General features: G+C 41.8%; 4 protein-coding genes across 28 annotated transcripts; 1 reads left to right on the top strand and 3 right to left on the bottom strand.

The window, feature by feature from the left end:
* Positions 1 to 45,999: 45,999 nt before the first annotated feature.
* On the bottom strand, positions 46,000 to 62,286 carry ZNF239 (zinc finger protein 239). Of its 17 annotated transcripts, none has more exons than XM_042907665.1 (4): positions 62,128 to 62,286; positions 61,098 to 61,138; positions 52,473 to 52,585; positions 46,000 to 48,516 (listed from the first exon to the last, which is right to left on the bottom strand). In XM_042907665.1, the coding sequence occupies exon 4, from the start codon at positions 48,285 to 48,287 to the stop codon at positions 47,031 to 47,033; it is 1,257 nt and encodes a 418-aa protein (XP_042763599.1). In that variant the 5' UTR covers positions 48,288 to 48,516; positions 52,473 to 52,585; positions 61,098 to 61,138; positions 62,128 to 62,286; the 3' UTR covers positions 46,000 to 47,030. The 17 variants fall into 17 exon arrangements, with proteins under 17 accessions (XP_042763599.1, XP_042763593.1, XP_042763592.1 ...); XM_042907659.1 differs by lacking the exon at positions 62,128 to 62,286 and adding an exon at positions 62,019 to 62,115 and having other exon boundaries at positions 61,094 to 61,222; XM_042907658.1 differs by lacking the exon at positions 62,128 to 62,286 and adding an exon at positions 62,019 to 62,115 and having other exon boundaries at positions 61,098 to 61,222.
* Positions 62,121 to 84,548, top strand: ZNF485 (zinc finger protein 485). Of its 3 annotated transcripts, none has more exons than XM_042907652.1 (5): positions 62,121 to 62,205; positions 74,306 to 74,392; positions 76,143 to 76,269; positions 76,994 to 77,089; positions 83,064 to 84,548. In XM_042907652.1, the coding sequence occupies exons 2-5, from the start codon at positions 74,360 to 74,362 to the stop codon at positions 84,143 to 84,145; spliced, it is 1,338 nt and encodes a 445-aa protein (XP_042763586.1). In that variant the 5' UTR covers positions 62,121 to 62,205; positions 74,306 to 74,359; the 3' UTR covers positions 84,146 to 84,548. The 3 variants fall into 3 exon arrangements, with proteins under 3 accessions (XP_042763586.1, XP_042763585.1, XP_042763584.1); XM_042907651.1 differs by lacking the exon at positions 62,121 to 62,205 and adding an exon at positions 62,548 to 62,699; XM_042907650.1 differs by lacking the exon at positions 62,121 to 62,205 and adding an exon at positions 73,799 to 74,094.
* LOC122201734 lies at positions 65,186 to 68,091 on the bottom strand. 3 transcript variants are annotated; one of them, XR_006194318.1, is made up of 3 exons: positions 67,349 to 68,091; positions 66,639 to 66,827; positions 65,186 to 65,495 (listed from the first exon to the last, which is right to left on the bottom strand). XR_006194318.1 is itself a non-coding variant. In XM_042907679.1 (2 exons), the coding sequence occupies exons 1-2, from the start codon at positions 67,751 to 67,753 to the stop codon at positions 65,468 to 65,470; spliced, it is 498 nt and encodes a 165-aa protein (XP_042763613.1). In that variant the 5' UTR covers positions 67,754 to 68,091; the 3' UTR covers positions 65,186 to 65,467. The 3 variants fall into 3 exon arrangements, 2 of the variants coding, with proteins under 2 accessions (XP_042763613.1, XP_042763612.1); XM_042907679.1 differs by lacking the exon at positions 66,639 to 66,827 and having other exon boundaries at positions 67,284 to 68,091; XM_042907678.1 differs by lacking the exon at positions 66,639 to 66,827.
* A 7,206-nt stretch (positions 84,549 to 91,754) lies between the features above and the next one.
* On the bottom strand, positions 91,755 to 96,560 carry ZNF32 (zinc finger protein 32). 5 transcript variants are annotated; one of them, XM_042907673.1, is made up of 3 exons: positions 96,494 to 96,560; positions 93,929 to 94,068; positions 91,755 to 92,725 (listed from the first exon to the last, which is right to left on the bottom strand). In XM_042907673.1, exons 2-3 carry the CDS (start codon positions 93,996 to 93,998, stop codon positions 91,932 to 91,934), a joined length of 864 nt encoding a protein of 287 aa, XP_042763607.1. In that variant the 5' UTR covers positions 93,999 to 94,068; positions 96,494 to 96,560; the 3' UTR covers positions 91,755 to 91,931. The 5 variants fall into 5 exon arrangements, with proteins under 5 accessions (XP_042763607.1, XP_042763609.1, XP_042763608.1 ...); XM_042907675.1 differs by having other exon boundaries at positions 91,755 to 92,683; XM_042907674.1 differs by lacking the exon at positions 96,494 to 96,560 and adding an exon at positions 93,613 to 93,719 and having other exon boundaries at positions 93,929 to 94,018.
* Positions 96,561 to 143,754: the final 47,194 nt, after the last annotated feature.

Raw genomic sequence — 143,754 nt, 5'->3', positions numbered from 1 at the left:
GTGAAGGAGACCCCCCAAAGGAACAGACTCTAGATATCCAAGGCCAGAAGCAATTTTTGATCTCCCTGCTCTAAATAAACATAACTTCAGGTGTCACAACTGAAACCATCACAGCTCTGTGATTTCAGAGACCAGGTTTCACTGGAGAGGTGTGCTGTCTTAAGTGATGAGTGGGGCAAGCTGCATGGAAACATCACCTCCTTATGGATGATTAGCATGGGAGAAGGGTCACCAGCAAGGAAGTTTTATTTAACTCCTTACACAGCCCACATTTCTTTTGTTCTCCTTTTCCCAAACCCTAAGCCTGTATATGATGTATATCCATGTATTTTTAGTATGTAGGTATTTTTATTTTTTTATTCTGAACTTAGAATCACGTAATAGTAGTGCAAGAAGGGCATTCGAGATTATCTATTTCTGCCCCATTTGAAAGGAAACATAGAGCCTGAGAAAGTAAATGAATTGTTTCAGATCACTCCTGTGTTACTGATCAAGACATTAGAGTTTCTTGGTTTCTTGATTCCCAAGATGCCTCCTTTGCACAGCTAAAACAAGTTTCTTATCAAAAGGTTATGAAATTGCAACTAATTTGGACAGTTTAAAAAAAAAAAACTTATTAGAATACTGATTCTCTTTTTCAGAGTTTCTGTGAATTGTTCAACAGTACTTCCAGGATCATGTTGGTAGGAAAATAGATAATGCAATCTTAGTATTTCTAACCACATGAGTTTAAAGAACACGCTCCTATATTAGTATTCTGAATGTATGAATTGGTTGTATTTTAAGTTTTTTTGTGTGCTTAAATCATAGGCAAATGATCAATATAATCAATGGGATGTGTATGTTTACTTTCACCTACTCAAAAAATACATGTCAAAGCTGAATATGATCTAGTCACTGATATGTTTCCATGTTGTTTAGATTGCCTCTTTTGTGGTGCATTTTAGAAAGGTGAATCCAGGGCCACCTGGGTGGCTCATTTGGTTAAGCGGCAGACTTAGGCTCAGGTCATGATCTCATGGCTTGTGAGTTCGAGCCCCAAATAGGGTTCTGTGCTAACAGCTCAGAACCTGGAGCCTGCTTCCGATTCTGTGTCTCCCTCTCTCTCTGCCCCTCCCCCACTCATGCTCGCACTCTCTCTCTCTCGCGCTCTCTCTCTCTCCCTCTCTCTCTCTCAAAAATAAGTAAACATTAAAAAGAAATAAATAGAAAGGTGAATCCAGGAACTGCAAGGCAGGCCATATTTTCCTGACTTTATTCTTGCTTCCTTCTTCCCAGCTCTACCTTTACACTTCTCTACACTTTTCCAAACCAGAAAATGAACAGATCCCAGGTGAGTTGTTTATTTGTTATTCCCTTTATTTCTAATGCCTTGTGTGAGACTTTTAAGAGTTAGTAGATTAGAGTGGAAATATAGAAATTATAAATCAACAATAGGGAAAATATACAGTAGCAGATCAAGAACAGAAGGATGTAATATATAGATATGGACAGATCTTATGATCTTACAGAGTTATCAAAGATAAGCTGCAAATTTCCTAATCTTTCTGATAGTCATGCAGTATCTGTTACATGATTTACATTTTCCATAAACAGAAACCATATTGATTATTTATGGGGCATGAAGACTTGCTAGCATTAAAGTCTAAAAGAAGTTCCTTTCTTGCACTCTGTATGGATGATGAAGTGTACAACCTTCTAACAACTTCCCTAGAAGAAATGCAGCCTCTTTCACTGAGCAGTTCTTCAATGGGAACAGAGGACTCTAGAGCTAAGGGAGAACTCAGTGGATATAGATTTTCAGAGAATCAGAATATCGTGTCTGGTACTGGATGCTGTACAGTATAGTAACCACTAGCCCCATGTAGATAGTTCATTTAAAGCAATTAAAATGTGGTTCCTATAACAAATCAACATCTTTTTTGGTCTTTTTTTTTAATATCCCAATGATAACTCTAATTTGGACTTAGCAAAATTACTAATTAGCTAGTTCTTGTTGTTTTCTAATTAGCTTTTTTTTTTTTTTCATTTAAATCCAAGTTAACATATAGTGTAATAATGATTTCAGGAATAGAATTTAGTGATTCATCACTTACATATAACACCCAGTGCTCATCCCAACAAGTGCCCTCCTAATGCCCCTTGCCCATTTAGCCACCCCGCCCCCCCACTCTCCAGCAACCCTCAGTTTGTTCTCTGTATTTAAGAATCTCTTATGGTTTATCTCCCTCTCTGTTTTTATATTATTTTTGCTTCTCTTCCCTTATGTTCATCTGTTTTGAATCTTAAATTCCACATATGAGTGAAGTTATGTGATGTTTGTCTTTCTCTGACTAACTTATTTTGCTTAGTATAATACATTCTAGTTCCATCCACATTGTTGCAAATAGCAAAATTTCATTCTTTTTGACCACCAAGTAATATTCCAGTGTGTGTGTGTGTGTGTGTGTGTGTGTGTGTGTGTGTATGTACCACATCTTTATCCACTCATTGGTTGATAGACATGTGGGCTCTTTCCATACTTCGGCTATTGTTGATAATGCTGCTATAAACATTGGGGTGAATGTGCCCATTCAAAACAGCACTCCTGTATTCTTTGCATAAATACCTAGTAGTGCAATTATTGGGTCATAGGGTAGTTCTATTTTTTAATTTTTTGAGGAACCTCTATACTGTTATCCAGAGTGGCTGCACCAGTTTGCATTCCTACCAGTAGTGCAAAAGAGTTCCTCTTTTTCTGCATCCTTGCCAACATCCATTGTTGCCTGAGTTGTTAATTTTAGCCATTCTGACAGATGTGAGGTCATATCCATTGTGGTTTTGATCTGTATTTCTCTGATGATAGTGATGTTGAGCATCTTTTCATGTGTCTGTCTGTTAGCCATCTGGATGTCTTCTTTGGAAAAGTGTCTATTCATGTCTTTTGCCCATTTCTTCACTGTATTTTGGGGGTGTTGAGTTTGAAAAGTTCTTTATAGATTTTGGATATTAACCTTTTATCTGATATGTCATTTGCAAATATCTTTTCCAATTCCATTGGTTGCCTTTTAGTTTTACTGATTTTTTCCTTCACTGTACAGAAGTTTTGTTTTGTTTTGTTTTTTTTTATCTTGATGAGGTCCCAATAGTTCATTTTTGCTTTTGTTTCCCTTGCCTCCAGAGACATGTCGGGTAAGTTGCTGCAGTTGAGGTCAAAGAGGTTGTTGCCTGTTTTCTCCTCTAGGATTTTGGTTGCTTCCTGTCTTATATTTAGGTCTTTAATATATTTTGAGTTTATTTTTATGTATGGCATAAGAAAGTGGTCCAGGTTCATTCTTCTGCATGTCGCTGTCCAGTTTTCCCAGCACCACTTGCTGAAGAGACTGTCTTTATTCCATTGGATATTCTTTCCTGCTTTGTCAAAGATTAGTTGGCCATATGTTTGTGGGTCCATTTCTGGGTTTTCTATTCTGTTCCATTGATCTATGTGTCTGTTTCTGTGCCAGTACCATACTGTCTTGATGATTACAGCTTTGTAATACAGCTTGAAGTCTGAGATTGTGATACCTCCAGCTTTGGTTTTCTTTTTCAGGCTTGCTTTGGCTATTCAGGGTCTTTTCTGGCTCCATACAAATTTTAGGATTCTTTGGTTTAGCTCTGTGAAGAATGCTGGTGTTATTTTGATAGGGATTGCATTGAATACGTAGATTGCTTTGAGTAGTATCGACTCACATATCAACACTTTTAAGTGCTTAGTTGCCACATGTGGCTTGTGGCTACCAAACTGGACAGCAGTGCTCTAGACCATTTTCTGATGTTCCTGTATGATCCAGGGATAAAATGTAGAGTATTTGGAAGAAGGAATCAAGTGTATGTTCTTTACTGATTATTCCAGTAAATGATTTTTGCCCCCGTTAGGCCGTATTTAGTGGTGGCACAGATAGTTCAGAGTTATACTCTCTGGCTCTTATGTCCATAATTCTATTTTACGTTTCAGACCATTCTTGCTTCTTCCTTTCCAGTTGTCTTAACATCTTTTCGTAAAGGTCACAGTGATCTAATTACAATAAAATGATGGCTATTACCAGTACCTGCTGTCTCATGGACACTGTGGACTGTTCTCTCCTGAGAGTTTCTTGTTGGTTTCTCTGACACCATCCCACTGGATGTGCCTTTGTCTGTATTTTGTATTTTGTGGTGCTTTCTTCCATCCTTTTGCCCTTAAACATTATCATCCTCAGGAGCATGTCCCATCTCTCTGCTTCTTGTTATTCTCATTGCCCTCACAGATTCATCTTCTCTGTGTTCATAGCTGATGGGCACCTGTGGGAGTCTGTCTTTCCAGCGTACCTCTCTGCTAGTCCCCTGTGTGTAACTTGTTCAAGAGCATCCAAAAATAACAGATCCATAATTAAAGTACTCGTGTTTCTTTATTCTCTGCCACATATTAACACTGCTTAGCCAGTCATCCATGTGATAGAAGTCCTAAACCACTTTCTGTCTCAGTTCTCCTGTCATTCTAGTTAGTTATCCCATTCTTGTTTCTTTTAAATTGTTAATATTTCTTAAATTTGTCTTTTCTGTCTTATCCTTGTAGCCTACCACAGTTTCATTTTCTCTTCTTTGTTCCAGCCTTTATGCTTCTTTTCTAGATCTCAAGTTTGTTTTCAGTAATTTGTCTAAAATGTTAATCAGTTAGTGTTTCTTCCACTTTCTTGGCTGCTAGCCATCAATAGGGTAGAGTCCAGGATCCTGTGACACAGGAGGCCCCTGCTGATACAGTGACTTCCTATTTCCTATTATTGAATACCTGCCATGGCTGGTCTACTATTTACCGTGAATTATTGATTAACTGTGATGTTTCATATATGATATGATAATGGATTGCCTTGTTTATGTATTTGCCCATTTTCCTCTATTTTTTATGACCTTGTAAAAATCCTTTATGTAATTTGGACAGTAATCCTTTTTCTCTTATTTATTTCTTAAAAAAATTGTTTTTGAACATTTATTTATTTTTGAGAGAGAGAGAGAGAGAGAGAGAGAGAGAGTGGGGGAGGGGCAGAGAGAGAGGGAGACACAGAATTTGAAGCAGGTTTTTCTCTTATTTATTTCTTGCAAATACTTTTTTTCACTTCTTTCTTCGAAAGAAATTTTTAATAAAATTTAATAATTTTACTGCTAAAAATTTATTAATAAAATTCTCAATTGTGATGTACTGAGTGGATTTTTTAAAATGTCTTTCAAACCATTTGCTTGGGGGTGCCTAGCTGGCTCAGTCGGAAGAGCATGCTACTCTTGATCTCAGGGCTGTGAGTTCGAGCCCCATGTTGGGTTAGAGATTACTAAAAAAACAAAACAAAATGAAAAACATAAAAAATAAAACCATTTGCCTTTGACAAAACTCTGAAGGGGAGTTCTTACGTATTAATCATAGTTATTTTAAACTATCTGTGTGATAATACCAACATCTGTTTCATAGCTGAGTGTGGTTCTTATTCCTTTTTTCTTTAGGTGTATTTTCTCTTTTATTGGCTTACATCATAGTTTTGTTGTTGTTGTTGTTCAAAGTTGAACAGGTATCTGGTAATAGAAACTGAGGTAAGTAGACCTTTAGTGTGAGGACCTGTGTTATTCTGGCTAGCAGATGAGCTTTGTTTAATGTTTGTTGTAGGTTTCGGGGCTTCACTTCCTCTGGTGTCCTTATTTTTGTCTCCCTTCTTTGAAGACTTTGAGATTCCTTAAGAACTCTGCCTCAGTGGAGATTCTGTGTCTTGTAGCTTTTTTAGCTATAATCTATTGATGTTATGCTGGAATCCTGTTGGTGTGGCGATAAAGTGTGGAGGGAAAGCATTCTAAAATCTCATGATTAAATCTCAGTCTTTTAGTGGGTCTGTGTCCCTGGGCTGCGATTTTCACAAGTGTTTCTTCAGTGGTATAACTACCCCTCCTCCCGCCTTCTATTTCCTTTCTTGGCCGAGTTTCTCCTCAATTCCTTGAAACAATAACTTTTTAAAAATTTGTTTTTATTTATTTATTTTTTGTTTGTTTTTTTTGTTTTGTTTTTTCCATAATCATGTGTTTATTTGGCACATTATAAGCACAGTGTCAAGAACTTTCTGTTTTACATCATTCCTGTTAACCTTGTTCTTACTCCTCGGATCTCCCACCATTCCTCTCCCACTGTGACATGATGCTTTATTTATTTATTTATTTTATTAACTTGTTTTATTTATTTATTTATTTATTTTTTTTTTTTGAAATTTACATCCAAATTAGTTAGCATATAGTGCAACAATGATTTCATGAGTAGATTCCTTAGTGCCCCTTACTCATTTAGCCCGTCCCCCCTCCCACACACCCTCCAGTAACCCTCTGTTTGTTCTCCATATTTATGAGTCTCTTCTGCTTGTCCCCCTCCTTGTTTTTATATATTTTTTTGTTTCCCTTCCCTTATGTTAATCTGTTTTGTGTCTTAAAGTCCTCATATGAGTGAAGTCATATGATTTTTGTCTTTCTCTGACTGACGAATTTCACTTAGCATAATACCCTCCAGTTCCATCCATGTAGTTGCAAATGGCAAGATTTCATTCTTTAAAAAAAATTGTTTTTAAATGTTTATTCATTTATTTTGAGAGAGAGAGATCTCACGGACCTCATGAACCATGAGATCATAACCTGAGCTGGAATCAAGAGTTGGACACTTAACTGACCGAGCCACCCAGGGGCCCCTGAAATAATAACCTTCAAAAACTGTTCCCTGCCCTCCAGCCTTAAATGGGACAGGAAGGCTAGAGATGGATAGTGTGGAGAAGAATTCCCTTCCTTCAGCTGGGATTAGATTTCAGAGAGTAAGCCTTTGTTATGAAGAAGATACTGAACATATTTCCACAATAGTTACTGTTGCCCTACTCTTGCCAGGTCTAAGTGGATCTTTCCTGGATGTTCTTCATGAGAACCTGGTGAAGTTGTGGGACAGAAAGCCCATGAAAGTGTGGCAGCCCCACTGCTGTACCCTCTGGTTTACTCTGATGCTTCTCTAAACATAGCCCCCAGCAGTTAGCAAATTTACCAGCTTATGGCTCTGCCAGCTTCTGCTCACTTGGAGCAGCTGTGAGCAGCTGTGACTCTGCATGTGTCTACCTGTCTAGATTTCAGGGTGACAGTTTGCCTTGTGACTTCAGTTCTCTGATGGTTTCAAGGAAAGTCATTGATTTTTAGGGGATTTTAGGATGGGAGTGACAACCTGCAAGCTCTTTAAATATCAGAGTTGAAACCAAAGGCTTGTGTGTCTTTTTTTATTTCTTAACTCTCTTAGTATATCTCTTTCAATGTGAAAACTCAAAGGCTTTCGACTATGGTAGATAAAAGAAGTAAAAACTAGTCAGGATCAAATAAAAATGCTATAACTCAGCTGCAATCACGGATGGATGCTGCAGCTGCAAGGATGGATGAGGCAGAACAGAGAATCAGCAATAATAGAGGACAAACTTATGGAGAATAATGAAGCAGAAAAAAAGAGGGAGATTAAGGCAAAAGAGTACAATTTAAGAATTAGAGAAATCAGTGACTCATTAAAAAGGAACATCAGAATCATAGGGTTCCCAGAAGAGGAAGAGAGAAATAGGGGTAGAAGGGTTATGTGAGCAAATCATAGCAGAAAACTTTCCTAACCTGGGGAAAGACACAGACATCAAAATCCAGGAAGCACAGAGGACCCCCATTAGATTCAACAAAAAACAACCATCAACAAGGCGTATCATAGTCAAATTCACAAAATACTCAGGCAAGGAGAGAATCATGAAAGCAGCAAGGGAAAAAAAAGTCCTTAACCTACAAGGGAAGACAGATCAGGTTTGCAGCAGACCTATCCACAGAAACTTGGCAGGCCAGAAAGGAGTGGCAGGATATATTCAATGTGCTGAATCAGAAAAATATGCAGCCAAGAATTCTTTATCCAGCAAGGCTGTCATTCAAAATAGAAGGAGAGATAAAAAGTTTCCCAGACAAAAATTAAAGGAGTTTGTGACCACTAAACCAGCCCTGCAAGAAATTTTAAGGGGGACTCTCTGAGGGGAGAAAAGATGAAAATAGAAAGGAAGAAAGAAAGAAAGAAGGAAAGAAAGAAAGAAAGAAAGAGAAATACCAAAAGCAACAAAGATTAGAAAGGACCAGAGGACACCACAAGAAATTCCAACTCTACAAGCATCATAATGGCAATAAATTCGTATCTTTCAGTACTCACTCTAAATGTCAATAGACTCAATGTTCCAATCAAAAGACATAGGGTAACGGAATGGATAAGAAAACAAGATTCATCTATATGCTGTTTACAAGAGACCAACTTTAGACCTAAAGACACCTTCAGATTGAAAGTAAGGCGATAGATGGGATGCCTGGGTACCTCAGTCAGTTAAGTGTCTGATTCGGCTCAGGTGATGATCTCACAGTTTGTGAGTTTGAGCCCTGCATCGGGCTCTGTGCTGACAGCTTAGAGCCCGGAGCCTGCTTCAAATTCTATGTCTCCCTCTCTCTTTGCTCCTCCCCCACTCATGCTCTGTCTCTCTCTCTTCTTCAAAAAAATAAAACATTTTAAAAAATTTAAAAAAGAAAGTAAGGAGAACCATCTGTCATGCTAATGGTCAACAAAAGAAAGCTGGAGTAGCCATACTCCATATATCTAACAATGTAGACTTTAAAATGAAGACTGTATCAAGAGATGAACAAAGGCATTATATCATAGTTAAGGGGTCTATCCACCAAGAAGACCCTACAATTGTAAACATTTATGCTCCAAATGTGAGAGAACCCAAATATAAATCGATTAACCACAAACATAAAGAAACTCATTGATAATAATACCATAATAGTAGGAGACTTCAACATGCCATTCACAGCAATGGACAGATAATCTAATCAAGAAATCAACAAGGAAACAATGGCTTTGAATGACACACTGGACCAGATAGACTTAACAGATATTTTCAGAACATTTCATCCTAAAGCAGCGGAATACACATTCTTCTCCAGTGCACATGGAATGTTCTCCAGAATAGACCACATACTGGGACACAAATCAGCCCTCAGCAAGTGCAAAAAGATTGAAATCATACCGTGCATATTTTCAGACCACAACACGATGAAACTTGAAATCGACCACAAGAAAAAATTTGGAAAGGTAACAAATACTTGGAGACTGAAGAACATCCTACTAAAGAATGAATGGGCTAACCAAGCAGTTAAAGAGGAAGCTAAAAAGTATATGGAAGTCAATGAAAATGATAACACCACAACCCCAAACCTCTGGGACGCAGCAAAGGCAGTCATAAGAGGAAAGTATATAGCAATCCAGGCCTTCCTAAAGAAGGAAGAAAGGTCTCAGATACACACCCTAACCTTACGCCTTGAGGAGCTGGAAAAAGAACAGCAAATAAAACCTGAAACCAGCAGAAGACAGGAAATAATAAAGATTAGAGCAGAAATTAATGCTATCGGAACCAAAAAAACAAAAACAAAAACAAGAACAAAACAAAACCAGTAGAACAGATCAATGAAACCAGAAGCTGGTTCTTTGAAAGAATTAACAAAATTGATAAACCACTAGCCAGTTTGATCAAAAAGAAAAAGGAAAGGACCTAAATAAATAAAATCAAGAATGAAAGAGGAGAGATCACAACCAACACAGCAGAAATAAAAGCAATAATAAGAGAATATTATGAGCAATTATATGCCAACAAAAGGGGCAATCTGGAAGAAATGGACAAATTCCTAGAAACATATACACTACCAAAACTGAAACAGGAAGAAATAGAAAATTTGAACAGACCCATAACCAGTAAGGAAATCGAATTAGTAATCAAAAGTCTCCCAAAAAACGAGGGTCCAGGGACAAAGGCTTTCCAGGGGAATTCTACCAAACATTTAAGGAAGAGTTAACACCTATTCTCTTGAAGCTGTTCCAAAAAATAGAAATGGAAGGAAAACTTCCAAACTCATTCTATGAGGCCAGTATTACCTTGATTCCAAAACCAGACAGGGACCCCATTAAAAAGGAGAACTATAGATCAATTTCCCTGATGAACATGGATGAAAAAACCCTAACAAGATATTAGCCAACCGGATCCAGCAGTACATTACAAAAATTATTCACTACGACCAAGTGGGATTTATACCTCGGATGCAGGGCTGGTTCAATATCTGCAAAACAATTAACGTGATTCATCACATCAATAAAAGAAAGGACAAGAACCATATGATCCTTTCAATAGATGCAGAGAAAGCATTTGACAAAATACAGCATCCTTTCTTGATAAAAAGTCTCAAGAAGGTAGGGATAGAAGGAGCATACCTCGAGATCATAAAAGCCACATATGAATGACCCAACACTAATATCATCCTCAATGGGGAAAAACTGAGAGCTTTCCCCCTAAGGTCAGGAACAAGACAGGGATGTCCATGTTCACCACTGTTGTTCAACATAGTATTGGAAGTCTTAGCCTCTGCAATCAGACAACACAAAGAAATAAAAGGCATCCAAATCAGCCAGCAGGAGGTCAAACTTACACTCTTCGCAGATAACATGGTACTCTATATGGAAAACCCAAAAGATTCCACAAAAAAAACCCTGCTGGAATTGATTCATGAATTCAGCAAAGTTGCAGGATATAAAATCAATGCACAGAAATCGGTTGCATTCCTATACACCAACAATGAAGCGACAGAAAGAGAAATCAAGGAATCGATCCCATTTACAGTTGCACAAAAAACTATAAAATACCTAGGAATAAATCTAACCAAGGAGGTGAAAAATCTATACACTGAAAACTATAGAAAGCTTATGAAATAAATTGAAGAAGACACAAAAAAATGGAAAAAGATTCCATGCTCCTGGATAGGAGGAACAAATATTGTTAAGATGTCGATATTACCCAAAGCAGTCTACATATTCAATGCAATCCCTATCAAAATAACACCAGCATTCTTCACAGAGATAGAAAAAATAATCCTAAAATTTTTATGGAACCAGAAAAGACCCCGAATAGCCAAAGCGATCTTGAAAAAGAAAACCAAAGCAGGAGGCATCACCATCTCAGACTTCAAGCTATACTACAAAGCTGTAATCAAGACAGTATGGTACTGGCACAAGAACAGACACTCAGATCAATGGAACAGAATAGAGAACCAAGAAATGGACCCTCAAATGTATGACCAACTAGTCTTTGACAAAGCAGGAAAGAATATCCAATGGAATAAAGACAGTCTCTTCAGCAAGTGGTGCTGGGAAAACTGGACAGTGACATGCAGAAGACTGAACCTGGGCCACTTTCTTACACCATACACAAAAATAAACTCAAAATGGATGAAAGACCTAAATGTAAACAGGAAGCCATCAAAATCCTTGAGGAGAAAGCAGGCAAAAACCTCTTTGATCTTGGCCACAGCAACTTCTTACTCAACACGTCTTTGGAGGCAAGGGAAACAAAAGCAAAAATGAACTACTGGGACCTCATCAAAATAAAAGCTTTCTGCACAGAGAAGGAAACAATCAGCAAAACTAAAATGCAACCGACAGAATGGGAGAAGATATTTGCAAATGACATATCAGATGAAGGATTAGTATCCAAAATCTATAAAGAACTTATCAAACTAAACACCCCAAAAATAAATAATCTAGTGAAGAAATGGGCAAAAGACATGAATAGACACTTCTCCAAAGAAGACATCCAGATGGCCAACCGACACATGAAAAAATGCTCAACGTCACTCATCATCAGGGAAATACAAATCAAAACCACAATGAGATACCACCTTACACCGTCAGAATGGCTAACATTAACAACTCAGGAAACAATAGATGTTGGTGAGGATGCAGAGAAAGAGGATCTCTTTTGCATTGTTGGTGGGAATGCAAGCTGGTGCAGCCACTCTGGAAAACAGTATGGAGATTCCTCAAAAAACTAAAAATAGAACTACCCTAGGACCCAGCAATTGCTCTACTAGGTATCTATCCAAGGGATACAGGTGTGCTGTTTCAAAGGGACACATGCACCCCAATGTTTATAGCAGCACTATCAGTAATAGCTAAAGTATGGAAAGAGCCCAAATGTCCATTGATGGATGAATGGATAAAGAAGATGTGGTATATATATACAATGGAGTATTACTGGGCAATCAAAACAAATGAATCTTGCCATTTGCAACTACATGGATGGAACTGGAGAGTACTATGCTAAGTGAAATTAGTCCATCAGAGAAAGACAAATATCATATGACTTCACTCATATGAGGACTTTAAGAGATAAAACAGATGAACATAAGGGAAGGGAAACAAAAATCATATAAAAACAGGGAGGAGGACAAAACAGAAGAGACTCTTAAATATGGAGAACAAACAGAGGGCTGCTGGAGGGGTTGTGAGAGGGGGATGGGCTAAATGGGTCAGGGGCACTAAGGAATCTACTCCTGAAATCATTGTTGCACTATATGCTAACTAATTTGGATGTAAATTAAAAAAAAATAAAATTAAAAAAAAGGAAACATAAAAAAAGGCTTTCACTATGAAAGTATCTTATTTATGATTAATTCTCTTCCATCTGTTCCTTTCATTTACTGGAATCCTTATTGTTTACATGTTAGCTTTTCTGGATATGTCAGCCAATATCATTGTCTTTGTCTACAAATTACTTTGCTTAGACTTCTTTCCTCAGGATTCTGGTTCCTCTTATATGGGGTAGTCATTTTCCTTTTCTTGATCTAGGTTGTGTATTTCTTGAGTAATTTGACAGGCTGTTATGTCTCTCTACTCAATAGATAGTAGAGGGCAAGTCAGTTTCTACTTTTGTGATGACTAATAAGCTGGAAAACTTACTTTTTTATATTATCAAGAAGGAACGCTCGACCTCCCTCCCATATGCATTTGGCAGTCTTTTAGTCTACATTCTAGGATATTTGCAGAATTAGTCATTTATGTCTATCCATTCTATTTCAGGCCTCCCGTTAAGAGTTTTGATTTTGTTTTTCACAATTCAGTAGTCAAATTTTTCAATTTTTGAGAATTATTTCTTGAGGTTTGATGGTTCCTTGTTATTGAAGTCAGTTCTTAGGCAGTTTTCTAAAATCTGTAAAAGCACCATTTGGAACTAAAAGCAGATTTTCTTCCATTTTTTGCTGTGATTTTGTTTTATCCATGTTGTGGTTTTGATTATCTTAGTTCTTACCATTATGCCTTTGTTCTTCTTTTTTTTTTTAATGTTTATTTTTCAGAGGGAGAGAGAGAGGGAGAGAGAAAAATCCCAAGCAGGCTCTGCACAGTCACCGCAGAGCCCAATGTGCAGCTCTAACTCACGAACTATGAGATCATGACCTGAGCCTAAATCGAGAGTTGGATGCTTAACTGACTGAGCCACAGGCACCCAAAGATAAAAAGATAAAAACAAGTGAAATTAATTTTCATCTCGGGCTTCCCTCCTGAGTTCAGAACCATACATCCAGCGGCCTCCTGAAGATGTCTGTCTGCTTGTTCCACAGATACTTCAGGCACACACAACATGCCCAAGACCTCTCTAACTCTTACTTCAGCCAACCTTTTTCTGCTTTATATTTTCATTATTATCAGTTGTAACACATGTTAGCAGATTCTACATCAAGTTGTACTGAATTAGTGTTTTCACAAACTATTTGAAAATACTCTCTTCTGTATTTCATAGGAACTAATTCTCCAATGATTTCAAACTTATTAGTTAAAATTTTTTTGAGTATAGGGGCACTTGGGTGGCTCAGTCGGTTAAGCATCTGACTTTGGCTCAGGTCATGATCTCACGGTTCCTGGGTTCAAGCCCCACGTCGGGCTCTGTGCTGATGGCTTGGAGCCTGGAGCCTGCTTCAGATTCTGTGTTTCCCTCTCTCTCTGCCCCTCCCTCGCTCGTGCTCTCTTTCTCTCAAAAATAAATAAACATTAAAAAAAATTAAAAAAAATTTTTTTTTTAGTATAGCCGATATGCAATGTTACTTTAGTTTCAGGTGTACAACACAGTGATTCGACAAGTTTATACATAATGCCTTGCTCACCACAAGTGCAGCTGCCATCTATCTGTCACCATACAGTGCTATCATTGACAGTGTTATTGACTACATTCCTTACGCTGTGCCTTTTATTCTTGTAACTAATTCATTACATAACTGGAAGCCAGTATTTCCCATCCTGCTTCACCTATTTTGTCCATCCCCCTCTGACAGCCATCAGTTCTCTGTATTTATAGGTCTTGTCAAACTTTTTACTGACATTCTGAATAAACAATAATAACTGAGTAGTAACATCTTTTGGCTCATCCAGAGCAAAGAAAACCACTTGATTATATGCCTTGTATTTTAGTTGGCTATTGATGTTGCTTCCAGTATCCTCAACTCTGTGAGCAACTCTTCTCACCAAGAGGCTAATAGTCATACACAAATTTATTTTCTCTGGATATATTTCTTTAGCTATTTTAATAAGGTATTCTTTTTTATTTAAAAAATTTATTATTATTATTTGGTTCTTCCTTTAACTGTTTGACTTCCGGAAAGTCACTTTTCTTCTCTGGGAATCACTTTTTTTTTTAAGTTTATTTGTTTATTTTGAGAGGGAGAGAGAGAGACGGAGAGAGAGAGAGAGTATGAGAATGAGCAAGGGAGGGGCAGAGAGAGAGAGGGAGGAAGAGAATCCCAAGCAGGCTCTGCACTGTCAACACAGAACCCGACATGGGGCTCAAACTCACAAATTGTGACCTGAGCAGAAATCCAGAGGTGGAGGCTGAAACAACTGAGCCACCCAGGCACCCCTGGGCATCACTTTTTAAAAAAAAATCTGTAAAATGGGTGATAAATAAGACTGATAAGCATGTGATTGAGTGAGGTGAGTGAATCTGTGGCTTACTACATTGATGTTTCAAAACAAGAAACCTGAATACAGAACAACTCTAAGCTCCTTATCTTCCCTGGGCCTCAGTTTGCTCATTTATAAAAGGGATATAGTGAAACCTTACTGGATTGTTATGGTGGTTAAGTAATATTAGTCATGTAAAACCCTAGCATAATGCTTTTCACATGCTACATATTACAAGTTAATAGCTATGATTATTACCATGTGCTGGATGTTTATTTAAATGTTTATTTTTATTTTTATTTAATGTTCATTTGTTGTTGAGAGAGAGAGACCAAGCGTGAGTGGAGGATGGCAGAGAGAGAGGGAGACACAGAATCCACAGTAGGCTCCAGGCTCTGAGCTGTCCACATAGAGCCTGACATGGGGCTTGAAGTCATGAACCATGAGATCATGACCTGAGCCAAAGTCAGACACTTAAGTGACTAAGCCACCCAGGAGCCCCAATGTGCTAGATGTTTTAAATACTTTATCCCAGTGGTTCACAAACTTTAGCATGATGCATCAAAGTCATTTGGGGGGGGTGGCTAGATAATTTGCATTTCTGACAAGTTCCAACTGATGCTGATAATGCTGGTCCAGAGACCACACTTTGAGAACTGCTGTATCATTTCATTTACTCTTCACCCAAACCCCCTGTTATAAATAATATTACTTCAACAGAGAGGTTAAGTAACTCATCCCAGGCTCAACAGCTGGTAACTGAGTACTTTCACTTATGATTGAAAATTCTTTAAACATAACTTTGAAAAACAATTTTTTTTAATGTTTAATTTTGAGAGAGAGAGAGAGGGAGACAGATTGTGAGCAGGGGAGAGGCAGAGAGAGAGGGAGACACAGAATCTGAAGCAGGCTCCAGGCTCTGAGTTGTTAGCACAGAGCCTGATGCGGGGCTTAAACTCATGAACTGTGAGATCATGACCAGAGCTGAAGTTGGATGCTTAACTGACTGAGCCACCCAGGCACCCCTTTAAATGTAACTTTTTTTATTTTTTATTTTTTATTTTTTAACGTTTATTTTTGAGACAGAGAGAGACAGAGAGAGACCGAGCATGAACGGGGGAGGGTCACAGAGAGAGGGAGACACAGAATCGGAAGCAGGCTCCAGGCTCTGAGCCATCAGCCCAGAGCCCGACGCGGGGCTCGAACTCACAGACCGCGAGATCGTGACCTGAGCTGAAGTCGGACGCTTAACGGACTGAGCCACCCAGGCGCCCCTAAATGTAACTTTTTTAAATGGCTGAATGAGGGGCACCTGGCTGATTCAGTTGATGGAGCATTTAGCTCTTGATTTTGGGGTTGTGAGTTCGAGCCCCACACTGCGTATAGATTATTTAAAAATAAAATCTTAAAAAAAATGCCTGGGGCACCTGAGTGGCTCAGCTGGTTAAATGTTTGACTCTTGATTTCTGTTCAGGTTATAATCTCACAGCTTGTGAGCTTGAGCCACATACTCCGTGACAGCAGGGAGTCTACTTGGGATTCCCTCTCTCCTTCTCTCTCTGCCCCTCCCCACTCACACAATCTCCTTTTTACTCTCAAAAATAAATAAAACTTAAAAAATTAGGGATCATCAATAAAAAGATAGAAATTATTTAAAAAAGCCAAATGGAAGGTATAGACTTGTAAAGTACAATGAAGTAAAATGAAAAAAAAAATTAGCAGAAGGATTTAAAAACACTTTTTAAATGTTTTATTTATTTTTGACAGAGAGAGTGAGAGCAGGGAAAGGGCAGGGGAAGAGGGGGACAAAGAGGATCCTAAGTGGGCTCTGCCCAGCAGCGAGCCCAATGTGGGGCTCTAACTCATGAACCATGAGATTATGGCCTGAGCTGAAGTTGGATGCTCAACCAACTGGGCCACCCAGGCACCTCAGTAGAAGGATTTTTAAAATCAGATTTGAGCCAGCAATGGAAAGAATCAGTGAATTTGAAGATAAAGCAATAGGGATTTTACAGCCTAGATACCAGAGAACACAAGAGGAATGAGGAAAAGCAAACAGTCTCAGAAACCTGTGGAACACCAGCAGGCATATCAACAAAATAATAATGGAAGTCCCAGGAGGAGAGGAGAGAAAGGCATAGAAAACATAGTAAGTAATGTCCAAAAACTTCCCAAATATGATGAAAATGTTAATTTACACATTCATGAACCCCAATAAATGCCAAGTAGTATAAATACAAACAGACCCATAGCTAGACACATTATAGCCAAGGCAGAAAGAGAACATTTTGAAAGCAGCAATAAAGAAGAATTTACCATATACAATAATATTAACAGCTGATTTCTCACCAGAAACAATGGAGGCCAAAAGCAATAGAATGAAATTACAAGTGCTGAATGGAGAGTTGAATGGAGAGTCGGCATGATGGTGTGACAGACATTCTTCCTTCTTGTTCTCTACTTTTACATTTAATTAGGCATCCATTCATGAACAAAAGTGTAGGATTTGTGGGATTTGGGACCATATGCTAAGGAATGCAAAAGGAGTCTTGCCCACACGTAATTATTCAGTAATAGGCAGACAGACCTTGGTTGGAGCTGCAGAACCAGGAGAGCCAATGAACCTGCCCCAGTCCCTCTTGGCTGTGTTTGGGGAAAATGTGGAGTGCTGACCTGGGCAGATACCCACAGACGAGAGAGACTTTGAAGTCCAGTTTTCCTGAGGGGGAGATTCCAGCATGCCATTGGAGGGGGGAAAAATGAGATTGAATGCAGTGGAGAAGGTAAGAGGAGCTTTGCCAGCACTGCCTATCCTCTAAGGCGAGAGTGAAGCTGAACTGCCTTCCAGCAACCTCTCTTGCAGGGGAAAAGGAAAGCAGTGAGTGAGTGCCTCGTTACCCCAGTTGTGAGACATTGCTAGAGAGTAACCAGTTTCTCTGAGGTGTGAAGGAAAGAGAAGATCAGGAAAGAGGCATTTAAGATGATCAAAGGCATTAAAGGGAAACCGTTTCTGATGACTACCCTCAGGACTTCTGTAGGGAGTCTGCCCATGACCTTGTGTGAGAGCCTCACCCAAGGATCTCTCCCTGGAGACCCTGAACACCTTTATAGCACCCTGAACACCTTTAGCACTAAACCCACATCTCCCACTCTGTGGCTGGCTCCTTGTGCACACTCCTGAGTATGGCCACCAGGTGAGTCTAGTAAACAGTAAATGGAGTGCTATTAGAAAATCAGACCACGTCTGTGGACGTGGGATGATCCTCAGACTTGAACTATAGCACCACCTTCTGGAAATCAAAGGAGAGGTTTGAGCAATCAAGCTTCGTGAATTATAAAAATCAGGGAAGACACAAAAGCTTAAGAATTTTGCCACAAGAGGGAACGAGAAGTGTGTAGCAGGAGTTTCCACACAAAGGTGGAGAAACTCCAGATATAACAGGACCAATGAATAATATACCCCATCTGAAGGCAACTAGTAGTGATTTGAGGTGTCTGCGACTTCAAATATGAAAGCAGCAGTGCAAAACCACAAGGAAGATGAAGAATAAAGAAAGCATGTCATCACCAAAAGAGAACAGTTCTCTAATAACTGAGCTAATAGGCATGGACTTTAGTGATCTAGCTGGCCAAGAATTCAAAATAGCTCTTTTGAAGAAAGGCAATTAGCTACAAGGAAACTCAGTCCAATGAAACGAAGAAAAGCATACATGAACAAAATGAGGTACTTATAAAAGAGATCGAAATCATAAAAAAGAGTCAAACAGAATCTCTAGAACTCAAGAATTCAATGCGTGAAATGAAAAAAAAAAAAAAAAAAAGTAGAGGGCATTTGCAAATGGAAGGCAGAATAGAGGACAGGGATTTTGAAACAACCCAGTCAGAGCAGAACAAACAGAGAAGAATAAAAGAGTCAAGAAAGTCTGCCTTGTGGGAATCATATTGTAATATATAAAAGTGTCATATCAATATGTTGTACACTTTAAACTTATGCAATGTTATGTATCAGTTATATCTCAAGAAGAAAAAGGAAAAATGAAGTGCTGAAAGGAAAGATAAAAACTACCCTGTAGAACCAAGAATTCTATATGTAGCAAAGTTACTATATGAAAAAATGAAGGTTATAAAATAATGGCATTCCCCTGCACACCTATTAGAATGGCACACAGCCAAAACACTGACAACACTAAATGCTGGCGAGAATATGGAGCAACGGGAACTCTCATTCACTGCTGGTGGGACTACAATTCGAACACATTTTGGCAGTTTTTTTAAATAAAACTAAACATACTAATAAACGAAATTCTTCCATTTGAGACAACACAGATGGAAATTGAGGGCATATGCTAAGTGAAATAGGTCAGACAGAGAAAAGACAAATACTGTACATATATGTGAAATCTAAAAACAACAACAACAAACTAAATTCCTAGAAAAAGAGCTCAGATTTGTGGTTACCGGAGGAAGGGGTGGGAGGAAAGGGAATTGGAGGAAGGTGGTCAAAAGGTACAAACTTTGGAGCACCTGGGTGGCTCAGTCAGTTAAGCATCTGACTCTTGATCTCAACTCAGGTCTTGATCTCATGGTTTTAAGTTCAAGCCCTGTGTTGGCCTCCACGCTGGGCATGAAGCTTCCTTTAAAACAAAAAAAAAAATACTGACCTCTCAATGTCAAAAAGCTCGATTTAATACTCCTGCCTAAATCAAAGATGCTGTAAGAAAAAAAGAAATGATTAAATATTCTGATTTATTATAAGAAAATGGATTATGTGATACCTTAAAACAAAAGTTTAAAAAAAAGGTACAAACTTCAAGTTACAAGATAATAGGTATTAGGGATGTAATGTACAACGTAATGAGTATAGTTACCACTAATGTGTGATATATATGAAGAGTGTTATATTATTAAGAGTATAAATCCTAAGAGTTCTTATTACAAAGAGAATTTTTTCAGGGCACCTGGGTGGCTCAGTCAGTTAAGCATCCAACTCTTCATCTCGGCTCACGTCATGATCTTACAGCTCATGAGTTTGAGCCCCACATCAGGCTCTGTGCTGACAGTGCGGAGCCTGCTTGGAATTGTCTCTCCCCCCTCCCTGACTCTAGCCCACTCATGCTCTCTCTCTCAAAATAAATAAATAAACTTAAAAAATAAAAGAAAACAACAAAATCATTCCTTAAAAACAAAGAGAATTTTTTTTCTTTTTACCGCATTCTTTTTATTGTATCTATATTAGATGATACATGTTAACTAAACTTATTGCGGTAATCATTTCACAGTATGTAAGTCAAACCATGATGCTGTACATCTGAAACTCATTTGGTTTGTATGTTCAGTGATGTATGTCAGTGATGTATGTCAATTATATTGCAATAAAACTGGGGGAGTGTGTGTGACGAAATATACTCTTACGATGCAATGTAGCAGTCACATTAGTATTTACACAAAGGGGTTTGAAACTTGGGTCCACAAAAAGGTATGGATGCGCATGGATGTTTATAGCAGGTTTTTCCGTAATTGTGAAAACTTGGAAACAATCACAATGTCTTTTATTAGGATAAATAAACTGTGGTACATCTAGACAATGTAATATTAGTGCTGAAAAGAAATGCTGTGAAAAGACACCCAGGAACCTTAAATGCGTATTATACTAAGTGAAAGAAACTAATCTGATGAGGCCAAACATTATGCTTGTTCCAACTACATGACATTCTAGAAAAGGCAAAACTATGGATATAGTAACAAGATCAGTGGTTGCCAGGGGGTGGGGGAGGGAGGGATAAAAAAAAAGCACAGAGGATTTTTAGAACAGTGAAACTATTCTTATGATACTATAATGGTGGATACATGTCATTATACATTTGTCAAAATCCGTAGAATATAAAACACACAGAATGAACCCTAACAAAAACTATGGGCTTTGGGTGAAATGATGTGTCAATTAGACTCAATTGTAACAAATGCACTATTCTGCTACAGAGTGTTGATAGTGAGGGAGATTGTGCATGGGTTGGGGGGTGGGACGGTGTTTGGGAGCTTTCTTCCTGCTCACTTCTGCTGTGAACCTAAAACTTCTCTAAAAAGTAAAGTCTATTAAAAACAATAAAGGCAAGGTAACATTTCTAGATTAACAAAAACAGAATTTTTGTTGCTAGCAGATTTCCACAAAAAAATACTAAAGAAAGTCCTTAGGATTGAAAGGAAGTGAAACCAGATGATACTTGAATCTACCCCCAAAATTAGGAACAGTGGAAAAAGACATATAAAAGACAGTATAAATGTTTTTTCTATTTTTTTAATGTTTATTTTTGAGAGAGAGAGAGACAGAGCGCGAGTGGGGAAGGGACAGAAAGAGAGTGGTAGACACAGAACCCGAAGCAGGCTGGTCCAGACTCTGAGCATCACCACAGAGCCTGATGCAGGGCTTGAACTCATCAATAGCGAGATCATGACCTGAGCCTAAGTCAGATGCTCAACTGACTGAGCCACCCAGGTGCTCCTATTTTTTCTGTTTTTAACGTTGATTTAAAATATCATTGTTTAACAATAGTTATAGAATTGGATTGTTGGGTTTATCACGTGTAATCTATATGAGTCTATAATGTTTTTCCTTTCCTTTTTTCCCCTTAATTTCTTTAAATTAAAAAAATTTTTAAAAACGTTTATTTATTTTTGAGATAGAGAGAGAGAGAGCATGAGTGGGGGAGGGACAGAGAGAGAGGGAGACACAGAATCCCAAACAGGCTCCAGGCTCTGAGCTGTCAGCACAGAGCCTGACGTGCGGCTTGAACCCACAAACCACGAGATCATGACCTGAGCTGAAGTCGGATGCTTAGTGTACTGAGCCACCCAGGCACCCCTCCCTTAACTTCTTTAAAAGTCCTAAGATGATATCAACCAATAATCTGTATTGGTTAGTTTATTTTTAATTTATTTTTTAAAATGTACACTTGAGTAGTCATTCATCTTTTATTTATTTTGAGAGAGAGAGGGATAGAGAGAATCCCAAGCAGGCTCCAGGCTGTCAGCACAGAGTCGGATGCGGGGCTCGATCTCACAAACTGTGAGATCATGACCTGAGTAGAAATCAAGAGTCGGGCACTCAACTGACTGAGCCACCCAGGTGCTCCTTGATTTTTAAAAGTGTAGTAGAGGAGGAACTTAGGAACCACAACAACAAGACATGAGACATAGAGAAAAGAATGAGCAAAATAGCAGATATAAATTCTCCTATATTAATAATCTGTTTGCATTTAATGTTACTGATAAAAAGCCAGAGATTGTTAGACTGGACTGAAAGGAAACCTCATTAATATCCAACTATAGTTTGTCTGCAAAAAACACACTTTAGATTCAAAGATACAAATAGGTTGGACATAGACAGATGGAAAAGATATACTTTAAAAACAGTAATCATGTAAGAGCGGAGTGGCTACACTATTCTTAGACAAAATAGACTTTAAGACAAAAATGTTACTAGAGACAAAGAGGGACATTTTATAATGGTAAAAAGTTCACTCTAGAAAATGATGTGTGTCAAATAAAGGCATAGGTTTTCTGTTTTAAAAGTTTATATAAATGCTGTCAAACTGTCTATCTTTATGCAGTTTGCTTTTTTTTTTAAGTTATTTTCAGAAAGAGTGTTGGGGGGGAGGGGCAGAGAGAGAGGGAGAGAACCACAAGCAGGCTCCATGCTGGCAGCACGGAGCCTCACTTGGGGACCTCCATCTCTCAAACTGTGAGATCATGACCTGAGCTGAAATCGGGTTGGCTGCTTAGCCGACTGAGCCACCCAGCTGCCCCGCAATTTGCTTTTTAAAACTTAAATTAGTTTTATGTGATTCATTCACATTGCTACATAAAGAAATGATTTATTTGTGATATTTTGGTGTATGCATAAGTCATAATATTTTATCTGCTTCAAAATTGATGAAAATTTTTGTTGTTTCCAATGTCCCTTAATTTCAGAAATGGTTGCAATGAACATTCTTGTACATGTGTCTGTTTGCATATCGTGGATAATTTCTCCAGGGAGCACACTTAGGAGTGGAATCACTAGCTTGCAGGATAATGCCAAAATGCTTTCTAAATGGATTGTACAGATTTTATGTTCTTACCAAGCAGTATATGAGCATTCGTGTTTTCATGCATCATGGCCAAAACTTGAAATTATTGGACTTATGATTTTTTGTTACCTGATGCTCTTGCAAGGCATTTTTGCTGTTTTAATTTGCATTTTTCTGAATAGTATTGATGTTGTGCATCTTTTCCTATGTTAATAGGCCATTCTGTTTTCTCCTTCCATTCATTGCTTTCTCTAAGAATTGTGAGAGGGGTGCCTGGGTGGCTTGGTAGGTTGAGCATCAGACTCTTCAGATTTTGGCTGGGGTAATGGTCCCGGGGCTCATGGGATTGAGCCACATGTAGCGCTCTGCACTGAGTGTGGACCATGCTTGGGATTCTGTGTCTTTCCCTTTGCCCCTCTCCTATGCATGCACGCTCTCTCAAATAAAATTTTTTTAAAAATTGTAAGAATTTAGGCTTTTCTAGGATAGTCACTAGGAAAGAAGTTGTGAGAGTTCTTTACAGATGTTGTGGATAAAAATCTTTGTTTGCTATATGCTTTGCAAATAAGCTTTTCCATTCCCTGCCTAATGCATTTAATTTCATTTACGGGTATTTTGTCATTGAGAAAGTTAAAAAAATTTTTTTAAATGTTTATTTATTTTTGAGAGAGAGAGAGAGACAGAACATGAGCATGGGAGGGTCAGAGAGAGAGGGAGACACAGAGTTTGAAGCAGGCTCCAGGCTCTGGGCTGTCAGCACAGAGCCCAATGCGGGGCTTGAACTCACAGACCGCGAGATCATGACCTGAGTCAAAGTTGGATGCTCAACCGACTGGGCCACCTCTTTGAGAAAATTTTAACTGTAAATTATTAAAATGTATATTTTTTCTTAGAGTTTTTTCCTCTTAACTCTTTTTTAAAAAATAAAATTCTTTCCAACCCTCATTATAAACAAGTATATATTTCCCCCTGAAGGGATATTTTACATTTCATATTTACATCTTAAATTCATGTAAAACTTATTTTTATATTTCAGTTATGTTTCAGTTAGGATGTTAGATTTCTTCCAAATGGAAAGTCAGTTGCCTCAATATCATTTATTAAATACTTATGCTTTCTCTGGTTATTTTATTTTTATTTTATTTATTAATTATTATTATTATTTTTATTATTTTTAACATTTATTTGTTTTTGAGACAGAGAGAGACAGAGCATGAATGGGGGAGGGTCAGAGAGAGAGGGAGACACAGAATCTGAAACAGGCTCCAGGCTTTGCGCTGTCAGCACAGAGCCTGACATGGGGTTCGAACTCACGGACCGCGAGATCAAGACCTGAGCCTAAGTCGGACGCTCAACCGACTGAGCCACCCAGGCGCCCCTCTCTGGTTATTTTAATGCTATCTTTGTTATAGTCCAAATTCCATTTATTTGATGGTCTACTTTCAGGCTCTGTATTTTCTTCTGCTGGTTTGTCTATCTCTATCCCTATCTCTAATACTAGACACTTTTGTAACTATCACTTTTAAATAAATCTCAATATAATGTAGCTATCTTTATTCTTTTTTTCAAATTCAGCTAACTGCTTTTGACCCTTTTCTTTTAAACATGAATTTAAGAATCAGCATGTCAAATTTCATAAAAATCTTCTGCAGACATGGGCCTTGGACAAGGTCTTAGGGATATGCCTGCTCTTGGAAGGTACTGGGAAATTGACCTTCATTTTAATCAATTTTAGAATAAATGTTTAGAAATAAGTCACAGTTACTTTTCACTTGTCATTTGCTTCTGATATGATACATGTAGCCAAATCTACAAAACAGTCAGGAATGGGCCAGAGGACAAGATGGTATAAATATAAAATCCAATGAGAATGTCAAAGGGAGATTCAGCAATGGAAAGGGTCCTTACTTCATATGGGTAGTATAATTCACAGCTTCATACCTGTGGACCTGGAACCTTGGGGTTTTAGGAAATTCTTCTCAAGGAATTCTTTGTTGTTTCCTGATTTGCATAGCAGCCTTTATAAGTTACCATATACATTGCCAATAAAGAATCTTTACATTCTCTGTAACTTGCTGTATTTCTGTAAATCCCGTGACCTTCCTGATAACATCACTGCACTGAGTATGAAATGCAGATTGGAGTCAGAAGTTGTATTGATGCAAAGTCCCCAGATCCTAGTGGCCCTGGAATTTGAGGGAGGGAAAGAAAGTGAAAGCAAAGGAGATTATTCCAGAAATTCCAAGATAGTGGACAGACGATCTCTGACATAGGACCATGAACTTTTGCTATTGGATAATGGGGAAGATTCATTTCAACAGAGGATTTCTACTTTCTGTCTCCTTCCATGTAGTTTGGCTTCACTGAAAAACAGTTTTAGTTCAAAATGGCCAAGTTTTAAAATTTCTTGTTGATTCACTAGGATATACCTGAGAATGGCCTAAGAAGCAAAGTCACCTGAGACTTTGGAAACTGTATTTTGGTCTAAGAGAACACTGTGTTGTGTCCTGCTTTATATAACATATTTGCAAGTTTTCATACCATTTTCCATTTAAGATATTTGGTTTTTAAAAACCTTTGTACAATATTAAGAGATGCATACTTCCTTAACATAAGCCTCAAAGACAGTGTTATGATAAATAGGAAAATACTAGAAATGTTTGTACCAAAGTCAGGAAAGAAAAGGCAAAAATTTTTTTCAAATGTGTTTTCCATGTCTGTGATGAAGGTAATTATATTTTCCTAATGTTGGACCATCTCACTTTCCTTGGGTCAGCTGCAATTGGATATCTTGTGTTTTTTGTTTTTGTTGCTGCTGTTTTAAATAGGCTTCATGCCCAGCATGGAACCCAAGGTGGGGCCCAAATTCACTACCCTGAGATCACAACCCTAAGATCATGACCTCAGCCAAGATCAAGAGTTGGATGCCCAACGGACTGAGCTACCCTGGTGTCCTTCTTTTAATTTGTTCCTGGACTCTGTTGATATATTTTTTAAGACTTATTCTTCATGAATAATTCATTAGAATTATGGAATTGTAATTTTCCTTTGTGATGCAATATTTGTCATTTTTTGTGTAAATAAAATAATTACTTCATTAAAATAATCAGAAAGTATTCCTTTTTCTTTATGCTGTAGAACAGTTTATTTATTTTTTAAATTAAAAAAATTTTGCCTTTGTGTGCAGTCTTTATTCCAATATGTTTTAAATTTTTTTTTGTAATGTTTTTATTTATTTTTGAGAGTCAGAGGCACAGAGTGTGAGCAGGAGAGGGGCAGAGAGAGAGGGAGACGCAGAATCTTAAGCAGGCTCCTGGCTCTGAGCTGTCAGCACAGAGCCTGATGCGGGGCTCGAACCCATCAGATGTGGGATCATGACCTGAGCCGAAGTCAGATGCTTAACTGACTGAGGCACCCAGGCACCCCATGACCTAGTGCTTTTTTTGATGGATTTTTCCAAGTTCCAGCTAGTAAATAAATGGTGGAACCAGGATTTGTATGTAAGAAGTTTGTCTCCATAGTCTATGTATGGTCTTACCCATTATACTACACTGCTATCTATGTTCTGAAAATTAGAACATTATTACTTAAAAAAATGTTTATATATTTATTTTGAGAGAGAAAGAGAAGCAGAGAGAGAGAGACAGACAGACAGACAGAGAATCCCAAGCAGGCTCTGCGCTGACAGCCTGACACAGGGCTCAGTCTCAGAGAATTGTGAGATCGTGACCTGAGCTGATCAAGAATCCGATATTTAACCAACGGAGCCACCCAGGTGTGCCAGAACATCATTATTTTTTAATATCTGATAAAAAGTTTGATTGTATTTGAAAGCCATTTGCATCATGACATGGAATTTTAACATACATGAAAGAAAAATAAAATATACGAGTAATTTATGCAAACTTTAACTGCTGCAAATGTAAGATAGTTGTAAAACGTTTAAAGCTATCTCACTGTGAGGGGCGCCTGGGTGGCTCAGTCAGTTAAGCATCTGATTTGGGCTCAGGTCATGATCTCAGTTTGTGAGTTCGAGCCCCATGTCACGCTCTGTGCTGACAGCATGGAGCCTGGAGCCAGCTTCAAGTTCTGTATCTCCCTCTGTCTCTGCCCCTCTCCTGCTCACACTCTCTCTCTCTCAAAAAATAAATATTAAAAAGATTTTTAATGTTTGTTTACTTTTTGTGGTTTATATACACAATGGAATACTACTTGGCAATGAGAAAGAATGAAATATGGTCTTTTGTAGCAACGTGGATGAAACTGGAGAGTGTTATGCTAAGTGAAATAAGTCATACAGAGAAAGACAGATACCATATGTTTTCACTCTTATGTGGATCCTGAGAAACTTAACAGAAGACCATGAGGGAGGGAATGGGGAAAAAAAAAGTTAGAGAGGGAGGGAGCCAAACCATAAGAGACTCTTAAAAACTGAGAATAGGGGCGCCTGGGTGGCTCAGTCGGTTGAGCGTCCGACTTCAGCTTAGGTCATGATCTCACGGACCGTGAGTTCGAGCCCTGCGTCGGGCTCTGGGATGATGGCTCAGAGCCTGGAGCCTGCTTCCAGTTCTGTGTCTCCCTCTCTCTCTGCCCCTCCCCCGTTCATGCTCTGTCTCTCTCTGTCTCAAAAATAAATAAACGTTAAAAAAAAATTAAAAAAAAAAAGAATAAGGGTTGATGGGGGGGTGGGAGGGAGGGGAGGGTGGGTGATGGGTACTGAGGAGCGCACCTGTTGGGATGAGCACTGGGTGTTGTATGGAAACCAATTTGACAATAAATTTCATATTAAAAAAAATTTTTTTTTAATTAAAAAAAAATTTTTTTTTAACATTTATTTATTTTTGAGACAGAGAGAGACAGAGCATGAATGGGGGAGGGGCAGAGAGAGAGGGAGACACAGAATCCGAAGCAGGCTCCAGGCTCTGAGCCATCAGCCCAGAGCCTGACGCGGGGCTCGAACTCACGGACCGTGAGATCGTGACCTGAGCCGAAGTCGGACGCTCAACCGACTGAGCCACCCAGGCGCCCCCCAAAAATTTTTTTTTAAAAAAAGGGGCGCTGGGTGTCTCAGTTGGTTAAGCGTCTGACTTTGGCTCAGGTCATGATCTCACGGTTCTTGGGTTTGAGCCCTGTGTTGGACTCTGTGTTGACAGCTCAGAGCCTGGAGCCTATTTCAGATTCTGTGTCTCCCTCTCTCTCTGTCCCTCCTTGCTAATGCTCTGTCTCTCTCTATCAAAAATAAAATAAACATTAAAAAAATTTTAAATCTAGCTCACTGTATATGCTACTGGCACAAAAACAGACATATAATTAATTGGAACAGAATAGAAAACCCAGAAATAAAGCCACAATTATATGGTCAATTAATCTTTGACAAGCAGGAAAGAATATGCAATGGGAATAAAGATAATCTCTTCAACAAATGGTGTTCGGAAAACTGGACAGCAACATGCAAAAGAATGAACCTGGGTCACTTTCTTACACTATCTACAAAGATAAATTCAAAATGGATTGAAGACATAAATTTGAGACTTGAAACCATAAAAATTCTAGAAGAGAGCACAGGCAGTACCTTCTCTATCATTGACCATAGCAACTTTTTTCTAGATGTATCTCTTGAGGTAAGGGAAAACAAAAGCAAAAATAACCTATTGGGACTTCATCAAAATAAAATACTTCTGCACAGCGAAGGAAATAACAAAACCAAAAGGCAACCTACGGAAAGGAAGATATTTGCAAATGACATATCTGATAAAGGGTTAGTATATAAAATCTATAAAGAACTTATCAAACTCAACACCCAAAAAACAAATAATCCAATTAAAAAATGAGCAGAAGACATGAACAGACATTTCTCCAAAGAAGAGATACAGATGGCAACAGACACATGCAAAGATGCTCGTCATCACTTATCACCAGGGAAATGCAAATCAAAACTACAATGAGAAAAAAAAAAGGGGGGCACTTGGGTGGCTCAGTTGATTGGGCATCTGCATCTTGATTTGGGCTCAGATCATGATGTCACAGTTGTGAGATTGAGCCCTGTGTTGGGCTCTGCACTGAGCGCTGAGCACGGAGCCTGCTCAAGATACTCTCCTTCTGCCCCTCTTCTCACCTCACGCTCTCTCTCTAAAAAAAACACCCCCCACAAAAAACCTACAATGAGATATCACTTCCCACCTGTCATAATGGCTAAAAGCAACAACACAAGAAACAGTAGATGTTGACAAGAATGTGGAGAAAAAGGAACACTCGTGCACTCTTGGTGGGAATGCAAACTGGTGTAGCCACTGTAAAAAACAGTATGGAGTTCCTCAAAAAACTAAAAATAGAACTACCTTAGGATCCAGTATTTGCACTACTGGGTATTTACCCAAATAATACAAGAACATTGATTCAAAGGGATACATGTACCCCTATGTTTATAACGGGGTTATTTACAATAGCCAAGATATGGAAGCAGTCCAAGTGTCCATTGATAGATGCAAGGTTGTGGGGTGGGGAATAGTGAATGGACAAAGAAGATGTGGTATAAATATATAATGTATATATATACAATGGAATATTATTCAACCATAAAAAAAGAATGAAGTCTGGTCATTAGCAACGATACGGATGGAGCTTGAGAATATAATGCTAAGTGAAATAAGTCAGAGAAAGACAAATATCATATGATCTCATTCACATGTAGAATTTCAGAAACAAGCAAAGGGAAAAAATAAGAGAGTGAGGGAGAAATCAGGAAACAGCCTCTTTATTAATTACGGAGAACAAATTGATGGTTATGCGGGGATGGCTAAAATAGGTGATAGGAATTAAGGAGTGCACTTGTGATGAATACAGGGTGATGTATGGAAGTGTTGAATTACTATATTATACACCGGAAATGAATATAACACTGTATGTTAACTAACTGGAATTAAAATAAAAACTTAAAAAAAAATAAAACTAGCTCACTGTGGTGACCATCTCTAATTTGAAGAGATTATCATTAAACATTATTAAAAATTCTTCATAAAAATTGCATGTGGCTAATTTTAATTATTGAATTAATTATTCAAGTGTGCCCAGCCTTACATCCTCTGAAAGAAAGCTCCTGGGAAAAGTCACCTTAATCAGAAAACATACATGCACATTCATGCACACACAATGCACATATTCACACACCCCTCTCCCCTTTGCTCTGGAACAGACACCTAAGAAGAATCGAGATATTCAGGAAAGGGTCAGTTAATTTTTTCTCTCATGTGACTTTCTGTGTCCATCTTGTTAAATTAGCTATTGGCAGCTTCTCTCCCACTCCCTCTTTTATATCCATGTAAAATAAAAAGTTAAATGACATAATCATTCCACAAAATGTGGGACATTTCTAGTTTCATAACATTGTGGTCAGAAAATGTGCATGGTATGACTTCGATCTTTTTGAATATGTTGAGACTTGTTTTGTGACCTAATATGTAATCTATTTTGGGGAATGTTCCATGTATACTTGAAAAGAATGTGTATTCTACAGTTTTAGGATGGAATGATCTGAATATATCTGTTAAATCCATCTGGTCCAGTGTGTCATTCAAAGCCACCATTTCCTTGTTGATTTTCTGTTTGGATGACCTATCCATTGATGTAAGTGGGATGTTAAAGTCTCCTGCTGTTATTGTACTACTATTGATTAATTCCTTTATGTTTGTTATTAACTTTTATATATTGGGTGCTGTCATGTTGGGCACATAAATATTTACAATCGTTATATCTTCTTGTTCAATTGTCCTCTTTATTCTTATATAGTGTTCTTTGTCTTTTGTTGCAGTCTGTTTTAAAGTCTATTTTGTCAGATATAAGTGTTGCCACCCAGCTTTCTTGGATCTCTATTTGTATGGTAAATGTTTTTCCATCCTTTCCCTTCCAATCTGCATGTGTTTTTAGGTTTGAAGTGAGTCTCTTGTAGGCAGCATATAGATGGGTCTTGTTATTTTATCCATTTCATCACCCTATGTCTTTTGATTAGAGAGTTTAGTCCATCTACATTCAAAGTAATTTTTGGTAAGTATGTTATTTATTGCCATTCTGTTACTAGTTTTATGGTTGTTTTTGTAGTTCTTCTCTGATCATTTCTTCTCTTGCTCTCTTCTATCATAGTTTGCTGGCTTTCTTTAGTGATAGACTTGATTTCCTCTTTGTTTTTTGCATATATATTACTGTTTTTTTAAGTTTATTTATTTATTTTGAGAGAGACAGAGACAGCATGAGTGGGGAGGGGCAGAGAGCGAGGGAAACATCCCAAGCAGGGTCCACACTGTGAGCATGGAGCCCAATGTGGGGCTCGAACTTCTGAAACTATGAGATTATGACCTGAGCCGAAACCAAGGTTTGGATGCTTAATCAACTAAGCCACTCATGCGCCCCTATATTACTGGTTTTTGATTTGTGGTTACCATTAGGTTTGCATAACATCTTCTACATACAGCAGTCTATATTAAGTTGATGGTTGCTTAAGTTTAAGCCCATTCTTTATTCCCCACCTCCCCCGCTCATGTTTGTTTGTTTTTTTTTTAATGTTTATTTATTTTGAGAGAGACAGAGAGTGAGCAGGGTAGGGGCAGAGAGAGAGAGAGAGAGAGAGAGAGAGAGAGGGAGAGAGAGGGAATCTCAAGCAGAGTCCGCACTGTCAGCACACAGCCTGATGCAAGGCTTGAACTCATGAACGATGAGATCATGACCTGAGCTGAAATCAAGAGTTGGACGCTTAAATGACTGAGCTACCCAGGCACCCCTCATGTTTTTGGTATATGGTGTCATACTTTACATCCTGAAGATGTGGTGTGTATACACACAAGGGAATATTATTCAGCCATTAAAAGAGGGAAATCTGGCCATTTACAACAACATGAATGGATCTAGAGTGTATAACGCTAAGTGAAATAAGTCAGATAAAGAAAAATACCATGTAATTTCACTCATATGTGGAATTTAAGAAACAAACAAGCAAAGGAAAAAAAAATAAGAGAGAGTAAAGTGAGAAATCAAGAAACAAACTCTTAATTATAGAGAACAACTGATAGTTACCAGAGGGGAGGTTGGTGGGGGGGATGGGTGAAATAAGTGAAGGGGATTAAGAGTATACTTATTTTGATGAGCACTAAGTAATATATGGAACTCTTGAATTACTATAATGTAGACCTGAAACTAATATAACAGTGTATGTTAACTACATTGGAATTAAGAATTTCTTAAAAAGGGGCACATTCAAAAGAAAAACAAACTTAATAGAGTTTCAGTGTCCCTGAGTCTCTTTTCAAGAGATTTAAATCTCTACCTATTCATCTACTGCTTATATGTTAGGGCATGCTATTTCAACAAAACACTGATATCATCCATCAATTACTTTTTTAAAAAAATACTACTTTCTTTGAAAATTTTTTTATTTTAGAGAGAGAGCAAGTGGGGGAGAGGGGCAAATGGAGAGAGAAAATCTCAAGCAGGCTCCATACTCAGCACAAAGCCTGATGTGGGGCTTGATCCCACAATCATGGGATCATGACCTGAGCCAAAATCAAGAGTCTGATGTTCAACCAACTAAGCCACACAGGTGCCCCTAAAAAAAGTAATAATAAAATAATTTTATATAAAAACCCTTCCACATTTAAATGCATTTGAGAAATACAGATCAATAGAAAAAAATTTGTTTATAAAAAAAAAACATTTAACATTTTCATGTAGTTCCTTTGTTTTTTCTCTTTATAGGTAATACTCAGTTTCTTAAAATGCATGATTAATTGGCTTGTAAATTATATCTTAATAATTTTTCTTTTTAAAATATGTGATATTCATTACTTCCACTTTGAATGAATATACATGAACTTCAAAAATATGAACACTGAGGTCACATCCACTTGACATTTTTCCCACTTGACAAAACAAAACAAAATATAGCACTGAAGGCTGGTGATGGATTTATTGAATTACTTTTTTTTAAGTTTATTTATTTATTTTGAGAGAGAGTGTGTGCGTGGGGGGGGGGGGGGAGGAGGGGCAGACAGAGAGGGAGAGAGAGAGTCCCAATCCCTGCTCTGTCAGCACAGAGGCCGATGTGGGATTTAAATCCACGAACTGTGAGATCACGACCTGAGCCAAAGTCAAGAGCTGGACGCTCAACTGACTGAGCCACCCGGGCACCCCTTTATTGAATTACTTCTTAAACATGACTGAACATTGGAATCACTTGGGGAGCCTTGCCAAGGCCCCGCCCCAGGCCGATTAAAGCAAAAATCTCGCAGGTGGGATTTTCTTAAGCTGTGATGTTAATGTGCTGTCAAATTTGAGAACTGTCGCTTTACAGTAGTGATTCTCAAACTTGAGTGGGTATCAGAGTCACTTGGAGGGCTTATTAAAGCACAGGGTGGCGCCCTGCCCCCAGAGCTTCTGATTCAGGAGGTCTGGAGTAGGCTTGAGGAGGTGATTTCTAACTAGCCCCCAGGTGAGGCTGATGCTGATGCTGCTGGTCCGTGGACCCCATTGATTTGTAGAGAATGACTCCTTTAAGACAGATTACCTACAAGAGTTTACAAGGACAGAGGGTATAGTATCTATTTTTCTGACAAAGGACTTGAATCATTATTTTCTGGATAAGGCACACAAATTTATAACATTGTTAGCAATGTATAACTATACTAGCTTTACTTCACCACTTGTGAAATTACAATATCATAATTTTTATATTTTATAAAATATATTTACATATATTATAATTGTTGTTTTACATTTTTTAGATTTTATAGGCAGGAAGTGTTATTTGTTTTTGTTTTTGTTTTGTTTTTTAACGTTTATTTATTTTTGAGACAGGGAGAGACAGCATGAACGGGGAAGGGTCAGAGAGAGAGGGAGACACAGAATCTGAAACAGGCTCCAGGCTCTGAGCTGTCAGCACGAGCCTGATGCGGGGCTTGAACTCACAGACCGCGAGATCATGACCTGAGCCGACGTCGGATGCTCAACCAACTGAGCCACCCAGGCGCCCCAGGAAGTGTTATTTGGAAAATAGTTCAATTTTGAATATCACTTCATGCACTAGAGGCAATATCAGGTGATGTAAATGGTTTATTGTTAAAACTCAAGGTATAAAAACACTAGGGCTTTGCCATGGAGATAGGAGTTGGTGGTGGTGAGGAAGGAAGACACTCTTTTTGAAGGTCAGTGTTTTTCAGAAAACATTTCTGTCTTGCTCCATTTGGCACCTTCAGGGTGGGTGCAGATAGAATGGGTAATTGCCATCTAGGTAGTGTTCTTAATTTTTATATTATATCAGACTCATCTCTAGAAGTTCAGACTGAATGTTTAAAGAGTTCTCCAGGGAATTCTCATAAGAGCAGGAATGAGGAGCCCTGGCTGGTGAAGAGATAAAGGCCCTATAAGGTGTTGTGCATAGTTGTGGCATCTCTGAGCTAGGCAGATTCCACAGCATGGTGCTGGTCCAGCCCCTGGTGGGTCAGTGGTAGGTGCTGAGAAGTTAGGGCCTCCATCAGATGCAAAGATGATTAGGCATAAGCATGTGTGCTCTGTGAATAAAAGTCATGAAATTTACAGGAAGGAAAGCAGACACAGTGATTCCCAAGTCTTCTAAGAAGGAAGCCATCTGACTCCCTGGTTGATATTAGTAGCTTTGAAAGAGGTGTGAAAACCCCTGGCATCTTGGTTGCCTAGTTACAGATATTTTCTAGGCTTGGATTCCTGGAGGCCAGATTCTCAGAGTGCTGCTTCCTGCATGGGGGATAATGTGTTAGGTTTATATGCTGCCTCGTTCTCTTTGAGAGGCTCATATGCCCTGGGAAGAAGGAATGCATCATGGGAGTACTGTTGCACATATTTATTTAGTGTGTCATGTAGCCTGTTTTGTATCTTCCTTATCCTTCTCTCCTGAAACATTAGATACTCACTCAATTCTCAGATTATGAGAGGCTGTTTTTGCCACTTCTCCACTGTCATGGGACATGTACGCAATGAATTAACCTATCAGATACTTAGCAAGATACATTCCGTGTCAGGATTATTTTAAGAATTTGTTTGAAATTGTCTACCATATTGTACATCTGGCAATTTTAGAAAGCTTTACCAGTGTGTGTGTATCAAATTCTTTCTGGCCCTAGATGCTGTCTTAGCAAAGTCCTTCTGGACATCTCATATTGGAGAGGAAGAGGACAAGAACATGGCTGACTGGGGCAGGAGCAGCGTCATGGGGCTTGACTGTAGCTGTCACACTTGTCAGTTTCTCCCACCTGGATAAGGACATATTTGCATGGTACCATTCAGGCTAAAGCCCTCTTTAGTTTACCTTTGAAAGTCTAAAAGAAATGTAGAATGGTTTTGCTATCCCCACTTTTTCCTACAAGGAAAGTGTGGTTCTGGGAGATTCTAGACCTCTCCAGAGCCACATAGATGACAAATGTTAGAGCAGGACTTTAATCAATGTCTTAAGGTTTTGGGCTGTTCTCAAACGTTGGTTTTCATCAGCATCAACTGGGGAGCTTGTTAAAAATGCTACCCAGTGTCAGTGAGCCTGGGGCTCTGTGGGCTTCAGTAGCTATCTCCCTGCTGACTCTGATAAAAAGCCAAGTTAAAGAAGCACTGCTTTAGACTCTGCTGTCCCACAACCTAATCTGATAATCAGATAAAAGTCTAGATGAAGGCAGTCATATCATCAGAGAAGTCATCATTTCAGCAAACATAAGATTGCCCTTCCCATGCATCCTGGGAGGTAAAAAGGGTTTTCAAGATAGGGAAGATAGTGCAGGAAGGGCTCTCTGGGCTGTGGAAGGGCTTGGTTAAGGCCTGCAGGTATGAGAACATGGTAAACAGAGTAGTATTCTGAGAGAGCCTACAAGGAAGGGAATACCAAGAAAAGATCATAGAAAGCTGGAATGGGGTCGAACCACCAACATCTCTGAATATTGGGCTAATGATCTGAGCTACGTATGTGCTCTTTAGGAGTACAGGTGACTGGCTAGGTGACCAGAATGCTAAGACTGAGTTTAGTAAGAAAATATTGATTTCATGTTAAGGCAGTGATGGCACTGCAATGGATAAATGAATTAACACTATTTTTCTGTTCTCCCACTTGATTTTGGCCTTAAATTGAAGAGCTGGACACCAACAAGGAAAGAAGCAATGGCCTACTGGGGACAGAACCAGGCTCCCAGACAAGATCCTGTTCTCAAGGGTCCTGATGACAAGCTTACTATACCTAGTGATTCTAGGAAGACAGAGCATGTTCCTGGACAAAAGTCTTACTCCGGGAACCGTGGAGGCAGGAGTGTAGGTGTGGCCCCACATTTCCCTGTGATGGTCATGGCAAGCTTAGGACCTTCTGGGGCTTGGCAGAGTTCCCCTTCTTCCACAGGCAGCTCAACAGTCTGGCCTCAAACCACTCTCTCACTTTTGACATATTCTCCGAAGGGAAAGTCTAGAGAATCAGGAAGTCACAGACAAAATCCCATCCCAGGACAGTCCCTTAGGATACTAACTGGCTTCTCTGGGGAAGACCTAGGGCTATCTGGGCAATTTGACCACCACTTCCTGCAGAAATCATTGCAGGAATGTCTAGAAAGGGAAGAACCGTTGAGTCCAATGATCAAGATGCTTCTACAAGCTTTTGTGAAATTCCAACACCCAAAGAGTCCCCAGGAGCTACTTCTTGATATGAAAGATCCACAATCAGACATGAGACAGCTGTTACAGGTTATGCTTCAGGATTTTCCTTCTTGGCATTTGCTCGTAGATGGGAGCCTCAAGAGTATACTTCAGCAATATCTTTCATCCTGGGCCAGCAGCCCAGCTGGGCTGGGGAGAATGGCAGGGGCAGGTGCCGTGGCCCTGTCTGCCCCCATTCTGGTATCAGGAGCAGCCCCACGGCCAGCGCGCTGGCTGGAGAGAACAGCAGGGGCAGATGCCACAGCCCTGTGTGCCCATAGTCCAGTATCAGCAGCAGCCCCAGGGTCAGCAGCCTGGCCAGATGCTTCAGGCCCACCTGCCCCCATTCTGGTATCAGAGGCTGCTGCTCGGCCAGCAGCCTGGCAGGAGAGAACAACAGAGGCAGATGTTGCAGCCCTGTCTGCCCATGGTCCAGTATCAACAGCAGCAGGGGCAGATGCTGTGGTCCGGTCTGCCCTCATTCTGGTATCAGCAGCCGCCCCATGGCCAGTGGGCTGGCTGGAGAGAACAGCAGGGGCAGATGCTGCGGCCCTGTCAGCCCATGGTCCAGAATCAGCAGCAGCTCATCTCAGAAGGCCAGCAGTCTTGGGAGGCTGCAACACCATCACCTCCATCCCAGGGAGAAGCACAAGGGGAGAGGTGACTGCCAATTCTTCAGTAGTCCCTGATCCTGGAGCACGGGACGCAGCTGCCTCAGCAATAGTCCCTAAATTAGTGCTCCTTTTGGAGACTGCTCTCCAGATACATAAACCTCCATGCATGAGCATCTCCACCCACTGCCACAGCTGTGGCTTTGTAGCCGCACTAGCAATCTCTGAAATTGTGAAGGAATTGTGAAGGAAATGCAGTGCTTAAAATTATAGATCAGTTTCTACTTGTGCAAGTCAAGAAGGATATGCACTGGAAACTAACTTGAATTTTTCCAGAAAAATTAAGAACTGTGCCAACAACAGGAATAACTGTTAGCATAGATGGACACACAATGCTAGGTATAAAAAAGTCCAACCATGTGTTTTCAGACAATATAGTCCCAAAAGTCCCAAGAGGGGCGTATACAGCAAAGACTAGACTCTCTAGATCATAGGAAATGAAGCCTTTAGTCACCCTGCTGACTATAATTAGATGAAAAGTAGGTGTAAGGAAGTAAAGGGCAGACTGTGAGTGGACAGCCTATGAACAGACTTGATGGACACAGAAATGGGGAGACTGCTCTTTTAAAAAATAAACTTTTTATTGAAGTATAACATAGAGAAAAGTGCCCAAATTATAAGTATACAGCTCAACTCATCTTCATAAAGTGAACACACTTGCATAACCACCAGTTGGTTCAAGAAATTCAGTATTATCAATACTACAGATGTCACTCTTGTGCCCCCTCGTAGTCCCTACCCCTCCAGTATTAGCTATTATTCTCACTTCTAACCTCATGCATTATTTTTTCCTGCTTTTGATGTATTTTTAATGCCCAACCAGCTAAATACCACCAAGAACAACAACTAAGTTCAGGTGTAGGCTTATAGGCTTGGTACAATAAGAGGGCATCTCAGCAACTTGAGTGCATCTGGTAAGAAGAGGGAGCAGGGAAAGGCTGGGCTTAGGTCGAATAATTCTGAGGAGTTAGGGGAAGTTGGGATCAGCTCTAAATTGGTAGCTGTCATAAGGCAGCTTAGCAATTAGGTATCTCAGTAATGTCTGTTCAGCAGATGGGAACAGCAAGGTAGTTTAGTTCAGGTGTAGGCTTATTGGCTTGCTGCAATAAGAGAGGGCATCTCAGCAACTTGAGTGCGTCTGGTGAGAAGAGGGAGCAGGGAAACACTGGGCTTAGGTCGAATAACTCTGAGGAGTTAGGGGAAGTTGGGATCAGCTCTAAAATGGTAGCTGTCATAAGGCAGCTGAGCAATTAGGTATCTCAGTAATGTTTGCTCAGCAGATGGGAACAGCAAGTTAGGACTGGGGCATCATTAGTAAAAAGGCAGCAGTAACTTGAAGAAGGGGGTCATTAGGACATTTTACATCTGCAGCATGAACTTGGGAGAAATATTTTCTATTAACTTTGCAGCTGGCTTTATGCCTATTAGCAGATAATAGATATTATAAGCAACAGATGATTTTTTACTTTCAATCTTGAACTAATTCTACTCATTTGGTATAAATAAAATCACTCAATATACATCTTTCATGTGACTTCTTCCATTCAACATTTTGTTTGATTCATCCCTATAGTTGCATGTAATTGTGGTGTGCTCATTATTATTGTTTTTAAATCTTTTTTTTTGTTGTTGTTTATTTTTGAGAGAGAGAGAGAGAGACAGAGAGACAGAGAGCGAGAGAGATACAGGGCTCAAACTCATGAATGGTGAGATCATGACCGGAGCCGAAGTTGGACACTCAACCGACTGAGCCACCCAGGTGCCCTGGGTCTGGTGATTAGTAATGTAGTCTAATATTCCCCTGTGTCAGTATACCACACTTTACCTGTTCTGTTACAAGCACTGGAGAATTTTCAGTTCTTGGCTCTGACAAATAGTGCTATTAACATTTCAGTGCGTGACTTTAGATGAATATATGAACGCATTTCTGTTCGACATACACCAAAAGTAAAATTCTAAGTCATTTGATATGCATATAGTCAGCTTTAGTCGATTCTGCCATCACTTTCCAAACTGGTTGCTTCAATTTAGTTTTTCACAGCAGGTGTATGAGAGTTGCAGTTTCTTCACATCCTCACTAATGCAGGTATTGTCTGCCTTTTCATTTTAGCCATTATGGTGGATGTGTAGTTCTGCCTTGTGGGTTTTGTTTTTTTAAAGTAAGCTCTACACCCAACATGGGGCTTGATCTCACGACCCTAATATCAGGAGTCGCATGCTTTACCAACTGAGCCAGCCAGGCAAACCTGCCTTATGGTTTTTATTACATTTCCTTGATGGCTAATAAAGTAGAATATTTTTTCCATGTGTTCACTGGCTATTTGGATAAGCTGTCTTTTTGTGAAGTGCTTAAGTCTTTTGTTCATTTTTCTATTGTGTTGCCAGCTTTTGTCTTATTAATTTGTAGGTTTTATTTATATATTCTTGAATTAAAGTCTTGGTCATGTCCTATGTAAGAATTGCAGTATCTTCATCCGCCATGGCTTGCCTTTTTACTTAGTTAATAGTTTTTTGTTTTTTGTTTTTTTTTGCACAGAAAATCTTAAGTTTAATGTGTTCCAGTTCTCTTCCTTTGTGGTTAGTGCTGTGTCCTATTTTTTTGCCTGTTCCTAGCTCATGAAGTTATTCATCTGTTTTCTACTAAAACCTTAAAAAAACTTTCACATCTAGACTTGCAATTCATCAACTCAATAGTGTGATTCTTTTTTTTAACCATATGGTTATCACAGTGACATGGTTTTATTTGTTTGAAAAGACATTGCACTGCTGTGTCACCATCATAATAGATGTAACTCTATATAGTCTGATGTACTAAGGACTGCAATCCTTTCTAGAGACTTGGGATGTCAGTGGGCACCATCTTTATGCAATCTCTTTGCCCTGCCCCAGGTCATCAGTGTCTCTGAGGAGTCTGTGTGCAAGTCTGGTGCCTGCAATTTTGTGTTAGCTGCCCAGGGGACACATCCTTCATAGCCTGGCTGTGGTGGCCAGTGGGGCTGGTGTTCATGGGTTCTATGGGATGATAGCAAAGAAAGAAACAGTTCTTAACTGGCTATCACCCCAGTGCCCAGTGCAAAGTGAGCAGACAGAAACAGTGATTTCCCAGTCTTTCTCTGGAAGAGATATATTTGCATACTTTAAAAGCTGCTGCCTGAGGGTCTGGGTTTCAATCAGTCTGAATTTAGATGCTGACTGGGATTCTCCTCTTTGGGACACTGACAGATCTTGTCACATCCTGAACTACTGGGAGCCACTAAAAATAAGGTAGATGCTTAGACAATCACAAAGGTTTGGGTTGAACAATAAGGTATATCTCCTATATAAGGACACTCCTTTAAGACTGGGAGAGGTGGTTGTTTTATACAATGCATTAAACCATTACAAAGTGAAGGAAAATGGAAAAACAGAGGAATACGTTCCAAATGAAAGCACAAAATAAAACCTCAGAAAAACACCTTAACAAAATAAAGTGATTTACCTGTTTGGTGTTTTTCAGAGGAAATTGTTCTGTATGTAGCTATAGATTTGGTATGTCCATGAAAAGAGGTGAGTTCAGGATCCCTCTTTGTTGCCATCTTGAACTTGAACCCTGATAGTGATATCTATATAACGCATAGGGAATAGAAAAAAGGAACACTAACAACGGGTTTTGCTTAGGATTTGCCTAGATTAACGTTGGAGGGGTGGGGAGAAGAAGGGAAAGGACTATCAGAGGCATCTGTATGGCTTTTTCACACATTGCATGACCATGCTTCCTCCTCCCAATCAATACCCCTTACTCTGTAATCTAATATATTCTCTTGCCCCTCAGTTTTGGGCAAGATTCAATACTATTGACTATTCTTTTGTTACTATCTCATCTCATGGCTTCCTTGAAACCATATCTAATTTTTTTCTTTCTCTCTTTATAGCACTTTATGGGTTTTGTGTTTATGTTTACAGTGTTTATGTTTACATTGCTCATTTCTCTTAGCTTCTGGTAATGGCTCTCTGTCCTCGGTGTTTTTTAGCTTGCAACTGTACACCAATGTCTCTGCTGTCATATGGTATTCTCCCTTCATGTGCCTGGGTCTTTGTGACTCTTTTTTTTTTTTAATGTTTATTTTTGAGAGACACAGAGCATGAGTGGGGGATGGGTAGAGAGAGAGGGAGACACAGAATCCGAAGCAGGCTCCAGGCTCTGAGCTGTCAGCACAGAGCCTGACGTGGGCTCGAACTTACGAACCGTGAGATCGTGACCTGAGCCGCAGTCAGACGTTTAACTGAGCCACCCAGCTGCCCCCCCATCTGTGTCTTTTCTATCTGCCCTTAATGGTGTGCTCTGTCCCAATACTTAGGCCCAGCTCAATTGTCCCCAAACCAATGCAGCCTGGCATACGGTGCATGCTCAGACTTATGGTGGGCCCCCCTCCTTTTTCTCTTTACTGCCTTGTTGCACCAGCTACATCTGGGACAATGTTGACTAGAAGAGGGGAGTAGATATCTTTGCCTTCTTCCTAGTTTTAGAAGGAAACTGCGTTTTATTTCACCATTAAATATGTCAGGTGCTGGTTCTTCCATAGACACTCTTTGTTAGATTGGGGATGATCCCTTTAATTCCTTACCAATTGAGAGTTTTTAATCATGAATGTTGATGTTTTTCAAATACTTTTTCTGCATTTAAATAAGAGAGGGTTTTTCTTTTTTAGTATGTCAGTATGATGAAATACATCGATTCTGAATGATACAGCAAACTTGCATTCCTAGGATAAACTCCATGAGGTATTACCATCTTTTATAGATAGTAGTTTCAATTTGCTATTTTTTAAAAGAATTTTTGCATCTGTATTCATGAGAGATGTTGATGTATGATTTTCTTTTCTTGTGAGGTCTTTTCCTGGCTTTGGTACGTGGGTAATGTTGGCTCACAAATGGGATGTTAAGTGTTTCTTCCTAGAAGAGAATTTGTATAGAATTGTTGCTCTGTCTCCCTTAAATATTTTTAGAATTCATTTGTGCCATCTGGGTCTGCACTTTTTTTGTGGGGGAAGGTTGTCAGCTACAAATTCAACTTTTAGGGCTACTCACATTTCTTTTCTTCTTGAGTGGGTTTTGGTAGTTTTTGCTTGTCAAGGAGTTTTTACATTTCACCTAAGTTGTTGAATTTATTGGCATAAAGTTTAAAATTCCACACTGCTTTAGTAGATCCAAATATTTCGGTATATACTTTCAGTTCAAAATATTTTCAAATTTTCCTTTTTACCTCCTCTTCATGGCTCATTTAGGAGGGTGATTTAATTTCCAAATATCTGGGGTTCTTCAGATATCTGTTAGTGATTTTTAATTTAATTATTTTCTGGTTATACGTACCTTGTATAGTTTCCATTCTTTTAAATCATTTGAAACTCGTTTTATAGCTCACAATATTTGCACCTGAAAAGAATGTACATTATGCTGTTGTTGGGTGGTGTTCTATGTATGTCATTTAATCAAATTAGTTGATGGTCTTTTTTACCCTTAACTGATTTTTTTTTTTGACAGTTTAAAACTTTAAGGGCATCTTAATAGTCAAGTAGCTAACATAAGAACATTTTGCAGAGTTTCAGCGTGTCTTTGTTTAAAACTGGATTGCCCTTCACCTGGGTAACTCGGTTAAGCACCCTTAACTGATTTTCTATTTGTGGTATCACTTAAGTGTTGAAATACTTGAAATAACCATACTTGTCTACATTTATTTCAATTTTATCAGATTTTTTTTTTTTTTTAAGTAGGTTCTGAGCTCAACACAGGGCTCAAACTCACAACTCTGAGATCAAGTGTCGCATGCTCCACTGGCTGAGTCAGCCACGCACCCTTCAATTTTATCATTCAAAAAATTTTTTTCAATGTTTTTATTTTATTTTTGAGAGACAGAGACAGAGCATGAGTGTGTGTGTGTGGGGGGGGGGGCGGGCGGCAGAGAGAGAGGGAGTTACAGAATCCAAAACAGGCTCCAAGCTCTGAGCTGTCAGCATAGAGCCCAATGCGGGGCTTGAACTCATGAGTCGTGAGATCATGACCTGAGCCAAAGTCAGACACTTAACCGACTGAGCCACCCACGTGCCCCAATTTTATCAGTTTTTATTTCATGCATTTTGAAGCTATAAGTATTGGAGAGAGAAGATAACTGTTTTACTGTTGGATTCTCAAATGCCAGAATACAGGTCTCTCTCCCTCCAGGCCAATTTCTGCAAAGAACTCCCCACCTCTTGCTGGAGGGTAAATCTCTGGTTGGCAAGGGCACAGGGGTTGGAGAGGAGGGCATGGGTGTATGGGGTTAAGTGAATGTTCCATATACACCTGGACATTAATTTCACTGCTTTCCCTTCATGTCTCACTCCTGTCTTCCACAGTATTAAGCATTTCTGAGACTGGAGCCAAACTGGTTACTTTTTGTCCTTATCTTCATATGCAAGCAGTTTAAATGGTGCCTGTTTCTGCTCTGATACAATAGCCACCCCCCTTCCATCTTTCAAATTTTTGTTGAGATTTGTTTGTTATGGTCTTCCTCCTGTTCTCTTTATTGCTGTGGTTTTATAAATGTAAAAAATTTCTTTTTAGCATTTTAATGCTGTCCAGAGAGATGTTTAACAAAAAGTGCACTTTCTAGCCTTTTCTCTGCTAGTCATTTTGCTTGGGTTGACCATACACTGACATTTCTGTGGCCCTTGCCACATGTTCCTATTAGCTTTTCCCAGATCTAACTCTTGAACCTACTTGTTGTTATTACCTGCCTTCAGGTACCAATCTGGTGTCAGTTTTACTCTTGCAACTTCTTTGGGCATGTTGCTTTGAGCTTTTGTTTGCTTTCATTACCTAGGGTATAGTCTTGTACTCCATGACCAGTCATGATGCTTTCTCATCAATGAAAGTACAATGGGAAAGCCATGGGAATTTCCATATTTCGTTCTATCCCCTAACTCTGGCTGTCAGGGTGGGGGGTGGGAAGGAAAAATTAAAATATCAGGGGTGCCCGGCTGGCTCAGTTGGTAGAACATGCAACTCTTGATCTCGGGGTTGGGAATTTGAGCCTCATGTTTGTTGTAGAGATTACTTAAAAATAAAATCTTAAAAAAGTTAAACAGATTATAATTTGGAAATGTGACAAGTAGTGATCACATATTCACTAGTATTTTGACTTTAAGATATTAAACAACCCATACAGAAGGAACAGCACCCAATGAATAGGTAAGAATTTAAAGAATTGTAAAAGTGTTCCAAGTACTCAACAAATAATCTGTAACCTATATAGAGACAGAATTATCAATTGAATATAACTGATGATTACTGAGAATAGCCAAAGGTCTTTGTTCAAATCAAGTATCAAGCCTAGGGCAACCCTTTAACTCTGAAAAAACTCTTCTTCAACAATCCTAAAGCACACATATATTTTTTTCATGAAATTGGGATGTATCTTAGCAAAGTGCTTTTTTCACAATCAATGGTTTCTTAAGATCTGATGAAATGTGACATATCCCCTGTTGTTCCCCCTGTATTTTCATGTGTAAATCCCTCTTTTCTTTCCCATAATCCGTGAAATGCTTCCCAAGGACTCTGATCATATTTCAATTGTATTAAGGAAGATGATGCTTAAAACAGTAAAAGCTAAACATAGTTAAAAACATTGATATCATAAGTTATGTATAAAAGGAAATTTGGAAAAATAAGCTATTTTATAACCATTTGAGATTTGGACTTCCGACCTCCCTCTATCCTCAAAGCACACAGGTTCTTGTGATCATATTTGGCTCCAAACCCCAGTTAGATTCCATATATCAGGGAGTTAGAAGACATATGTGACAAAGAGTGAAATCCTGAATAGATACTCAGGTATGATCTATGAGGGTAGAAGGAATGAGAGGCATTCATTCATTATTCTAGAGATTGGTGAAACAGAATCACATCATTTGTGATGTTGCCTTAGAGTACCCAAAGAAGTGAGACATTATGGAATGGCTAAAGGGCAGATGCTTAATCATCACCCTAATCATTGCATATGGAACGTTTACTCAAGGGTGGAGTCAAATATTCTGGAACTATCTCTTAAAGGCAAATGTCTTAATCTCTCTTCTTTATTCCTTAATAGAGATGAGCTGTTTCCCCAAAATTAATGTATACTTTTCCTGTTATCTATGTCCAGTTAACTACTTCAGCTTACCTTGGTCAGGATATATTAGTTATAACCCCATGTTCTCAAGCTAATAAGTAAGCATCCATATTTTTCATATATGGATACTAGTTATTGGTGAAAAACTGGGATATGAAACACTAGGTAACCACCTGAGAACTGCTTGAGGAATCATTAACCATTAGTGAGAAAATGAGGGCTGCTCATTGTATAGTAAATTTCAATTTAGTTATGTACATAATCACTTTTCTTTCACCTGTTGCTTCCGCTTCTTGTATCAACTTCTAGGGGACAAATGTCTCTTTGAAGTGTCCTAGCTTCACACTGCAAGTGAATTATATGTGATACATTGCATATTTTAAGCCTGGTCATCCCAAACATACTCTCCAAATAGGTTAAATGTTTTTATATAGCTTTTTTTTTTTCACATTTATTTATTTTTGAGAGAGACAGAGTGTGAGCAGGGAGGGGCAGAGAGAGAGGGAGATACAGAATCTGAAAACAGGTTCCAGGCTCTGAGCAGTCAGCACACAGCCTCTCATGGGGTTCAAACTCACAAAATGTGAGATCATGACCTGAGTGGAGTCGGAGGCTTAACCAACTGAGCCACCCAGGTGCCCCATATAGCTATTTTTATGTGAAGTACTTTCAGCCAAATATAAGAATAATTTTATAAATCAGACTTCTAGATCTATAGCGAGACCTAAACAGGCTGGGGATTCTGTGAAAACAAATGGCTTTTGGGGGGTACAGCAAATATTAAAACAAGAGATAAGCCCAAAGAGAAAAATACTAGAAATTTTCTCTCTGGACTCCTTTGTTTTGCTTAGCACAGACATGAGTGCTGAAGAAAATTAAGGAAATGAGGTAGTGAGGAATTAAATACATTTAGATATATTTCATTTCTGCTATGTTTCAACATGGTATATGTACCCTATTTGGCTTTAGTTTGGTGGCGGGGGGTCATCTGAAGTGGTGAGATCTGGGAGAACCCCAATAGACCAGCCGCACCCAGGAAAAAGAACTACTTCTGTTCCTAGGCAGCTGCCTTAGGGGGGGTGGGTTCAATATTCTGTAAAACAGTGTATGGGGTGTACCACACAAGTAGCTCCTCTCTACCACCTGCCACGTGGCCACACCCTGTTGGTATATTTTTTTCATAAACACAAGAGATTTCATGCCCATAGTATCTCCCACCATCCCTTGACCTAAAACTAACACGTGCAATCACAGTTCAGAGACAGCTCATCAAGGCTGGAAGGAAATAGGAAAAACACAAGGCACATGATTTGAAGAGAAACCAGAGTTTCAATTTCTCAGAATGTGAACAAAGGGAAACATGTTCTGCTTGCACAAATATAAAGTTTTTTGCACTTAAAAATGCGGGGTAGGATATACAGTTCTAATAACACCGGCTGAACTGCAAAGTACAGGTATTTCACTCTACCCGTCCGAGGAACCAGAACAATCGGTTCTCTGTATAGCATGACAAAGTGCTTGGTACTTAAATACTTTAAATGAATGAATAAATTTCAGTGAGGGAACATATCTGAATAACCTATGATCTCTCTCCTGAGAATATAAAGGGAAGAGCGATATTAAAAATGTTTAAGTCTTTACTGTAGACCTTATTTAATAGGATCTTTCCTATGAACCCGCTGGTGGATGTGGAGGTTGGAGCTCTGGCTGAAGCCCTTCCCACACTTGCTGCACTCATAGGGCTTCTCTCCAGTATGCACTCTCTGGTGGATGAGGAGTTTTGAGCTCTGGCTAAATCCCTTCCCACACTTGCCACAGTGGTAGGGCTTCTCTCCAGTGTGGACTCTGAGATGGATGCGGAGATCAGAGCTCTGGCTAAAGCCCTTCCCACATTCGTAGCACTGGAAGGGCTTCTCACCTGTGTGTATGCACCGGTGAATGTGAAGGTTCGAACTCTGACTGAAGCCCTTCCCACATTCCCCACATTTGTAGGGCCTCTCCCCAGTGTGGACTCGCTGGTGGATGTGCAGGTTGGAGCGCTGACTGAAGCTCATACCGCACTCCCCACACTCATAGGGCTTCTCGCCAGTGTGCACCCGTTGATGAATGTGCAATTTGGAGCTCTGACTAAAGCCCTTCCCGCACTTGTCACATTTATAAGGCTTCTCGCCTGTATGGACTGCGTGATGAATGAGCAGACTTGAACTCCTTGTGAAGCCTTTTCCGCACTTGTCACACTTATAGGGTTTCTCATCCGTGTGGACTGCTCGATGGATGAGGAGACTGGAGCTCCTCGTGAAGCCCTTCCCACACTGCTCACATTTGTAGGGCTTTTCTTCTGCGTGGCGCCTTTGATGAAGTAGCAGCTCTGAGCGCTCGCTGAAGTCCTTACCACACTGACTACATCTGTGTAGCTTCTCTGCAGTGTGGATTTTCTCACACGGATTACTGCCTGAGCTGTTGTTATGTCTTTTCCTGCAGTTGTAATGGTTACAGGGTTTCTCCCCTGTATGAGCTCTCCGATGACTACGACCGACCACTTGTGATTTCCAACCACAAATGTCTTTGCAGTTACAGTCAAAGTGATCCAAAGATTCTCTCAACTGGCCATTCTGGCAAGTTGCCTCACCACTGACCAATGGCGAGACCAGTTCTGTTACATCAGACAAAAGTTTAATTTGAAGGTTCTCTGAACAATGGTCCATGGGAGGACTTTCTCCTCCCAAGACTTTTCTCTCAGTGCCTTCTTCAGTTATAAACAGACTTTTACTTTTCTGAGGATCCTGGGGCTCATTTTTGCAGAAAGTCACTGAGGAGCCCTTTGTGGCCACTTGGCTTGGGACTTTCAAAGACAAATATTCTTCACTTGCCATGTTTTTATAATCATCACTTTGAAGAGTCACCATACTGCTCTTGTTTCTAGAAATACAGAAGATGCTTTTCCCTACTTCTGACAAAGGGAAAAATCTAGTTCAGGATTCCTGTACCCTTCTCCTGGAAGATTCACAATACAATCCTGACTCTGTAATTGTGCTGGCCATATCTTCTAAAATTAGCCAGCAGAAAAGCCCCTAAGTAATAGATCCCTAAGTCTTTTTTCTTGAAGATTCTCCATAGAATTTTCATTCAAATCTCCTAGGGAACAAAGAGAATTCAGTGATAAGAACATACAAAGAGTAGATTTCAAGATTTTGGAACTAGAATGCCTAATGCTTGAAGATTTAGTAACTAGGAAAAGGTTCAGTCTCGTCCTTATAGTCATGTCCTTTGGGTTAATGTCAGAAGGAGAGAAGGCTTAGCTACACAAGGCAGAAATCTTGTCTCAGCTTTTTTTTTTTTTTTTTTTTTTTAAATTTTTTTTTCAACGTTTTTTATTTATTTTTGGGACAGAGAGAGACAGAGCATGAACGGGGGAGGGGCAGAGAGAGAGGGAGACACAGAATCGGAAACAGGCTCCAGGCTCCGAGCCATCAGCCCAGAGCCTGACGCGGGGCTCGAACTCACGGACCGCGAGATCGTGACCTGGCTGAAGTCGGACGCTTAACCGACTGCGCCACCCAGGCGCCCCTTGTCTCAGCTTTTAAACAAACAAACAAACAAACAAAACTGTTCTTCCCCTAACCTTGCATAGGCAATGAATGTGTCCTTGTCACAAATAACATTTCATTTCACTTTACTTCATTGTACTTTAATTAAATTTGCATTTAAATTGGTAACCCACTTTAAAAGGTGCTGGGGATACAAAGAAGAAAATAGAAATTCTTCTGCTTAACAAGCTAGAGCCTACTAGGAAGAAAGACAGTATCAACAGTGATAACCGTTAAGTATGACAACAGATGCACGCACAACCAGTCATGGGAGCACAGAGTACAGGCATTCAACCCAAACCTTGGGGAAGATTTCTGGGAGCAAATGGAAGGGGGGGAAAAAAAGTGAAAATGCAGAGAAAATATGACATGCTCCAGAAAACTATACACAACTCCTTGTGGAGGATATAAAACAGGTGACAGGGGTAAAAAGTGTGCTCTGAAGAGGAAGGCAGGAGACAGAACAAAGGGCTTGGCGTGTACTATAAGGATTTAGGATTACAACCCTCAGGGATTTAAAGGACTTCAATGGGGAGCAAAATACCTGATTTTGTGATTTTAAACACCATCAGAAATAAGCAAGACTTTAGGTAGAGAAACAATTGCTGCAGCAAATCAGAAGCAAAGTGATAAGGATGGTTATCAAGACAAAGGAAGAAACTCATTGTAAATCACATGATGACCGACTAAACTTAGGAGGGGAAGGAGGCACCCAGCAGGATCCTTAAGTTCCTTACTTGAATTGACCAGGTATGGGGGTGTACTTGGTAAGACAGGCTGGAATGGGAAAGTGGGGACCAATAACAAACACAAACTTTGCCTTGTTTAATTTGTGGTGCTGTTCTTGTACTGTTCAGTAATATGGGCCTGGAACTCCTGAGAGAGAACTGTTCCAGGAATGTAGATTTTAGACTTACTAGTATGTATGTTCATCAAAACAATTAGAGTGAGTATCTTAATATTACACTGAGGTGACAAAAAAGAAGTCCACAATAGTCTTGTAAAAATAGGCCACAATTAGCAGAATAAAAATGTTGAGAAGCTCCTAGATGATAAAGAGCAGATGAATGAGAACTGATGGAGAATCCAAAAAAAAAAAAAACCAAAAAACAAAACAAAGCAAAACAAAACAAAAACCAAAAACAAATAAACAAACAAAAAACCCAAAACCCAAATGCACAGCTCAAATCACATACAGAGAAAAGGGCTTCCAAAAGACTAAGATCTCAACAAATCCTAGAAATTCAAATTCCAAACTCAGAATCAACAGTTGTAAAGAGAGGTTTACCCTGGAAACATGTTTATTAATTCATGTTAGGCATTTCTTTTCTTTTCTTTTTTTTTTTTTAGTTTTGTTTATCTACTTTGGAGAGAGACAGAGAGAGAGAGAGAGACAGAGTTCAAGAGGGGAAGGGCCAGAGAGGGAGACACAGAATCCGAAGCAGGCTCCAGGCTCTGAGATGTCAGAACAGAGCCTGACGCGGGGCTCGAACTCACAGACCGCGAGATCATGACCTGAGCTGAAGTCGGACACTTAACCAACTGAGCCACCGAGGTGCCCCTAATGTTAGGCATTTCTAACGGCTGGACAAGTTGTTGCCATTAGCAGCACCACTCTCCCAAGCACCCTCTTCCCTACAAAAAAATGAAACATTGGGTGGCTAAGGGTAGTGGCCCCACAGAAACCCTCAAGAACAAAATAAATGGTCTGCCAGAGAAAAACTCCTAATAGTATTATTTGGGCTGGAGAGAAAAGCAGAAGTTGAGGTAATACTGAACCTGCACAATGAAAGGGTTGATTAAAGTACAAAAAGAAGCAACTGACTCCACATGTGCCCAGAATAAGGCTCGAGGTAACCCTTGAAGTGGGATTTCTGATAAGAGAGATACCTCAGAGCTAGAGATTGAGAAGCAGGGCACATCCTAGGTAATTTTGCACTGAAAAGGCAACCTTAAAAAAGGGGTTTACAACCACCTACCATCTGGATTCTTATATCTGTCTCAAACCCAATCAGCAGAGGTGTCCTCTATAAGTACAGCATGCATGCACCAAAGAGGGCCAAGCATCAGCTGAGGATACATACTCCAGTGTCATACTGTGAACATAAGCCTTTTGAAAAAAAAAATGAGACAATAAAAACAATATAAGCAGACAAAAAAAAAAAAAAAAAGCAGAAAACTAACATAAATGAAGACCGGCATAAACTCAAGAAATAATGACCAGAGGAAACAGAATTTAAAAGGTACGTAATTAAAATCCTAGAGAAATCTGAGAGGATATCGCATCTAGAAAAACAACATAATCTAATAAAATATAAACACATTGCTATGAAAAATAATCAGAATTCTTTCAAATTAATAAAAGGACTGAAAAGGATTACAACTATCCCTGTCATGCCCATTTGAAATACTCAGGCACTAGCTGCACAATCTTATGTAAGAGGAACTCTTATGACATCCATTCTACACATGAGGAAACCCAAGGTTGAAAAGGTTAAGTAACTTATGTCACAGCTACCGTCAAGCTGTCTGATCCTAAGGTCTACGATCTCAATGGGTCAAGAAGCAAAATGAACACATGGCTAAGACGGAAGATTGAGGGATTCTCCTAGGATGCAGAGTAAAAAAAAGAGACAGATGGAAAGATAAAAGTAAAAGCCCATTTTGTAGTAGTTCCGTGAATATGGTGAAGACTGAAGGGAGGGAGAGAAATGATCAAAGCAGTAACAGATAAAAATATTTCTTAGAATTCACAATTCAGTGCTCACTGAATGCTAAAAATTGTATGTGAAACTTCAGGACTTCAAGGAAAAAAAAAATACCAGAAAACACAAAAGCATCCAGACAGAAATGGCAGGTTGTGTGCAAATAAATGAGAATTAATATATTAACACCGAACTACCAATAAACAATACTGGAAGCCTGAAATAATTGAGCATTATCTTCCATTTGGAGGAAAAGTGATTGTGAAGAAGATGATAACACAATACAAGAAATCGCAGTGAGCAAAGAAGTCAATAAAATAGACAGTTAAGTTGAATCGACTGTTGTTACATAAGAGAAAACTATAATAATTAACCAAACCACTATAAAACAGCATGGAAAATCACCCCAAATAAAATACTTTAAAAAGCAAGCATTAGCTTTAGGAAAGGGAAAAAAAAAAGGAACTGTAATTATAGTACACTACTTTACCCTGCAGGGAACAAGTGTTATGAAGTCAAAGCAATGTAAGCATTAATCGTGGATGAATGTTGGGGAAAATAATGTAAAAGAGCTAAATCCTCATTTATAATTTAAATAAGTCAATATAAAATATAAAATACTGATAAACTGAAAATCAGCAGTATATTATAATCAACATTAAAACTATACTGAGATACCATTTTCCACCTGTTACACTGGCAAAACCCAAAAGCCTGAAAACACACTGCTTGTGAGTGTAAATTTGTAACACCCCAAGAAGGACATTTTGACAATGATCAAAATCACAAATGTATGCACTCCACATTTCGGCTTGGGAGTTTCATTCTTCAGATTTCCAGGTAGACTTGTGAAATGATAACTGCAGGAGATTTAGTCACTGCAGATGGCTTGTGACAGCAAATGACCACAACCTGGGTAGAGGGGAGTTAGGGACATGAAGGAAGGTTTACACTGTGCACCTTTTTATTTTTGTAGTATAGCTTTAATAATTTATTTACTTATTTATTAAAGAAATTTTTTCTTACATTTATTTATTTTTGAGAGACAGAGACAGAGTGTGAGCAAGGGAGGGGCAGAGAGAGAGGGAGACACAGAATCCGAAGCAGACTCCAGGCTCTGAACTGTCAGCACAGAGCCTGACACAGGGCTCGAACCCACGAACCATGAGACCATGACCTGAGCCAAAGTTGGACACTTAACAGACTGAGCCACTCAGGTGCCCCACTTTTTTTTTTTTTTTTTAATGTGTATTTATTTTTGAGAGCAAGAGAAACATCAAGAAGGAAAGGGCAGAGAGAGAGGGAGTTTGAAACTTTTTTTAGGGGGGTTCCATGGAGCCCAATGCGCAGCCTGAATCTGGGCCCTGAGATCAAGACCTGAGCGGAGATCAAGAGTTGGACACTTAACTGAGCCACCCAGGTGCCCCAATTTTTGAGATTTTTATGACTTACTTGCATTAAAAAATGTTGGACATCCACATTCAATGTTTTATCAATGAAAAATGAAAACCTAGCATTGAGACTGAAACTGGAAGCATAGAGCACAGGCATTACGTTTATATAAAGAAAATGAAAGCACAGGCCTCTCACTACTTACAGGGACTTCTTCACTCTGTGGTGCTTGCCTCACCTCCCAGGTTTAGTTGAAAATAATGGTTCAAGAGCCACAGTCACTGAGGGAAGAGAACCATGTGGACAGAGGCAGGAAAAAAACCCTGATAGCCATTATTACAGGCTATTTCTTTTTGGTGGTTTTGTACAATGTTTTTAGTACGGGATGGCAATTTCACATGGTTTAATCTAGTAAGTATATATGTATCTTACGTCTGTGAAAAAGCCTTTTGTGGGGGCGCCTGGTGGTTCAGTCAGTTAAGCATCAACTCTTGATTTTGGCTCAGGTCATGATCTAGCAGTTCAAGAGATCAAACCTTGTGTCAGGCTCCACACCGAGTGCTGAGTGTGGAGGCTGCTTGGGATTCTCTCCCTCTCTCCGCCTCACCATGCTCACTCTCTCTCTCTAAAAATAAATAAACAAACATTTAAAATTATTTAAAACAAAATTTTTTTATTTTAGAGACAGAACACAAGTGGGAGAGAGGGACAGAGGGAGAGAAAAGCCTAAGCAGGCTCCATGGAGCCCCACATGGGACTCAATTCCATGACCCTAGGACCATGACCTGAACCAAAATCAAGAGTCAGATACTCAACTGACTGAGCCACCCAAGCGCCCCTAAAAATTTTTTATCATTGAATTTTTTAATGGGTACACATTTTTCTCTTATATGTTCCACTATAATTTGTATAACCAACACCCTCTGATATGTTTGGTGAGTAATTTTTTCACTATTTCATTTTATCTATCTATCTATCTATCTATCTATCTATCTATCTATTTATTTATTTTGAGAGAGAGAGTGGGGGAGGGTCACAGAAAGAGGGAGAGAGAGAATCCCAAGCAGGTTCTGCACTGCCAGCACAGAGACTGATGCAGGGCTTGAACTCATGAACCGTGACATCATGACCTGAGCCAAAATCAAGAGTTGAATGCTTAACTGACTGAGTCACCCAGGTGCCCCTTCAGTATTTTAAATAATTCTATAATGACTTATCATTCTCCATGATTTTCGGTTGGAGTACTGATTATTTGCTTACAGTAGATACCTAACAATGAATTATTATATCAAAAATGTTTAACTTCTTTGATTTAAGCAGTCAAAATGTTTTTTGAGAAAAACTGTCAGTTATATCCATATTTTTCTTTATGGTATGAAATTTTGTCTCATCAAAAGTATTTTCTTCTATTCAGAAGGGGAGATGGATAAATCCCTGAATGTGTAAGAAAAGAAGAAATGGAAACTAGACATTGTATGTAGGGGATATTTAATGAAAATAAAGTCAAGCAGAGGTAGCACAAGGCCAATGTGGGGAAAACGTGGGAAAAGACAAGAGTTCAGATAAGAAGGTCAGTGTAAATGGGAAAGACCACAAACTTCTGAAAAGGAAGTGGGGGGGGAGTAAGTGACTAGAAAAAGGGAGATCAGTATGTGGAGACTATCCTTTGAGGCCTTAGCTTTCTCCACAGACCAGAGAACTTCAGAGAGAACTCCAGGAATATTAAAAAAGGGACTCCTCTTTCATGAATTAGCCTGGGCTTATAATCTGCCATGATGCCTAACTGATTCCTTTGGAGTTTATTTTCCATTATATAATGATCTTCACCTTGGTCTGAGAGATCACAACTGGGAGACAAGAAGGATCGGGTAACTGTACAGAAAGCAAATTCAGTCCCAAGAGATGATTTTATAAGGGATATGGTTTTTAAGATGACTCAGTAAAGCTACATTCTCCAATTCTTTTTTTTAATTTAAAGTGTATATATTTATTTTGAGAGAGAGAGAACGAGCGAGCACGCATGTCAGCAGAAGAGGGGCAGAGAGGGAGAGAATCCCAAGCAGGCTCCATACTGTCAGACGAGAGCCCAATGTGGACTCGAATTCATGAACTGTGAGATCATGACCTGAGCTGAAGCCAAGATTCAGATGCTTAACCAACTGAAGCACCCAAGCGCCCCTACATTCTCCAATTCTTAACAAGCCAAATTCTTTGGCTGCATAGAATAATCAGAAACATCCTTTGTGCCAAAAAATAAATAAATAAATAAATAAATAAATAAATAAATAAATAAATTAGGAAACATCAATTCCTAAACTACACCCCTGGGGCCCCATCACTATTTAAATTTGAAGAAACAAAGATTCTAATAGGCAGGTGTCCAGGCTCATGTTCTTACCTATGGAGACCAACTGTGGTTCTCCAGCATCACAGCTCAGTGCAGCTTCCTCTGAGCAGAGTTCAGACAGCCTTGCCCTTCCTCAGTGAAGCCCCAAGAAACATCCTTGAATGTTACTAGCTTCTGAAACATTAAGCCCATTTCTCCTCAACTGGCAACCATTTGCACAAATGCCTTGGAAGGAATGAGGGGTTGGTAGCACTGGACAAGGTAAGAAGGGTACAGAAGAGTATAGTTCAGGGATATGAGTCATTTAAGTCAAATTTTGTTGGAACAACTTTCTTTTCTCATCCACTTTGCTATTTTTATCCAAATCCTTCCCTTCCTGTCCACAACTCACCCAAGCTTAAGCTGTCCAGTTACTGAATCTTTCCTTGTCACTGTCATCTCATGACATTGCAGAGTTGTCTTTTCCACCCATTCCTATCATTATCCTGATAATCTCAACACCCAAGAGAACAATTTGCTAAACACTCTAACTTCACGTTTCTTAACTACTTTAGTGCTAATCATCTCTGTCTCATTTCTTCAAACTCAATAACCATAACCAGGGCCATTTTGCTATATGGACCACCCCGCTTTTGAAATATTAATCTCTTACTATCCTACTCTTTAAAAACATCTTCCTGTTCTTTCTGCTCTTTCTCTTCCATCACACCTCTTTTATCAAGAGCACCACCTGCTAACTCCTTTTTTTTCCCTCCCAGCCAAAGTATACTTCTTTTTTTTCCCCCCAAAGTATACTTCTGATTTCAAGTCTTTCCCTAGTCCTATCAATCATGTTCTTTCTACTTCTAAACTAAGTAGTTGAACGTTCCTGGAAAAAAGAAAATAGCACATATACACATACCATAAAATACTATCCTTAGGTATTCCCAAATATTTACCTCCAGCAATGTTTCCCCTTACCTCTACACTCCAAATCCCACTTAACATCTGCACTTGGATGTCTAGAAAGCACTTAAAATTTAATAGGCCCCAGTGGAACTCTTGCTCCTAAAAATCTCCATCAATATCTGCTTTTGCCTAGGGGTCCTCATTTTAGTAAATGGCCACACAACCCACCCAGTTGCTGAAGTCAAAGTCCTAGAAGTCATTTTGATTCTCTCTCTTCCTCACATTTTATCCATACCAAGTCCTATCGATTCTATCTCTAAAACACATCAGAATCTACTCACTTCTCTCCACCTTGGAGATTATGATTATGAGCACAGCCATATTAAGTTTGAATTGTACCAACCTCCCAATTTGTCTCTCTGCTTCCACACTTGCTACCGCACACAATGAATTTTCCACATAGTAGCCAGGGTGATCTTTTAAAACATCACATCAGGCAGGAAACCCTCCAAAGGTTTGCAACGGACATCGAGTAAAATCCAGACCCTTCATCTTAGTCTGCAAAGCTTAACAGACTGGGGTCCTGTCACTTCTCCAACCTCAACTCAAGTCACTCCTCCCTACGTGTCATACTTGGCCGCAGTGACCTTGCAGGTCCTTGACAACATCAAACCTATCCCAACTTAGGGCCTTTAAACTGGCTGTCCCCTCTGCCCAGAACATTCTTTTCCCACATCCACACACACCTGGTTCCTTTTCATTCAGGCCTCAGCTGAACTACCGCTGTCAGGGAAGCATTTCCTGTCTTAATTTCCTGTCTAATCCACAGTAGCATCCAGAAACTATCACTTCTCTTTGTTTTCATTTCTTTGCACTACTTATGCCTTATCTCATTTTCTTATTTATTCATTTGCTTTCTTATTTACCATCTCTCCCCACTAAGATATATGTTACTGAAGAACAGAGAGGTGTCTGATCCTTGCATCCTCAGCAATGCCTGTCACTTAACAGGCGTCCAAACATTTATTTAGTTAACTTCACAGTGACTCTGGTTCCTTCCAGAGTTCTGTGGATGGAGCAACACTTCTCAAATTACCTCTGGCGAAGGAATACTTTCTTTTAAAAAGTTTCCAATATGTCAGACTTGTCACATTTTTGTAAAATACAATAAAAAAGAGTTACTAGAAAATAAAAACCCAGACATAGAAAATGCCGAAGCCATTTTTAAATTATTAAATTATTATTAAAATATTGAATTATTTTAAACACTCTCAGTGTCTCTCCTTGTGTCTTTGCAGACTGGTAACAAGCCGTCTGTGGGCTGCCACCAGCCTACAGGCGACACCTAAAAAGCAGACTGACAGAATATACATAAGATGAGAACGAAGTGAAGCCACAGAAGCAGCTCAACTCTGGGCCAGGGAAGAACCTGCTAACTTTCAGAACTCCAACACCTCAGGCCTGAGGCTGAAGGGGCTCTACCCACTCGCGCCTCAGGAAACTGAAGACAACCAGGCCGCTTGCGGGAATGATAGGACTACCCTACTTGTCACCAGTGGAAGGTAATGATGAGGGAAGGCAGCAGTTTCCTCCCAAGCTCTCAGGTCTCCACTGTATCTGAGGAGAGAGAGATGAGATTGGGCTCAAGAAGCCTGCAAGTTCCTGCGTGAAGGTGGGAAAGAAAAGCGGCAGAAGTGGAGGTTGCTGCCTCAGGGTGCCATACATACACCCGTGAGGACAGGGGCCAGGGGAACGTCAAGCATTAGGATTAGCCACTCCTTTCAACCAGACTTTCTTCTCAACCTCAGAGAACAAGGTTTCTTTATGTATGAGGCTAACCTCTCTCGTTGCATTCTAGATTCAATCTTCTTCCTTTTGAAATTCAAGTCCATCAATTATCTTTTTTCCCCTTTCATTTTTTAACCATCTTCCTTCCACTCAGTCATCTGGATGGTCTAAGACTCCTGCCCTACCTCAGTAATTTCAAACCACTTCAGATCTTGTGAACTCTTCTCTCCTAAATCTCCCTTCAAAGTGTTACCTCTTCTTTATTTCACTGCCACCGTCGTAGGTAAGGTCCCCGTTTCTTATTCTAGACCACAATAAATCCTTACCAAATCTTTAAAATACCAGTTTTGTCATTTTTCAATCCAGAGACTGAAAGACTGAGTTACTAATTTTTTAAGATCCCACAGATAAAGTGGTGGGGAGAATTCCATGCCAAGAATGGAAAGGATATGTTGATGGACTACTAACTCTGCAGCAGACTAAAGATTCCGGGATAAGAAATGGTAGGACAGTGGGCCACATGAAAGGTATCAGTGTGATAAAGGTAAAGAAAATAGTGGTTCTGCCAAAGACAAAGCTGGGGGAAGGAATCTGAATAATGAACAGTCTCCCCTGATATCAGTGGAGCTAATGAATTACACCCAAGGTAGACTCAGTATCCTGAAGGCTAACCAAAGGGAAAGGTCATGGGACTAGCAGTTTCCTGTTCCCACCTGACAAATGTCAAACTCCTTAAAACTATTTATATCATGTAACTTTCCACTTCCTTTCCAGAGCCCATCCTTGCTGGATCCAACAATTTACTCAGAGGCAGGAAAACAGTAATGCAGAAGTCAGGAGGTAGACAAGTGCTGTCGTCAGACTAGATTACCTGCAGTTAACCAAATGTCACGCTGTAATCTAGAATAGCCCTTTACATGCTGCTTCTGTCCTGACTTTTATTTCTTCCATTCATCTTGCAACTCCTTTCAGTTTCAAGACAATCAACAACTGCCTTTCTGAAGCGTGAGGATAAGTTAAATGCCTCTTCCTTCAAGATCTCATAGTATTTTTCACATATCTCTACCATAGCTATAAAGTCTGTCTTCCAAATTGGCTACAAGATTCTAACGGATAGGGGCCATGTTCAACTAATCTTTAAATCCCCAGCAACTAGCACAACTGACTAGGGATCTAAACGATAGTTACAAATTCACATTCAACTTGAATGATGAAAAGATACAAGTATACGTGAACTTTGAGATCATCAAGGTAAACACTCTAATTTTACAGATGAGAAGACCAAGGCTCATGATAGTGAAGTGACTTACTCAAGGTCACAGAGGGAGGGGTTAAATTGGGACTCCTGCCTTTCAGACTCAAGGACAATGTCTGGTACATAAGAGAACACTCAATAAGTATTGGTGGAATAAAGTCTTTCTTTAAATTCAAAAGTTATTAATATATACCAGAATTTCAAAATTCCACTATATTAGCAATCCCCAACTTCATGATAAATAATCTTCATCAGGGCCTAGGTAGAGGAAAAGGAAGGAAAATATATAGAGCACAGGGTTTCATTCACATTAATTTCCCTTGAAGCCCTCAATTCCTTTTCAAGGCACAGAGATGGCATGCTCTTAGGACCTTGGGGCAGCTTACTGTCCTCTAAACAGATCTTTATAAGAGCTCATGGTCTTTTCCTATGTATCTAAGAACTGTATTTGCCAAGCAAAAAGATGGTCTTTCTGGTGGTGGTGCAAAACTTCTTCCTTAAAATCCAGCCTGATATTTTATTCAAGTAACTTCTGGTATAATTCACCTGCTTAGTTATGGAGAGGGAAGAGCATAGAGTTAGAAGACACGGAGTTTCCTTCTGCCTCTGCTGCTTCTGCAACAGGGGACATGGTGCTTTCCTTCAGCTCCCTCAGATTTAGAGCTCTCTGTAAAATGCCAGTCCCAAGGCAGAGAGGGGGCTGGCGGACCCCTTCCATTTCAAACATTCTATGATTCTAAGTGTTAACCTCGAGGTAACTTTCGAGGAATGGTTTTATGGAGACAAATGAGAAATCAGTTTTTACAAAAGTACTACTCAGTAATTTAACAATTTATTGGACCAATTAAACATGTAGGTATGTTGGTGAAGGGAACAAAGCAACCAGAGCATAAAAGATAAATAACCCATCTTACCTACCTTAATGACGCTCGCATTAAGTTTATAGAGATATATCTCACAACAAATCCAACAAATCTTTGGATGTACAGAGGCCAATAAGATTAAAGAAAAAAAAAAGTGAAACTCTCCTTTTAGTAGGTTTGGGGCGAGGGTAGTGTCTATGAATCTGAATTCTTAAAAACCACCACAGTAACTCTGATGAACAGCTTGGTTAAGAAGTATTACTGGGAGTGATTTGGTAATGACTGTGCTGGCATTTAGCAAACTTTTTAATGTTTAATAAATGGTTATTATTAAGATGTGTATTCTTTCACACACAGAAAGTGCTCATGCAGAAAAGCACCACAATTTATAATTCTGTTTGTTCTCCTGACCCCACTTAGCACTGGCTGGAACAGGTGAGAACTCTGAATAACTTTCAATGTGAGTGAAATGCCTTGGCAGGAAAAGGGAGGCTTTGAGAGAGGACCAGGCAAAGACGCTGTGTGGACTCTTTCAATGGCAGAGCACAGCGCAGTGCTCTGGGGAGTGGGCCAAGTTCACGGAGCTAGGGTGGTTCAGTGAAAACTGATGTGGAATTTAAAGTAAGCGGCCACCTGTGCAGACTCTGGCGACATCATTTGGTAGCTATATGCCCTTAGCATATTAATGTTCTTACACCCATATGTATACAATATTTTAGGTCTCACACCGACGTCTGACAATAAAAAGATCGTACAGAACAAAGACAGGAACCTGACACCAGATGAGCACTCAATTCATGCTAATGTTCTTTCTTTGTTCCAAGCTAGAAAGGTTCTGTCCATTCTCAGAGAGATGGCATTTTCACAGAGAAGAAACCCCAACTCACCTACCTGGCACTAGGTCATTTCCTCCTCTCTGGAAGGTCACCGTCCTGGAAAAGTGGCGTCAGGGAAAGAGAAACAGCCATGAAAATCAAGTCCACCTTGCAGGATACAGACCAGCCAGTCCAGCAAGACTGTAGGAAAAAAGTTACTGAGCTCCTGCTACTAACCCCTTTTCAGTAGCCCTTCCCACGCCATCTCCCGAGCTTTCTTTCTAGTCTCTCCGTGCTGCCCCTCCCTCACCTCTCTCCACACGGCTTTGGATTGAACAGGCCAAGCCTCTCCCCCAAACCCACGAAGGTAAGTAAATCCCGCTGCTCCCAGCAACACTAGGATGTGTCCCTTTCCTCAGGGATTCTGATTTCTGTCCTGAAGTTCTAGAAAGAGCAGTAGGAGCTCTCAGCTTGGATGCTTTGCCTCGGAATGGATTTCCACTCCCCGAGGCGCTTTCCCCGACCTGCCTCATTTCTGGGGTGTGAGGACAGTGCTGTGGGGACAGAAACCTAGGTCTCTCTAAGGGGCCCCTCTCGGTCGCCTAACATCCACCGCAAACCCTGGAATAAGGCCAGTCACCGGCACAGAAATGGCCGGTACGGCCAACTTCGAAGCCTCCAGGCCGGCCAATGCCAGAGCTAAGCCGGGCGAGAGAGATGGGCCCCTCGGAGCCGCAGCCGCTTCTGCGCTGGGGGCTGTTTAGTGTCAGGTGATCGCGGTCCGGACAGGCGGACACAGGGGCGGTCGCGGCTCACCCCCCCCCCCCCCCCCCCACGTGCGGTCCCGGGCCGCACCTCCTCTTGGTCGCGAGCCCTCTCACAGCCGCCCCGCCAGGCTTTCGGGTCTCAGCGGTCCTGCACCACCACCGCGTCACTCCCACATCCCAACCACAGAATGCCTCCCTGCCCGCAGCGTCGCCTGTCCTGCGCGTCTCACCTCCCACGTGGAATCCTACACCTGCAAGCGCAGTATTCCCGAGACAGACCCGCGCCCGCGCCTAAGGGCCCCCAACTACAAGTCCCAGAAAGCTGCGGGCCGGTCGTACCCACTTCCGGCGCACACTTCCGGCGAAGGTCGGGGCCAGTTCCCGGCTGCGGGGTTCAGCGGGTAGCTGTCCTTTGAGGTCAGAGACTAGTTTGTTTAAGTTATCTTATTATTATTTAAAAAAAACTTTTTAATTTTTATTTATTTTGAGAGAGAGAGAGAGACAGAGCGTGAGATGGGAAGGGACAGAGAAAGGGAGAGAAGAATCCGAAGTTGGCTCCAAGGTTGGAGCTGCCAGCACAGAGAGCCCTACGTAGGCTCCAGCTCACAAAGGATGAGAGTGTAACCTGAGCTGGAGTTGAGGCCTAACCGACTGAGCCACCCAGGCACCCCTTATTATTATTATTTTTTTATTATAAGTGTGTCAGTTATTTTAGGAATACCCATTGAAGTGTTCTTAGTTTTTGAAGTGTTACTGGTGTGAAAAGAACGTAAAGATATCACCTGTAATTTTGTCTTTACCCTTAAAAATATTCTGAAATGAATATATGCTATTTGGCCTCACCGTCTTGGCTCCAAAGTTCATTCATATGGCAAACATGAGGGCCTACGATGTTCCAGGAACTGTCGAGGGTAGGTGGTGTAGCCCCATTTTGCAGCTTTTACATTTTAAAAGTTTCAAGAAGCATACTCAGTGTCTCATCATAAGGGTAAAGTATGGATTCAAGTCCAGATTTTTTTTCTGAATATTCCAGAGCACGTGTTCTTCACACTTGATTCCCTTTATTATTCCCCTGTGTTTCCACATAATTTTCCCCTTGAAAACTTGGTTTTCTCATTTATGAAAGGGACCCAGTAACCACAGCCCTTTTCGAGGAAACCCCCAGGAAGGCAAAGGGGGTTAAAGTGTTTCAGAAGCTTTCCAGGCTTTTAGATGGTTGAAGATAACTATCACCGAATTATCGTGCATTATACTTAGAAAATGTCAGGAGGTGTTTGTAGGGATGAGTTGAGGGGCCTCAGGTGGTTGTTAGGGGGACAAAGACCTTCACCTTGTGTTCTGTGCAGTTTAGAATCCCTGGAAATGATCCCTGGAGAATTTCCTCCCAGGGTGGTGCTGGGACCTTGGGATGTGTGTTGAACGGCATTCTGCTGACAGTGATCAGCCTGCCTACAAACATATACCCCATACTCATTCACACAAACTATATGCATACACACAATCTGTACCCCTTCACAGCATGTTCCCACACAACCTCATTCATACATAGTATGTGCTCACACTCACCCATTATTGTCTGCAAGAACACATTATTATTCCCCAATTTGTTTCAGTTCGTGTATTTTTAAAATTTTTATTTTGAAATAATTATAGATTCACAGGAAGTTGGAAAAAATGTACAGGGAAGTCCCCGTGTCCTTCGCCTAGTTTCTCCTAATGGCAGCATCTTACGTAAATAAATTTTGTAATTATCAGGATATAGATCCTGTATGTGTTTTGTTAAGTTTATACCTTAATATTTAATTTTCTTGTACTATAAGTGATATTGTGTTTTTAATTTCAGATTTCACATATTTATTGTTTAGTATATAGAAAATTGATTAATTTTTGTGTGCTGATCTTGTGTAAGACTCTGCTGAACTTAGTGGTTATCAGAGGGTTTTCTTTAAAAAAAATTTTTTTTTAAATCATTATTTATTTTTGAGAGAGAGAGACAGAGTGTGAGCAGGGGAGGGGCAGAGAGAGAGGGAGACACAGAATCCCAAGCAGGCCCCAGTCTCTGAGCTGTCAACACAGAGCCCCACAGGGGGCTCAAACTCATGGACCATGAGATCATGACCTGAGCCGAAGTCAGAGGCCCAACCGACTGAGCCACCCAGGCGCCCCCAGAGGGTTTTCTTTTTTAAATGCTTTTTTGACATTTTTCACATAGAGAATTATGCCATCTACAATTAGAGATCGTTTACCTTCTTTATTTCCAACCTATATTCCCTTTATGTTTTTTCTGACCTATTGCATGAACTAGAATTTCCAGCACTATGATGAACAAGCTGATGAGAATAGACATCCTTGTTTGTTACCCCCCCCCCCCACCCCCCCGCCCAGGGAGAAAGCATTTGAACTTTTAACATTAACTTTGGTGTTACTTTAGGTCTTTATCAATTTGAGGAAATTCCTTTCTATTCATAGTTTGCTTAGCATTGTTACCATGAGTAGTTGTTGGATTTTGTGTAATGCTTTTTCTTATATCAATTGATATGATCTTAATATTTTTCTTCTTTAGTATTGATATGGTAGATTATATACTAATGGGTTTTCAAGTATTGAACCAATCTTGCATATGTAGAATAAATTCCACTTGGCTGAGGTGTGTAATCCTCTTTTTATTTTGCTGGATTTGATTTGATAATATTTCGTTGAGTATTTTTACATCTACATTAATGAGATATTGGTTGGTAGTTTTTTTTTTTTTAATGTTTGTTTATTTTTGAGAGAGTGCAAATGGAGGAGGGGCAAAAAGAGGAAGGGACACAGAGGATCCAAAGGAGGCTCTGTGCTGACCATGAGATCATCTCACAAACCATGAGATCATGACCTAGCCGAAGTCGGATGCTTACCTGACTGAGCCTAGGTGCCCTTGTTTTGTTTTGTTTTGATGCTGTCTCGTTTTGGTTATCAGGCTAATAATGGCCTCACAAAGTGAGCTGGGAAATAATAGTTCTTCTTGTTTGATTTTTTGGAAGAGATTGCATAAAATTTATGTTAATTCCTCTTTAAATGTTTGATAGACTTCTCCAGTGAAACAATGTAAGCCTGGAGATTTCCTTTTATTTTAAATTACAAGTTAAGTTTCTTTAATAGTCACATGACTCTTCAGATCATTTTATTTTTTTGTTTTTGTTTTTGTAGTTTGTGGTTTTCAGGGAGCTTGTTCAGTGCTTCCAAGTTGTCACATTTATGAATGCAGACTTGTTAGTAGAAGTCCTTCTTGAGCCCTGTTTAGGGGACTCACAATATAGTAAGGAGTTTTTTTTACCTAAATAGTGTGGCTGAGGCTCACAGGAATGTTCATATCTGTTTTCCAAGTCAAACTATCTGCTGTGTGGATGTATCTAATGGTACTTGTTTTTTTTTTTTTTTTTTTTTTTTCAATCTTACTTTAGTCTTGCCCCACCCCTATCCAGTACCCTTTTGCCATCTCTTCTTAGTTGATTCCTTCCCTGACCCCAGAGAAGGGCAGTTATGGTATGGCCCCCTGAGGCCATTGAGGCCCAGCTAAGTCCTCCATGTGGCCAGGGCCAGATGCTCTGGGAAGAAACTTGAGAGGTCTTCATTTGGGGTCTGCATCTTCTGCTTATTGTGGTCTTGGGACCTGGAGGAGCACTGGCCAGGGAGCACATTAGTCTGTAGGCCTCAGCTGGAGAGCCCTTGGGAGACACACAGAAAAAAAGGTGGAGGAACTTCCATTTACTGATTTCCTCCTGGATGCCCTGCACTGGGCTCAGGGCCCAAAGTTTATCATTGCCTGTTAACAACCCTGTTTTATTTATTATTTAAGAAAAAAATTTTTAATATTTATTTATTTTTGACAGAGACACAGTGCAAGCAGGGGAGAGGCAGGGAGAGAGGGAGACACAGAATCTGAAGCAGGCTCCAGGCTCTGAGCTGTCAGCACAGAGCCTGATGCAGGGCTCGATTTCATGAGCCGTGAGATCATGACCTGAGCCGAAGTCGGATGCTCAACTGACTGAGCCACTCAGGTGCCCCTGCTCACTTATTTTTAAATTGAAGGCACAGAGGATGAGCGAGAAAGGGACAGTGACTTGCCCAAGATCCTGCTGGTGGTAAATGGCAGAGCCGGGATTGAAACTCAGCACCTTGGATATTGAATTGGGCACACATTCACTATAGCACATTTGTCTGTCACCTCATCTTTTCAGGGGATCACAAATGGAATAGGCCAGAATAGAGATGAGGAAAGGAACTTCTGTTGGACCCCTTGGGCCCTGCCTCCCAGTTCAGCCTGCTGAGGGATCAACCCAACATAGAAATGGTGGTAGATGCAGGTCCAGTCATAGTGGACTCCTAGGAAAGCTGCAGAAATCACTGTAGGAGCTGGAAAAGGGAGGTCAGGGCTCCTGTGTGGATTTGAGCCCAGCCAGGTCGGCTCCTGGCTAGAACAGGGGAACACAGAGCTGCCTCCTTCCAGATTCCTACAAGTTCTAAGAATATGTCCAGTTCTGTTTCCCAGACTGTCCCTGGAATGTGCTCAAATGTGAACCATACAAATGAAGAGGGTGATAAGGAGGGTCTCATCCAGCCTTCTTCACTTTTCAGACTGGGAATTGAGGCCCAGAGAAAAGAAGAGAATTGGTCAAGTGCCCTCAGACAAGCAGGGAGGGGAGAGGAGGGAAGTTAGTCCTGCCCAGTACTGAAGGGCTCTTGGTGCTGCCTTGCTAGGGATCCAGGGGTAGACACTTATCATTATAGTGTTCCTGCTACTAGATGCACCTCAGCATCATTCCTGCGCTTACTCATTCAAAAGCATTCAGTGAGTATATTCTGTGTACCTTGTCACATACAATGCTGTTTCTCCACAGGGCTCCACCAGCACTGGGGGTGAGGGTTTTAGTGGTTTTCAGCATTATGAATCCTCTCTCCTCCCCCATCAGCTTCTTCATCCTGATTGTTGTTGCTGTGCTTTCACCTTTCTTCAGATTCTACCCGTTGACTTTCTCTAAGATGTCGGCCACTGCCAACTAAGGATACTAATGAGTAGATAACATCTTAAGGAGCGTCCCCCCCCAAACTAAGGTTAAATGTATCACAGGGTATCCCTAAAGGTCTAAAAATCTTTAAACCAAAAAATTGTGACTTTTTAGATGTTGTATTAGGATGATAGAAATGTAAAAGAAAAAAATCTGTGTGGGGTGGGCAGAGTTGGGTTGCCAGATTTAGCAAATGAAAATACAGGATGCCCAGCTCAATTTGAATTTCAGATACACAATGAATGGCCTTATTTTTTTGTTTAGATGTGTGTTCTTTGTAATGTTTGTCTGAAATTCAGATGCTGCTGGGCATCCTGAATTTTATCTGGAAACCCTAGAAGAGTGGCATATTTCCAAGAATGCCTTGAAAGACTCTAAGGGGGCAATTGCAATCTAGGAGGCTACCCCCAAAAATGTGCTAGCCTGGCTTTCAGCTTAGTCACCTACCTCAGTGAAAGAGGATATTGAGAATAGCTGCACAGGCTTCTCAATAGCTCAATAACCTGGCTCACCTTCTCCTCTGTCTTCTGTCTTTCCCTCATTTCGGTGAAAACCCGCACCTTCTCCCCTTCAGGCTCCAGAGCAGAGCAGCTAAAGGCAGGGGCTGTGGAGTCAGATAGCCTGGGTGTAAATACAGGCTCTGCCACCAGAAAACTGACATCACGAGCAAGTTTATCAATGTCACCAAGCCCGGATTTCCTCCTCTGTAAAATGAGGCTCAGGAAACCTGTCCCCTTCAGGCTGTTGTGAGAACTACATGGAATAAGGCATGGAAGGTGTGCATCACAATGCAGGCGGTAAAAGTTAATGTAACTGTTATTCTCAGTTTTGACCTTTAGGTGGCCCCAGACACTAGAGACATGCCCTTCAGGTGGAGACGCTGCTCCAGGAATTTCTGCCCTTGTGCTCTGTGGCATCCCTCTCCTTGAATTTCTGACTTTTCACTTCTTTTATATCATTTAATTCTCATAACAGTCCTGGGAGGTAGGCGAGCAGAGATTATTAACGTTTTTGCAGATGAGCACACTGAGGCCACATTATTTAGCTTCTCTAAACATTTCTCATCTGTTAAACGAGGAGCAGGGCAAGATCCTTATTGGCCGCCGTTTTTGAATTCCCCAAATCACTCACAAAAATGGACTGAGTCACTAGGATAGCAGGAGAAACATCCCGTTGGACAGTATCTTCAACAAAACCAAGATCAGGGGATCCCAGCGGATCCTAGAAGAGGGGGGGTCGAATCACCATCAGGCTTCAGCAGCTGTTCCAAGATCGTGAGAGTTCTGGAACCCAGAACACAGAAAATGCCACCAAATAATACAGTCCTCCAAGAGAGAGCTCCACTCTGAGCGGAACCATCAGCAAGAAGCTGAGGATACCAATGAAACTGGCCTGGGGTTCCACAGGCTCTTTCACAAGCTCCAGTTTGTAGGTGACTCCAAAAGACTGCAGGAAACTGAACAAGCCAGGGCTCTTGGGAGTAACAGCTGGTTCATGACAAAGCATAGAGCAAGCCTGGAACAACTTGTCTGCCAGAGAGCAAGAAAGTTCCAAAGACTACTACCATCAAGTTGTAAAGACCCAGGCCTGACTTGAAGGGTGCCCGTTTGAATCAAACAAACTAGACACAAAATAAATCTATGGGACACTTACAGAGATTTGAATTTGGACTGGATATTAGCTATAAAGAATTTGTGGAAAAAGTGAAGACCAACCAAGTGAGAATAAGCATGCTATGGCAAGGTGGTCAGCTACCATCCCTTGCATTTTGGCAGTGATTCAAAGGCAGTGGAGTGATAACGCTTTAGAGTGGAAAAAAGGAAGGCTTTGGGTATGCCCTGATTGCAGGGAAACTGGAGGTGGCTAAGTGGAAGAGGGCATCCTATGTGATTGGTTAGGGGAGCATATTTGGCTTTCTCTGGTCCTAAATTGGAAGTGGGGACAAAATTTAGGGATATTGTCAGTTATTAATCAAGGCCTGACTGTTTGGGGATGATTGATACTTTGGCTGCCAGGCTGATTGCTAGAGATGATATTCTGACTTCTTACAAGTCAGCCTACAAGCAGACTGGCTTCCTGGGCTAGTTATCATAGATTATGGGTTGGTTTCCCGAGCTGGTTGCTGCAGATTGTTTTTATATATGGTCTTTCTATTGTCCATGTGTATATTCAATCTCTCAAATTATTATTTATTTTTTAAGTGTAATAATGATACAATGTAAAAAATAAACTAAAATGCCCTTAGGTAAGATATGTACTTGATTATTTATAGATTAAATAGTTCAGTAAAAGGCGAGGAGAGATTGACAGATAAACTAAAACAGGCATGATCTCAATATTTGTGAATCTGGGTTATGGATACTTGGAGGCTATATTATTCCCATGTTGTGCATATTTTGAAATTTCTAGAACAAAAAGTTTTTTTCTGTTGAGAATACTAATAGCACCTACCTCATAGGGTTGCTTTGAGTATTACATGAAATGATTCAAGTAGAAGGTTTAGCATGGTTCTTGGCATGAGTTGAGTCATACCTTACAGTAGGCCCTTGCTGAGCATGTTTCTGGCATTATGTCATTGTTATGTGATACTCAAATGGGATTATGCTACATAGGCTGTTTTAGAAACTGATTTTTTTTTCCACTCACAATATTTCGCCCATGAATCATGAGGGTAAAAGGTACAGCACAGGAAATATAGTCATTGGTATTATAATAGTTGTATGGTGACAGATGGTAGTTACTTGTGGTGAGCATGGCATAATGTGTAGACTTGTTGAATCACTGTGTTGTACACCTGAAATGAATGTAACATTGTGTGTCAACTTTACTTCAATTAAAACAACCCCAGGCCCCCCCCAATTTTGTCAGCATATTTATGTAACATATGTTTATATCCACATTGAAATTTTTAATGGTTGCCTAGTAATCTTTCATTTGGACTTACTATAACTTATTTAACCGCTTCCTATTAATAGTGAGAGTGTTGAAGTTTATCTGAGCCCTGTGCTTCTGAAAAACAGCACAGATTAAGAAATCCCCCAAACTTTTGTTTGGGAGACACTATAGTGTGGCATAAGATAATGATGACATTTGATTTGCTGAAGGAAAGAGTAGACTTTTCTTTTTTTTTCATGTTTATTTATTTTTGAGACAGAGAGAGACAGAGCATGAATGGGGGAGGGTCACAGAGAGGGAGACACAGAGTCAGAAGCAGGCTCCAGGCTCCAAGCTGTCAGCACAGAGCCCGACGTGGGGCTTGAACTCAAGGACCGTGAGATCATGACCTGAGCCGAAGTCAGATGCTTAACTGACTGAGCCACCCAGGCGCCCCAAGAGTAGACTTTTCAATGAAAGGTGTTGAAAAGATTATGCAATCATTTGAGACGAATTTAGATCCTTTCTCTTATAATATATGAACTTTATTAAAAATAAATTAGAGGTATTAAAGGCAAACCATTAAGGAACAAAGCATAAAACACAAAACTAAGCTTTATGGGTTGAATTGTGTCCTCCCCCACACCCTTCATACTTGAAGTCCTAACGCCCAGTACTCCAGAATGTAACCTTATTTGGAAATAGGGTTCTTGTAGATATAATCAAGTTAAGATGAGGTCATTAGGGTGGGCTCTAATCCCATATAACTAGCTATCTTTATAAGAGGAAATACCATATGAAGACAGAGACACACAGGAGTATTCAAGCCACAAAATGCCAAGGATTGACAGCAACCACAGGAAGGTAGGGAGAGTCAAGGAAGGATTTTACCCAAAGTCTCAGAAGGAACCAGCCTCGCTTGATAATGAACTTCTAGCCTTCAGGCTGAGAAAATGAACTCCTACTGCTTAAGTTTGTGGTACTTTGTTACAATAGTCCTAGGAAACTAATATAATTACTATTTAATTTTAAACATCACCCCCCATCACTTCATACCCATTAACAGTCATTCCCCATACCTCCTTCCCTCCATCCACTGGCAACTATTAATATATTTTCTGTCTCTATGAAGTTGCCTTTTTTTGGACATTTTGTAAAAATGGAATCGCATTGTATTTTGTGACTATCTTTTTTTTTTTTTTTAACTTAGTATTATTTTCAAAGTTCATCAATTATGTAGCATATATCACTACTTCATTCCTTTTTGTTGCCACATATCATTCCATTGTTTGGATATACCACACTTTTTATCCATTTGCCAGTTGATGGACATTTGTGCTGTTTCCACTTTTGGCTCTTATGAATAACACTGCTGTGAACACGTGTGTACAAGTTTTTGTGTGGATGTATATTTTCATTTCTCTTTGGTAGGTGTCTAGGAATGGCATCACTGAATGATATGGTAACTCCATATTTAAGGTTTTGAGGAACTGCCAAACTGTTTTCCAAAGTGGCCACACCATTTTATGATCCTACCAACAATGAGGCTTTCCATTTCCCCACATTCTGATGGCTTATATCATTCAAAATTAGAGCCAATATCCTTGCAGTGGACTAAATGGACCAACATTGTATTAGGGTCTTCCAGAGAAATAGAATGATAGTATGTGTATTTAATTAACTAGTTGGCTTATGTGGTTATAGAGGCTGAGAAGACCCATGATCTGCCACTTGCAAGCTGGAGAACTGGGAAAGCTGGCGTTGTAATTCAGTCTATGTCTGAAGGCCCAAGAACCAGTGGAACCAATGGCTGAAGGCCTGAGAAGGGAGGGGGTGGTGTGCTGGAGGAAGTCCCAGGGTCTGAAGGTCTAAGAACCAGAAGCTCTGACGTCTGAGGACAAGAGAAGATGGATGCCTCCGCTCAAGAAGAAAGAGAGAATTCATCCTTCCCCTTTTTGTTCACCTGGGCTCTCAAAGGATGGGATGATGCCTGCCCATTATTAGTAAAGGTGGATCTTCTTCTTCTTTACTCAGTCTGCTGATTCAAATGCTAATCTTTTCTGGAAACGCTATCACAGACACACCAAGAATTAATGTCTTACTGGCTGTCTGTGTGCCCTTTAGCCCAACCAAGTTGACACATATAATTAATCATCACACCCATGTTCTAGCTTTTACCTATGTTTTTAGTGTTCTAAGCACATTGGCCTTTTGCTGTTCCTCAAATAAATGAAGCATATTCTGTAGGGGTTTTGCATCTGCTGTTTTATCTGACTTCCCACAGGTACACTCCTTCTTGTTACCTCATTTCCTTCAGACTTCTGAACATATGATCTCTTATCAAAGGTGCCAATCCTTACAGCTCTATTTTAAATAAGAATCCTCTTCCTACCTCTTTACCCTGATTTTGTTGAATCTCTCTCTTCCTGATGCCCATCTGAATGTAAGATCTTTGAGGGGAGAGACATTGTTTATTTTGTTTACTGCATCAAAGAGAAATTATACTGACACTTACTGAATTGAAAAGAAGGGTTTATTTAAGATTTCATTGCATCGCAATATGGGAGAGAGCTTGAACTTAACTCCCAACACAACAGGGTCAAATGGGGTTTTGTAGCCAACTGATAGGGTGAGGGAGTAAATGGAAAATTTCTAGGAAGAAGTTAGTTAGGTATCAAGGTGGGGGGAGGGCAGAGCAGAATTGGGTTAGGTATCAAGGATGGGGAAAAAGAAGCTTGATTGGATCCAAGGGTGGGGGAATTCTTGATGAACTGGTTTAGTGGGATCCTTTGCTAAAATTGGGCTCATTAGGCCAAAGACAAGGCCTTATTGAGAAGAGGATTGAGAAGACCCCGACCAAAGTTTGGTTAAGGAGGGAGGCCTTGTCAAGTGCTCTGTCCTTAGCATCTAGACTAGTGAGTGGCACTTAGCAGGGCATTGGTTAATCACTATTAATTCAGTGAATAACTGCCCCATTCGGAGAAATAGTCTTTCAAATAAGAAGTCCTAACTGAACAAAAGAGATACATTTTTCCTTCCTAATCTGTCCAATTCCTGGAGTGTATAAGGAGGATTTTTTTTTCTAGAAAATAACACATTTGTATCCAATTATTTTTTTAGTGTTTTATTTATTTTTGAGAGAAAGCACACAAGCAGGGGAGAGGCAGAGAGAGAGGGGACAGAGGATGGGAAGCAGGCTCTGTGCTGACAGCACCAAATCATTGTGGGGTTTGAACTCATGAACCATGAGATCATGACCTGAGCCAAAGTCACACGCTCAACTAGCTGAGCCACCCAGGTGCCCTGAAAAAAAGTTTTATTTTTTATTTATTATTTTTTAAATTAAAAAAAATTTTTTTAATGTTTATTTATTTTTGAGAGAGACAGAGACAGAATGTGAGTGGGTTAGGGGCAGAGAGAGGGAGACACAGAATCTGAAGCAGGCTCCAGGCTCTAAGCTGTCAGCACAGAGCCTGGCACAGGGCTTGAACTCTCCAGCCGTGAGATCATGACCTGAGCCGAAGTCAGATGCTCAACCGACTGAGCCACCCAGGCACCCCCAAAAAACCACAGTTTTAAAAAACGGATCCAATCTTGTTCCATCTTCTATGCTAGCAAATAGAAAAATCTTAGTGTTTTGGGTGTTCTGCTTTTCTAACATGCTTTTTTTTTTTTTTTAACTTGAAATCAAAACAGCATTACTCTGAAACCAATAGGTGAACAAATCAATCATAAATAGCTGCCCCAAAGTAACATAAAATATGCCTTACAGATTTGCATTAGTTTCTAGCATTGGGTACCAATCTTGGCTGCACATCAGAATCACTTGGGAACTTTAAAAGTCCCAGTGCCAGGACTATACCTAGAGCATAAATCCGGAATCTCTGGAGCTGGGACCAAGGCCCCATTACTTTTCAAAGCTCTCCAAAGATGCCAACATAGGCATACGATGGAGACCCTGAGATCTGACTGCATCCGAGACTACATTTCCCAGGGGCTCCGCGGCCGCTTCCGTTTCCGGCCCTGCGGGCCTCCGTGTGAGTAGAGCGAGGTTCCTGCCCGCTCGCGGGTCTCGGAGACCAGTACCGCTTTGGGTGGTCGCAGTTCTTCGGCGCGCGCAGCCTCGTAGGCCAGCACGCCCAGCGCCGTCCTGGAACGGCGGCCGCCAGGCAGGCACTGAGACCCGGTGCGCCCCTCTTTTCCCCAGGGCGGGCCGAGAAAGGAGCCGGTTTACGAGGGGACAGGCAGATGTGGCCGGGGCCCCACCCAGATGAGCCGTACTGTGTTGAATGGCCGCCCCAATCCGGCGCCTGAGAGTTTAAAGGCTTGGCCTGAGGCCCAGAGATCGAGTCACCGACGAGACTTGCCACCCGTTTTGGCGAAGGTGCCTGACTGACAGCCAGAGCTTGGCTTGGAGCTTGCTGCCCGGCCGGACTCCAGGCAGCCAGTCCTGATCTTAACCACCTTCACCTGTCTACCCACCTTTGTGCGGAGTAGGGAGGGCGGAGGACTGGTCGGTTCAGCTTGCAGAGAGCAAGTTCTAGCTAGTTTAGGACATGGAGGGACTTCCTCATATTTCCTTTCTTCTTTCCCAGATTGGCTTATTCAGGATTCTTTGCCCTTGCCTGGGAGAACAGTTCAGGAGACAGATGGCCCCAAGGCTACCAAGAGCCCAGATCCAGGCAAGTTTGGTTTTAACTTTTCCTGAGGAATTGCCACCCTTTCAAAATGAAGTTGGGTTTATGCTTGTCTGGAAGGTGCTCTGCCCTGTGTATGGACCAAATTAGGTTCCCTGAGCCAATCCTGGATAGGTGCAGCGCTGCGGAGAAAGGACCCCTCTCCCCACCGTTGTCCCTTCATGTCCTCTCTACACATTACAGAGTCATTCACTAAATAGATGATTGCTACCCATGCTTTCTAGAGTGCTAGAAACTGAAGAGTACTTTGTAGGTAAGGAATAGCCATTGTCTCAAAGTGAGTTTGCCACCTCGCAGAAGATGAAGGACAGACACATCATACAAGGACAGAGGCTGATAGATATGACACAATGATGGTAATGCTCTCTTGATGTTCAGGGGTCAGAGGAGTCTTCAGGGTGTGTTTAGTTCTTCCTGAAGATTAAGTTTGCATAATTGCAGAAGGTGGGGTGACTAGGGGAAGGCTATAACATGAGTGAAGCCATTATATCTGAACCATGAACACGGGTTCCAGAGAAATTTGGAAACATTTGGGATCTAGAATGCCAGGCTGGAGTTTGCCTGTATGCTGGAGAAAACTGGGTTTTGAAGAATTTTGAGAAGTTGACAGGAAGTAAATTAGCATTTTGAAAGGAAGTAAGACATACTTGACTATTATACAAATTAAGAGTAAAGGAAAATTTTAAAAATTAAAGATGATCCATATTCCTATTGCACTAACAAATCAAATTATTTCATTTGAAACACTTTTGTATAAGTATTTTTTAGGCTTTTAATATGTTTTAATATGTTATGACATATTAATATGTTATGAAATATCTTCCTATTTGCTCTAGTCTCACTATCACTTTTTAAAGCTCCTTTTTATTCTGTAGTCAACCAGCCCTGTGACTTTGAACAAGTTCTTTCAACTCTCTGAGCCTTAGTATCTTTAGCTATAAAATAGATTTACTTTAGAGACCATCATGGCAGACATGCAGAGAGATGGTGTTTATCTTGGGGCTTAGCACTGTGCGTGGTACATACTAAGTTGCTATTGCTGTGAAAGGCAATTGACAAATATATATTATTTCCTAGTAAATTCTAGGATAAATCCACTATCATTTTGCATGCCTTTTGGAGTTTCTATTTATTTGCTGACTGACAAATCCTTGAACACTTCTATGTTCTAGGCAGTATTTTAGGCGAGGGGGACAACAGTGACCCAAGTGGTCCCTAAGCTCCTGGAGCTCACATTATAGATGATAAATCTAGTCCTGCCAAGTAGTGAGAAATCCTGTGAAGAGAGTGAAGTGGGACATGGGATGGAGAGTGGTAGAGGATGGGAGAAAAGCGAAGACCATTCTGAGGAGGTGACATTTAAGCAAAGACCTATGAAGTGAGGAATGAGCAAATGCCAGGCCCAGAGGAGGGAGCATGATAGGCGTGTTGGAAGAATGTGAGGAGGGCAGTGTGGTTGAAATGAGGGGCCATGACCTCCTCTTATTCCTGGCTGGATTTTCCAGCTTCTTTTGATTTTTTGTTCCTGGGTAGCAAGTCTGCTTCCTGAGCTTGTCATTTACTTTCCCCCTTTGTCCTTTTGTTAACCGTGTTCCACTTCCCTCTGCATAAACAAGCTGAAGTATCAGAAGCTGGCCTTGAAGGTGTTGCTCTCCTTTTCTGATGAGGACTTCCTGGTTCCCTGCTTCAGGGTATAAACATTCCTTGGTGAGAAGAATTGGGTTTGACTTTGCAGGGATCACTGACATTTGGGGATGTGGCTGTGGCCTTTACCCAGATTGAATGGAAACACCTGGATGCTGCTCAGCGGGCCCTGTACAAGGATGTGATGCTGGAAAACTATGGGAATCTGGTGTCAGTGGGTAAGGGTGTCTTTTTAATTCAAAATTGATTTCCTGGGCAACTGTGTGTTTTCACAGGGTAAATGATTTGGGGTATTTATTATTTATTTAATATAATTAATTTATTTAAAAAAATTTTTTAAATGTTTTTATTTATTTTTGAGACAGAGAGAGACAGAGCATGAGCAGGGGAGGGGCAGAGAGAGAGGGAGACACAGAATCTGAAGCAGGCTCCAGGCTCCAAGCTGTCAGCACAGAGGCTGATGCGGGGCTCGAACTCACACACCGCGGGATCATGACCTGAGCCGAAGTCGGATGCTCAACCGACTAAGCCACCCAGGCGCCCCTGATTTGGGGTATTTAAATCGTAAATAGGAAGTTTTGTTTGTTTTTAGCATGGACTTAGAGGCTGGAGTTTATGCACAGTCCCATCTCTCAGAAAGTCAGAGCCATACAGAGTTTAAGATGGCAGCTATGTGTGTTGTCTAGCCCAGTTTTCTAAATTTTCCATCTCAGGATTTGTCTGCCACCAACAATAGGAGTTCTCATCCTCAAGGAGGCCTGGTTTTCTAACTGACCTTCCCTCCTACCTTTCTATAACTAGCATGATTTGGACATGATTTGGACATCCTCAAAACACCCTCTAGGCCTGTCTGATGTGGAAACCTTCCTGAGACTGAGGTCTGGGATGACTGCTTGTGCTCATGACCATAGTCACATTCCTTTTGTGTTTTTCTATGAACAGGGCTTCTCTCTTCCAAACCCAAACTAATCACCCAGTTGGAGCAACGGTCCAAGCCATGGATGGAAGTACAGCAAGTTCCATCAGGCACTTGTTCAGGTGAGTGAGGCGGGGCCATTTCAAGCAGCAGCTCAGCACACAGAGTGGTGAGGAGGACTTGTTGGTCACAAGGCTCACCTCAGAGGGCGCGTGTCTGTGCAGCCGCGTGGGGGAACTTGACACCGCTTTCCTCCTCTTAATGTCATCGCTGCATCAGGTGACTTGCCCTTTTTCTCCTCATTCTATCCGTGCCTGTGGAGAGCTGCTCCCTTCTCGAGGGCCTCAGGCCCATGACTTCTCGCGGGCCTCAGGCCCATGACTTCTCGCCTGAAATCCTCAGTCTCTTCATGTGTTTTTTTTCTCCCTCCCTGTTTTCAGGCACTTGTCGGGCTGTACTTTGTTTCTATCTTCTGTCCATTTTCAATTCCTTTCAAATTCTCTCATGGTTAGCTTAATAAATGACTGTATATCCTTTTCTGGTTTTAATATCCATTATCTTTAATCATATAGTGGCAGTGGCAGATTCCAATGTAAGCATAGTTTCCTCACTATCAGATAATTACTATTTTTAGCAAACAAGTTGATGGGCAAGCATTTTCTCCCCTTTTAAAATTTCTCTGTTATGCTTTGCTCTTGGCTCTCATCTTTTTTCTATGTATACTTTGCATAAATTTCTGTAAGTCGCTTTCTTTGCATCATAATTCATTTCAAAGTCTTTAAACATGATGTTTCTCTCGCCTACAACATTTATCTTGCTAGTATTCCTTTTTAAAAAACTCTAATTGTCGGGTCGCCTGGGTGGCTCAGTCGGTTAAGCGTCCGACTTCGGCTCAGGTCATGATCTCGTGGTCCGTGAGTTCAAGCCCCGCGTCGGGCTCTGTGCTGACAGCTCAGAGCCTGGAGCCTGTTTCAGATTCTGTGTCTCCCTCTCTCTCTGACCCTCCCCTGTTCATGCTCTGTCTCAAAAATAAATAAACGTTAAAAAAACAAAACAAAACTCTAATTGTCATTTTGCCTATATCATCTTCAGAGAAACTTTTATAATTATATTTCATGGAAAATACCAGTGATATATATAATTTGTTTAACCTGGGTTTTTTTTTAATGTTTTTTTACTTATTTTGAGAGAGAGAGAGAGGAAGAGGGAACATGTGTGTGTGAGCAGGAGAAGGGCAGAGAGAGAAGGAGAGAGAGAATTCCAAGCAGGCTCCATGCTGCCAGAGCAGAGCCCAACTCAGGGCTTGATCTCATGAACTGTGAAATTATGACCTGAGCCGAAATCAAGAGTTGAGTGCTTAGCTGACTGAGCTACCCAGGTGCCCCTGTTTTGTTTTGTTTTGTTTTGTTTTGTTTTGTTTTTTAATGCTTTTCAGTAATTCTTTTGTTCTTACTATGTTTAACTTTTTTTCTCCTAAAATTTGAAAAGTTTTATTTATTTATTTTGAAAGAGAGAGAAAGCACAAATGGGGGAAAGGCAGAGAGAGAGGGAGAGAGAGAGAATCCCAAGCAGGCTCTGCACCATCATTGAGGAGCCTGATGTGGGGCTCAAATTCACAAACCAGGAGATCATGACCTGAGCTGAAGTTAGTTGCTTAACCGACTGAGCCACCCAGGCACCCCCTTTCCCTCTAAATTTTTGTGTAGATTCCTTATTGAGTAATTCAGTAGTAGTAGTAACTCAGTCTTCCTTATTCTTTGTTCTTTCTGTTTTAATTTTGGTATTTTTTGAAATAAGATGTTTAGAATTTAGATGTAGTAAAAACTAGCAATGTTTCCTTTGATATTTCTTCCATCCATTTAGAAGACTAATAAATCTTTAGACAAAGATTTCACAACCATTCCATGTTTCACAGTTCATCCTCCTTTTCTGCATATTCTACTCTTTTAGTTTTTAGAAATACATATGGTACAAAATTCAGATGGTTCAAATTGTATGCAGTCTTCTTCACATACCTTTGTTTATTTATTTTTTTAAGTTTATTTATTTTTGAGAGAGAGAGAGAGAGAGAGAGAAAGAGAGAGAGAATCCCAAGCAGGCTCCACACTGTCAGCACAGAGCCTAATGTGAGGCTCGATCCTATGATCCTGGGATCATGACCTGAGCCGAAATCAAGAGTCAGATGCTTAACCGACTGAGCCACCCAGGCACTCCCTTCACATACCTTTCTTAATCATCCAGTTCCTCTCCCTGGAGGCATTCTTATATAAATTTCTTGTGGAAATTTCTACATATAATGTGTGCTTTGCAAGAATATACATGTATTCCTTTTTTTTAAAAGCACATGGTAGTACAGTATTGTGTATCTTGCTTTTGTAATATCTTGGAAATCATTTCACATAACTACATCATTTAGAGTGCTGTTTTATTCTTAATGGGTGTACAGTGTTTCATTTTATGGATGTACTGTAACTTATGTTATCAGTTCCCTGTTGATGGACATAATAACTATGAATGATGCAGTGATTATCTTTATACACATCAGTTCTCTCAAGTACAAGTAAATCTATAGGATAAATTCTAGAAGAATTTGTAGGTGAAAGGGTAAGTGTATTTTTAAATTCAGTGAATATTACCAGTATCCATAGAGATTATATACATTTATACTCCTAATGACAATGTATGGATGCCAATCTGATCATACCTTGACAACAGTGTCCTATACTTTTTGATCATTGCCAAACTGATAGTTAAAAACTTTAATTTTATTGTAATTTTAGTTTGCATTTCTCTTATCAGGAGTGTAGTCGAGCATGTGTTTTTTTTTTTTTTTTTTTTTTTTTTTAAATTTTTTTTTTCCAACGTTTTTTATTTATTTTTGGGACAGAGAGAGACAGAGCATGAACGGGGGAGGGGCAGAGAGAGAGAGGGAGACACAGAATCGGAAACAGGCTCCAGGCTCCGAGCCATCAGCCCAGCGCCTGACGCGGGGCTCAGAGCCTGACGCGGGGCTCGAACTCACGGACCGTGAGATCGTGACCTGGCTGAAGTCGGACGCTTAACCGACTGCGCCACCCAGGTGCCCCAAGCATGTGTTTTTTTAAAGTTTGTTTTATATCGACTTGTTTTTGTATTGTCAACAATAATGGTAATGATGGATATGATAGTCTTTTTGTGTCTCTAACAGGATTGTGTCTAGGATTCTCCCATTTAGCTGGTTATTGGGTTGGGAAACCTGAATGTTATTATGTAGTAAGTATTTAATTCACCTCTTTCGGGGCACCTGGGTGGCTCAGTCAGTTAAGCGTGCGACTTCAGCTCAGGTCACGATCTCACAGTTCGTGGGTTCGAGCCCCTTGTGCTGACAGCTCAGAACCTGGATCTCACTTCAGATTCTGTGTCTCCCTCTCTCTCCGCCCCTTGTGCTCTGTCTCTGTCTCTCTTTCTCTCAAAAAATAAAAAATAAACATTAAAAAAATTTAATTCACCTCTTTCATTAAGAAATTATTTATTTTAAAATAAGTACGATGTTGAATTTTATCAAATGCCTCTTGGTTATGATGCAGAGCTCGACCTCATGACCATGAGATCATGACCTGAGCCGAAATCTAGAGTTGGACGCTTAACTGACTGAGCCACCCAAGCACCCCTAAATTAGTATAGTATTTTTAAATTTTTTTTTTTAACGTTTTATTTTATTTTTGAGACAGAGAGAGACAGAGCATGAACGGGGGAGGGTCAGAGAGAGAGGGAGACACAGAATCTGAAACAGGCTCCAGGCTCTGAGCGATCAGCACAGAGCCTGACGCGGGGCTTGAACCCACGGACCGCGAGATCATGACCTGAGCCGAAGTCGGACACTTAACCGACTGAGCCACCCAGGCGCCCCTAGTATAGTATTTTTAAATCGAATACTATGTAACCAACACTCAGGTCAAGGAAAAGAACCTTGGGAATACTACTAAATAACATGCTGATCCCTCCCAATCATTAGCCATGTTCCCCTGCCCTAACCCCTCCCCACCCAGACTAACACTGAAGTTTATTTGGCCATTTTCATTCATTGTCCTTTGTGTAGACCAAGGATTCTTAAAAATTTAGCATTCATCAGAATGCATGCTTAAGTACAATTACTAGGCCCAGCCCTCAGAGTTTTTTATTTACTTGGTTTAGAGTGAACTGAAAATTTTTACCAAGTTCCCAGGTGATGCTGATGCTAATGCTACTGGACTGGGGACCATGCTTTGAAAACATGAAATGAAATGGAGTATTTCATTCATTGTATTGCTATACCATAGCTTATTGCATATATTTGGATGGATATTTGGGATATTTCCAGGTTTTGACTAATATTAGAGATGCTGTGAACAATTTTATGGGTTATCTTTTGGTTCACATGTAGATGCATTTCTTCTGGGCACATACTTAGGAGTGGATTTTCTATTTTATAGGATGTGCATATATTCAACTTTACTACATAATGCCAAATAGTTTTTTAAAGGTTTGTACCATTTATATTTCTACCATCAGTGTGTGAGAGTACTCATTTTTCCATATCCTTACCAGTGCTTGATATTGTCAGTCTTTTGAAGTTAGGCATTCTTTGGGTGTGTTGTGTATCTCATGTGGTTTTAATATCCTTATCCCTGATATCTAATGAGGTTGAGGGCATTTGCAAATGTTTATTGGCCATTATATATCATCTTTCATGAAATATCTATTCAGAGAGCCCTTTGTTGATTACATATGCAGTATCACCCTTCTCTCTGCTTTTCATTATTAATGGGCTTTTGATGAATAGAAGTTTTAATTTTAATGATCTCTAGTTTATCAATCTTGCCCTTTCTTGACAGTGCTTTTTGTGTCCTTTTTAATAAATCTTTCCCCAAGTTCATGAAAACATTCTTCTATGTTAACTTCTAGGAGCTTTATTGTTTGCCTTTTAGATTTATCGTACTTTTGAAACTGATTTTTTGTGCATGGTAAGAGGTAGCATTCATATTTAACTCTCCCAAAAAAGTACCCGTGTTCCTCACTGCTCTGCAAGCTACCTTTGTCATAAAACAGATGTCCATATACTTGCATTTCTCTTCATGTGACTAATTTGCCTCTACCTACCTTTACAATCAGTATCTTGAAATTTTCTCTAGTTTAACCATTATACATTAAATGTATATCCCTTTAAAGGCCATTTGAAGGATCTGGGCTGTTACTCACCAGGCTTCATTTCTTGCATTTTCCTAAAAAAATAAATCTTAGCTCTAGTATCTGATGTATGGAATCATAATAAATATAAATACAAATAATAAAAATATAAATATATATGTATGTGTGTATATATCTATATCTGTATATAAGAAAAATTCATTCAGTAAAAGAATTGATCATTGATTGTTGATTTATCACAAATATGGCTTCATTAGTTTTCTGGCATCTACTTGTCAGCATCATCTTGCATATTTTCTCTTGGGTCTTGTGTGTGTACTTTGTAACAACAACAACAACAAAAAAGTCACAATTTGGTATGTTCTTTTTTAGGTATGTTAAAAACTTAGATTAAAGTCTAGAATCTTTTAGGCCTGAGAACTGTTTTGGTTCCTTAAATGTTTTGTCTGGTTTTTCTCTGAGACATTAAATATTGGTTCTCTGTTAAATTCTCACAATGAAATGTTATCCTTAAGTTCTTGGAGACATTAAAATGTTCTCAGATGTACTACCCTACAGGATTCTGTGCTAGCAATCATGGTTTGCTTTGTGATACTTGGTTTTCTCTCCAAATTTGTGTGTATTCTCACATTCTCATCTATTTTTGGAGGGGCGGGTTCTGTGTTACCTTCCTAACTTGCCAACTTCTTAGATGCTCTTTGCGTTCTTTAAATACAAAGTTTATAATATAACTTCCTGCCATTTCTTTAGACGCCTACTTAACTTTTATCTTTAGTCTTGCCATCTTTTCTTAGCAAGAGTCACAAGTGGGTTGCATTAATTTTACATAACCCTTACTTGTGTAGAAGAGAACATTATTCTTATCCTGTGCAGCTCACACTTTCAGTATTTCAACATAGAGAGTGTTTGAATTAAAAAAATTTTTTTCAGTCCAGGAGTACTGGTTTGAAACAAAGGTGTCCACCCTAAAGCAAAATACCTCTGAAGGATCTGATCTGGGAGAACAAACAAAAATTGACATGATGGAGAGAGGCCTGGACTGGGAGGGCAGAAGTTCCACAGAGAAGACACATTATAAATGTGAGGAATGTGGGAAAGTCTTCAAATACAATTCCTCCTTTATTAGCCACCAGAGAAATCATACTGGTGAGAAACCCCATAAATGTAATGAATGTGGGATAGCCTTTATGAGCAGCTCATCCCTTTTAAATCATCGTAAAATCCACACAGGCAAGCAACCCTATAGATGTATTGAATGTGGGAAATTCCTTAAGAAGCACTCAACATTTGTTAATCATCAGAAAATTCATTCTAGAGAGAAACCTCATAAATGTAATGAATGTGGAAAAGCTTTTGGAAAGAACTCTATCCTTTTACGTCATCAGAGAATTCATACCGGTCAGAAGCCCTACAAATGTAATGACTGTGGGAAAGCCTTTGCTCAGAATGTAGCCCTTACTCGTCATGAGAGAATACATAGTGGAGAGAAGCCTTTTACATGTAAGGAATGTGGGAAAGCTTTTAGGGATAACTCAACTGTGTTGGAACATCTGAAAATCCATACTGGGGAGAAACCATATCAATGTAATGAATGTGGAAAAACCTTTAGGAAGAGCTCAACACTTGTTAGCCATCAAAGAATGCATACCGGAGAGAAACCCTATCACTGTAGTAAGTGTGGAAAATCTTTCAGGTATAGTTCATCCTTTGCTGGACATCAGAAAACTCATAGTGGAAATAAACCCTATCAGTGTAATGACTGTGGGAAAGTCTTTATGAAGAGCTCAACCCTTATTGGACATCAGAGAATTCATACTGGAGAAAAGCCCTATCACTGTAAGAAATGTGGGAAATCCTTCAGACATAGCTCTGGCCTTGTGGAACATCAGAGAATCCATACCGGAGAAAAACCTTATGAATGTAATGCATGTGGGAAGGCTTTTCCTCAGAGTTCAGCCCTTAAACAACATAAGAAAATGCATAACAAAGAAAGAGCCGTCAAATGTAATTAGTGTGGTAAATCAGGCAAAAGTAATTATTCTTTTTGACCGTCAAAGGGGAGACATTCCACAAATCACACACTTAACAAAAATAGTCTGCGTACCTCTATCCTGGAGAACTTCTCACTTGTGAGGATGTTCACTGTAGTATGGTTTGTATTAGTGAAATATTTGAAGAACCTAAATGTTTATCAATATGGAAATAGTTACTATAGAACACTATGTAGCAAGTAAAAAGAATGAAGTAGAGCTCTATAGAGAGCCATAGAAATATCCCCATGATACCTTGTTCCAGTTAAAAAAAAGTAAGTTGCAGAAAATCTACATATTGTGGTCCAATTTACATTTTAAGAAATGAAGCTATTTTGTTTATATGTGTATATCCTATGTATTCAAAAAGATCTAGTAAAATAAAGTCCAGAAGTTTTTTATCTTTGAGAAGAATGTTTTTATTGGTATGATGAAATGAAATTTTTACTTTGACTTTTCTTTTGAAATATTTAATCGCATATACATTAATGTATAATTTAACATAGTTAAACCTAGTTGTCTTTCTAAATAGAAAATTCAGAAGCCATAAAAATAAAATAAATAACCACATAAAAAGTAAAAGCTTTTGTATGACCATAGGCTTCATGGTGTTAAAATACAAAGAGCCAGACTTGGAGAGAATATTATCACCATCATAAATAACAAACAATACTTAGAATATCTAAAGAGTTCATAAAGGTACATAAGAATAATATAAAAATCCCAGTGGAGAAATGGCTTGGAATATGAATGTACAGTTGTCAGAAAAAGGAAATATAAATAGTCCAAAAGAATTAACCAGCTTTAGAGAAATGTGAATTAAAATGATCAGATTTTTTTTTGTCATTCTTGGCAAAAATTAATAAGATAGAAAATATTTTGTACTTTTGAGGGTGCAAGAAAATAGGCACACTTACGTATTGTTGAAGGAATTGTGAATTAATGAAGTGTTTGGTGATGAGAAGCATAATTTGATTGTGTATCTGCCAACTTTTAGAAAGCTTGTACTCTTTGACTTAACATTTCTACTTCTTAAAATCCAATAAAGAGTAAAGGCAGTCTTTAGAGCACTATAGTAATGCACAATTTGAGTCACCATAATATCTATCACTAGGGCAATGGTTAAATTAAGATACATGCATTCTTTGGACTACCATGCAGTAATTTAATACATAGCAATTATAAGGCAATCATTCAATCAATAAACACTTAATGGGTTAGTTTTTTAACTGACACGGAAAGATAACCAAGACTTTAAGTGGGAAAAAAGCCAAATTATATAATGGTGTAGGGCCCCTTTTATATAGTTTGTGCATTACTTCAATCTTTTATAATACAAATATATCAGTGGTAGTTTAAAACATAAGCTAAAGCCAGATTATTTATGAATTTTATAGAACAGAAGGGAAAGGAACTAAACATTCAACTCAAGAAACTAAAAATGGTTAGTATTAATTAGTAGCACCGTTGGGCATATGTGTGTTATTAGTGAAAACTGGTTAAGCTTTGGATAGCAGTTTGACAACACGAATGTCAATCTAAATGTACGCTCCCATTGACCCAGAAAATCCACTCTCAAGGAAATAATTTGATTAGCTTACAAAGCTTATATTACTCATCATAGCATTGTTTATAATAAAATCCTGAAGAGAAGTGGGAAAAACACCTAAATTAGGAAAACGTTTAAATAAATTATAGACTTTCAGACTGGCATCCCAGTTACTGCTGGCACACAACAAGCCACCCAAACGTAGTTATCATTTTGTTATACTCACAGACTTTGTGAGTATCAAGAATTCAGAAAGAGCATGGCAGGGACGACTTTCTAACAGTGTGAAGTGTCGGTCTCAGCTGGGAAAACTCAAGACTGGCATTGACTTAACAGTTGCCTGGTTGAATCATTTAAGGGTGACACAGTAGAGTAGCCACAAGTGGCTATTGAGCAGTTAAAAAGAGGTTAGTCTGAGTTGAGATGTGTTATAAGTGTAACACATACATTGGGTTTTGAAGATGTAGCATGACAAACAGAAACTAAAGTCTCTCGGTCATTTTTATGTTATATATCAAAATGATATTTTGGATATATAGGTTAAATTAAATATTAAATTTATTTAAAATGATTTTAATGTGTCTGCTAGAAAATTTAGTTATATATGCAACCCATATTTGGGGTTCGCATCATTTCCATTGGTCAATACTGATCTGAATGCCTTCTCACAAATTTGGTGGTAGACGCTATAGGCTAGAACCTCAGGTAGGGCTTTCTGTACAGAGGGCACCCTGGCAGGACAGCTGAAGCTGAAGAAGGTGCAGCCCGGGGCAGTCCTGGGGCTCTCCATGCAGAGGGTGCCCTGGCAGGATAGCTGAAGCTGAAGTGAGTACAAGCCAGGGTGTCCTGGGGTGCTCAGCACAGGAGGCACCCTGGGGAGGGGGGTGGCTGGAGCAGAGGCAGGGCGTGGGTCTAGGGTTCCGGGGGTGCTGCTTGCAGGGGGTGCCCTGGCAGGGTGGCTGAAGCTGAGGTGGGTCATCGGTTGGGGGTTCCCAGGGTACTCCATGAAGGGAGTGCCTTGGCAGGGTGACTTATTTATAAATGGAAGTTTGTACCTTTTGACTCCCTTCACCCATCTAACCCCCCTCATCATCATAGATTAATTTGCCATGTGCTTATTTATTTCTGGGCTCTCTTCTCTATTCCGTTGATCTGTGTGTCTGTTTAATGCCAGTACCATACTGTTTTGATTGCTATAGCTTTATAATATGGTTTAAAATCAGGGAGCATGTTGCCTCCAGCTTTGTTCTTATCAAGATTGCCTTGGCTGTTCCAGGTCTTTTATGGTTCTATACAAATTTTGGGATTGTTCTATTTCTGTGAAAAATGCCATTGGAATTTTGGCAGGGATTTCACTGAATCTGTAGATTGCTTTGAGTAGTGTGGACATTTTAACAATAATAACTTTTCCATCCATGAGCATGGACTATCTTTCCATTTATTTGTCTTATTTGATTTCTTTCATCAATGTCTTAGAGTTTTCAGTGTATGGATCTTCCACATCCTTTGTTAAATTTATTTCTAGATATTTAATTCTTTTTGATGCAATTGCGAATGGGATTGTTTTCTTAATTTCTCTTTCTGATATTTTGTTATTAGTGTACAGAAAAGCAACAGATTTTGTATATTTCATTTCTTTTTTAAAGTTTATTTTTATTTATTTTGAGAGAGAAATAGAGGGGAAGTGGGGGAGGGGCAGAGAGAGAGGCAGAGAGAGAATTCCAAGCAGGCTCCACACTGTCAGCACAGAGACCGATGCAGGGCTTGAACCCACAAACCGTGAGATCATGACCTGAGCTGAAATCAAGAGTCAGATGCTCAACCAACTAAGCCACCCAGGCGCCCCTGTGTATTTATTTATACAACTTTATTGAATTCATTTATTAGTCTTAACGTTTTTGTGTGTGTGTGCGATGTCTTTAGGGTTTTCTATGTATAAGATCATGTTATCTGCAAATAGTGACAGTTTTGCTTCTTTCTAATTTGAAATAAAATGCCTTTTATTTCTTTGTCTTGCCTAACTGCTCTGGCTAGGGTTTTAATTACTATGTTGAATAAAAGTGAGGAGACTGGGTATCCTTGTCTTGTTTCTGATCTTAGAGGAAAAGCTTTTAGCTTTTTACTCTGCGTATGATGTTAGCTGTCCTATATGGTCTTTATTTTGCTGAGCGGTGTTTCCTCTTACCAACTTTACTGAGAGTTTTTATTGTCAGGAACAGATGTTGAATTTGGTCATATGCTTTTACTGTATGGGGATGATCACAGGATTTTTACCCTTCATTTGGTTAATGTGTGTCACCTTGATAGATTTGTGGATGTTGAGCCATAAAAATCAACATGAGCATGAGACAACATGAGACACACGCATGAGCACCTTTCTGGGAAATACTGGTGCTGTGGAGCACGGCAGAGGGAGAATGTGAAGATGACGTCCTCTGAGGTCTCTGGAGAGAATTACCGTGTGCCCTTACCTGTGTGTTCAATTACAATCCTGCCCTTCGCGCTGCGGCTATGAAGATAAGCTAATAGGCTTCTTTCACAGAAACACTGAGTGCCTTGGTCTGTTGTCTCTTGTAGTGCCCTGAGGGTGGTAGCCAGTCAAGAGCTTATTTCTACCTTGGTTACAGTCCTGTGGACCCATGGGCATAAGCCCCACTGGGCACCAGGTTCAGGTGACCTAGAGTTGTCCCCCTAGGCCAGAGCTGCAAGAAGTGGTGTGCCAGAGGAGGGCATAAGCTCCCTCCTGGGAGATAACGGGTGAGCTGAGTAGTGAGGCAGAGGGACAGTGCAAAGATGGTGCCAGCCATCTTCCACCTCTGGAGATGCAAGGCCCCTAGGGTGTGCGTTCAATTAGAGGCTTGTGCCTCAGGCCATCACTTTAAGATAAGAAAATACTCCTTTTTAATTTTTTTTGAGAGAGAGAGAGAGGGAGAGAGAGTGCAAGTGAGCATGAGCAGGGGAGAGGGGCAGGGGGAGAGAGAGAAAGAATCCTAAGAAGTCTCCAAGCTCAGCACAGAGCCTGATGTGGGGCTTGATCCCCACAACGTTGGGGCCAAAATCAAGAGTTGGACGCTCAATGAACTGAGCCACCCAGGTGCCCTGAAAGTACGCCTCTTTCACATGAAGTCTGGGCACCTCTCAACTGGCTGCCTCTTGTGCTTTTCCCTGGGGTGAGTCCAAGTGTGAGTGTCCCCCTGCCTTCCCCCCCTTAAAAGTTTATTTATTTATTTTGAGAGAGAGAGCACAATGGGGAGGGAAGAGAGAGAAGAGGAGAGGGAGAGAATCCCGAGCAGGCTCTGTATTGTCAGTGTGGAGCCTGACGTGGGGCTCAGTCTCAGGAACCGTGAGATCATGACCCCAGCTGAGAGCTTAACTGACTGAGCCCCCCGGGCGCCCCAAGTGTGAGAGCCCTTTAAGAGCTGTTTTTCAGTTCACTCTAGTCTTGTGGGTCTCATGAATGTGAGTCCTACTGGTTTTCAAAACTACATGTTTTGGGGACTCCTGTCTTCAGTCTTAAAAGTTGGAATAACCAACGTGGGGCTAAGCTCTTTGCTCCTCAGGTTGTGTATTCCCTCCTGATTGTGGTTTGCTGTACTAGGGGTAGGATTTATGGCAAAAGGGTCTCAGCCTCTTCTACCTGCTTCATTATGAGGTTTTTAAATTTGTGTTATAGGGGCGCCTGGGTGGCTCAGTCGGTTGAGCATCCGACTTCGGCTCAGGTCACGATCTCGCGGTTCGTGAGTTCGAGCCCCGCGTCAGGCTCTGGGCTGATGGCTCAGAGCCTGGAGCCTGCTTCCCATTCTGTGTCTCCCTCTCTCTCTGCCCCTCCCCCATTCATGCTCTGTCTCTCTCTGTCTCAAAAATAAATAAACATTAAAAAAAAAAATTTAAATTTGTGTTATATATAGGAGCCACTCAGCTAGTTTTTAGTTTTGTAAAGAGGACATGGTTCCATATGTGGCTGTAGATTAAATGTATCTGTGGGAAGAGGGGAGTCCAGGATCTTCTTACAGTGTCCTCTTAAACTGGAACTCTCTTTTGTTATTACTGTAATATAAGCAGCCAATAATCTTTGAAGAAATCTAATAATACATGTATCAAGAATAGAAAGAATATTTTTAAAGGCCCTTTATATTTTCTGACCTATTTACTCCTTATTTACTAGTTCTGCAGAACTAGCATTCTATCTATATATAGCTGTGTCTGTATGTATTTATCTCTACCTATCATGCAGAAACTTTCCACACCTTTAAAGAGCTCTTCAGACTTATTCTTGGAAGTCATGTAGCATCAGTTCTGCTATTTTTTTGTGTTTGAAGCAGTCACAAGCCGATCCAGATTCAAGTGGAGGTGAAATAGACTTCCATCCCTTCGTGAGATCAGAGAATTTGTGGGCAGTGTTTTTAAACTGCCTCGTTACTGAAGTATCTATCTAATAAATTTCTTACAGTGCAGGACTGCTAGAGACTAGCATTTACTTCTTCATATTAACTTGTATCTGGGTTAACTAATCTATGTCTTGCCTTCTATGTTGTCAAAATAAATGTTTATTTTTAAATCTTAAGCTCTCCGGTGAATCTTAAATCATGATTTCCTGTTTTGGTTTAATCAGTAAGTAAATCTCAAGTTGTTCTCCCAGACTTTTCCTTTTCTTTTCATAGTATCTTATCCTTTTAGAAAATATGTTCTATTATTGCTGTATAATAATCTAAATATTTAGTGGTTATACCATCACTTTTGATTTCTCTCACGATTCTGTGTTAGGAATTTGGGAAGGCTGTTCTTACTGGGGTCTCTCATACAGTTTTGGTCAGATGTCACTTGGGGCTCCAGTCATCTGTAGGTTACACTTGGCTGGACATCTACAATAACTCACTCACGTGGCTGGTAGTTGATGCTGGCTATCTGTTGGGACCTCAGCTGAAGCTGTCCACTGGAGCACTTATGAGCAGCTTTGTCCATCATAGTGGTCTTAAGTTAGGCTTTTCACACAGCAGCTAGTTTTCTCCAGAGTAAGTGTCTCAAGAGAATTATGTAGAAATTTTTCACACCTTTAAAGAGCTCTTCAGACCTATTCTTCGCTATCATGTAGCATCAGTTTTGTTTTTTTGTTTGAAGCAGTCATAAGCCTACCCAGACTCCAGTGGAAGGGACAGACCCCCATCTCTTCATGAGATTAGTGTTAAGGGACTTGTGTGCAGTGTTTTTAAAATATCTCATTGTTACTGAAGTATACTTTACACGTGAGAAAACGCATAGACTCTAATGTTGAGTTCAGTACACTTTGACAATTCTATAGACCCAGGCATCCACCATATGAAACCTGAAATAACCTATGGCGCTTGTTTTCACTCTATAAGGTTTCCTTGTGCCCTTTTCAAGTCAGTCCTTACCCAGTCCCCTCCCCCTATAGTTAGCCACTATCTGACTTCTATTACCATAGAGTAGTTTTTCTTGGTGTGTGTGTATTTGTGTTCTTTCACTCAATATAAAGCTTTGAGATTCTTCCATATTATTGTATCAGCTGTGTTATTTTTTTATTGCTGAGTTATATTTCATTATATGAACATACCCCAATATATTATAACTTTACCTATCGTTGGGTTTTATCCAGTTTATGACTATTATGAATTGGGATGATATGAACATTCTTCTATACTTTTTCAACTGGTATCAGGGTATCTTTGGGAGCAATACTGCATCACTGATCAAACCCATAGTATTTCTAAAACATTTCTGTGTCCAGAGACCTTTGATATAATTTACCTCTTTAGATCATAAGGATTTGCTATCAAGCTTTTTGGGATGAATTCTTACCAGTGGTTTTGAATCCAATACAAGATTGATTTGAACATGTAAAGAAAAGATCTTGGCATTCATAAGGGGCTGATTTTTTAAAAAAGACTGATGTCAACTACAGATTTAAAATCTCTATCTGTACACAGAACAATCTCCCAGTATGCGTGAGATTAATGGAGTTACTTTGGGAAATCAGGTCCAAATAAACTGACAGAAATTATGAAACATATGTGATAATGATAATAAACAAGACATTTATTTTTCATATTCATTTGGGGGAAAGGAAAAAAGTCAGTATGCCCTACCCAATGATGGTCTTTCTGAAAGAGTCTGCATTCATTCCATAGAATTGGATAGGTCGCTCGATCTGAGGATTTTGTACTTTTAATTCATAAAGAGAACTTCATTTGAAGAGAGTGGTCAAAGGGTGAGTCTTTGTGAGCAGCTTCGCTGGTGCACGGCCAGACTCCCCCTCTGAGTAAAGCTTTTCCCACACTGGCCACACAGATAGGGTGTCTCTCCTGTGTGGATTTTGCCATGCAGGATACAATTCCCCCTGGTGTGGAAACTCTTCCTGCACTGTGTGCAGGCATAGGGTTTCAGGCCTGTGTGGACTCTGATGTGAACAATTAAGCTTCCTTTCTGACTGAAGGCTTTTCCACACTGATCACATCTATAGGGCTTTTCACCACTGTGAACTCTTCTATGAACAGCAAGGTTACTTTGATTCCTGAAGCTTCTCTGACAAATAGCACACTCATACGGTTTCTGTCCAGTGTGGAGTCTTTCGTGAACGGCCAGACTACCTCGTTGACTAAAGCTTTTCCCACACTCCTTGCACTGATAGGGCTTCTCTCCTGTGTGTATTCGCTGATGTGTAACAAGATTGCCTTTGGCCCTGAAGCTTTTTCCACAATGGGTACACTCAAAGGGCTTTTGACCGGTGTGGATTCTCTCATGCAAGGTTAGACTACCTTTTTGCCTGAAGGATTTTCCACATTCCTGACACTCATAGACCCTCTGTCTCACTCCAGGTGAATCTTCCTGTAGTGTCTTAGAATCTGGGGATTTTTGTTCCAGCTTCTCCCTTCTGAAAGAATTCTGGAAATCCCAGCTTGAGGATCCTGTGGCCTCAGAGTGGTCATATTTGTGGTGGGCTTCTGTCATCACATCTGGTAAAATGAGAGGGAAGTCATGTAAGATGCACCAATATGCTGAGTGGGAAGAACAGGGAAAAAAGAAACAATGCTTTGAGTGCTTAGGTGCCAGCCATTATACTATGAACTTTGCATAGATAATTTAATCCTGAGAACAATACTATGAGATTGCTACAGATAAGGAAATGAGAGCATAGGGAGGTTGTCAAAGACCTTGCAGCTAAGTGTAAGGTTGGGATTCAAACACAGGCATGCTCCACAGTAGTATATTGCCTCTAAATTTAGTTTAATTTAGCCTTAGGCTTAGAAAAATTATGAAAACTACATAGGACCAAATAGAGCCCCATACCCAAGTTTTATCGGACTCCAAAAAAGTTTATGGATCCAGGTTGCGTAGGGCCTAAAGCTCTAAAATTTTGGAGGCACTCCAGTAAGAAAAAATATAAAAGTTGGTACAGGCCCTGAAGAAATCAATAAATGAGAAATCCATCTGTATACCAATCTGTTTTCCTGACAGTAGAGTAAGCTCCGTGACAACAGAAAAAATATATATCAGATCGTTTTGTACATTACATCTATTATCTAATCCATGCAACCCTGCAAGGTAGAGTTTATTGTCCCATTTTACAGATGAAGAGCCTGGAGCTCAAGGAAATTAAATAATTTATCTGATACCATAGATCACGTTAGGACAATTATAGAATCTGATCCAAGAAACTTTCCCCTTTAAAATCCATGCTATTTCAGTCTATTAAGCCACGGTGGAACTGAGACCAATTTTGGTTTGGAAGTTATTCTCAAACACTTCCTATGCAGATGCTGACTGACAGCGTTTTCTGTATTGCCCTGCCTCTGAGCCTCCTACTGCACTGGGCCCTTCATCACTATTAACAGTTTTCTTGGAGTCATCCTAGGAAGATTTTCTCCTCGTTCTTCTGCCTTACCCTTGTTCAGTGACTGTGCTGAGATGTAAAGCTGCTCATTCATTTTCTCAGAGACTACCTCAAAACTGCGTCCATATCAAGACCATTCTCTTCCTTGATTTCTACCGCTGAGTGGGAAGAACAGGGAAAAAAGAAACAATGCTTTTCTAATTATTTCTAATTTTAGCTTGCAAGCTTTCCTTGTAACCCCCAGGAACAGTGAACTCCTCCAAAGAAATGTCTCCTCTGCTTCCTCAGTCTGCTGACCAGTGCTTGAGGACAGGGACACTGAATGTTGTGAGCTGAGGGCATCTCAGCGATCAACCGACTCACTCACTGAAAAATGCTACATTCTGAGCATATCTTCCGTGACAGTCCAGCAGGGTAGCTGTTGGAAATCCAAACATGTCCACGCCTGCCGTATGACCTTAATCACCACCTCTTCATATGATTCTTCCATGGGCTGTTCTTGAACACCTGAGGAGGAAAAAGCAAACAAACAAAAAACAACAACAAAAACAAACAGGAAAGGGCAGGAGAATTGATAAGTGAGAAGGATAAAGTCAACATGAGCTCCAGTTTGGGGTGAGTAAATGGAGGAAATCTGGACTGATATAATTTAAGTCACCTATAATGTGACTGCAAAGTTGGCCAAAAGGTGCCATGACCACACATAAATGAGTCAAACTGGAAACACGAGGTGGGAAAGCAGAGAACACATAAACATAAATCTCTTCCTGCCAATCCCAAGATAATGGTCACTCCTGTTTGTACTTTAGCCTTGGCATGTGATTGGGATCTCCCACTTCCTTTCCCCATCTAACCACCTTCTCTTTTATCCTTCAAGCCTCCAAAGGAATTCAGAATCTAAAAAAACCCAACATTTCAGCCGTCATGATTGGTTTTAGGATGCAAATGGCTCTAGCTCTCCCCTACAGATCCCCCTGGGTTATAAGGACAGAACAAGAGATCTCGTATGTTTACCTTTTAGCAATATTTAGGAGGTTTCGGATCCAGACTGCCCTCTCCTATTCTTCAAGGTATGAGAATACCAATTCTATGTGTAAATACTTGTCAATTCCTGGAAAAGGAAGACCTACTCCAGACTCCCAAAACCAAGCCAAGGTACTCCAACTAGGATAAGTAACCTGCTCCAATTCTCAGAGCCAATGAGGAGTCAACGATAGGCAAAGGATCAAATTAAAGACTTTTGAGGTCCAAAGTCTATGCCCTTACAGTAGACAGTTCTCTAATCACTAAAGAGCTGGTGAGAATTTTTATAAAATGGAATCGAATGTAACAGTGCTTGACCAGATTTTACTAACCTTCAAGATCCTAGGAATCCTCTTGCTCCATATTATCTATCCCCCCCCCCTTTTTTTTTTGAGTATTTCCTTCTTACTTTAGGATCCTCATTACCGAATTCTTACACTTTATGCAGTGGTTCAATGTATAATCCTTATTTCCATCAACTATATTTCATCAAAATGCTCGCCTCCTGATTTAATGCAATCGCAGTGTGATGCTACAGTGCTTCGTTTTGTTAAAGTAAACAAATGCTACACTTGACAGCTGTACACTTGGCTACGTGTTGTTTTGACTGGAGAGGCATTTAAAACTTGTATTTGGAAAAAACCAAAAAAACCAAAAAAACTTGGTATTTGGAGGCCTCGCTTCCAATTTGGAGTAGAAGCTACAAAGGAATCCTCTGTGAGAGTGCCAGGATGCTACAGGGTGTTCATTTGTTAGTTCAAGGCGTTACTGCTCAACTACTGCACATCCATCAAGAGTCAGTGGAAAAGGCATGAAAACTGCTACCCAGGGTTGGACTCTGTCCCTGGGGCATCCAGCAAATAGTCTGGTCCGAACAAGAGGGTAGAATTTATAGCTCTACCTCTGCGCATGCTGAGATCTTCCAACAAGTAACAACTCAGCTGTGTCTCTTGATTAAAAAGAAGGACATTGTCTTATTTTTCTCCCTAGGTCACAAATCTGAGAAAATGGTTTCCAGAAGATTTTAAAGAAGTAGCTTTATTAGTAGAAAATTGCTTTTCCTATCAGAAAGGCTATTTATCCTTTTGAAAAACTCAGAATTAGGCCATGAGAAACTTAGATTCTTGCCTTGTCTTCTCCATTACCCCCACACAACCTTAGGCAAGTAACCAAACAGCCCCGGCTCTATTTTCTCACTGACTAAATGGGTTAATGACACTGTCATATCACGTCGATCTTGGGAGAACGAAAGAACCAAATGTGCAAAATCTCTGCTACAACCTACAGACTGAAGGCCTGATGCTGAGAGTCCTCAGGAGAGGCCCAGCAGAAGGGGTAAACTTTGCTGTCTTGGTAACCTCTTGGGTGATAGTTTTAGGGTTAGAAGATGAGAGGAGGGTGATTCTTTTTCTCCACACATCTGAGTCCATTTTGTCCTTTCTCCCATTCTCCACCCTGACAAGTCTGATCTCTCTCCCATTCCCCCTCCCTGGAGATTGCGTTTTCCCTCCCGGACCGTGTCGTGAAACCCTCGCTGCAGGCCCCTGGGCACACCTGCCTGTGGCCTCCCCCTCCCGCGTCTCCAGGGTGCGGGGCCTTCACCCATGCTCTGCCCTGCGGAGCGGCCGTCGGAGGGGACCCTGCTCCCCCGGGCACACTCTCCCCTCCCGCCTCAGCACCCCACCCCGGGCCCGCCCTGCGTGCTGGACCTCAGCACCCCGCTCTCCGGTCCAGCTGGACCCTTCTCTGCGGGCCGCACGCCTCTCCCCTCGCGGGCGGCCCCCCTCGGGGCTCAGGCCGGCCGGGCCTGCTCAAGGCCACTGGGGCCTCGGAGGGCCAGGGGGCGGCGGCCCGCCCACGCGGCTCCGCCTTGCCTGGGCTCACCGACCCGGCCGGCGGCCTCACTCACCGCAGCGGCGCGCGCCCGCAGACAGACAAAGGCCGGCGCGGAGCCCACAGCAGCGCCGGCGCGAGCAGACCGAACTACAACTCCCAGGAGGCTCCGCGCGAGCCTGCCCGCCGGGTCCCGGGCCTTGGTCGTCCCGGTTTCTCGGAGCACTGTGGGAAACGTAGTTCGGCGGCGCGCCCTGCCGCTCGGGCTCTGGAGGGTCTCCACCCGCGCGGGGTCCTCAGGCGGATCCCCTTTGGCCTCAAGGAGGAGGCCCCCTGTCCACTGACCCAGACGCAGCGGCTCAGATTAGCGAGGCCTGGAATAGCAGCCTCGGGAAGCCGTCTGCTGGGCCAGGAAATCGGGAATCCGGGGTTCTTGCAGGGCTTCGTGGAAGGAAACAAAGTCTTGGCGGGGGTAGGGGAGCGGGGGGCGGGGGAGAAGAGTCTTGGGTGCTTAGGGGTTATGCTTTGAGCCTCTGCATGAGCGAAGACTAAGTTTCTGTAGTTACAGCTCTGAAGCTAGGAGCAGATCTTTCAAGCAGAGACTACGGGGAAGAATTTGTCACAACTGAAGAATTTCGAGGGGCTGGAAGGTCGATACTGCTGTCAGGTGTAGAGCTATTCCCTTCAGATCTCTTTGGTAAGAATCTTGTCTTGAGTTTGCATATCGGCTCCACCACTGATTAGCTACCGGACTCTGGATAGGCTTCCTACCCTGGTGGGGAGCCCGGGGTATGGTTAGGTGACCGGACAGGTGCCAGGTGGGTTTCTTGGGAGAGCCAGGGCCCAGGCCAGGCGACCCCCATTCTGTTCCGTAAGAGCAAAGACAGGTATGTGAGTGAACCCAGAAAAAGTTATTCTTCATATACCTTGTGAATTATGGAGAAATTTCTCATATGGAGCAATTATGGAGAGAAAACAGTATGTTGTAGGGTAACAAATTAGATTTTTCTTCTTAACTGGAGACCTAACTGAAACGTGGAGAAATTTTAAGTCCTGAAAACCAGCACATGGAGCAAGAGCTCTTTTTTTTTTTTTTTTTTTTTTTTTTTTTTTTTTTTTATGGGGCGTCTGTGCAGAGCCCACTCAGACACAGGCATGAAGTCCTTAGTCCCGTCGTGTGATACTGCGAAGGGACAAGATTGCTTTTGAGCATCTACGAGATAAAGGACCTCTAAAAATGCCCTAAGACCCCTTCAAGTGCACTTTTATAGGATCCTGGCCTCCCCAAGAGGGGATTTGGACAGGGAAGGATGGCTGCAAAGTTCCTGAGGACGGAGGCTGCTGTTGCCTGGGGCTCTTTCTTTCTTGGAATCACCTTTGCTTTCCTTCTTCCTGGAGCTCTCTTGCTCTTTGTACCTCTCTTCGGGCTCCCTCCTCCAGAGCTTCTAGTTGGAGACCCGTCTCCTCTTGCTATTATGTTCTTGTCCTTTACCCCAAAGCCACCTACCTGTTAAGCAAAACAGAACCAAAAATTAATTTCACAGAGTATATACAAAGTGTTATGTAATATTAGTCATTACCATCACCAGTAATACATCATTACTTACGTTCATTGAATCTGTGTGTGCCGGGCCCATTTTGGTGTATGTGCTGCCGACGTGAGCACATGCTGAGCCCGTTTTAAGTGTCAGGTACTGTGATGGATGTTGGGGACACAAATGCGAAGACGCACTCCCTTCTATGAAGGGAGCTGACAGTCTAGTTGAGAAACAAACACACTACCTTCCTTAAAACCTGGGCCAGCAGTTGCCTCACTGAGAGGTCCCTGAGTGTGCAGTGGAAACTTCCCTGATGTCTCCTACTCCTGAAAGACCCCTCAGCACCACTGCAGAGCTCCCTGTGGTGCCTCCTGTCATTCATTCCAGAGTCAGGGAGAGAAAGGGGTATTGCACCAGGGGATGGGGCACAATCCCTACTCTGTCTCTTCCTTGTAGAGCAGCCACATACTCTTACTTTTTCAAAGCCCAGGAAGCACACAGCAAAAGCCAGACCTAATGTCTGATTGGGCGATGCTGTATGAGTGTCTCTGCTTTCTTCTCTCCCAAGGCCGTGCCAGTAGGGCTGCGTGCATCACCTCCCAGACCCCAGGACCAGGAGTCATTTCGTCTGCTGATAAACAGCACCAGGTGCCTGGAAGTCACTCTGGGTCTATTGGTTCTGTGGAGGGCAGGATCAGCTGTGGACATTAGGACAAGTTTCAGATCACCAGGAAAGTAGATGACAAAGCTTTGGTGGGAAAAAGTGGCTGTAAAGGAGGACTTGTAGTTACTTTTTTCACAAATCTACATAAATTCTCTTAAGGAGTCTCGGGAAAGTAGGCATATTGAATGGAAATAGGGGAGAAAGCAGTTAGGCCTGGAGTTGATGCGACCTAGTGCTCCCTAGACAGACACTTAGCAGTCTTCACCCTCATCCTAAATGGGGCCCAGTTTTCAACCACCACCAGCAACTTAAGGCCCACACTCAACAGGAGGCGGGGGATCCGGGTGATGGTGTCGGCAGTGTAGATTTGAACAATTGCTGAAGAACTCTTCCCCGACTTTGCGTGCATTTCAGAACGGTAGGCAAGGACAGATAATTCAGTAAATGGTGTTAACGACAAAAGGCTAAACATTTGGGAGAGAAATAAAGTGAAATGTTAATCTTACTATAGTCAAGATAGCCTCCAGATGGATTAAATACAAAATGTAAAACTCAGATCCACAAAAGGCCCAGAAGAATGTGTGGATTAATATTTTTATAATCTTGGCTTAGGAAAGGCTTTCCTAACCATGGTAACAAAGGTAGAAATAATAAAGAATAAGATTGCTGGATTCGACTGTATTACAATCCAACACTTCTGTGTGTCAACACCACTTATGAAGGTAAAATATGACAAGCTGGGAAAATATTAGTAACTGTCATATTTAAAGATAACATACAAAAATAAAACATTTCATTAGAAATCTGGCAAAGGACAGCACCTCACAAAAGAAAAAAATAGAATTAAAGAAAAATTCTCAGACTTGCTATTAATCTTTTTAAAATGCCAGGTGAAATAGGAAATTTTTTTCCCTAACTACTTAATGGCGAAAATTACAGAAGGGAGCAGGGCAATGGACATTTTCATCCATGTGTAGACTGAGACAGTCTTTCGGATTAGATATTTAGTGATATGTATCGAAAAGTCCTAAAAATGTACATACTATGTCTAGGATATTTTCCGCAGGGGGGCAAAAATCAGATAATTGTATCCTAAATGTGGAATGAAAGCTGCAGGATCCAAGTTTATAAAGTAAGTTATTGACTTGCAAGGGACTTGTGGTTTCTTTGAAGGGAGGGGCTGCCCCAGAAGTTTCCATGAGATGGCATGATGCTCAAGTCCTTCCCTTGCTGCCATAGTTCTGAGCAGTCTTTGGGTCTAGAATGGTAGAATTTGCCCTCCTGGAAGAGTTTATCAAAACAATTCTCAGTATGTCTCAAGTCTGTGTTTATTCTAGTCCCTGTCAAAAATGCAAGCCCCTTTAGTCATTTGTCAACAGCCGTGTTTTATGTCTTCCGTCCCACTGTTCTGTATACTCACTGAACTAAGCAGCCTTCCCATCCCTCCAAAACCATCCCACTATGTCCATCATGGAGGCCAGGGCTTGGCAAAGCTGTCCATCCCACTATGTCCATCATGGAGGCCAAAGCTGGCTGTCTCTCAGGCCCCTTTTGACCAGTGGCCAGGCTTGAGGAGCTGACCCTATTGAAAGAGAGGGATCTGTGCTTTAATGCAATTCTCTGGTAAGTTTGTTGAATTCTCAGTTAGAGCCATCCAAGTGTCTCTTGACTTGCTAGCTATTTCTCAGGGCTGGAAGTCATCCTGGCCTCTCCTTGGACTAGCCATTCCTGTTCTCTACAGCTGCTTCTGTCCCTTCGAGCAAATATGTCTTGTGTTTGATCTCACTATTACCTGATACTAATAATTCGACATTAGAGACGCCTAGTGTGTGCATCTTCACTTTTGTAACTTTGTAACTCCCCCAGCTGTTCAAGTCTAAATCATTTGTCCTTGTGGAAACTATTTGTGCAGGCTTCAGACAGATTTTTATCCTTGCCGTTTATTTCTGGCATGTAACTAGTTATGCCTTTCTTCATTCAGTTTCTTGATGGAGTTGCTTATAAAGCAGAAGATGGGAGGGGCAGTTTGAGGGGAGGGATTGATGCCCCACACTTAGTATATATTTGGGTCTATTTCCAGTGCTAGGGCCCAGGCCATTCTTTCCTGCTGAGGCTTTAATGCCCAGAGCTGATTATCCTTTTTGGTGTCACTTAGTGGGGCTGTCTTTAGGATCCCTTTAAGATATACTTATGGTGCTGCTTGGCCCAGAAAGAGGAGGTGGCCTTTGTTGTGTGGGTGAGTGTAGTCCTCTCATAATGACCCATTTGAGGAGCTGTCAAGGGCAAGCATGAAGTACTGTGTTTCTGTAAGCCCATTTTGTAGGAAGGCCTCCCAAGCAGCCAGATGGTGAGGGCATGACTGGGACTGCAGGGAGAGACAGAAGTTGTTCTGCTCAGTTAATCGGTTGGATGTCACTTCCGGCCACACCCAAGTCCTAGCTGCAGCCCTTGGAGCCTGGGTTCTTCACTGGGGGCCCGTGGATGGGCTGCATGTGGGTCTGTGAACTTGCAAAATGGCATAAGTGAACTTTCAGGGCAGATAGTACTTACTTTTCATCAAAGACTTGGTTGACCTCTGAAAAGATTAAAGTGATTATTTTAGAGAATCCGTGAGTAAACAGAGATAGATCATTTAAAACTTTTTTTCTTTTAACTTTTTTTTTTCAAGACAATTTTAGACTTACAGAAGAGTTCCAAGAACAATACAGGGGTTGTCATATTTATCTTTCACGCAGCTTTCCCTCATAATAACAACTGAGAGAATTATAACAACAATGGAAACCAGGAAATTAACATTGGCACAATACCCAACAGTAACACTTGCTGTAAACCACTGGTCTTACTGAAATTTCACCAGTTTTATCCCTAGTGTTCGTTTTCTGTTCCTGGGTCCAGTCCAGGATCCCACACTGCATTTGGTCGTTGTGTCTCGCTCATCTCTTATTTGTGGCATTTCCCCACTTTAAAGAAGAAAGTAAAATCTGTTGGGAGTGATGACATTAAAATGCAAGATAAATGTAAGGACATACAAATGATCTGCCTCCCTCTCTTCTTTTTTTCCTTCTTACTCATTTTTCTTTCCAAGTAAAACTTAAAAATTAGTTTTATTTTATTTTATTTTATTTTATTTTATTTTATTTTATTTATTTTTTAACGTTTATTTATTTTTGAGACAGAGAGAGACAAAGCATGAACGGGGGAGGGTCAGAGAGAGGGAGACACAGAATCTGAAACAGGCTCCAGGCTCTGAGATGTCAGCACAGAGCCCGACGCGGGGCTCGAACTCACGGACCGCGAGATCATGACCTGAGCCGAAGTCGGCCGCTTAACCGACTGAGCCACCCAGGCGCCCCAAAAATTAGTTTTATTTTTGTTTGCTGTAATGGAAGTAAAAAAGTTATGGTTTTTATTTTAAAATAAGTAAAAAATGCAACTGTTGGTTTAAAATTAAAAAAACATTTTTTTAAACACTTATTTGTTTTTGAGAGACGGAGAGAGACAGCATGAGCAGGGGAGGGGGAGAGAAAGAGAGAGAGACACAGAATCTGAAGCAACCTCCAGGCTCTGAGCTATTTGTTAGCACAGAGCCCGATGTAGGGCTCGAACTCGTGAACCATGAGACCATGACCTGAGCTGAAGTCAGATGCTCAGCCGACTGAGCCACCCAGGCACCCCTGCAACTGTTGGTTTTAAAGGCTTTACAAGCTTCGACCATGTTTCAGAATAGTCAAACACATTTCTTGAAATATAAACCAAGCAATTGTAATCATCATACACCTGACTTTACTGTGTAGTAAAGAATTTAACCTTGCCCCCCAAAAGGTCAGACTTTTATCCTTGGGTTCCAGAAGGGGACCTCTAAGCTCTTGGAATGTCATGCTTGATGGTGTCTTCATCTGCCTGGAAGCTTTCGATTATACCGAGTAGTATAAAAATGTGATTGATTTAGGGTGTGGGCCGCCACACTAGATAGTCTCAGGATGGGACCTGGACACTCCAGGTAGCCAATAGTATGACATCGGGTGGGAGTTTGGGGTTACATGGAGATTGAGATTGGCCACATGGACAATAAATCATGTCTGTGTGATGGACTCCAAATAAACAGTTTGGACATCAAGGCTCAAGCGAACTTCCTTGGCTGGCAATACGCTGTGCGTATTGTCACACGAATTCTGGGAAAGCAACGCTGTCAAAACTGAGGGGGTTTTTGGGAACTCCACAACCTGAAACTGATGTCAGAAGTGAGGTGGTCTTGTAGGCTGTTCCCTTGCTTTGCAATTGACCTAAACTTTTGCAGTCACTTTGAGAGCTGAATATGAAACCCATGAGTCTTTGCATTTGAAGATAAAACTAATTCTTCTTCCAAGACAAACAAGAGATTGTTACTGGTAAAGTGTCATTTTATATTTAGCAGATCCACTTCAGCTAAAGTTTCCTTCCTCATTTCAACACGTTTCATTTGTAAAAATACAATAGGACAGAGCTGGTCACTTTCAGACCCGAAGTTATCTCACTTGCTTTGAGGGTTCATAACAAACATTAGAGTTCTTCTAAATATAGATTAAACTCAACATAGAACCACTGTCTTGAAAGACCCTGATCGTGACCTGTGGGAGCCTTCATTGGTAGGTCACACATGTAACCTGTCTAGATTCCAGAGCTTTTAAAAATTTCTTGAATGCTCCGCCAAGATCTAAGTTCTTCAGGCCTAAAGAACAGCTACATAGATTTGTTTTCTTTCAGAAACTTCCATCTTAGTGATAAATGCATGATGGAGGTGGTGGTGGTGCAGAGCTTGGTAATGGAAGTATCTTTCCAAATGTTCAAATCTGATAAAATTGCTATGAGTTGAGTGCATCTTTTCATTATGGAAGCCAGGCGCACTCAAGTGCATAGTATTTTTCAGACACTCAAGCGTACTTTGATGGTTATTCCATTTCTGAAAACAGAAGTCCTAGTGTTTACTTAACAAGAGAAAAGATAAATTGTAGGGTGAGTGCTAAATGTATGCTTCACGTTATCAAAGACTGCTGTTTTCAGAGCACTATGGAAATGGACTCTAATTGAGAAAATGGTTTGTGCTATACCATTTTGGGACATATTTTTCATTAAAAAATGTAAATATCTGGCAAAATATGCCAGTGGGCACATGTGAACACGTCATTTGTGCTTGTGTCCTTTTTTTATTTCCGAAATCCTTCCAGCTATTTAAAAATTTCAACTATTAAAAAGCATTGTAATTGGCATTTCAAATGTCGGTAAGTTTTCTTTTTTTTTTTTAACTTGAGTACAGTTGACCTACAATGTTACATTAGTTTCAGGTATACAACATAGTGATTCAACAACTCTATGTGTTATGCTATGCTCACGATAAGCGTAGCTGCCATCTGTCACCACACAAGACTACTACAATACCATTGACTATATTCTCTGTGCTGTACCTTTTATTCCCATGAGTTATCCCTTCCATAACTGGAAGCCTGTATCTCCTGCTTTTCTTTGCCTGTTTTTCCCATACCCACTTCTCCTCCCCTCGGGCAACATCAGTTAGCGTTTCTAAGTCTGATTCTGTTTTTTTTCTTGTTTTGTGTTTTTTATTTATTCATTTGTTTTTTAGATTCCACATTTAAGTGAAACTATATTCTCTTTCTGACTTACCTTACTTAGCATAATACCCTCCAGGTCCATCCAAGTTATTGCAAATGACAGAGCTCATCCTTTTTTATGGTTGACTAATATTCCATTGTATAGTATACAAATGTTGGTAGGCGTTTATGACTTTTCCAGTATTTGATTCTGAGCCTGCTGGTTTACTAACTAGAATGCTTTTAAAATAAAATTTGTTGTACTAGGAGTTGAAAGGAGGTGTTTTAACTCATAAAACAAGCTGTTAGAAAGTATTTTCCTACATTTTTCTGAATAACATTTTCAGAAATGCCTTTAGTGATAAAACTTTAAAGTATTTAGTTACAAAATATTTAACATTTAAAAATGCTTACTCACAAAGTAAGAGACATAATATTTTTCTGTAATCTTTCTACAACCAGAGAGGAAGTTGATGTAATTGGGGACTCTCTTCTTGTTCACAGGCCTGGAGGTCTCTGGGGAGGGTGTTCTCATGGCACAGGCTCCAAGGACAAGCAGCACCACTGTGCGGTTACTCCCAAACATGTCCACTTGGCAAAGCCAAGTGTTTCTTGCGGGACTTTATAAAATACCACCCTTAGCAGATGCTGTTGGTGCCCCTCTTGTATCTCCTGAGTTCACCTTAGGCTTCAGTGGGCAAGGTTCCCATTTGTGGAGGGCTCCTTACCTCAAGAACCCAAGTTCCTGGCTTAAGGATTTTCTTTGGCCATAGGAATTTGCCTGGCTTTTTTTTGAGTGTGGCAGACCTCAAGTGATGGGGATTTAATGTCTTCAGGAATCACCTTCAACCAAGGAGGAATAGGAATTCATGGAGAAATATCCCAGCTTGCTCCTTTCCCAGCTGTGCAATTCTGGAGTATGTTCTGTATTTCCCAGAGGGACCAGCAGGCTTGTATCCCGTTTGCCCACAGTGGTACCCCATTCTGTCATGTACCCTCGATTGATTTTCCTTCCATTTCTCATTCATTTTCCCACTGCCTAACTGTGCTTCTCAAATTACTTGCTCCTAAGTCTTTGTCTCAGGGTCTCCTTTCTTGGACACCCAATAGGAGACACCATACTAACTAAGTAACACAACAGAACCATCAGTCTTATTGGGAGATAAAAGCTCTTGGTGGGCCTCAAAACCACTTGGAGAAACTGGAGATTAGGGAAAATCACCAAATCCCAATAGGTAAGGCTAAATGATTAACAAATCTGGTGGACTAAGAGAAATGGATGTAACAGCAACAATAACAACAATGCATACACACACACACACACACACACACACACACACACACACTGGGAGAGAAGATAGTATCATTTTATTTTATTAAAATAATTAAAAAAAATTTTAACACAACATTTCAAATTCCAGTACACTTAACATACAGTATTGTCAGGGCGCCTGGGTGGCTCAGTCGGTTAAGCGTCCGACTTCAGCCAGGTCACGATCTCACGGTCCGTGAGTTCGAGTCCCGCGTCGGGCTCTGTGCTGACAGCTCAGAGCCTGGAGCCTGTTTCAGTCTGTGTCTCCCTCTCTCTCTGACCCTCCCCTGTTCATGCTCTGTCTCTCCCTGTCTCAAAAATAAATAAAATGTTAAAAAAAAAAAAAACATACGGTATTGTCTTAGTTTCCAGTGAACAAACTAGTGATTCAACCATTCCATACATCTGCCGGTATTCATTATGACAAGCGCACTCCTTAATCCCCATCACATATTTCATCTATCCCTCCCCCACCCTCAAGATAGTATCATTTTATGTATTTATGTATTTATTTATTCATTTATTTTTAAATTTGAGAGGAGATTTCTCTTTTTAAAAATGTTTATTTGTTTATTTTTTTGAGAGACAGAGGCCCTAAGCAAGGAAGCGGCAGAGAGAGAGGGAGAGAGGGAATCCCAAGCAGGCTCAGCACTTTCGGCACAGAGTCCGGTGTGAGGCTTGATCCCAAGAATAGTGAGATCATGACCTGAGCCAAAATCAAGAGTCAGACACCTAGAGCTATCCAGGCTCTCCAGATAGTATCATTCTAAGCCAGCACTTAAGATTACAGACTAGGTAATGAGACAATAGGAAGGAATGGGAAAGTGGATTGAGAGAAGCCAAAAATCATTAGTCTTCCACTTATCTAAAGGGCAAGTAGGATTTTGTGCATTCATTGCTATTTTAAGCTATTTTAAATGAGGCTGATACTGTTTTAGGATAACAACCAGAGGATTAGAACTGAACTGTTTTCCTGTTTAACCTTAGTAAAAGATGGAAGCAAGTGGGAATACATTCACTCATCTAAAGACAAGAAATACACAAGGAATTACTATATATAAAATATTGGGTGTGGATTGGGAATGTTCACAGTATGTATCCTCTGATGCCAAAGAAGCTCCCCTCTCACCTCCCACGTTCCAACAAACCCTATCCTCCCAGTGTTATTCCTAACTAACTATTAAATCTGCCACCCCTGCTCTTGCCTCTCTGCCACTCCACAATGTGTGACCTTCCTTCCCCTGGATTTCCAGGGTAGGTTCCTAAATGTTGATTAGCCTAAAAATTACAATTCATTGTGCATATTGGGTCCCCAATAAATACTAGCCCATAGTGACTACACAAAAGTTTTCAACAATGGGTGTCCTGGGTGGGGTGGCTTAGTCAGCTGAGTGTCCAACTCTTGATTTCGGCTCAGGTCAGGATTCCAGGGTCGTGAAACTGAGCCCTGCGTTGGGCTCTGCGCTGAGTGCGGAGCCCGCTTCAGATTCTCTCTCTCTCTCTCTCTCCCTCTTCCCCTCTCCCCCTCTTGTGCTCACTCTCTCTCTCTAGGAAAAAAAAAAAAAAAGCTCCCAAGAATGTACTTGGGAACAGTCCCAAGACTGATGCTTTTGGAAACAGATGTGTCTCCGTAGACATTTATGTATATTACATATAATTTATTCCTCACAACAATCCCATGTAGCAGGCAGTGGCCCTCTGTCTACCTTAGAGAGGTGTCCATTGCACATCCAGGGTCTCACAACCATGAAGTGCTCAGTTTGGGATTCTGCCCAGTTCTGATTCCAAATGCCTTGCTTCTTCCAGCTCCCTGGGTCATCTTGACAGGATATGCATTGGACTGCGGTAGGAGCACCTGAAACAAAATAACCCTGAAAGGCCTTATCAAATACAAACACAGCATTGTTGATATTAAGCATTGTTTAGTCAACAGAAATCGGCTATATATATATGTAGCATTTAACAAAAATTATGATTTTATTAAAGACAGCGTTTTAAAAAGTTTATGAACTTTGTTACTTTTTGACACAAAGGTATGTAACATTTAGTGTTAAGGAGTATTTGACAAAATATGCGGTTTAGAAATTTGAATTTACCATTCTCAGTTAATATTAGTAAATCAAGCTGGCAAAAATTAAGTATATATTACAAAACAATAAAATAGAATGAACTGAGAGAATCTGAGTCTGAAAGACTTTCTACTGTCTGAAATTTTTACAAAGCCTAATTCATTACAGTATAAAGACAACCAACACATTACAAAAAATAAAGAAAAATCTTAAGGCCAAAAACTCTTCCCATAATATAGCAAGACTAATAACAATAAATGTTTCAAGGGGCGCCTGGGTGGCTCAGCCGGTTGAGCGTCCGACTTCAGCTCAGGTCAGGATCTCGCGGTCCGTGAGTTTGAGCCCCGCGTCAGGCTCTGGGCTGATGGCTCAGAGCCTGGAGCCTGCTTCCGATTCTGTGTCTCCCTCTCTCTCTGCCCCTCCCCCGTTCATGCTCTGTCTCTCTCTGTCTCAAAAATAAATAAATGTTAAAAAAATTTTTTTTAAAAAAATAAATGTTTCAATAGAAATTGCAAAATTGTGTCATTTAAAATGTGTTCAATTCTTTCACTCATGTGGAATTTAAGAAACAAAACAGATGAACATATGGGAAGGGGGGAAAAAGGAGGAAAGAGAGAAGCAAACCACAAGAGACTCTCAGAGAACAAACTAAGGGTTGATGGAAGGGAGGTAGGTAGGGAGATGGGCTAGATGGGTGATGGGTGTTAAGGAGGGCACATGTTGGGATGAGCACTGGGTGTTATATTTAAGCGATGAATCACTGAATTCTACTGAAACCAATATTACCCTATATGTTAATTAACTAAAATGTAAATAAAAATTAAAAAAATGTGCTCAATTCCATCAATAAGACTTGGCTAAAGTGGGAAATTAAGAAATATAGCAACATGCTGTTTATTAAATGACAACACTACATATGAAAATCTGTAATTTTTTAAAGTTTGTATATTTATTTTGGGGGGTGCAAAGAGAGAGGGAGAGAGACAATCCAAGGTAGGCTCCACGCTCAATGTGGAGCTCGAGTGAGATCACAACCTCAGCAGATATCAAGAATCAGATGCTTAACAGACTGAGCCACCTAGGTACTCCCAAAATCTGTAATTTTTATCAAAACAGTATTCAAGAGAAAATTCACATGTAGTGTTTTTATTATCACTAAAGGAAAAAACCAAAAAACATTCAATATGCATTTCTTGGAAAGGGGATTCAGAGAAGTATAAGATAAAAATAATATGAATAAAAGGAAAAAAACAAATTAGAAAAGAAAACCTTAAAATTATTAACCTCAAAAAGACAACTCACTGAAGAAAAGATCAAGAAAAACAGATCAAATAGGTACAAATAGTACTGTAATTAAGAAAGAGTAAAAAAAAGAGTAGTAGTAAATCTAAAGAGTAGATTTAATAATTGTAGATATAACTTATTTTGTAACATTTATAAAGATATAATTGATGGTAAAGGTATATTTTATAAAATTATAAGCAAATATTTTTAAATGTAGCTTAAGAACTTTTGGGAAATTTGATATTTTGGTATGTTTGGTTTCTCTCATGACCACCAGAGGGCACAGTAGTTTTAAGTTTCTTTTCCCTCCCTTTTCTTTCCTGAGAAGTCCTGGATGAGTTCTGGGCTGTTTGTTTTGTTGACAGACCCCAGGGAAGCAGACTGCTGGAGGCTTAAATGGTATTGTTTGGAAGGGATCAATGAGATTCTGGTTTGTTCACCCTCCAAAGGAGGGAACATCAAAAGGAGAATCCTAGGGTCCCGGTGGGGAAAGAAAAAAACATGGAATTTATAGAATGAATTGGTTAAGTTGGTATAGTTTCCATGAAAAAAAGTAGTGGATTTCCGAACAGGAAATAGATGTTGGGTCAGACTGTAGGTCAAGTCCGGTTGAAGAGCACAGGAGAGGGAGGGACTTTGCTTCTCTTCTGTGTGTTGAAAGTGCTTCCGAAACCCAGAGGGGCATAATTAACTGGCTCTGATCACGTCTGTGCCTCAAGAGGGCAAACAATCTTCTAGAGTAGCAGTGCTAAATTAGAAAAGAGGTTCATCAGAGGTCCTTTCCAGCTTAATGGTTTTTATCATTAGATAACTTCCAACGACCATCTTTGGCCCAATGGTGGGAAGTGTACAAATATAAAAATCACGCACCCAGCAGAGATCCATCATTCTGCAACACTGGGCACACCATTGAGACCATTGGGTCTCAAATAATGACAACAAACCTTGCCTGTGTCACGGAGCTGTGAAGCTTAATTCTGGTAGTTATGTTTCACTTTGTGAAAAGCAGAGGTGGTTGTGAACCTAAGGGTTTCATGTTACCCAGTGATTCTAGAGCTCTTAGACATCCCACAGCACTTTGTCATTATGTATTTTATGATCTTTGCACCTTTCTGTGCAGCTTTAATAATATTTAGCTACATCTCCTCTTGACTATGAGAGCAAGATCTTGACCAAGCGCACTTGCGTGTATGTAGAAAATCCTATGGAATATAAAATAAAACTACTAGAATAATACTGGACTTGGGCAAGGTAACAGGACACAGTCAATAAACAATTAATTGTATTCATACATAATGGCAACAAATTAGAAAATGAGGGGCGCCTGGGTGGCGCAGTCGGTTAAGCGTCCGACTTCAGCCAGGTCACGATCTCACGGTCTGTGAGTTCGAGCCCCGCGTCAGGCTCTGGGCTGATGGCTCGGAGCCTGGAGCCTGTTTCCGATTCTGTGTCTCCCTCTCTCTCTGCCCCTCTCCCGTTCATGCTCTGTCTCTCTCTGTCCCAAAAATAAAAAAAAAAAAAATAAAAAATAAAAAAAAAATAACAAAAAAAAAAGAAAATGAAATAAAGTATTTTTTTACAATGGCATCAAAATGTCAAATATCTAGGGGGCACATGGGTGGCTCAGTCCGTTAAGTTTCGGCTCAGGTCATGGTCTCATGGTTCAAGCCCCTACATTGGGCTCTGTGCTGACGGTTCGGAACCTGCTTGGGATTCTTTTCTTTCCCTCTATCTCTGCCCTTTCCCCCACTCTCTCTCTCTCTGTCTCACAAAATAAATAAGTAAAAAAACTTAAAAAAAAAAAAAACCCATCAAATACCTAGGAAGAAACCTAACAAAGTACATACAAAATCTCTATACTAAAAGTTACAAAAAAGTATTGCTGAGAAAAATTAAGGCAAACCTCAATAGTCAGGAAAGCCATGATAAAGAGCTTGCCCATAGCCCCAAAGCCAGGGGAGTGGGGCCGCCAGCCCCTGCCTGCCATCCAGAGCCAGATTTATACCTCTGACCGACCACTAGACTCCTGTCCCCTATGTGTCTCCTTTGAGCTCTCATGGCCACTCCTCAGGCTCCACTTTCTCAGCCAGCAGCCCTTTCCTCAACAGAGGGCATCCTGTCCTGTTCATGAGGAAGTGAGAACAATCAGGCCTGAGCCCCCAGCTCTTCTGTATCCCTGCTGCCAGAACGGACATCATGTAGGCCACCCTCCACCTCTTTGGAAGCAGATGGAGTTCTCTTTTTGCCCAAGGTCAAGTACTCTAACCTGTGTGTCTATAACCTCTCTTATTTCCAAGTGTTCTTTTTTTTTTTTTTAATTTTTTAAATGTTTATTTATTTTTGAGAGAGAGACACAGAGCGTGAGCAGGGGTGGGGCAGAGAGAGAGGGAGATACAGAATCTGAAGCAGGCTCCAGGCTCTGACCTATCAGCACAGAGCCAGATGCAGGTGTCGAACCCATGAACCGTGAGATTATGATCTGAACTTAGGTCAGACGCTCAACCCACTGAGCCACCCAGGCGCCCCCTCCAAGTGTTCTTTTTAAAAATAAAGATGTTTTTAGGATTACAAGAACAATACAGCTTGTAATATAAGAATATACAGAATACAAAGTGGAAAAATTTGTTACTAATCCTCTCAAACAGAAAGTCACCATGAACATTTCTGGTTTTTTTGGGGTGCATTTTAAAGGCACAGTGTGGTCACATTAGTAAATAAAAACTGTCCCCTCTGTTAAATGGCGATTATTAATTATAACATACCCATTCCCACATTGTTGGACATTCAGGAGCCTTCAAACGTGGTCTTTAATGTTGGGTAGTTTTCCAAAGGTTTGCTTGTATTTTTCTGATTATGGCACTTTTACACTATCTCTGTGCAGCTTCTGCTGCTGCCCCCCCCCAGGAAGCACTGGTGCCCAATCAGAGATTTGGGGTCCTCTTCCCAAGCTGGGCCCAGTCACTTCCTGGGCTCAGAAGCCATGTCATGTAGGGGTCCTCTTCCCTGCTATGGAAGGTGCTTTTTCTGATGTGCTAGCAGACGGTAGAGGGGACAGCCCTGGGGGACTCCAGTGGCAGCAAACCGCTTATCCTTGTTTGAAAACACGTTATCACCTCCTTGAGCTTCCCCTCGGTCCAGGCTTGCAACCCACAGTCAGCCGGCCGGTCTGGGCTCTGTGGTCCGCAGGTCCAGCTGGGGATTTCAGAGCAACTCCCGGGCCCGAGTCAGCGTCCGGATGCAGCGATTTCCAAGAATTAAGAACGGCTCTACTTAGAAGGTCGCCTCGGAAGTGTTTTGTGAAGACAGACGGGTTAGGGGGGAAGCGCAGACGCCTGGGCGTCTTTGAGCGCTCTCGCGGTGCACCCCGACAGCCCGTGGCCGAGGCGCGTTGGTGCGGGAAGTTTCCAGCAGGGGGCAGTGCAGGCACGCTTAGGAACCTTTCCCAATGGCATTGGGCTTTACACTGCAAGATCGTCCGAAAACTTGGAGCAGTTTGCTCTCTGTTTTATGGTCTGAAGTTTATTGACTTTCACTCCACACGGATCATTCGAGTCCGAAGGAATCCTTTAAAAACAGCAACAGCAGCATAGATTACAATCATGCGGTTTTGATGGAACCTGCTTTCTCTCCTTTGCTTTGGACATCTGTCACACTGGTGTGACAATGGGCTGGGACAGGCCTTCAGGGAAGGGCAGGGTAGGTGGATTCTACCTGGTGCAGCCTCTCCATGGGGACTTACTCAGGGTGCCGATTAAACAGACTGGCGGACTGCTGGAAATGTCTTTGTAGTGGGCCAGAGCTCTCAGTTAGCCTGGGTTGTAAAAGAAATGGCACTGCCATTATTTCCGGTAATCCCCGTCTAGTTTCTTTCTCTTTTTTGCCTGATACAGATACATCACCACTTCCCGGTTAACTCTGCTGAGTTAATGATTGCTCAACCATTTTTAGGTTTAAAACTCATTGGTTCCCTCTCACTGTATCCTTGGACTGGTTCTAACTAGGGAGTACAGGGCTGGACACTGCCACCCACCTGGGACCACAGGCTGGCCAGCCTCTACTAAGGCCTTGGTCTCTGCTGATCCCTGCCTATTTCCAATTTATGTTTCTTATTCTCTTGGGCCACCCACAAACGGGCTGGGCAGGGCTCTGGGAACGATGCCTATGGTTCCCTGGCTCCCTGGGCAGAGAGAGCTGCTGAGGTGGTAGCAGAATCTCCACTGGGTCTCAGTGGACAGTGAGGCTGTCCAAGTGGGTTCTTTGATGCAATTTCCCACATGCCAGTTTCAAGACTCTGAGTAGATCCACCCGGGTTATCTAACTTCCAAGTCCCACTTGGTCCCTTTCGAACTTAAGGATGGCCTCTCTTGCCTGTTGTGTGGGTCAGGTGGGGCTGTTATGGGTCCTCTGGTGCCTAGACATACTCAGACCCACTTCTCCCCTGAGGCTGGATGACACAGGTCTCTCTAAGAGGCTCACTGCTACTGTCCTCTGGTTTCCGTTCTAGATCAGACCTTCAGACTTCAAGTACAGTCTGCTTTGTGTCTATCACCCACACAGTCTGTTGTGTGTCCACTCAGCCCACAGAGAGAAGGGGGGAGAGTGTGGCCTTGGTGCTGGGCCTGAGCCTCATCCTTCTTCTCCCGTCAATTCCTTCAGTTCCCCAGCTTGGAGGGTGCACACATACTCCTGCACACACAGAGACACTAAGACACAGACACAGACACACACACACACAGACACACACACACACAGACACATACTGACACACACATATACACACACTGTACACTCTGATACCCACAGACACATACAATAGGTTACATATATAAAGAAGATACATTCTTAGCTTCCCATTTCACATATATGGATGCATTGAAGATGAGGATTGTAGTCGTGGTGGATAACAAAACTCTGTATCTTTCTATTTCATTGCCTTTCAAATATTTGCCTTCATACCTGGATGGTACCTTTTAAAGTAAGAAGCTAAGTCTGTCTTGTCTTTGTGTTTTGATTCCACAGTTGACTCTCCTTCCCCAAATCATGGGGCAAATCTATGTCTACTTGTCTGGGGAAGGAAAGGCCCTTGGGCGACAAGGAACACTTCTACCCAAGCATCATCATCATCTATCTGCACTCCATCCTCTGTGCCTCATGGTGGACTGTCAGGTCAAGACCCCAAGGCTCAACCTTGAGTGGAGTGGGTTTGTCTTAAAGAGAATGGGCCTTTATTGTCAATCATCCTGGGAAATGGTGGATTCTGGGGCAGGACATGGGACTTGGGAGATGTTGGGGTCTGTGAGCAGATCCAGGTATCCCAAATGTCTGAATTCTGAACAAATTGAGAAACATCCCCCATGAGTAGCAGATGGAGGCCAGATCATGGCCTTGCTAGCTCTGGTGGCTGGTCACCTTTGGCCGTACAGAGGATCCTGAGTAAGGTAGACAGTGTCAGTTCGTGGCCAGATGTGGGCTTACTTCTAAGTTATTCTCTGTTATAGCTCCCTTGGCTCATTCCAAGTTCTTCAAATTCCCTGAAATTTACAATCTGGGCTCAGATTGTGGTGGGGTATTGGGGGGTGGGGAGGATTTTGCGCCTGTGGCTTGGTGAGCAGCACAGGGTACAGTGCCCACTCTCCGAGGACAGAGTCATGGAGGCCAAGGGTAGCTGTGCCCTGTGGACTTGTCTCGTGGTGGCTGCTCGGGGTGAAGGGTGATGAGGGATGAGAGCAGCAAGATGTGAAAGGAGGAGAGCTTGAATCCTGCTGCTGAATCTCTTAAGAAAATTATAGAAAGCATGGCTGGTGAGCCCTTGGGGCTCCTGCCTTCCTAATTCAGATCAGAGTGGAATTGGACATTGTCTATGTTTTGTGTGCCATGTGTGTGTTGAATGTGTTGGGCTCAAAGGAGGAGGCAGTCTCTACAACATGCCAGCCCCAGAGAAACCCCAAGTTTCCAGACAGAAGCTTCAACATGGAAGTTTAGTTATGGTATGTGGATGAGGAGATGGAAACTGGTTTTTAAAGCTGGTCAAAGGCCTTGTCAATTCATGGTAGACATGGGGTTTGGTGAACTGTAATGCTCAGCCCTTCCCATGCAACATTCCCTTCCCGGGGTCCTGGAGAGACCCCCTTGCCCCACCCCCCTGTCTTGCACCCACAAAGGACCCATTGTCCCCACACAGGCATCCCCGGTGCTGAGCTGCCCCTGTGCAGCTGTCACAACACTGGGATCCTCTGGCTCTTCCTCGGATGGTTTTGTTACCAGATCTGAGTCTGATGTTTGCACTTTATGCTTGCTCCCCACCCCAGGCCTGACATGGGGCTCTCTGCATCCCAGGCCCCCTGGGTTCCATCTGACATGCTCCTTGGGTTTCCTGAGCCTTCACTGTGCCCACACCTGTTTTGCTGTGGGAACTCTTGACCTGGATTCTCTCCCTGCCTTAGAATGCTGGGAATTTCAGGAGACTCGGGGGCAGAGTGAAACAGATCACCCCCTGTTTCTTTCTTCCCTTCCTCCCTAGAGTAAATAGCAAAGGCTTTAGTTTTAAATTAGAGATGGTGGACCTTATAGTCTTTGCAAATATGAGTTGGTCTCAGTCTCTGACCCTTTTCCTTTTTCATTTGGACACCTGGGGATTTGTTGCTAGGTCCTGAAAGCCTGGACTCATGTTATCTCTTATCTTGCAGTGTTTCCTGGTTTTTCGATTACACTTTATTTAAGTAGAACCAGACCTTTTCCATTAACTTCCTGTTCTCACTCCAGCCTTTTGGTCACTGGATTGCACATTCTAATTATAATGCTGTGCAAACGGAGTGCATACCATTGTCACATGACCTCCATGAGATAGCATCATGAGTAGTGTTGTTCTTATCAGAAAGACCAAGAAACTGAGGCAGGAAGAGGCCAGGTGCTCACTCAAGGTCATAGAGTCAGTGGGAAAGCTTAGCCTTACTCAGGTTCTCCTGGCCCTCAGCTCAGAGTCCTTTCAAAACTAATAGGACTTCAGTGCTGTGTGCCCCTTAGAAGCGTGTTCAAATCAGCAGGTGCTGATGGTCTCCTCTCTTCTCAGCCTCTCCAGAGTCCAAGCAAGTTTGTAGGAATCCCATTTACCTGAGAAAGACTTTGTGTTTTCAGGATGCCTTCAGTGTAGGGCAGAGTCCAGTCTCATCCTGCAAAGATTGGATGAGAACAGCAATGAGATCTCTTGCTTCCCTTCTCCCGTCTGCCTCCTATCCCACAAATTCTAGAAAGTTGTGGAAGAGAGATCTTTTTGTCATTTACATGATATCTTCTGGAAGTCCTGTGAGTTAGTTTCTTTCCCTTCTATATTTCCTGAACTCAGGGCCACTGCTTAAATTGAGCAAAAGATCATGGCAAAACTCTAAGGGAGTGCTACTCAAATTCATAGTTGGTGTCGCTCTGTTTATTATTATAACAGTTTTTCCAGTAGATGGCAGGAGAGTGTTGTGAAGAGCAGGTGCCTTGTTCTAATTTGTGCGGCATCTCTGTGACTTAGCAGTGGGCCCACACTTGGCACATGACTGTTCCAAGCAGTCATGACTAAGCTAGGGCCCCAGCAGAAAGATGACCATGGGAAGCATAACCTCGAAGCTCTGTGCCCAGCCTGGCTGCACTGGAGGGGACAAGGCAGGCAGTTGGAGAACTGGACAGTGAGACCTCACCCTTGGGACTGCCATGGGGGCCCATGAGGCCCTTTCGAGATGCGTGGTTTAGTCTGGGGGTCCTCAAACTATGGCCAGCAGGCCAAATCCAGCCACAGCTTGTTTTTGTTCGGCCAGCGAGGTAAGAATAGTTTTTACATTTTAAAATGGGTGGCAAAAATCAAAAGACTTGTGACTTGGGACATGTGGCTACAAAGCTTAAAACATTTACCATCGGGCCTTTTACAGAAAAATGTTGCCAACATTTGGGACTTCCATTGGCTCCAGACTATCATGATATTTTTGGGAATGTATCCAAAAGCAGAAGGTAAGCTAGAAGACGGAGTAGCCCAAGGGGCTGCTGGTGCGCCGTGGGTCCTTGAGAACCCTGGGAGGTGGTGTTTGGGCTCTCTCATCCCAGATCATATCGAGAGGGTGCAGTGCCTTGTGGGGGGAGCCATCTCCCCTCAGCCCTGGGCCTGGCTTCAGCCACTGCAGCCCTAATTGCCAGGATGCATTTTTGCTTTAGCATCTTCTGTCTGTCCATGCACCAACTATGACTCTTGGACCCAACAGAATGCTTCCGGCTTTTCAAACACCTTGGTGACAATTTCCAACAATGTGTAAGAGAAATCCCTTATGACCTTCAGGGTAATAGGATAATGTACTTAGACAAGAGGTCTGGACATGCAGCCGCTTGCCCAGTAGTCCTGGGTTCTTTATAGAAACATCTCCAACAGACCAGTTCCACAGAAGTAATGTCCACAGCCCAATGGTTGACGCCTGGACCACATTTTGTTCAAAAAAGGATATGCTTATGATATCGGATCAAATGTCCACCATCTGTCAGGAAATATGGCTGTCTCTACCTTCAAAGGATGTTCAGGTTTCCATTTTACAAAATGAAGAGTTATGGGATGGATGGTGGTGATGGCTGTATGACAACGTGAATGTATTTAATACCACTGAACCACACACTTACAGATGGTGAAGATGTGGGGCTCCTGGGTGGCTCGGTTGGCTGGGTGTCTGACTCTTGGTTTCCACTCAGGTCATGATCCCAGGGTCGTGGGATCAAACCTCACATCGGGCTCTGTGCTGAGTGTGGAGCCTGCTTGAGATTGTCTCTCTCTCTCCCTCCCTCCCTCTGCACCCTTCCCCCACATGCACTCTGTCTCTCTCTCTCTAAAATACAAATTTTAAAAATTTAAAAATGGTGAAGATGATAAATTTTGTTATGCCATTTTACCACAAAAAAAGAGAAAAATGAAAAACATGCCTAGAATCTAATTACTAAACCTCTCCTTTGTTGTTCTTTGGTTGAAGACACAGCCTGCTTGTAACTAAGGATTATTTTGGGAGATTCCACTTTTTTTAGGTTTATTTATTTATTCTGAGAGAGAGCATATGTGTGTACTGGGAAAGGGCAGAGAGAGAGAGAGAGAGAGTAAGAGAGAGAGAGAGAGAGAGAATCCCAAGTAGGCTCCAGCACTTTCAGCACAGAGCCTGACGTGGGGCTTGATCTCATGAACTGTGAGATCATGACCTGAGCTGAAATCAAGGGTCCACCGCTTCACTGACTGAGCCACCCAGGCGTCCCTATTGTGGGAGCTTCTTAACAGAAGCTGCTTCAGTTTACTCTGTTATAGGCTACTATCAACAGAACCATTGGAATGATCCTTTAAAATATCAGAGGGCTCGTGGCCTTCTTCTGTTTAAAATCTTGCAGTGCCTCTCAACTCACCTAGAGCAGAGACTAAAATCTTTTCAGTTGTCCACAAGTCCTCCACCATCTGGCCCCTATATCTCTCTGACCTATCTTCTTCCTCTCATTTCAGTCTGTTCCCCATGGCCTCCTTGCTATTCCTCTGGGGCACTAGGCATGCATCCATTGAGAACATTCCTACTGCTAAGCACCTCTGTCTGCAAAATTCCTCCTCCTCCTGATATTCCCCTTCTAGTCTTTGCTCAGATGTCATTTTCTTCACGAGGTCTAGCTTTGCTTTCCTTAATATTGCAACCTGTCTTCTCCTCTCTTTTTGTGCTGTTATACCGTAGTACTTACTTGATTTGCTTACTTATTATCTACTGCTTATTCTTATAAGATGTAAGCTCCATGAGGTCAGGCATATTTTTTCATTGTTGTAACCCAAAAACATGAGCGGGGGGGGGGGGGGGTGGAGGCAAAGAGGGAGAGGGACAGAGGACCCAAAGCAGGCTCTGTGCTGACAGCAGCAAAAGCCTGCTGTGGGGCTTAAACTCACAAACTATGAGGTCATGACCTGAGCTGAAGTCAGACACTCAACCGAGTGAGCCACCCAGATGCCCCTCAAAATGTTTTTTTTTGAACGAATAAATAAACAAATCTTTGAGAGGCGAGCCTTCCCATGTATTGAAGACTGTGTTAGAATTACAGGTGCCTCTTCCACCAACAAATTATCTCAGAAAAGTTGGGTGTTGTTTTAACAGGGTTTTTGGCCAGGATCCATAAGGTAGCTTCTTTAAGTGAGGTAGATACTCCTACTATTATTGTTAAGCAGAGGAGGAAACCAAAGTAGTTAAGGACTTGAATCAAGGGTTGTTGGCTCCAGAGTCCATGCTTTTCATGCTACATGATACCACCTTTTCTGTAGTGCATCAGAACTTGAACTTGTCTTCTCTCCAGACAAGGGTACTTCTGCTTCTGCCAGATTTGGCTTTTTCCTTAGTTGCACCATTCCTGTACCTCTACTTTTCTGGGAGGGAGCAAAGATAATTGTCTTTTTACGAGTGGGGAAACTGAGGCCCAGCCATTTTCATTAACTTGACCCTATCACAGTGTTCATAGGTAGCAGAACTGACCCTGGAACCTAGGAATTCCAGACTCTACAGCTGAATACCCATACTGTGCTGCTTTTTGTTTTACTCCTCATTCTGGTTGATAAATTTGATAAAGATATGGAGTGAATGGCAATTTAGAGTAACAGTAGTAGTAACTGGGGTGGGGGGTGTTGGGTGGATGGGGAATGGTCACCAGAAGGTGAGTGGGATAGAGAAAGGATTCAGAATCATGGAGAATGGTGGAAGAAGCAGAGTGTTTTAGCCTTGAGGGAATCCAGGGTAAGGGTAGGGGCATCTGGAAACTCCTGATGTTTGAGTATCTATGTGGAGGTGTTAAGAGGTGGCCTGAGGTCCTAGAAAGAGCGTGGGGTCTGGAGAGATGCCCTTCTAGGAGGGGGACAAAGTCTGTGAATTTGAGTTTTCCTATCAGTGCAATGAGCACCCACTAGGACCCACTTTGCAGAGTTGTGTCAGAAAAACACATGTGAAAGGAGCCCAGCCGGCTCCTCACGCCCCATGAATGCCATCCACCATGAATACGGTTGTGAGAAGGTCACGATGAAGGCTGCGATCTACAAGACTGGTAAACCACTTTGGCAACTTGATGGGGATGGTTCCCAGGACTAGGCTGGAGGATGCGCACCACCATTCCATTCTGAGCTGTTTTATTTTGTTAAAACCAGTGTAGCTTAGCATGACGACCACAATATCTGCAGTATTCTACAATTCCGTTTCATTTCGGGCATAGAATGGAAGAGATGTTATCTTCTATATGACAGAGGGCGTAGCTAGGATGACTGGAAATGAAACATCATGCATTCGGATGGTTTGTTTTATTATAACATACGCTGTGTGCGTATTCTATGGCTTACATATAATCAGTCAATATTCTATCAGTTATTCCTCTTCAGAAACATGTGGAAAGATGAACAAAGAACAGCCCCAACATCACAGCATGACAGGGTCAGGGAATTTCAGAAATGGAAAGGACGTTAGAAACGGGTTTATAGTGAAATCGAACATCTAGAGGAAGGATTTAGAAGTCCCCCCGGAGCCCCTCCTGGCAATGTGCAGCAGTCTCCCATCTTGTTAAAGTGTCACATTTGGCACACGCTCCTGGAGAACCAGCAGACTTTTCAGTCTTTTTCAATTAAATTCCATGATGCTGTCCCTCTTGCCAACCTGATGTTAATTTGCCTCCTGTTGCTGCACCTTCAGTGGTTTCCCATTTCCTTTAGGATAGACTCCAAAGACATTCACAATCTGGCACCAATATACCTAAGGCTGTTACTTCCCTTCACGTGTCCTCCGTTCCAGTCTTGCCTCAGTGTGAGCTCAGGTTTCTGAGACGGGGTGGGGGGGCACAGCGTTTTGGGGCTCCAGAGCCCAGGGGCCACATGTGTCCCTGGAGGCACTGCCTTATCTCTGCTGCTCTGGGGTTCTGTTCTTACCTCTTCCACACTTCTGTGCAGGGGAGGTTGAGATGAGCAGGGAGTGAAAGTCACTGTTACTAAATGACCATGAGCCTCTGTGAATCCAGCAGAGTCGAGACGCTTTCATGTCGCAGGCCTTCGGTAACCAGCGACTCCCATGACTGGCCCATCCTCGTGTGCACATGTCTATTTGACCTTCACAGAAGAACCCCTCCTGTAGCTAAACCAGCCCACAAGCCCTTCTATGCCATCTGCCTGGCAGTCTTAAGCCTGCCTGCCTCCACTGTCCCACATAGGACAACACCTTCTCCCTTCCTTGAAGTTCAGGCTGGCACAATGTGCTTCTAATGTGATCCTTTTTGCCACCCTTCTTAGTGTTCTTATTTTTGTCGCAAGGAGGCTGTTGATTCACATCAGAGGAGAGAAACACAAAGCAATTCATATCAGAGTCCAATAGGACTAGAGCAGCACCGCCCAGCAGAAATTTAGTGTGAGCTACATATGTAATTTAACATTTTCTAGTGGCAGGTGAAATTACTTTTGAAAATATTTTATCCAGCCCAGTTTTCCAAAATATTATTTTAGCCCATGACATTAAAAAATGATCAGAAATATCTTTCTTTTTTCTCTGTTCCAAGTCTTAGAAATCTGCTGTGTCTTTTATACTCAGACGACATCTCAGTTAAGACTTACTCCAGGGGCGCCTGGGTGGCTCAGTCGGTTGAGCGTCCGATTTCAGCCCAGGTCACGATCTCACGGTCCGTGAGTTCGAGCCCCGCGTCGGGCTCTGGGTTGACGGCTCAGAGCCTGGAGCCTGCTTCGGATTCTGTGTCTCCCTCTCTCTCTGCCCCTCCCCTGTTCATGCTCTGTCTCTCTGTGTCTCAAAAATAAATAAAAAAACGTTAAAAAAAATTAAAAAAAAAAGACTTACTCCATTTCAAGTGCTTGGAAGCCACGTGTGGCTAGTGGCTCCTGTACTGACCCAGCAGGTCTGCAGAGTCTGCAGGCTAAAGGGTGTGAGCTCTAGAGTCACATGGAGCTGAGTTTGAATCCTGGCTCTGACACTGATAGGCTGTCTAGATGTAGGAAAATCCCCTTACTTATAAGAGGCTCAGTTTTCTAACCTATAAAATGATGATGTTAATTATTGCCACAAAGAGCTGTTGTGGAGAGCAAATGAGATAATACATGCTCTGGTCCACAGTGAAGCTTTAGTGTTCAGTGTTGTTATTATTATAGATTTTAAACTTGAGCATTTATTTGCAAGACCAGCGATGCTCTATTTTCTTGCATCAATTTCAGTCATAAATGTCTGTGGGTGATGAAGACAAGTGAACTTGTTTTGAGGACTTTAGTTTGGTGGGCATTCTTAAAGCACACATCCATGAAGTTGGCTTTAAAAATGTTTATTTTGAACATTTTAAAAATGTTTATTTATTTCTTTCAAGAGAGAGAGAGAGAGTGAGCGAGGAGGGGAGGGATATAGAGGGAGGGAGAGAGAGAATCCCAAGCAGGCTCCGTGCTGTCAGTGCAGAGCCTGATGTGCGGCTTGATCCCGTGAACTGTTGGGATCATGACCTGAGTTGAAACCAACAGTCAGATTCTTAACCAATTGAGCCACCCAGGAGCCCCTGAACATTTTATTATGAAAATATTCAAACAGAAAAGTTGAAAGAATTATACAGTGAACGTCTGTATACACAATCTAGAGTCTACAATGAATATTTTGCTGTTTCCTTTATTAAATACCTATCCATTTTTCTATCCTTCTATCCATTCATAAATCCATATTATTTAATTTTTTTATTTTAGAGAGAGAGAGAGAGAGTGTATGTGAGCGGGGGAGATGTACAGAGGGAGAGAGAGAGAGAGAGAGAGAGAGAGAGAGTCTTAAGTAGGCTCCATTCTCAATGTGGAGCCTAATGCAGGCTTGATCCCATGACCCCGGATTCATGACCTGAGCCAACATTAAGAGTCAGATGCTTAACTGACTGAGCCACCCAGGTGCCCCTTACTTATTTTTTTTTGAATTTTGTAATTATTGCAGCCAATGTTCATCTTGCAAGAGTTAAAAAACCCATTAAGATGTGTTAATCATGTGTGCTTTTGCACATATTTCAGAAAGTGGCCAGAATAGTGACAACAAATGTGTAATAATTTGGATGATTTGAATAATACAATTAATATAACTGATGTACTATAATATTTAATAAGCAAGATACATGTTCTTTCCCAACACCCGTGGAAATTTTATGACTATTATTACACATATAAGAAAACATACATGCTATACCTTCTGAAGGTAATAACTACAAAAAGAGAGTCCGTCTAAACCGATCGATCCACTCTAAAAAAAAAAAAAACCAAAAAAACTAAATCAGTGTTTTAAACAACTCTTGACTATAGAGAATATCAATTACAAAGTACAGACTATTTAGGAATAAATACCACCAACATCATGACATATTATGTTTAAATGCAACTCAGAGGAGTGTTCCTGCTTTTAAATGTATTTTAGGAAAGAGTCATTAAACAACAAAAATCACAAATTAATGAAGACTGACAAATGAAAAAAATTATAAGTATCATAATAGATCAACCTCTTGACAGTAGTCAAGAGATAAAGAGAGACAATATTAGGACAGAAGAGTAAGAAGCTCAGTGTGGTTCATGAAACGTAAAACATTTATTCTAAAAAGAAACCCTTTTAAAATATATTTAAGTTATCTAAATGGAAAGAACAAATTCCGGAAAATTAAACTTCTACATTTGATTCAAGAAAGCTCCAAAAGATCCCAATAACCGTGGAAAAAATGGAAGAGGTAGTTCAAAAAGTACTATGAAAATAGTATCCTAAAAGGAATAGATACTTTCTGTCATTTAAACTGTTCCAGAACACCGGAAAAGATGAAATAGTCCTCATCTTTTTCTAAACTGTGAACATAACCTTGATCCCACATTGGAAAAAGAACAGCATGAAAAGGAAAATATATAGGTTAATCTCACTCATAAACAGAGATGCAGAATGTCAGTTAAAATGTTAACAAATCAATGTTCTTAGTAGTAAGTCCTGGGGTACCTGGGTGGCTCAGTTGGTTGAGTGTCTGACTTTGGCTTGGGTCACGATCTATAGTTCGTGAATTCAAACTCCACATTGGGCTTGCTGCTGTCAGCTCGGAGCCCGCTTTGGATCCTCTGTCCCCCTCTCTCTCTGCCCCTCCCCTGCTCTCCCTCTCTCAAAAGTCAACAAACATTTAAAAAAAGAATAGTGAGTCCAGACCAAGAAAGGTTTGTCTAAGCCATGCAAGGATAGTGCAACAAAAGGAAATGTGTTAACATGATTCACCATGTTACTAAGGTGGAAACAAAGTAACTGTGATCCCCTGAGTGGATGCCCAAAAACATATTTGAGATGCTGTAAAACTGCCCAAGAGCCACCAGTGAGGGAAGTGCTTGAGAAGGTAAACAGATGCCACTAAATGGATGTGACAATGGGCCTTCATTGTTCCCAAGAGAGTAAGTACATGCTTATAGGGTTAAATGAACATTATACCTAGGCCACGATTCTCTGAGTGATTCTGCCTAAGTTGGTTAAGAAATATTTTACTCTTTCTTTAGCCCTTTATTTATACCTTACGGATATTTATATTGTTTGAGTGAATTTTAAACAAAAAGGCACAGGGCCCACAGCTAGTATCACTCCAGGCTAGATGTGGGGCTACAGGTTCCTGAGATTCCAGGAGGCACATGCTTCCGTGCTAATGGCACAGAGCCTCCAGGTGAAGTTAGGCGAGCTCTCATTCCAAATGGAAGAATGTGAGCAAGGCCCCAAACCATACGTCACACATGGTCATACTTTGACCTTTCTCATTATGTGGGGTAACCGGAGGATTCATACAAACGGTGTTTTAATCGTAGCCTAAGTTATTAATTTAAACCAGACAAATGCCATTGGGGATTCTTCATTCTGTGTAGGGGTTTTTATAAACTTCCATGATTTTTCACCTAATTCTCCCTTGTTTACTTTTGTTGAGACATTGAAATATTTTACAATTTAGACTTTTTCACCTTTGGAAATAAACCAGACTTGGAAAAAAAAAAATCTTTTGTCAGAATTTTGGATGAATTCAGAAAGCTGTGTAATTTGGCTGTGTAATCAAGACGGCTAATTTGAGGAAGTACAATAGAAGGAGCACGGCCTGGGCCTGGGTCAGCATTGGCCCTCCTGACCTGGTCTCAGCCTCAGGCACAGTGAGACTATGGCCTTCTGGGCCACATCTCCATGTTGAGCCCAGTGGAGCCATCATCCTGGATTTTCATGCTGCCCAGCACAGAAACACTTGGCTGAAAGGGACCACACGAGAAGCCTGTTGATCTCTTTGGATATTTAATTAGTCAGCAAATGATTTCTGACAGAAGAGCTCACTGACCACCCTTCAGGCAGAACTGGCCTGCTCGCATGTGGCAAATCTGTCTCAAAGGATCAAAGGATGTGTATGGTGGGCACAGCTAATTAACTATCCAATGTTTGCATCCGGAAAAACCCACTCAGGGATACAGTGAACACAGTGGTGAACTATTTGGCACTTACTACTATTCACTATTCAGCACTATTACAACATTTATTACTGCCCACATTATCTCTTGAATTTCCCCCCTTTTCTGCCTTCTGCCATCGGAGGGGAAGGTGAGCACCCATCCCAGTTCTTGCTTCAGGTAGGCACCAGCCCTTCCCCTGGCCACAGTCTTCAGGGACAGGGGTGCAGAAACTTATGTTGAAATAGTGGGACCTCCTCTAGGCAAGAATGAAGAAGCATATAGTCTGCTTTTACAGGCAGCCAAACTGTAGTCATGAGAAGATGGAACAGTGCTGTGGGAGAAAGACAGAAGCTTAGAGCTTCATGACATTGGAGAGCCCCCGGGTCAACCAACTCTAAAGCTGTATTAACTTGGACCACAAGTTGTGTGTTTTGATTATTTTTAAGCCAGGCCGAGCTGGGTTTTCTCTTCTGTGCATGTTTAAAGCTCTTGAGTAATACAGAGTGATAATTATTCTCTGAAATTTTCTGAGTGTAAGATTTCTATTTCCTTTCTTGGATGCCCCCACACTTACAGCCTTAAAGTTGCAAATCTCTCGCACGAACCATTTCTTCCTTTGAATTGCTTCTTTTTAATAGTGTTTTTAAGCCCTGGATGATGTAGCAGTAGTAGCAATAATAATAATAATAATAATAATAATAATAATAATAATAGCTATTACTGTGCATTTTCTATTTGTTGGGCACTTTCAGAAGCATTTTATGTGTACCACATTTCCTACTGTAAAATAGTATGAATTTAGAAGGAATAAATGTGCCTTTTACCTATAACATTTTTTCCCCAAAGGGAATAAATATTTCAATGATTCCCAGTGTGGATAGATTGAAATTCTATGTATGTATTTAATAACTAACACCTACTCTAACCTTCTATTCAGTTGGCCCCATAGTACTCTGAGGCCACGGCTGTCATTTCCCCATTTTAAAGAAGAGGACGACTAAGGTATAGAGAGGTCACACTGTGAATGACAGGGTTGGAGCCAGGTACAGCCCGTTTGATCCCAGGGACTATGCACTTCACTGCCTCTCTGTGTAGATTTTATAGGACATGACTGGGCTGTTGGTCTTTCTCCAGGACATGTCATGGGCAGGCTGAGCAGAGACGTGAGTTTTACAGTGAAGATCAGAATTAATATTTCATTTTCTCTTTGTAATTGAAAACCTGATTAATTGTTACAAGTCCCCCTACAGCACTCTTCTGAAATAGCAAAAAGTAATGTGCATACTTCCGAACCAGGGACAGATTGTATATTATTTGGATTCTTTATGTCTTGATTTTTATGTACTTGAACTGTTAAAAATGTGTATCAAAGTAGATACGTTAAAACCTCCCTAGGACACTGGTTTATTCTATTTTGTCCTTATAATTCCTGGAGGAGTTACTATATGTGTTGACCTGTGACGTAAATTGGATGTGAAACCACAGTGAGGATTGATGTTCTTTTTGACTGTGCTTCCCAACATCATAATGTGACCCTCTTCGTGCCGTTGCATATTTCCCCCCTAGAATTCTACATTGTGTGTGTTGGGTAGACCGTAAAAAACAAAAAAACAAAAAACAAAACTACAGAGGATTCTTGATGACATCTTTAGTAACAGACCGGGAGCAAAAAGCACAACTTGGTTTCTCTAAGAGATTGTTTCTTCCTCATTTGGTCTTTATTTGCCAGCAAGAAATTAGCAAAGAAAAAAAATGGAGACATAGAAGGCCAAAGGGAAGGCGGAACCTTAGATATCTCACAGATGCGATGGTAATTGAGTACTTTGGGGCCTTCAGAAGGAGAGGAATAGAAAGCAGGGGTGCCCTTGGGAAACCTGAGGTGCAGCGGTCCATTCTTGGTGTCCGGTGTGAGATCTTCCTCTTCTCATCTGGCTTTAGTCAGGGCATGGAGTGATGTCCAGGAGTCTGGGCCACCAGTGTGACTCAGGCAGGGGCAGGCGTGTGCCTTCCTAAGTGTCTGTGGCCTCCCGCCATGTTCTCTACCCACCAAGTTCTCTACCCACACGGTCTGTGGCCATGTGTATCTCTGGCCCCGCCGTGCCCTGTGCCCCTGTGTTCTCCCTCTGCAGGCGCCTGAACCTCGAAGATGTCCTTCCCTCTCCTCCCTCCCCCCCTCCCTGAGGCTCCTCAGGGCACAATCTGTCCTTAGCACTTAAATACTCTTTCACATAAATGGACTTAACCTACTTACACATCTACTTGTATTTTCACTTATGGAAATAGCTGTCTACTTTACAATTTGGATTTACCATTAGCTATATTTCAGACTACTCCTGATCCAAAGGGGCAATCCAAACAAAGTGTGGTGAATAGAAATGGAGGTAAAACGAATCAAGAATTTCCCAAAAAGCCGCTCTCTTGCACGGTTTGGTATTAATATCATGACCTCTGCTTTCCTTAGATTTGCATTTGTCCCTCCTTTGACTTACAGGTTTTCTGAGATTTCATTTTAGGGATCTCTGTTACAGTTGGACTTAATTTTTTTTTTCTACCAAAGTATTCATGACTCTGTGCCTCAAAATGATTTTTCCTGGTATGTCAAAATATGGTCTTTTTAGTTGCTGTTTTTGTTTAAAGCCATGGTAACATAGTTGAATTATTGTTGGGAGTAACCATTTCATAGAACATTTAAAAATGTTGAGCCAAATCTGTTTGACATAGCACTTTACAGCAGTAGGATTAAATCCTCTCTGACAAATATTTTAATTGCAGAAAAATGAAACTTGGGGAGGGGTCTGGAGGAGTTTTGGCGGGTGTCCTTGTGCCTGCTGTCAGATGCTCACAGGGCCATGAGGAGTTCTGCTAAGCAGGAGGTTCTTGGCAATCAGAGCTGCCGACTTGGTGTGTGACTCCTGCAGGTTCCTGAATCTTTCTGTGCCTCTGTTCCGTCCCTGGCTGTCGGGCAAGGCAGGACTCACTGGGGCTCCACTCCTGAGTCAGGTCAGAATGAACTGAGAGCCCTTGGTGAGGGCGTGAAGAGTATGAGACAGGATTTTCCCCTCACTTCCCCAGCACATGCATCCCCTGCACAACTGATTAAGTCTCTTATTCAGAATTGCTTCGGTGCCCATATAGTCAGCCCAGAATAAGTTAATTGTCACTGGGTTCAAAGTTGTTATTTATTTATCTATCTATCTATCTATTTATTTATTTATTTACTGTTCCCACCCACTTTATTTTTTTTAATTTAATTTTTTATTTTTTAAAAATTTACATCCAAATTAGTTAGCGTATAGTGCACCAATGATTTTAGGAGTAGATTCCTTAGTGCCCCTTACCCATTTAGCCCATCCCCCCTCCCACAACCCCTCCAGTAACCCTCAGTTTGTTCTCCACATTTATGAGTCTCTTCTGTTTTGTCCCCCTCCCTGTTTTTATATGATTTTTGTTTCCCTTCCCTTATATTCATCTGTTTTGTCTCTTAAAGTCTTCATATGAGCGAAGTCATATGATTTTTGTCTTTCTCTGACTAATTTCACTTAGCATAATACCCTCCAGTTCCATCCATGTAATTGCAAATGGCAAGATTTCATTCTTTTTGATGGCCGAGTAATACTCCATTGCATCTATCTATCTATCTATCTATCTATCCACTGCATCTTCTTTATCCATTCATCCATCGATGGACATTTGAGCTCTTTCCATACTTTGGCTATTGTGGATAGTGCTGCTATAAACATGGGGGTGCGTGTGTCCCTTCAAAACAGCACACCTGTATCCCGTGGATAAATGCCTAGTAGTGCAATTGCTGGGTCGTAGGGTAGTTCTATTTTTAGTTTTTTGAGGAACCTCCATACTGTTTTCCAGAGTGGCTGCACCAGCTTGCATTCCCATACTTTATTTTATTTTTAAAATTAACATACCAGTAAGAATGACACTTTTGGGGAGTATAATTCTATGAGTTTTAACGCAAGTACCCACTCGCCACTATCAGCGTACAAAACTGTTCCACACTCCAGAAACTCCCTGGTGCTGTTCCTTTATAGTCACCCCATCAGCCCCTGGCACCTACTAAACTGTTCTCCATAATTATCATTTGGGCATTCTGAGAATGTTACATAAATGCAATGACAGATGATGTAACCTTTGAGATTGGCTTCTTTCACTTAGCATAATACCATTGAGTTTCATCCAAGTTATTGCGTGCATCAATAACATACATGTTTTTTTGTTGCTGAGTAGCATTCCATCATAGGGGGTACCATAGTTTGTTTATCCACTCAACCATTAAAGGGCCCTTGGATTATTTTCATTGTTGGTGTCTATGAATAGATTTGCTGTAAACAGTCATGCATAGGTCAAGTTGTTTTTAAGAAGTTCTTTTTTAAGAGGTTTCTTTTAAAGAGGTTCTTTTTTAAGTATTATTGCTTCCTGTGGGGATATTAAAACATGGCTGCAAATTCTTTGACACTCTTCCCATGAGAGGTGGTGTCTCTATGCCCCTTTCCCTTGAATCTGAGTGGGCTGCTAGGAACAATAACATATAGCAGAAGTGATGCTACCATTGACTCTGAGACCAGGTCATAAAAGGCCATGCAGTTTCTGTCTCATTTACCAAAACACCCAGGCTCGCAATCCCGAGGCCCCCTTTGAGAAGTCCACTTACTCTGAGATCACCATGCTGGAGAGGGAGTGTTAGAGCTCTGGCTGACAGTCACCGCTGAGCCCTGTCCCCATCTTTTCCAAGTTACCAGATGTGTGAGTGAAACCAGCTTGGTCCCTCCAAAAGAGTCCACCTGCCAGCTGAATACCACAAGTGACCTCTGCAATGCTACGTGGAACAGCAAAATCACCCAGCCAAACTGCCAAGTTTCCTGGGCCCAGAAATTGGGAGAGATAAGAAAGTGGTTGTTGTTTTTACCCACTAAGTTTGGGTTTGTTTGGATCACAGCTGTGGATCATTTGGAACACTCTCCAATGAGTATTTAAGCTTCACAGAAACAAGGATTATGTCCCTTGACAAACCTAAACTTTGGATGCAGTGGTGCTCAATAAGCATCATTTCTAATTTTTTTTTTTTAAACTATGATTTCTGTACCATGCTTAACAAGGCACCTTGTAAATATTGTGTAGGGTAATGACCAGGAAGTGGAATTACTTTGATAATTACCTTGGTGATAAGAAAATTATCCAATAACTATCAAATGCTATTAAGTATGTTACTCATGGACTCATCAACTGCAGCATCTGGAAAGGGGGTTAAAGGACCATCTGGTTTACCTCTGTGTCAGGCAGGTGGGCAGTGAGGCCCACGTGGGGAAGCGGCAGCAGGAGGAAGGACTTGGAGCCTGATGTCTGGTTTCTGCGTCCAAGTGGATCAGTCAAGGCCTCTGCTCACAAATGCGGATGCGTGGGAAAAAGCCACTGGGTGGCTCTGTGAGCCAGCACTTTGGCATAAGGAGGGGTCTAGCCCTGCAATCCAAGCAAGCCCCCCCAGACTCAAATAGTTAATGCAGAAAACAGAAGCGTCTTTTCTGGTCTCAGAAAGCGCTTAGGAGCCACTGCTTTGATTAAACGCAAGCTTAGGCAGTTATGAAAAAGGAACAGGAGAACAAGACAGTGTTCTTGGAAATTAAAAAATAGTCCACAATGGCACAGATTAAATGAAAACTCACTAGCAGTAATGAATGACAAATGGACTCTAAAATCTGAGGCAGAGAAAGAGAAGAACTGGAGGGATCCTCACAGATCAGATCAAAAACAAAAGGTGATAAGGGCACCTGGATGGCTCAGTCAGTTCCACATCCGACTTCAGCTCGGGTCATGATCTCACGGTCCGTGAGTTTGAGCCCCACGTGGAGCTCTGTGCTGACGGCTCGGAGCCTGGAGCCTGCTTCGGATTCTGTGTCTCCCTCCCTCTCTGCCACTCCCCCAACTCACGCTCTGTCTCTATCAAACAATGAATAAAAGTTTAAAAAAAATTTAAAAAACCACAAAAGGTGATAGAAATTACAGGAAGGAGAGAAAGTGAAGAGAGACCTGATTTTTTATGTGTTTGTTGACAAAGGTCTATTGAGGCCCTCCTCTTGGTCTTTGCAGTAGACATGAGGAAGTGAATAAAACAGAGGAAAAAAATATCCCAGCTTGCTTATGTTCAGTGAGGGATGGAATGGGGTAGAAGAGAGAAAATAAGCAAATAAACAAGTTAAACTATATCAGATGAAGAAAAGCAATCGGTGCTCTGGAAACACAAGAGAGCAGGGAAGAGGAGAGAGTTGGGTGGGTGGAGGGAGGTGCTGACAATTTTAAATAAGGTGGCCAGGTAAAGCCTAGATCTGAAGGGGCAAGGGAACAAGCCAGGAGGAGACCTGGGGGGAGCCTATGAAAACCCTGAGATGCGACCCAAGACCAGTGTGGGTGGGGCCAGGATGAGCCTGACAGAGGAGTCCTTGGGGATGCTGATGGTGAGGACTTCAGGCCATGGTAATTATTTGGGCCATTTTAAGGACTTTGAGAGGGAAAGGCATTGAGGGATTTTCAACAAAAGAGTGACATGATTTCACTTAAGCTTTAAAAAGATTATTCTGGCTGTTGTGTTGTGACTAGATTGGAAGGGTATGTGGGTGCAAGGGCAGAAACAGGGGGAAGAGGGAAGAGTCTCATGTAATGATTTGGGAAGAGAAGGTGGTGGTTTGGACTGGCCTGATAGTGGCCGAGATGATGAGAAGGGGCTACGTTTTGGATTTACTTTATTTATTTCTTTTAAAAAATGTTTACTTATTTATTTTTCAGAGATAGAGAGAGAGAGAGAGAGAGAGAGAGAGAGAGAGAGAGGAGAGGGGGAGAGAGAGGAGAAGGAGAGAGAGAATCCCAAGCAGGTTCTGCACTGTCAGCACAGAGCCCAATGCGGGACTCAAACCCACGAAGCGTGAGATCATGACCCGAGCCGAAATCAAGAGTCAGATGCTTAACTGACTGAGCCAACCAGGCGCCCCTCGACCATTTTTTAAGTATTTTGGATCAAATGGTTTTTAAGACTCTGGTGAAGAGGCACAAGACTCCGGGAAGGTGTTTAAACAGTGGCATTCTTTTCCATCCTGGCTTCCTGTCTGTCCCAGGCCTGGGCCTCTGATGTCGGCTTGGCATCCGTCTGGAAGCTGGAAAGACCCAGCACCTTAGGTCCACTCATTTTTTTTTTTTCCCCCTAAAAGGAATATAATTTCCATGGCCATGTCTCTCACTCTGTGAAGAGCTCTCATAGTTGAATGTTTCTTGCTTTGCATTGGGGGTGAGGGTCCCAGGAGGATGCATCAGAAATGGTTGTAGACTGGCCACTCAACAAGAAGGAAGGGCCATGAACTGCTAGAGTTTTGGAGGCATTAAGCCCTCCAGGTCCTAGGCCTTATTTTCAAGATAAAGGGATAGAGACTGCTGCAAGGAGAAGAATGTGGAAGAAGACGGTTCCAAGCAAGCTGAGCCTCCAAGGACACGCTTACCAGTTCTGGAGGAGAGCAGCACTGGCAGTCCTGAGTTCCCCAGACCTGGCGTCACTTGTGCGTACGGCCCGGGCCCAGAGAGCTGCCTGTGTGTGTAGACGGTTCACGCTTTCCTCTCTGCATCCTAGATGGCCCTCTAGCTTTGCTTTCCTCTGTCTCCTGAGGCAAACTGGGAAGTTTGTCTCTTTAGCATTTATCTTCTGTGTGTTGAAAGAGAGGTGGGGGTACAAGATTAGGGAACCTTGAAACAAAGCATTAAGGAGAGCTATCTCAACGTTGTTCAAAACTGAGCTGAATCAGACTCCTGATGATATAAAAGTCTTGCCAATTCCCGTCACAACATACATGGCAACAAGCCTTTCTTCTCGTAAATGTCTTTTCCGTGTCGTGTCCCGCCAGTCCAGTGGGATCCCTCTCCCCCTTGACCTTCTGCCAGAGCCCAGCTGTGAACCCGCAGGGCCGTCTGCTTCCCCCTTCTTGCTCACCTGCGGCTGAGGGCTGGCCAAGGAGACGGGAGGGTTACGTTCTCCATGCGACGCCCGTGTGTGGTCTTCACGCTTCACTGCACACGGGACTCTGGCCGGCAGCCGCTTCCATTCCTCCCGTCGCCTCGCTCCTCCTCGCCCCCATCTCCGTGGCTGCCCACACCTCCTGCTTTATGTTTGATGAGGGCTCCTTCGGCTTCCTGTCTCCAAAGCCGCGGGTCTATCTGCTTCTTGGCTCTTCTCCCCGTTCTTAGGTCTCTCCGCAAAGGTGCCCCCACCCCCTCATCCAGGAATAATAGCTCCTTCATTTTAGATCTTGACGCCTCACCTCCTCTCTCTTAGATACTTCATTTCTTCCTATATTTAACCCCTTGCTTTCCTCAGTCCTTGAGTTTTCCTTCTTTGACCCCTTCTCCACACATGATGAGCTTGTGCAAGTTTCAAATACCAACAGCAGCAAAAACCTGGGGAAACAAAAACGCTCTTGCTCCGAAGCCTGGGTGAAAGCACTTTCATCTTCTAGTGAAGCTCTGGAAAGAGAACCTGGTGTATGTTGTTCCCCTTCCAGTCTCTGCTTCAGTCACTCAATGCAGCTCCTACCTCCCAAACCCCAGGGGAACTAGGCTGGCATTCATGCCCCGGATGTCAAAGTGGTGGGGTGGTTTTTCAATCCATCTCTCACCTGTTCTCTTTCCAGAATCTGAAGGCGTGACCTTGCCATTGTCCGAGAGTCGTGGTGCTGCTCGGCACAGTGGAAATAACTCAGGCTTTGCAGTAATTTGAATCCCAGCTCTGCCGTGTAATAGCTGTGTGGTTACGGGCTAGTCACTTCACATCTCTGAGACTTACTTTGCTCACCTACAAAATGGGGACGATAGCAACAATGGACAGTCTTTAGGATGACTGGATGAGGCATTAGAGAGAAAGCTCTTGACACAAAGAAAGAAGCCCACATGCCTACTAGTCTGCTCTCTCTCTTTCTTTTTTTTTTTTTAAATTTTTTTTAACGTTTTATTTATTTTTGAGACAGAGAGAGACAGAGCATGAATGGGGGAGGGGCAGAGAGAGAGGGAGACACAGAATCAGAAGCAGGCTCCAGGCTCTGAGCCATCAGCCCAGAGCCCGACGCGGGGCTCGAACTCACGGACCGCGAGATCGTGACCTGAGCTGAAGTCGGACGCTTAACCGACTGAGCCACCCAGGTGCCCCTGCTCTCTCTCTTTCTACATCTGGGGGTGTTTGTTCTTCAGTAGTCTCTCCAAACTATGTCTTCTTCTCTGCACCCAACTTCTACATTTCTGAATTCTACAAACCGTACGAAAATGTGCTCCGCATATCTCTGCTCTCTGCTAATTTATCAAATGCTCTGAGTAACTCAGATGTCCTGGATTTTTTCCTACTATGGACCCTAATTCCCTGACCTCCACAGGAGCAAGGCCCAGTAAAGACCTGCACTGGACTGTCTCACAGGCATGGTCAAGACTGAACTCATTTCCTTCCCTGAAATTCTGCTTCTTCCTATTCCCAGTTTCAATCAGACACCACCTTGGCTCCGGCTCCTCAGCCCTGACATTGTCAGGCTCGATGCCTCCGCTCCTTCACTCCCATTATGGAAGGTCTTTGGAATTCACTCCCCTCTAATGGTCTTGTATTATTCTCCTCTCTATATTTATATTGCTACTTCCTTAGTTTAATTCTTCAAGATCTTGGCTTTTGCAAGAGGCATTTCCTCTTTCTGAACTGCCTTTCTCTTTTTCTTTGCCCAGCAAATTCCCACCTGTCCTCCCTGTCCCTGCTCCGTGCCCTTCCTGGGCTCGCTGGTCACCCTCTGCACTCGGTGTCTCCCTTGTCTCTACATCACATGTCAGTTTTGACAGTCAGCCCTCCAGCAGCAGCCAAGTTATTCTGGTCTCCAAAGGCCTCTCTTCCCAGCACACATGTGGCATCCTCAGGGGCTCATGGAATGAATGAATGTTTAGGAAAAGAAGCCTCTGAGTAGTGCATCTATCTCAAACAATATTCAGTAAAATAAAAATTCAATTCACTAAGGAAAAGGCAATCTCTATTAACTTTGCCTGTGATATTAGCATACATAACATTGTCTGTCAAGGCAGAAATGAAAGCTCTATTTTCATGAGCTTCTGGGATCTCCAGTGATAAATTTGCCTGAACAGTTTGAATGAATGATGCTCGTGTACTGAAGCCCACCTCTTTTTGCTGGGGGAGAATCCCCTGCAGCCAAAGGCCCTTTCTGGCAGGGTTACGCACAGTGAATGGTAAAGTTGTGATGTGGACACTATACTGTGGTAGGGAAGTGGGTGCCTGACCACTTACAGCACGTGATATGAACTCCAGGGCCCTGCATCAAGTCTTATCAAAGGCAGGTTTTAATCTTGGGCCTTTCCTGGGATTCCTGCTACTGAGTACATTCTCAGCCTGACCCTCCTCCTCCATGGGTTCTCTTCCCCAACCCCAGCCTGCTCTGGCCTCCATGCTTCTGAGACCTCCTCTTCTTTTCTCAAGCATGCTTTCAACCTGTATGGTTCTTCATGCCAACTGAATGGTTAATGCAAGTGATGGTTTTGGAACAGTCAGCCCTCTGGTGATAAGCAGAGGGTTTGGGAGGAGGTGAGGGAGCATGCATGGCTGACTCTGACCAGGGACTGATACTTGTGGGTCCCCAAGACTCTTCTTTCATTAGGTCCCCTCAGGACCCCTCAGCCACTCTGGGTTTTACTGGTGCCCATGGCTCCTCCTTAGTGATTTTAAGCAGTAAAAAAACATGCACAGGGAGATTATAGTAAAGAAGGTATGACAAATACCTTGACTGTGATCCCACTGAACTACTCCATTCCTCAAAGTAAATCATTTGATCACAATATGAGGACACAGTTGCCACAAAATGACAATGGGGTTCCAGGGAAATCAGCATGGCAGTATGGGTGTATATGAAGAACTCCCAGTGATTAAAACCCAAGAAGGAAGCAAGATTAGCAAAGGGTTTGGCACGAGTAAAGGCATGGTCCTGCAAAAGCAGAACCGCCCAGTCTGCTATTTAAAAAAATATGCATATACTAGGAGAGCTCACATATGCATTCTGGGGACCACAGCATCCTTTCTTCCTCACTTTGGGTTTGCTTTCTTCTTCTGGGTTTAATGGTTCTTTAGGCGAGAATAGAAGAAGGGTGATAAAGGAGAATTGCTGTTCCCCTCCCCCCCCTTTTTTTCTGCTGATAGAACTTTCCCACCAGGATAAGTGGACTGCTCTTTATGTCTCTAGAACTAATTTCTTGGGGGGGGGGGGGGATATCTAGGCCTTTTCTTTATTCTGTTTCTGTAAATGGCATTATCTTGGGAGACTTTTTGACTCCTTACAGTTACTCCGCTAGTCTGAGAGAAGCTCCGATCCTGTCCCTAGTCCTCACATTTGAGCTCGGTGGCCTCAACCACAGCCTCAGCTGTCTCTAGGGTAACTCAGTTCAGACCACTTTCCACATTGCCACTGGAAGGCCCTCCGCGAGACACATACCTGGGGGGTGTCACTCTCCAATACTTGTCCTTCACAGACTTTCTTTCGCCTGTGTAATAGCATTCGGACTTCCGAGCACAGAGTTCAAGGACCTCCGGCACCTGTTACAGACTACCTACACCTCAGTCCCTGCCTCTGAGAATGTTCTCGTTTTCCCACCTTATCATCTGAAGTGCTTCCATCTTCAAGTCCCACTTCCTCTATAAAACACTCTGACCTCCTTAGGCCGGCCTGTTCTAGAATTATTTATGGGTGTGCTTTAGCTCTTCCAGCAGTGGGAGGCCTCAGTAGAAGGTTCTGCTGCATCTTATTAATTTTTAATTTCCCCAAGGCAGCTAGCACAGGGCCACGTGTGTGTGAGTGTGAATGAGTGTGTGGATGTGAGTGTGTGAGTGAGTGGGTGAGCGGGTGTACACGTGCAGATGTTGATTCTCTAGGCTCAGTCTTTAAAGCTTTGAGGAAAATTAGTTCTGACTCATCAGGTTATTCCAGATAAATTGAAAGGATCTCAACATGCTTTTCTTTCTTTTCTTTTCTTTTTTTTTTAGTGTTTATTTATTTTTGAGAGAGAGAGAGAGAGAGAGAGGGAGAGGGAGAGACAGTGTGTGAGTAGGCGTAGGGGAGAGACAGAGAGAGGGAGATACAGAACTCAAAGTGGGCTCCAGGCTTCGCGCTGTCAGCACAGGGCCTGACGCGGGGCCCGAACCCATGAACTGTGAGACCATGACCTGAGCCGAAGTTGGACACCCGGCCGACTGAGCCACCCAGGTGTCCCTCAGCATGTTTTTCTACAACCCAGCGAATATTTCCAAAAGAAAAATAATATCATTCACACTTACTCTTTCCATTTACGATAGAGGGGAGGTTTCTGATAAACTTTAATGATAATTGACTCGAGGAAAGGAACCTATTATGTTGATAAAGTTACATTAAGCTGAGAACATTTTGTTTTGATTTATTTTGAATCTAAACATCTAGAGATAAAGACGTACAAAAACATTTCATGCTAATTCTGCATTATGGGGTGGATATCTTCCACGATTTCATTGATCTATTACTATTTAGTTAAAAAGCACATCTTTTAGAATGTGAATCTTACCACGTGTCATGTTCTAAAATAGAAAGAGAGAAATGTTCCCACACAGAGAAGTCCTCCTTAGGTCAAGCGGTGGGCTCTCTTTGCCTGCCTGCGTGGGTGCCTGTGTTCTCCCAGATGGGCACCCCCACCCTTCTTCACAGGCCCTGTGGCCGCTGTGTGACCTGGCTGCTGGATGCCCTCGTTGGTATGACTAGCCAAGCTCTGAAGGGACCAACTGTCACTGTTCAGGAGAAGCAGTTTGTATTCTATTTTGGGGCTCCCAGGAGCCAGCCCTCCTTTTAGCATCTGCCCTTTGGTGTGGTTTCTCCTGTCAAAAGAATTTCTCCAATGCCTGAAAATCCCCAATTTTACCTCCAGCAGACATAGCTGCTGCCATCTGAGGGGTTTTAATGTCCACGTGAAATGTGATAACAAGATTTGAGTTTAATAGAGTCTTCTAGATGTGACTTTATCTATGTTAATCCGGACTCACTCGAGCTCGCTGCCCTCGGGCAAAGTCAGGCCTCTCCCCCCCCCCCTCCAACCTTTGTGCTGACTTACCCTCTCTCTGAAGCAGGGAGGGGAGGGCGTGGCCACAGATGACCAAGCTCCTGTCATCCACGTTAGCAAATCTAGAGGAAAGAGTGTCCCTCTCCCAAGTCCCAACAAAAAACTGCAGAGCAAGACTTGCATTGGCCAGGCCAGGCGTCCCCTACTCACTGGGGGTGCTGGCCCCTGTGCCCTGAGGAGGGGAGTTCGGTCCCATACCCTCCGTGGCTCTTCCTCAAAGAACGCAGGCCTCCTTATGGAACAGGGAAGGAGTAGGGCTGTGGGGCGGAGAGAGAAAACAAACGCATCCCGTGCCCACCACATGTTACAAAATGTAATTCTCAAAATCCCAATATTTGGTTTTTTTCAGTGAGCATTTTGTAAAATTATTGACTTTAAAATGGGGGACGTTGGAGGTTACCAAACAATGCTTCTCCCCCTGGACAGGGTTGGGCCGCTCGAGGCTCACCCTGCACATCTTAATGACGCGCGCTTTTCGGGGAAGAGGTCAGGGTCTGCCCCCCCACAGAGACCCTGAGGTAGTGTTGGGGCACCGAGCATGCCTCAGAGCTGGGGGCCACGAGAGGAGCAAACCCACAGGGCCTCATTTTCTGTGGCACTCAACGAACCCCGGGCATTACTGTTTCGCTACTTGGGGCCAGAGAATTCTGTATAAGGCTCTGCCGGGGAAGATCTCTGTGAGATTTTGCGGGGACTCTGGCCCTCCCGCTCCCTCTCCGTGACACTCTGCTCCAGAGGTTAAGCCTGACAGCCACGGAGAGCCACCAGCGCATTTACTGCCAGCTGTGGGTGCCTGTGTTGTCTTCGTAGTGTGCTCATGTGCGCACAAATCAGGATTGACTGTATGCGAGTCTCTGCGTCTGTGCTTTTTCGGGGTCTGCATTTGTGTGTCCGTGGTGCTTGTGCGTACAAGTAAGAGAGGTTGCAAGAGCCGAATTAATGTTTATGTTTAGACGGCGTGTGTGAGTGTGTCCGAATGGCCGAGGAAACAACATTCCTTTACTTACATTTACTAATTTTGTCCTTAATGTGCTTAATTTATGAATCTGCCAGCTGCCGTCCTCCCTGCTCCCCCCAGCCGTGCAGAAGGCAATGTGGTCCAGCTGTCTGGCTGGAATGCACTCTGCTCTTCTTGAACATGCTTTATTATTTTTATTACTAGAGCTTTTGGAAGGTCTTGTGAGAGAGGTGCTGAGGTTCATCGCAGATTATTTTTAATAACAGAATTCTAGAGGGAAACAGAGAACTGTGTTTTACTGGCAAACTGTTTTCTCCATCTTTAAAGTAAACACGACCCTGCTTTCTACATTATTTAATGTGTCATCTTTCCCTCCCCCTTTTAATCATCTCCCAGTTGGACTCATGAGGTCCAAACCAATGGGCGTAGAGCCCTCTCTGTGAGCACGTGCACCTGGGACCCCTATGGGAGAGGGTGCATCCAGCCCAGCACCTCTAGATTCCAAACCTGCCAATGATTCAGGGCCTCTGTGGTCTCCACTTGGAACAGCGGGCCCCGGAGAGTCCCCGCCTCTGGCCCGAGTTGGTTATGTGTAAAGCGTGGGAAGAATTAGAAAGTGGGTGGAGGAGGGCACCCTCTCATCTAGAACAGCTTCTGCTATGCCCTGGTGACAGCCTCTTGGTCCAAAGTGCCACTTGGAGCTTACACTAAGGGGCACCTGCTTAGTTAGGCATCGTGCTAAGCCTACGTGTGTATGTGTAAAGGAATCCAAGCTGAGACACCTACCGCCCCTGAAAATGTTGATATGTTGATATAATCGGCCCAAACCTCAACTCCTCAGACTGCAGTAGAGACCTGGCTGCATCTGTGGGCCTGGCTGCCCTCTGCAGCCACAGCCCCACATCTTGACGGCTTCTCTGCTCTGCCAAGTTCACAGGCAGGGAAGCCCATTTGCCACTGGTTTCTGCAAGTCCACACGTAGCAGGCACCTCGTGATTTCTGCACTCTTGTACCGAGGGCGTGGAGTCACGGGCTGGAGGCTGGCCCCTCAGGCTTGCCTGCTCTCCCCTCTGCCCCTCTTTCTCACACCCATCCCTGCCCAGCCCGCCTTCCAAACCTCAGACACTCAGCTTTTACCCTTCATGGGCTTCATAAGAAGTTCTTCTCAATAAATAGGGACGAATTGTGAGCAATGCCCTGTTCTGCCTGACTACATATATAAAGCTCTCAGCCAGGGAGCAGTTGCTTTTCTAGCTATTTTTGTAGGATACATGACTCAGAAGAGGAAGAACTTAGGGTCAATCCTTTCAGGAAACGGTTCCCTCAGTAATTCCGGGATTCCAGGAGCTGCCAGGGAAGAGTTCAATAAACCTGTTTCTCCAAAGCCTCTCTTTCTATCCTTCCCCTTCCTCGTCTTTCCTTTTCCTTTCTCTCCTTATCATAAAAACGTGAAAGCCAGTTCCCTGCGCCGTGACACATTCACAAAACCAGACAATGCAGTTAGCGGGAGAGCTTGCAAACCACTCGTACCTTCAGCCACCCTCAAAATTCTCGAGTGTCCAGGTGCCAGGAATAGTGTGAAGTGTTGAGGGGCTGTGGCTGCCGTTGACGGGGGGGGGGTCTCTAAGGGAGGGAAGATGTGTATGCAGATGATCATAAGGGAAAGTATAAATGTGCCAGGAAACCAGGGGTTTGAGGATCCTCCTCCTAGCTGAGGCTCAGGCCTAGCTCTCTGGAGAAGACGGAATTTACGATGTCCTTGCGCGTTGGGTGGGATTTTGACAGAAGCCTGGGGAAAGAGAAGAGTGGCCGACGGGTGGTCCAGCAGGCAGAGGTGCAGGCTGTACCCTGTGCTAATGGGAAAAGTAATACGCCGCTTTTGGAGTAACTAGAGAGTGGCAAGGAGAGAATCCTGAGCAGTCACTGGAAAGGTGCCGCGTGTGCAAAGCCTAGGGTTGTGCCCATGTGTGTACCCGGGTTAGTGACTTTCTTAAGGCTCAATATTTCTAGTGATAGTACTTTCGGGGACATTATCTAATCCTCTCTGTCTCTATTCATACATTAAGTTTCTTTCCCCTCATTTTTCTCCCTGATAAAAATACTTTTGATAGGTGGGACGATTCCATGGTTTTAAAAAAGTAAGGCGGGAGGCTTCTCTTGCTTTCTTTTATTATGGCTTTGAACTTCTGTCTTGGAGCTTCTGCGGTGTCTTACAACGTGGGAAGTTGCAATGTCAGTGTTTTTCTGGTGTGTGCCTGTGGCATGTGGACGGACAGGTCAGAGGAGTGGGACACAAATCAGCTTGGAAGGCATGCGTTCGCAGGCAAACCCCCCTCTGCCTCCTCTACCTCCCCCCCACATGCTCATCTTTCACCCACTTAACTGAGCTGGGGATTCTCAGAGCTCCCAGAAGTCTCCCTTGTTGCTTTAGGCACGATATTTAACCTCCCTTTAATGTGTATGTGGAACGTGCTCTAAAATAACTAGTTGCAATTGCACATGCCCCAAGAAAGAATGATTCTTTCCTGAAAGCATTTGCAGATTCCCTCCATCCTGACTGTGACAGGAGGTGGGACGGGAGCAGGTTTGGGAACCCTCCGAACTCTGACCGTCACTGTCACATGCAGGCTCGGGTCCTGGAGAGCTGGCGACCCTTGGTGGCTGGCACGTTCACTCGCATCTTTTTCTGGGAGTAGAATGTGGGGTGGGGGCAGTTTTTCTTCCAAGGACTCATTCTCCAGGGCAGAGGAGGTTGGAGTGATTGGGCACATGTGGTGGGACCCGGGGGCTGGCTCGGTTCTCAGAGTAGGAGGCTGTTCCAGGGTGCTTTGATGGCATCGTCGCTCTTCCGCCCCTCCTCAGTTCTCCTTGCTTGTTTTCCCTAGTGACCTGGGCCAAGGAAATGGAGAGACTTATTCTCGCCTTCCTCTGGCCCTGCTGCCCTCAGCCTTACTGAGCAGAGGCAGGTAGGGTTTTCAGAATCCTGCGTCCCTCCTGCCACGGCCACCCCCAGACACTGCCCTGCGCCTTCGCTGGCTTGCCCGTGCTCAGTAAACACATGTGGGGCGTGTGTGTGCGGTGACCTGGGCACACACATCTAGAAGTCACGTTTTGTGAAGACATGGGGCCCAGAGAAGAGGACTCTTAGGGTTCACATGACCCCAGTCTGAAAGTCTTGGGTGGAAGGAGGAGGAGACTTGGTAAGCACCAGGACCAGGTGGCTGGAACACCTGCTGGGAATGGAAGCCTCGGTCCCTGGATGCTGAGGAGCTCCCTCAGGGATGGAGCCTCAGATGCGGAGATGTTGCAGAGGGGCCAGGAGGGCTTGGCTACACGGTTTGGGTCTTACATCCTGCTGCCCTGAGGCCCACACCGCAGGTCAATGGCATTCCCAAGCCCAGCCGTTCCCAATACTCTCCTGAAGGAAGACGCAAGGCCTCAGAATCCTTGATGGCCCAGTATCAGCTCCACATGGAGTCCCCAGCCCCTCAGCTGACTCTTCCTGGGCAGCCTCCTGTCCACACTGGACTCGTCTCCTGCCTACTTCCCCTCTTGTGACCCATTACATCCGGACCCCTGACCTAAATCCTAGGCTGGTTCCAGGTCGGCTTCTGGTTCCAAATGTCTCAGGCCAAACTAAAGTTTTTCTACTTTCCTTACTGAGAATCTACTGTTTGCCAGCTTCTGGGCTCTGTGTCATGGGAGAGTCAAAGAAAAGGAGGCTAGCTGTGGCCTGAGGCTATTTTAGCCCCACTAGTCTCTCTTCCAACTTGTCCTTAAAATACACATGAAAGTACAGAAAATCACCAGAAAACAACACAAAAAAAAGCCACAGGAACACTGTCAACAATTGTTAGCCTTGGGAGGGATTTCTATTATCTTCAGCAACAATGAGACAGATTTCAGGAGCACAATTGATGACATTTTCATTGTTAGCGGCTCAGTTGGCCAGAGGTAGGTGAGAAGAGGCCTTGGTGTCCCCCCTCCCCCAAGATCTAAAGAAGCTGTGAACCCAGCAGAGTATTGAAGAGCATCCCCATCCCTGCCTCCCTGCCCATTGCAGTCTGGGGGAGATGAGGCGAGAGCCTTGAGCATGTCACAACAAATCCTGAAAGGTGTGGTGCCCAAAGATCAATGCTGCAGACAAGTCTGAGGGAGGAAGAGCATCATTATGTCTTCTGTGTACTGTATCTGGTGGAAGAAAACCAAGCCCCTCTTCTTATTTGTGAGGACATAAATTGCCCCTAAGTGCGTCAGAGAACCTGACCATCCTTAGCCCCCGAAATGAGTACCAGCCACCAAACCACTGACATTGG

Source organism: Panthera leo, chromosome D2 (assembly GCF_018350215.1).
Source record: "Panthera leo isolate Ple1 chromosome D2, P.leo_Ple1_pat1.1, whole genome shotgun sequence".
Classification (NCBI taxonomy): Eukaryota; Metazoa; Chordata; class Mammalia; order Carnivora; family Felidae; genus Panthera; species Panthera leo.
This window is presented reverse-complemented; position numbering and strand designations above follow the sequence as displayed.

What these genes read in the sequence shown, in the direction of transcription:
- ZNF239 (XM_042907657.1), bottom strand. Translation starts at nt 48,287, where the DNA reads ATGGTGACTCTTCAAAGTGATGATTATAAAAACATGGCAAGTGAAGAA.
- LOC122201734 (XM_042907678.1), bottom strand. Translation starts at nt 67,753, where the DNA reads ATGCCACAGAGCACAAGGGCAGAAATTCCTGGAGCAGCGTCTCCACCT. An exon ending in GACAGAAGACAGAGGAGAAG is followed by an intron (nt 65,496 to 67,348) that starts GTGAGCCAGGTT and finishes GTGTCTCCCAAG; the next exon opens with GGCTCTCCAGCTGAGGCCTA.
- ZNF485 (XM_042907650.1), top strand. Translation starts at nt 73,981, where the DNA reads ATGAGCCGTACTGTGTTGAATGGCCGCCCCAATCCGGCGCCTGAGAGT. An exon ending in TGGGAATCTGGTGTCAGTGG is followed by an intron (nt 76,270 to 76,993) that starts GTAAGGGTGTCT and finishes TTCTATGAACAG; the next exon opens with GGCTTCTCTCTTCCAAACCC. An exon ending in TCCATCAGGCACTTGTTCAG is followed by an intron (nt 77,090 to 83,063) that starts GTGAGTGAGGCG and finishes AATTTTTTTCAG; the next exon opens with TCCAGGAGTACTGGTTTGAA.
- ZNF32 (XM_042907673.1), bottom strand. Translation starts at nt 93,998, where the DNA reads ATGTTTGGATTTCCAACAGCTACCCTGCTGGACTGTCACGGAAGATAT. An exon ending in TCAGAATGTAGCATTTTTCA is followed by an intron (nt 92,726 to 93,928) that starts GTGAGTGAGTCG and finishes CTTCCCACTCAG; the next exon opens with CATATTGGTGCATCTTACAT.